The 144,179-nt window shown below is 35.7% G+C and overlaps 2 protein-coding genes across 2 annotated transcripts; both read left to right on the top strand.

The window, feature by feature from the left end:
- Window positions 1-39,426: 39,426 nt before the first annotated feature.
- On the top strand, window positions 39,427-91,047 carry LOC145681355 (glycine receptor subunit beta-type 4-like). Its single transcript, XM_081753009.1, has 8 exons — window positions 39,427-39,457; window positions 42,787-42,927; window positions 45,208-45,421; window positions 48,976-49,198; window positions 51,525-51,661; window positions 75,512-75,600; window positions 89,640-89,707; window positions 90,853-91,047. The coding sequence occupies exons 1-8, from the start codon at window positions 39,427-39,429 to the stop codon at window positions 91,045-91,047; spliced, it is 1,098 nt and encodes a 365-aa protein (XP_081609135.1).
- Window positions 91,048-95,158: 4,111 nt separating this feature from the next.
- LOC145681354 (glycine receptor subunit alpha-2-like) lies at window positions 95,159-123,525 on the top strand. Its single transcript, XM_081753008.1, has 7 exons — window positions 95,159-95,299; window positions 97,488-97,726; window positions 100,505-100,587; window positions 103,288-103,410; window positions 108,345-108,549; window positions 119,520-119,754; window positions 123,295-123,525. Exons 1-7 carry the CDS (start codon window positions 95,159-95,161, stop codon window positions 123,523-123,525), a joined length of 1,257 nt encoding a protein of 418 aa, XP_081609134.1.
- The last annotated feature ends 20,654 nt before the right edge of the window (window positions 123,526-144,179 follow it).

Raw genomic sequence — 144,179 nt, 5'->3', positions numbered from 1 at the left:
TAAGTTACATTGTCAAAACGAAATGATAGAAACCATTCCAGGCTCGAACCTCAGACATGTGGCAAATTTGATTGAGATTGGTTGGGTGGTATGAAGTCACAAACATAATGACTTTCATTTTTACATAGATAGAAGGATATAGATAGATAGATAGATAGATAGATAGATAGATAGATAGATAGATAGATAGATAGATAGATAGATAGATAGATAGATAGATAAGCTTTCGAACAATTCCAATCCCTAATACAAAAATTTCTTCATAACTACATTCCAGAAAGATTATTTTTCACTATTTCTTACTTTATAGTCTCTTTTTAGCCTATAGAGTGATCAAGTCTGAAGTACTCCCGGTATACTAAATTTTGGACATGTTTCCACGTTATTTTTTTTTTCTAGTTGTGAACCACGTAATTTGATCTATTCTTCTCCATACTCGGATTCCAAACGCTTTCTTACATTCTCAATACTCTTTCGTAATATACAAATTTCTGCTCCGAGTTCAATTATTTATAATATAACAGACTAATAGCAATTATTATTATAATAAATACCTTCAATTATTATTGTTCGGGGTCGTTTTGTTACAACATTAGTGTTGTGATGCAACTTAGTAACTACACTTACCTCTAAGTGGAGATCTTAAATGAAACTAACAGATACATCCATCGCATTGAAGGCACAAAATAGTCTAGGAGAAAACAGATGTTTGTAACTACTACGTTTCGACATTATTACTTTCAGGTGCTTACAAAAGAAACTAATAATTAATATTTTATTCATTACTTGCGAGTGTCAAGGTAATACACTAATGTCAGTAATACTTTACACATGTAGTTAGTGAACACGTGACAGGAAAATTACCAAAGTAGCCATTCATTCGCTTGAGGAAATGAAGTCATAAAATTATGGTAAACATAACATTCTATTTAATGTTTAAAATATCAATAAGTGTCTCTTCTGAACTGTTTATTTTTCTCTTGTCTCTTTCTATTTTTCATCTAATTTTGGGTTTAATTGGTAAGAAGTCTTTTATAGAAAAATTGCAGTTAAACAAATTTTCTTTCATATTTTGCTAAGTATGTTTCATAACTAGTGTGGTAATTGGGTTATTGTACTCACACGTGTGTATTGATCCTCAATGCTACCAGTTACATTATTACGTGGAACTTATGGCTCAGTGCAGCCACATCAGACTATCATCAATTAGTCTAATGGCCCGAGATCTATGGATTCGACAGTCATTTTTTCGTCATTTTGCGAGGTGTGATCAAAAAATAAATAAATAATTTTATAAGAAAAAACAAAATAATAAGCTTACATACAATTTAATTTAATCTCCTTCAAAGTACTAGCAATACACTTATCCCAACGTTCAATCCATGACTGGAAGCATTTCTGGAAGGGTGTTCAGCTGCTCGGTCTTGGCTCTCTCGATGTCAGGAATGGTGCTAAAACGTTTTCCTTTTGACACAGTTTTAATTTTTGGGAAGAGTCAGAAGTCGCATGATGCTACATTTGGAGAATACTTTTTCGACCAGAAACTCATGGATCAAAAGCAAAGTATGGCACAGTGCGTTTTCGTGGAGAAGAAGGAAGCCATTTGTTCATTTAATCGGCGGTTAAAATTCTTTTCCTGTACCCATACTAGATGTTTAGTTCTCCGGAAAGTTCTCGAATAGTCATTCGCATATTTGAATAAAACATTTGTGTCACTTTTTGCACGTTTTCATCTGCTTTTGACGTTGAAGGACATCTCGATCGTTGCTCTTTTTCAACCGACTTCTTATCACTTTTGAATCGCTCATACCACTTGTAGACAGTCTTCAATGCCACCGCTTCACCGCCATACACTGATTTCGACATTTATTGAACTTCTTAGGTACGTCTTTGCAGCTTAGAACAAAACTTAATGTTAGAGCGTGACAGACATTCTTAACATATCCTCACACTTCTGCCTCTTGGAAGCCAACTAACACGATAGAACTAGTTCAAACTCGACACTGACTGTACTAAAAGTTTAAGCTATTAGTTGAAATTTATACAACATCGATAAATGTCACTGTGCGACTACATTCACAGTACATTTTGATTACACCTTGTATTAATTTTTTTCACCCCTTCTCGCCCACATGCCAATATTACTAAACTTCCACTTAAACTACACCTGAAGTGTCACCGTTCAACACATCAAACCTAAAAATAATATATTTGACACAAAATGAATTATTTTAAATTCTTTTACATATCACCTCTTTCCATTTCGATTTCTAAAGTTCATTCAATGAACCTTCTGATCCTGACGTAAACATTACAGAATGGTATTACTCCGCCAGTCATCGGATGATTGGCTATCGGTCACCGCTTCTTTCGAGAAGCACGTGCTTGTACCCTGTCGGCGTTTTACATAGTCCTCGCACGCAGCCATAGTGTAAACCGTGATTCGCGCGTAAGGTGGGTCAAAGCCACTTTCTGCGCATGCGCGTTCTCTTTTATTGCATTAATTCAATTTAGTTCTCAGACACCGTGTTGTTTCTGTTATATAAGTGTAAGGAAATTGCATTTCTGGTAATGAGCCTTACAAGCAACAAAAACATTGAAAAACAGCTTATTTGACAATGGACTATTTTCTTCTGCCGCATGGATGTTCCAAGGCTCTTGAACCAATAAAATGAAGCAATTACCACGTGTATCTGTTTACATGAGGTACTGAACGTTCCTTGAATAAACTTCCACTTTATTGGTAGTACGAGAATCTTACACCAAAGTATTTTTGTCACACTGTGCGTTATATATACAAGGAATATTTCAATACAACACCGACAACGTTTGTGTGGTGATTCCTAGCACCAAGATAAGACAAAAAGTAAAGACCAAGCTGGGTGCACAAATGTTTCCTTTCCGAGTTCTAGGCTGCCGAAAACATGAAATATGAAGTTTGAAGGGCCATAGCTCGTAAACTATGGAACCTACAGTAGGCGAGTCAAGACCTCACTTAGAAAATAGTATGTATGCTATCCAATAATACATATTTTAAAATCATAAGGTACTCATGCAACAATTTTTATACAGGTAGTTTGGCCACGTGATTATAATCTGAAGTACTCACCAACTACGTCTATAAAAACTGTTCTGGAAGGATTCTGGAACTTAAATATTTGGATAGGGCACATACTAGTTCCTTAGTGAAGTCTCAACACGACTACTGTAGTTCTCCTAGTTTTGGAGCTGCGGATCTTTCAAGTTCATTTTTTTTCATGCTTTTGGCAGCCTATAATTCCGAAAGAAAGTATTTGTGCACCCAGGTTGGTCTATACTGTTTTGTCTTTCCTTGGTGACAGAATCATCTCCGAAACGTTGACGGTGTGTTTTGAAACACCCTGTATATATATAAAGGCAATCAAGAAAGTTCAGTCGCTTTTTGTGGAGGGATATGTTCAATTGGCTCTCACACTGTGAGTTGAATGCGAATGGAAATAAGGCGAAGGTCAGTTGTTCGTGTGGGTATATCCAATATGTACTACCTAGTTGTGGACGTTCAGGCAGCTACAACGTGACCTTGCGTAAGGACAGAGTGAATATGGAACTTCCACAGAGCGTCAGAAGTACGTGTATACTGTACTAGTTCAAACTGGGGTCAAACGCCACTGCAGCGGGGCAGAAGATATGTCAGACCTTTGGCGAGAGTGTTGTGACTATGCGGACAGTGCAGCGGTGGTTTAACAAGTTTAGGAACGATGATGAAACACTCCGAAACACCCAAACCAGCACTGCGCCAGAAGAAGGTCCTACTGTGTGTTTAGTGAACTGCTCACGGCTTCGTGCATCAGGAACTGCTGCCATCTGGTCTGAGCATCAATGCAACTGTGTACTGTCAGCAGTTGAGGAGTGTTCAAGAAAAACTCAAAACTCTGGCGACAGCACTTCTGAATTGCAAAGGGGTCTTCCTGTTACAGGAAACCTTTAACCCCCACGTGGCTAGGATGAACAGGGACACCATTCTACGCCTTGGATGGGAAACACTATTACATGCGCCATATTCTCCGAACATTGCACCCTCCGATTATCACCTTGTCCATTCCTTGGACAATCAGTTTAGATGACACCAGTTCAAATCCCTAGTAGAGGTGCAAAATGCACTTGATACTTGGTTCGCTTCACGGACCACCAAGTTCTACCGCGATGCAATCCATGGCCTTCCAAAACGTTTGCATATGGTCGTCGATGCTGATGGAAACTATTTTTGATCTTCCAAGTATGTCTTTGGTGACATATTGATGTTCGAAGGTGATGGGTGAAAAAGCGACAGAACGTTCTTGTTTACCTTATCTGTATCAAGTTTGATTGAAATTATTCAATGCATTTGAAAAAATAGGCTGAAACGTTCATACATACATTTGTATAAAAGAATGGGTAGATAAACAAAATCGTTACATCTGATTGAGAGAAAGTCGCACTTTCTTTTAATTTTCATCCTCCAGTAAACTTCGATCCCCGACCAAGTAAATTTGTGCTGAACAACATCGGTTCTGTGGGTTTTCCCGGGGTACTCCTTTTTCTACCACATTTTCATTCCACCAATTCTTCCGTCGTCATTCACTTGTCTTAATTATCTGTCTACCTTAGCCTTAAGGACATAAGTGTGGGGCTTTAAACTAAAAGACATCTTTTCATTTAAGCTATATTTGAAAATGAAATCTTTGAGTTTTGCGTCTGACGATTATGCCGAATAGGCTAAAGGAGACAGTGATGATGAGTAATGAATGAAATGGTGGAATAAAGAAAGTGGAAGGAAACGGGAGAACGCCGATGAAACGGGAGAACGCCGAGGAAACTCGCGCACACGGTGTTTGTCCGTCTAAAGTTCATTTGGCGGAGGCTGGGATCGAACTCGAGACCCCAAGTACCAGAGATGAACGCTCTACCACTGAGCCACCGTGCCTCCCTCCCAAGCTATATTTGAGTAGCTCGGACGAATATAATAGATATGTCACATTTTCTAAGTTTCGAGTAAACTCCAAAAGAAGATTGGTCATTTCCAAGCTATTTAGTGCAATGACACATACCAAACAAGCCTCCTTCATCTTCTAGAGGTACATTTTCTAACTTAAACTACCTACATACTCTTCTGCTGCTTGACCACCACCCGTTTCAGATACCAACCCAATTTCACCAGAAGTGGCACTATGTATTATTATGTTCGCCGGAGCCACTCATTTTTCTTGTTTGTAGGAGGCAATGCGAAATTCGGTTGAAGTCAGACGAAATGTTAAAAAACTGAAAGAAACCGAAATTAAGTTTTCGGACAATAAAGGTCGAGAAATTGGAGACACGAAAGCTCAGTGGTAGAGCACTTAACTGTAGTGCGTGAGGGTTCCTGGTTCGATCGCCGACCAAGTAAGTTTTTGCTGGACAACATCGTGTCGTGCATTTTCGAGGGATCCTTTCGTTTTCGCCCACATTTTGTCATTTCATCAATTCTTCCGTTTCCTTTCACTTGCCTTAATCATCGTCTCTCAGCCTGACGGGCATAAGCATGGGACGTTCTACTGAAAACTTTCATTTCGAAATTGGTCTTTATGAACAGCGACTACAAGTCAGAACTATTAAGAAAATACTGTGCAATCTTTCCAGTTCCTGGCCCTTGTTGGCAGTGTAAATGTAGTGTCGTTAACGTGAACTTCTTAGGCTTCCAAACTATGCTATGCAGAAGCATGAGAAGTATTGGTTAGGTGACTTGTCGGTTCATCTGGACTTTAGAGTCCCTTTGATATCGAAGCTATATGAGACATGAACCTACAAATTAATGTGGGATCCGCACCACGTGACCTCCCATCTGAAAAATGTGGAAGTTCTTATAGAACGTCTTTGTTCGCCCGTCAGTCGATTCATTGTCCCATGAATATGTTACATCTTTACCCTTAATTCTCTACTATAACCGAAATTGGTAAGAATCTACCATCACTTCCAATTTTAATGTTGATCTTCATAGGGAAAACGTAACAGATAGCGAGAAATAACTTCAGATGTGAAATGAGCGTCCCAACCCCATCAGGAAGTCGCGGTCGGAAAGAGGAATTGCCGCCCTTGACGGTAGGCGGCTCGGTGCCCGTCCGCGGTGGCACGACGATCTACTTGTTCAAAGGTGCCGACCTTTTGCCGAGGCGGCAAGCGGTCGAAAATCGTAAAATAAAATGTCCTTTGCCGACTGTTACCGACCATCAGAGTCGCCAAACCAGTCGGAAAGGCCTCTTTCCTACCCTCTGCCGACTCCTTATGCCGGTCTCTTTTCAACGGCGGGGACGGTGCATTTACTGCGCCTTTACGACTCTTTGCCGACTCCTCGGCAAGGCAACTTTCCGACGGCGGCGCCGGCGAATTTAATGCTAATTTCCAGCTGTTTTCCGACTGCTCGGCAAGGCAACTATTCGTCCCCGTCGAAAATCGCGCGGAAAGACATCGGTGTCCGGCGCCGGCGATCAGACCGCGGCATCAGATCGGCATGGACAAATTGTCCGACTGTAGACGGCAAGATCCTGATGGGGAAGAGTATGTTACATCTCGACTTCTATCTCTTTACCCCAAAAAGAAATTATAAGACTCCATAATTTCCGGTCTCAAAAAGATCAGCAAGTGGAAAAACGATAATATACAGCGAGAAGTATTTTCATATTGATTCAGTACCAAAAAAGCGGAGGCACGGTGACTCACGAGGAGTGTCCATAAACCGTGAGAGTTGAATTTTGATTAAAAGTAGTGACAAGATTCAGTTCAAGTTGCTAAGTAACATAGTAATAGTCACTCGATGCACACATGCTTCGTTGAGCTGCTACACCAACACCATCTTGAAAAATCAGTAGGCAATGTCCAAGAATACCCTTTTGGCACAAAAATGAAAAAGCTTTTGGTAGATCTGACTTCAGTATTGTATGAACGACATCTTCAAAGGCGCCATATTGAATCGTGGTCAAATATGATAAATGGCAAAGGGGTCATGTGGGGTATCAAATAGCACTAGAATTTACTCCTGAATCTATATCCGTAACCAAAGTTCCCATATCTTTTTTCACTTCAGAGTAAGGAGCTCTCTCACCCACGGGAACATGTAAAAACTGTACGAGTTAGATTTGTGTTATGAAACACGGTCGTGCGAGAACTTGCAGGGTTTTAACTAATGCAGTAGTAGTCACTTGATCTACAATAGCCACTATACCAATCAGATCTTGAGCCTAGTGAGAGAAATCGGTAATTAAATTGAAATGTCTGTAGTGAAAAATAGAAGAGCAGCACTGTAAATAATATACCTACTTCAAAGTGTGCTATATATATGAGTCTTTGCGTGTTGCGATTATGCATAGCACTTAAATGCAGTAATACAAGTTAGATCCAACGGCACATATGGCGTTGCAAGGATATGTCTTGAAGTTATTAGAAAATTAATAGAAAAATAATAGAAAAATTATTAGAAAAACAATATTAACTGGTGCACATAAGCAAATATTAACCTACTAGCCTCTTGCTCTTCAGTTGTGATGATGGAGATCCATAACTAAGTGATTAGCACACAGCATCATGGAGCAGTACAAACACTTAGCAAATGCACTTTCGTCACAATCTTCATGACCGCAGATACTATTTTCTCCTTGCAACATAGTTTCCAGAACATTCGTAAACGAACCAACTATTGCTCTTTTGACATACCCACATTTCTGCCACGCATATGCAAGTATGTCCTTTAGGACTGGCGCACAAAATTGATGATACATAACAAACTGCATTTTCATTATGAACATTCTGTCATATAACTTGTTCGGTGTACCACAAACAATGAATTTATGTCGAAATTAATCCTCAAGTCTCAGAATTACCAGATTATTTTGCCGAAAAAAGTATACTTCAAGAGACTGAATAAATTAGGTGGTGTTTGGGGATATAACTTCAGCACGAATGTTTTTCCCATGTAACAATTCTCGCACGTCTTTACCCGTCTGTCCAATCTACGAGTCAACCAACAGCAGAGAATCCTCTTTCTCATCAGAAATAAACACGTCTTTTATTCACAGTTTGGCGTGTTCGCGAGTGAGTTTACCTGATCTGCTCGCATCAATAACAATGTTGGAAGGTGTCTGTCTAGCTAACTGTTGTTTCACTTTGGGTCCGAAAACGCTTTAGGCTTCTACAAACATATATGTACATATGAGTTTGCCTAGCTATACTTGGGAAATGTGAATTTGGATGGTATATGCGTGGAACACTGAGGCCAAAGACTGAACGACTGTTGTAGTATGTTTCTCACCTATTTTTGACAGTTCTACCAGAGGTCATTTCGTACTCAAACCTAGACTGATCAGTACTAAAGATGCATTCACTGTTGTACGGTTTCTCATGTATTATTTGGTTAATTTTAATCACAAAATTTTGGGCATTACCAAGTAATTCACCTTCGTTTTCAACATCTTTCTTCGTTACAAATTGAGTAATCGTTCATGAGTGAATCCTGTGCTCTTTTTTTTTAAATTTGTTAATGAAACCACGGGAAGCACGGGATGGATAGTTCAATTTCCTCGCTGTCAGTAACATCCATGTTTTTAAATGATAATCATAGACCGTAAGTCCTTTAGTGGGATAAATGTTGAATGTTTTTAGTACTTCGTATTTTAGTAGTTAAATGACATGAGAGTGAGGTGATTTGTTATGGAACTTCAAAGCCTTATACACAACGCCGTATTGCATTTGAATTTCTTCGCTGCAGCTCCAACAGTGTTACGTTTCCCATTTTATTTCAATAATGCAACGTACTCCTGATTTGTTGGTATTTGTTGACGACAGCTTCTGATACATGTACAGATTTTGTCCTGTTTAAAGATGACATCTCATACTCGCTCGTAGAAGGCTCACTGTCACTAACTTTTGGACTAGTTATCTCGTCCAAATCAATTTCGTTTGTCGAATTTTCATGCTCACTCTTTGTGTCAGTGTCTACATCTAATATGTCACTAACAGTTAGAGAAACGTCACCATCATATTTGCTTGCTATCATTGCAAGCAATGTATCTGCAAATGTTTTATCTTCTACCCCAGTCTCACGACACTATATGTATTCACCACTGCTTGATTTAATAAGTTGACTACGTTTATCGGATTAATTCTTCGCATTTTATGCACGGAACGAATGTTCACTAGTCCAACAAATGCGTTCGTACCAAACTTCGGGCTCCTTCCCGCACCAAAATTACTGTATTACTCCCGTTTGCCATTCGAAGACAAACAACATACACATCACTGCACACCCATGTTGCAATTGCCTGTAGGAAAACACACTAAATTCTGCGTGCTATAAGTTAATAAGTTTAAGTTTAAGTTAACTTAAACTAATAAGTTTACTTTGTTAGTTTTTAATAATACGGAGTACAATATTGGGGAAATTCACCACATTTCCATAGAGTATTTCAAACACAAAAATGAGCCATATATATATCATTGTAAGTGATAAAGCACATGAATAAACAAGCCCCAAAGTGAATTTCTTGCGTTGTCATGTACATGATTTAAATAATAGATAATTCCTCGGAACACCTGCTACAAATAGTTATTTATCACAGTTTTGATATGAAAACTTGTCTTGCCCTTATTATAAGCGAGTGTTTTATCGTTAAAGGTGGAAAGATGCACTTATTTAATCATTTAATATTGAAAGAAAAAGCAAGAAATAAGCTTGTTTTTTGGACTGCAACTTCGTATTGAATTTTTTAATAATCTTTGTTGCTATCTATTCTTAGCAGGTGTGTATGCATTATCTTTTCACTAATAATAGAACAGAAACAAGAAAAGTGAATTCTAAGTTTTCAGGTGTATCTTCTTCTAAGAATAGGCTGTGAACTGATAATTTAAATCCCCTTAATTGTTCAATGCGTAAGCAATAAACCGATTGTATTTAGACAAACTGACAATAAATACATTAAGGTATTTTAACTTCGTAATATGAACGGTAAATTATAGGTTGTCAAATATGAGTATTGAAAAAGAACGCAATATTCTGCAACAATGAGGGTCTTTGCGTAAAGTTTCAAGATTGGGGAAGAAAACTTAACACTCTACAATGGACTATGTAAATTTGTCTAAAATAGATTTTTGGTTTGATTTAGTTTAGCGTCACACACTTATGCCTGCTACGCTAAAGGAGACGTGGACCTACTGATTAAAGTGGAATCCAAACCATTTTGGTCGTTCAACTAATACGCACCAGTTTATATCATTTTTCTAACGTATATCCGAACAAACGCTTTGATATTCTCTGATCGTCAGTACTCTTAAACATGTGTTTTATTGACCACCAGTCTATTCCACCGTACTTCGAAATAGCTATAATTTGTAGCATGCTGCTATTCCATTTTTCACTACCGACATTTCAATTTAATTACCGATTCTCTCACTAGGCTCAAGATCTGATTGGTATAGTGGCTATTGTAGATCAAGTGACTACTATTGCATTAATTAAAACCCTGCAAGTTCTCGCACGACCCTGTTTCATAACAGAAATCTAACTCGCACAGTTTTCATATCTTCCTCTGAGTGTGAAAGCTCCTTACTCTGGAGTGAGAAAAGATATGTGAACACTGGTTACGGAAATGGACTCAGGAGTAAATGCCAGTGCTATTTGATACTTCACATGACCCCCTTGCCATTTATCATATTTGACCGCGATTCAATATGGCGCCTTTGAAGATGTCGTTCATGCACTGGAAATACTCCCACATATAGATGTTCTGCTTTGATTTACAATACTGAAGTCAGATCTACCAAAAGCTTTTTTATTTTTGTGCCAAAAGGCTATTCTTGGACATTGCCTACTAGATTGCAAGATGGCGTTGGTGTAGCAGCTCAACGAAGCATGTGTGCATCGAGTGACTATTACTACGTTACTTAGCAACTTGATCTGAATCTTGTCACTAATTTTAATCAAAATTCAACTCTCACGGTTTATGGACCTTCCTCGTCCAGGTGGAATAACTCTGATGTCCCTGGTTCGATCCCCGACTAAGTAAGTTTGTGGTAGACAACATCGTGTCTGTAGGTTTTCTCGCAATATTTCCGTTTCCTCCAATATTATCATTCCACCAATTCTTCCATCAGCATTCACTTGCATTAATCATCATGTCCTTTAGCCTAAAAAACGGGCATAAACGTAAGACGTTAACAGTGGACGCACCTATAAGTAAAAAAGTTTGTAAACAGAACGCTGCAACCTAGCTGTTGCGCCCCTAATCCTACATTTCCCCACTCCCTTCTCCGCGACGATGTTTTGCAGTGTTGCAATCTGGAGGGAGCGGAATAGTTTGAGGATTTTCTATGACATTTGAGTGTAAATGTTGTATATTAACTGCACTAAATTCCTAACGCATTTTAATATTTTCTCTTTGAATATTAAATGAATTAAGTATGATTAGGGGTATTTCTTACCATCGTAATATATAAATTAAAACGGTGGAAAAGCTCGCAATGAATTTTAATGAAAAATAAATGAACAATAGAACAGAACTCACCTTCTAAATGTTTTCCATTTCTCCTTCAGTTTCACTCTCCCACTCATCTGAGTCTGTATCGACCGATGAATCTGAGTCTGAATTGGTTTCACCAAGTCTAATTATCAGTTCATCTACACGCTCATCCATAAGTCCGTTTCTTTCATAACAAAATAATAAAAAAAAAGAGAAATTTTCCCTTCAGAAGGTGTGAAGGGATCGTCCCGTCGGAAACCGTCACTGCTTACAGTGTATCCATGAGGTAGTCTGCACGGACCGAAATTGATAATGTGAGACCCGACCCGAGTTAGAAATATGTTTTAGCATTTAGGTCCGACCCCATGTAATAATCAAATGAGCCCGAAATATAGCCCAAATTACAGAAACTTAATAATTAAGTCAAAATTGTATTTTTTATTTGCAACAATTAGATGTTTAATCCTGCAGTTTAAAAGCTTTCATGATTCAGAGACAACAAGGAAATAAAGGTTAACCTTTACATTTAGTTAACTAGGAGTTCTCTATATAAAAAAGTCATTATATAAATTCTTATATAATATAAACTGACATTGTTTTGAAGAAAAAACCAAGCCAGGTTGTTTCCAATGCTCTTGTTCCTTTCATTCAGTGTAAGAAGCAGTATTTTCACTCACAGACAAGCTAAGCGTATTTATTTCTGTTACTTTTAGTTTTTTTTATTATTATACAGTTAGCTTTTCTCTCAATTGCACAGTGATATTAAGTGTGGGCGCTTCAACTTACAAATTTAGGTGTGCGTTAAAAGTTCTCTAGAAAGAACGGTCCGATAAATATCGTTGTATTACGCCCAAAAAGGCGCGAGAAATATGATCGTTTATTTAAAATAAATTACGGACCGGCCCTAAGGCCCGAGCTCGTGCTGTCCTCTATCATGAGGTTGCTTACCTACTTAAAAAAGTAAGATTCGGACGTTAAATGTTCCCAATTACGACAGAACATACGCGAATATACTACCGTAGAATACGAAGAGCTACCACCGCAGCGCATTTTCAAAAGCGGGATTAAATGAAATGGACCACTGATATGAGAATTACGAGTCGGTACTGTAACGCTACACGGTAATATTTGTCATTTCTTTTAGCAGGTAATATTGTTGTAGCATAAGTTTGCTGAGTTAGTATCACTGGTACTTTCAAAGCCATAGCAATGGATGGAAGAGTAGTGGGGAGAATGGCGGGATACGAAGTGCTCCGCAGCTATCTGCGCATCTTGGTTTGAAACTTGTTTGGTTATACGCTAGTAGTCGCCCGGGCCAAGAATTCGCCTTAACCCCCCTCGACAAACCAAAGAAAACACTCCCCCAAATATTTGACCAATTTTGCGCCCTCCTAATCCGGCGCCCGGGACGTTAGATACGTCGCTGGCCGTTAAACTGAAAGCTTTCAAAGAGTACAACAACTATAGGCCCCAATTTAGATTTTATCGCTCAATTGCAATTGGATGTTAATGTATCTACTATAGTATTTTGGGCTTTAACGTTCAATTTGCATAGTACAGTATGCTATATATAGTTTCATATTGTGAAGTGACATTCAATTGCAATTGATACGAGAATGCACATGCGATTGCGAGTTTTGTTAGATAGCAAATAAGACGGTAAACTGTTATAGGATACTTCATTACACACTTTTTTGTGTGTGTGAGGAAAGAGTTGATATACTTGTATGATAGGAGACAATGATAGGAGACATTTTGTTACATAATATGCTATCTTAAATAAATTGGAAGTAACACTTTGGCCTTTCATACTGTTTCATATTTTTGATGAATACTACAAATCAAAAGAGAATTGCGTGTTCTGGATGTTAGGTAATGAGAAATTGAACGGGGTCGTTAGTATGCACGGCTTTTAATGGATTGCTTGACATTTAACTAACGTCTATATGAAAATGGAAATATGTTATCAGATTGTTTTGTTGAAGATGGCCTCCAATCGATGCCTTGACATTTTCCTACAAAAGAAGGTAGGTTCTAGTTTGATAGAGACAGTATTCTCTATTGGTTTCGAGACTTGGACGCATCAGAAAGAAGTGTGACTGTTCTTTCTTTTCAAATATGCCGAACAATACTTGAAATGTGGTTTTACAACCTGATATCAAAATACAATTTACTAACTCTGCAAATTTTAATCAGGTATTTTTTACTTCAACTTTTTATTCTTTTGTAGTGATCTATTGGTATCTCGACCTGCGTTGATAACATATTTTATTAATAATATATCTAGTATGTGCATACCTATGTATGACACTTTTTCAGTTATACAACCACACTTGAAAGAATTCTGTGTTTCAAGTCATGTGAGAGATGGAACATATTCACAACTCTGTTTTCTTGATTTAACTGTATGAGAAACCTAGTATTTTCACGTGAGTTCTGCCAGCAGACGACTCTTACAAGCAAAACTAGTATTAGCTGAATAGCAGTCTTGTTTCGAATATGAAGTTAGAGCTTTCAGATAGAGAGGAAAACCAGTCCTTGAATTTATTTTAAGCGAAAAGAAGAAAACAAGCAAAAGAATTCATACGCAATAATTTACAACAGTTGTATTACTTGTTGTAATAAATTTACATTAAGTTCTCCCCGATTAAGGAAATTACTTTTGGAAGTAGCTTTAGGTGTATTCTTAAGTTCGCTCTTATTTGTCTTAAAGTTGTGGATAGAGTATCTAATTTCTGTTAAATTTATTAGTTTACATATTAAATTTAGGATCAAGCTAGATGGTTTTAACTACATCCAGGGGGAATCATTAGAAACCTCAATGGAATTTTGTACTATATTACTTCAGTTCGATATATCAGTCCCCATACATATTTCATAAAAACTTTGTGAACATTAAATCAGTTCTTCACTGAATAACTAACAAGCGTGGAAAATGTTAGAACCATGTGTTAAGGAACACAGAATCTTTTAGTTTTAGGTGCGTGTTTGTATTCTGCTGGCTAAGTCTGACGAATTATTAATGAAAGTGAATGATTCTGGAGGTCTTCTAGAATAACAATACGAGAGAAAATGCAAGAACCTCTAGAACCTCCATAGAAACCGATGTTCTTCACCACAAATTTGTCCTGACATAGAACTAAGAACCTGTAGTACCAGATGTAAGCGTTTTTCTTCTGTGCTACCTCGTCCCCAGCTATCTGTTAATTTGATTAAAGTACTGTGAAAAGTAAAAATTCTGGCAATATTTGATTGAAAAAAAAAGACGATTTTGAATTTATTATGCCAAAAGAAATCTTTGTCATCTCTAAATCTTGGTTGAAAGCTTAGAGTTAAATTCATATTCATAAAATATTAATTACGAAAAACCAATTAAACAACTCCACCTAATGAGTGATTGGTTTAAAATCGCGCTGATATCAATTTTCAAACTATTATGTGTTTCTTTAAGTTTTTCAACCAATTGCATTCGTAAAAGAGTATTTACAAATTTCGAAAAGTCTTTTTCTGTACTTACAAATTTTGATGTATATAGTATATTATACATTACTCATTAATTACTCTAATTAATTATCATACATTATGACTACACGCATTTGAAATTAGTCTTAGTGTGACTTAAGTCATTGGATTTAACAGAACTGTTCACCAAGTGGTGACCGCGGTCTTGCTCGATCACTTAGTTTGGTGCTTGTGTATAGAATAGCTAAGGCCGGTGATATATCAGACTTTGATAGAATCCAGAGTGTGATTGCCGGGTGATTGAGAATAAGCATCTAGGACACAGCGTGATTTGGCGAGCGTTCACTAGCTGCCGTCATTACTGTGTTCCAAAGGTGCAAAAACTGCTGTAAAACAAGGACCAAATGGCACGATATAGGGAAGTTGCGCTTCATTAAAGATGTTGGACATTAACTCTCGAGGGTATTATATCTGACACAATAAAAAAAAGCACATTTTTCACATTATAGTATTTCCTGCCTCCTGTGGTAATGGAAGGTAAGAGAAAATCAATTCACTTTATCATTTAATTAACTCACCAAAACTTTTAAAGTTATTAATCTTGGTAAAATGACATGATAAATTACTTTTATAAATGCAATTTACACAACACTTAATTATAAATAGTGCAACAAGCACGGAAACATGAAACACGGATGTTGAGTTCCACACAATTGAAGTATAGAAATCATTTGAATGTTAATCTTATAGCAGGAGTGCGAGACGTGCATATTTGGTGATGTGGTTCTTACATATCAGTCAGTCCGTGTTCTAACCTTCATCAAGTTTTTTTTTATTTTTTATTTTTTTTATTTATCGAAGGAATAGTTATAATATGTAGTATTACAGTTTTACATCTAGTTCCATCCAGTTAGATCTTTTTTGCTTACATTTTGCGCTAAGATAATTATATAATTGCGCTTGTAATAATATTATCTGTCATTCGCAAGTCCAATGCTATGAGTTCAGATTCAGCTCAGGTCATATTTGCATTATTTTCTTAGAAATATTTTATCAAGTATATAGAATGTCAAATTTATACCGAGTTTAAATCATACAAATTATTTTACATACTTGTATATTCCAGTGTATTTATAAACAATATAAAGATAAATATATATAAACAATTAATGTATATTCTAATAGTTTTCAGTTTTGCTTTTGTAAACCAAAGGAATGGTTTCTCTTTGAAGAAGGATACGACATTGAGCATGCACCAGCAATCAAAGGTTGGAGAATAACAAATTTGTATTTTCTTAATTTACTCATGATATTTAATTTAATTATGAGTTTAGCGTCTCTTTAAGCAGGTAGGGTGAACCTACAGCTTCATGTGACATCCGAACCACATGAGTTCCCGTCGGGAATCCAACAAATGTTCCACGCCAAAGGTGCGTATACTAACCACTTAGCCACGAGAAAGCTCTATTCATGTTATTTATCTAACTTCTAAATTTAAAATTATTTTAAATGTATGAAGTTGGGTATTTCCTACTCAATTCGTATTTAAGTGCTTCTTGCATCAGCTAAAATAGTACCAAGTTGATTTAAATAAAACTATAAATTACGATCTGGAATATATAATAGAAAATATCAATAAATTGACTCCGTCTTTCCCATTGGTCAGTGTGTTACAATTTCTAAAACAATTTGAAATTGTGTTAGAAAGTTGATTCTTTCTATGCATTGCTGCTGATTTTTCTTCACTCTTTCTTTATGTCTGGCAACATGCGAATCTTTCAACAGAAAGTATTCAAATGTCTCTGATATTTTGACAATACCAGTACTTGTGTTTCAGTATGTCCTTGAAGGTAAACCTAAGGGTTTAATAATTCTAGGTCTAACTTCAAAGGTTCAACTGCAATAAACAACACTTTGCAATAGGTATGCCACAAATTTGAAATATGCATTACATTGTTCCTATTGAATTTATTTCAAGCTTCTTAGTTCTATCAGATGAATATCATATTCTTTAAGACGCAAGACGAAAAAAAGAGCAAGTTATGCTTTACTATAATTAGTAGTGTTATCCTAATGTTTTAGCAACCTGTTATATATATATATATATTGTATAAAGAGATAGATATAATAGATGGATATAACTAGATAGATATACAGATATAACTCTCTTATGAAACAAACCATACAAGGTAGACAAAATCAAATTTTTTACTGGGTACCACAAGTAACAAGTAGCAACCTACACAGCATCCTAATATTGCAAGATGGTGTGACGAAACTAGGTAGCACTGCGAATATCTTGGAAATAAATTACCCAAGATAGATGGTTGTCAAAAAGAATTGAAAAGACCTTAATCCAGCAATGGATCAACTATTATTGATAATGGTATATACTCGTTTCAAACATAAATTACCCTCACCACTACACTCATGTGATCTCAATTCTCATCTTTGATACCTGAGCATTTGGCATTAAGAAATAAACGTTTATACCGTGTTGTGAGAGATCTGTGTTTAACCTATTGCTGTAAGAATTTCTAAAAAAGACAAAGATAGTTAAAGTAAAATTTACTGTCCCTGGGTATAACTGGGTAAAGTTTTCTCTTATGTCTGGAAATAACAAAGCATTCTGCAAACTGGAAAAATTTTAACAACCGGTTCTATCGAGCCGGCTAAATATTATCACTGGCTATAACAGTTCGTACATCACAACTTAAAAAATGATATACAGACGAGAACAGTTTTATTAACCAATTTCTGAACCCTCGTCTTAATATACCAATAAGTGACTTGGCGATCTCCAGAAAACTATTTACAACTTTTATTCTTGTATTTATTACATAATACATTTTTATTATATACAAAAGTAGCGACTGTAGAGTTGTGCAAGAGGGGAATGCTACCGGCAATTGTGGCGAAATCAGATTTGCACTCCTTTCCCACAAAAACCCTACCCCGCCCGGTTTGTGGCCCTCCTGTGATTTTTCTCAGGTTGATGACATTCTTTAAATTCTGATGTGAGGTACAAGTATTACAGAATAAAATAATAATAAATTTAACATTGCATAATCATAATTTAATATGTGCCCTACATGCAGAATTATTTAAATTAATTTTAAATACTTGATCAACACAAAGAATTCAAACTGTTCAAGAAGTGCAAAGTAATTTACGTTGCTAACACTATTTCTTCAATTTGAATGTTTTTTATCGATTCTGTAAAAATAATTTGTTTGTATAGATATTATATGATTATTAACAGAGTATTTTGAAAGAAATACAAAAAACTAAGTCACGATAAAAAGTCAAGCTGCCTCATTTCTCGCATATTTGCTATATTTATGTATTTATCTATTTATATATTTATCTAGTCATGTATTTAAATTTCTTTATTTATGTATTTATCTATTTATGTATTTGTGACTGTATCACGGGAAAACAGTTGAGTTGATTTGAGTTGGTTTTAAGTTTAACGTCTCTTTCAGCAGGAGGCTATATGTGACGGGACCTCTGATTAACATGGAATCCGAACCATATGAGCCCCGTCGGGAATCGAACCCGAGTCTCCCACACCAGAGGCACGTACGGTAACTGCTTAGCTACGAAGGAACTCCACGAGAAAAGAGGTAAACAGTTTGAAATTAATTTTTAGATGTAATTATAATTATCACGTACCCCGAACTGGACAACAAGTAGAGAGTTCAAAATAAACACCAAACTGAACAAGAGAATTTGTGTTATTATATATTCATTAAAATGCGTATGCTAAGGGGGGAAGTATGTCCCAATACTTTCAAAAACTTAATTTGCTTGAGGGAAGAAAGAGCATTTCAACTTCAAGTATTAAGTAATTCTTGCTATTTCTTGCCATTTATTCTGAGCGAGGTTCCAATAATCTTCTTCTGCTTTATAAATGTATTGGTACATTAAGGCATAGAAAGAATAGAGTTTGTGAATACAATATTTCATGTTGATCTCCTATTGATTTTGTTCTTAGATTTGCTGATAGACAAAAGAACAAGCACATACAGTCAATCTATAAAACTTCCGAGGGCTATGTGTATTATAGTTTCGTTGTCTGAAATTGATTTGATAGTAAGAAACTTCCACAAAGGAACAGAGACCAAACTAAAGTAATTAATGTAAAAATTATTTTTAAAAAAACTTCAAAAATTGACAACAACCACTTTTAATTTAACCTTTATGACGTGAGTTGATCTTCCATTAAAGTGTAAATGTACATGTAATGTATTCCTAATCCATTGCAATCCAGATTGAAATTATCTTTAACTCATAAATGTTTATAATTATATTGTATTAACTTCAATCTATTACTCTTCTAGGATCTCCAGCCGATGTTGAGGTGGACATGTCGTTCCTTCGGAGCCCAGTGATCATGGAGGCTGAAGGGGTAAGACGAGGGATATCATTTCATACATTTTTTTTATTTGAAATTGTAGAGTTGATGCAAAAGTTCTTTCTCCCGTGTAGACTTTGTTCTATTAAATAATTTTGGAATGTTTCAACCAATTTCATTTTGAGTTTCGGTAAGGGCCATCTAATTATATTTCTTTTTCAATGAAAACAATACATTGCTCTGATTGGTCAAATTACTCTAAAATAAATGGTACAAGAAAATCTCGCGTTCGAATATAGGATGATAATCAGACCGAGCGATAAGTAAAACACTGATATTGCCATTTGCGAATCGAAGTTTCCAGTAGCTTAAATTACTAGCCATTTGGACTAAGGTTTTCAGTATTCTCCTTAATCTCAGATGATGAATACCGGGATAGTACCTGCAAACGTGGACGAAAGCTGACTGTCTTCCAAAATAATCTCCTGCTGAGAAGAGGGCCAAATTTTCCTGCAAATAATTAGCATTCCATTGGGTCCGGTAGCACCCGTGCAACCTTTACATGGTTAACATATAAAGGTAGTTTACTGTTTAAGCATATGGAATAACGTGGGAGACGGGGAGGTGTGTTGGCTTTATAATGCTCGGATACCATCACGCAGATGTTAGAGACTCCTGCTGCCCGAGGAGCTAGAAGAGACTAGTACATAAACTGCAGGCTTTTGAGCTTGATGGGCTTAGTCCATTACATTCGGTGAAACCGTAATAATTAGATTTCCTAGATCCGGTAGAGAGCTCAACGTCGGTCGCTTCAACCAGTGTGAACCTAGTAAGTTGGGGAAAGAACCTAATACCTTACCATGCACTCCAGCGCGTCCTCTGAGCGAAATCAAAGTTCACTGTGAAGAAATTCCTGACCAGTCACGCCAAGTGGTCCAGAACCAAAAGCAGAATGTACACAGGCTCCCTGGTAACAGCGAAGGTACGTCTTACTCAAATTGAATCATCCTGGGAAATAGCAAAGACAAAGCACTACCCTAGAGATACACGGAACATATGGGAAAATGTGGTGGAGACCCAACTGTGTACCAGACGCATCCTGATAACCTTTGTCAACTTACTGATTGGCGACGGTGCTCTCTAACGACCTCAGTAAGAAAGGTTGGAAAACCCATGGGAGGGACTATTATTTGTTAACCCCTCACACGGCTTCGGTTGCATCAAAACCTTCTACCACCAGGAGAAGCACGTGAGCGATCAACTTACCGCTAAAGTTATGGTTTCTGATGTACTCTCCACCTTACACCAATCATTGGATTCGGTAACGTCTACCGGTTTGGGTACAAGACCTAGCGGTGACAACCTAGCGGACCAAAACCTCACCACCCTAAACATCGTGGCCCAAAATCTCGCCGCGCCGACTTCGCCTGTCGAAAAAACTCGCGGGCCAAATCTCGCCGGACCTAAACATCGCGTCCCAAAATCTCGCCTGGCCAAAACCTCGCGGTCCTGATCTAGTTACACGGAATCTCGCCTGATCTAAACTACGCGGGACGTAATCTCACCTGGGAAGAAATGTCATCAGTATGAAACATCGTTACGACCAATTCTTTCTAGTAGAATGCTCTATATATTGCTATATGTATATAGTTTGTAATAAAACATAATTGCATCAAAATAATGAATAGAAAAATTATAACGCGTGATTTGATAATCTATCCTATATAAAAATGACAATGACTATGTTTATGACATCATACCTCTTGAGCCACCCGACCAATCTCGATGAAATTTTCAACATAGATGGGGTTCGGACCTGTGGTGTATATTACAATTTCATTTTGACGTCACAACGAAGGGAAGAGGGAGATATTTAAAAATAAATGAAACTTAATAACTCTTGAACCACGAGACCAATCTCGATCTAATTTGCCACACAGATTAGGTTTGAGTTTGCATTGGTTTATATCGTTTCATTTTAACTGGAAGGGTGAGACATATAGAAATACGTAAAAATGAAAGTGTCTGTTTTTGTGACTTAATAACTTTTGAACCACTCGAGTGGTCTCGATCAAATTTTCAGACGGTGACCTTAGGAAATTCTAACAAAATCTAAAAAATAATATTTATGAAAGTATGAAATAATATCTGAATTTTAACGTCCCTCGATTATGTCTTGTAGGTTAAAGGAAATAAAAATGATCAAGATGAAGGAAATGATAGAATGAAGAAAGTGGGAGGAAACGGGAATACCCCGAGAAAACCCCCGCTCACGATATTTTGTATCTTCTTCATCTTCTTTATATTATTGTTATTATTATTATTATTATTATTATTATTATTATTATTATTATTATTATTATTTGTAATATGGAATTGCATAATATGAAACTCATTGGGTAAATTTTAAGGAAAGGTTTCATTCCGCAAGGTTTTGGCCAAATGAGATTTGGGTCCGCGACGTTTCTGGACGGCGAAGTTTTGACCAGGCGAGATTTTGGCCAACGATGTTTTGGGCGGCGCGGTTTTGGCCACGCGAGATCTTAGGCAACGAGATTTTGGCCACGCAAGGTTTTGGGTGGCGAGGTTTTGGCCACGCGGTGTTTTGGCCCAGCGAGATTTTAGCCTCGTAGTTTTGGGCGGCAAAGTTTTGACCAGGTGAGGTTTTGGGCGGCGAGATTGTGGCCACGCAAGATTTTGGGCGGCGAGGTTTCGGTCGCGAGATTTTGTCCGCATCCCACGACTACAACAATTTAGAGGAAGGCTCTCATTAAAATTCTGTCGCCCCTACCAAGGGAGGGTAGTAGTCACGTTTGTTCTCCCAATCTGTGACTTATAAATGCAGTTAGGTCCAGAAAGAGCCCTTAACACCCTATGTGAACGTTGTATCTCAATTAGTAAAAGAGAGCTAATCCCGTATTGCTTGGACCGGAGGGTGAGGCTTTGGTTGATTCATAAATGATATTGATTGTAAAAGTAGTCCTGACACATAAGTCATTAGATCCGGTAATTTATGCTGTACCTGTACCTAACAATGCCCGACAAAGTTCATTTTTCTGTAAACGGATACATCAACAAGCACAACTTCAGATGTTAGCCAGATAACAATGTATGTATATTGCATCAGAATCCACTGCAGAATGAAAAGGTTACAGTGTGGTGTGGTTTTAATGTATAGGAAAAGGTCGGGATCTACTTCCATGAAAATGATAAGGTCGATACGTTACGATCACATCAGATCGATATGTGCTGCGGTTGCGCAAATTTCTCAATGACGAGCTTCTTGAATGATGTGTGGCACATGCATCGTGTGGTTCCATCAGGCTGGTGCTCGCTCACAAGACACGAAATTCCTTGGAATTCACTAAAGCAGATTTTTCTGAATGTTATAGGAGAACTTGATGCAATATAGTAGCAGAATCGTTGTTCTTGAAGAAAGCTTTTACATCTAAAGCATAATCATCTTTAAGTTGAGTTGATTTTGAGTTTAACCTCCCTTTCATCAGCGAGGCTATATGAGACGGAACCTACTGATTAACGTGGAATCCGAACCACATGAGCTACCGTAGGCAATCGAATACGGGCCTCACACGCCAAAAGCGCGTACGATAACCACTTAGCCAGAAGGAGCTCAGCATGATCATCTTCCGACCAACTTTACATGATGACTAGAGGCTACAAATAGCGATGTCTGTCTCACCGCACTACTTACAAAGATGTAGGCGTGGAGCACATTTAAATTTCCAATTGTTTGAGGCTTCATATTGTATTAACAATATCGGAAAAGACACAAATGTTGCCTTTTGCAAAGTCGTAACTTTCGTAACTACATGGCCAGTGATACAACCAACATTTGTTCTCCTTAAAATTCATCACAAACCTTTCGAAACGAAGCGCATTAACCTATTAATGTGGGCTGCTACCTAGTTATGGAATTCGTTATCACAAACTTGAAATGATCTTCTGTATATAATGGTGCAATATCGAAGTCAATATGGTAATGAAGTTTTTTTATGTTACTATTATTAAATTTTAAAATCTTAAACAGCTAGTCAACACTGTACAGACTAAATCTGTCTTTTACACATATTTATTGTAGCTCGTATATCTTGATTTAGGAAATGTCGTTGGATGTCATGATAGGTTTCTACTGGAAGGATCCTCGCATCTTTCCTCTGAAAAACGTCGACGACGTAGAAGACACTGAGTTCTTCAATAACTCTGCTGTTGATATGATTTGGATTCCACGCGTCCACTTTGAGCCAATGAAAACTATGAAAATGATGGTGGGAATGGCAAAGATCCATTCTCTGAAAATGTACAGGAAGTTGGACAACCTCATTCATTACAGCATAGCGTAAGTGATAAATATCTCTTTCGTTCTGTAGTAATTTGGTGACTAGACAACATCTGAGATTTTAAGTATAAGATTTTCTTTCTTACTTTACGTAAATTATAAAATTCAGTTTCCGAAATGAAATATAATCTTTACTTTCACTTCTCGCAATTATGTTCTGAAGGCTAAAGAAAAAGGGATAGATAGGAAAATAAATGATAAGTTATAAGAATTAGTGAAAGAAAAATGTAGTAAGAAACGAGAGATTGGAAAATATTCATGAAATCTATTTCCACCGTTCAGAATTCTGAAAAACCTTCTCTTTAATGTCAATACTTTAAGTCAATGCTTATAATACTCATTTTAATACGCCAGTTCAGTTCAGTAAAATACTGAAAAATTGTCCCTTAAACTGATAAAACTTTCAGAAATCCTGACGTGTTTTTACGCAGTATGACATTTTACATTCCAGAAAAGGTATGACCAAAACATAGTTAAATTGATGTACCGCAACTTTGTTGAAGACAGTTGTAAATCCACTACGAAGATCAGAATAAATAAATATTATTGTTTAGAAAACTTTTTGGATATAATTGTACAATATACTTTAATAAAGAACCCTAGGTCAACTGGGGAATTAACAGTGGGTCATAGTACCATTAACAACAGCCTTATGAAGTAGATACTTAAGGATTAATGTGTACTATATGCAACTGTACTTTATGTTTTTAAAGGGCTGCGATGGCTCAGTGGTAGTCCTTGGATCGATCCCAGCTCGCGACAAATGAGCTTTGTGGTGGACAAATCCGTGTGCGTGGGTTTTCTTGAGGTTCTTCCTTTTATTCCCACTTTCTTCATTCCACCATCTCATTAATTTCTCATTATCACCGTCTTGTCTAGCCTAGCTGGCATAAACGTGAGACGTAAAACTTAAAAAAATTCATTTCATTTTATGCTTTTAGTAAAACCGAGTAAAGAAGATCAGACGGCAATTCAGGAAACCAAAGACTTATGGGAAAGTATTGTAACAAACTGGCTTAAAATATAATACTTCTAAAATAAATAATGTGGCTCCCACTTACTTTTCACTAGAACTGGTTTACCAAGTTTTATGTTGTCAATTGCTGAAGATAGTCTTCCTTCATTGATCTTTATTAAGAGTCTTCATCCCGGCGAAATTAAAATACCGCTAATTTTACAGTAAGTATGTGATATCTTCAAATAGATAAAAGATAATTAATATATGAAACAAGAGCGCCCTAGACAATATTATTTTGTGTGAGGTACCGTTATCACAAGTCACCTAGTGGCTTTCCGTTTTCAGCTGTTTAGAAACGCGAAAATAAATGCCGATTTTCAAAATGGCTCGAAATCGAAAGCAGATAAGTGAGTCGTAATAACGGTTTCTCATGTAAAATAATATTGTCTAGGGCGCTCTTGTTCCACATTTCGATTATCTTTTATCTAGTTGAAGATATCACATAATTACTGTAAAATTAGCGGTATTTTAATTTTGCCGGGATGAAGACTCTTAAGCAAATCATCCTCAAAAATTGAGTTTCAAAACTTTCAGTAAGCCTATATCTGATGCCCATAATTCGGGAACCAACAGCTTGCACTTTACAATACTTTACATGTACATACAGCAAGTAAAGATCTACCTTATTCTAAACGCGATTCAAATTGGACAAGTTCCGTTAATGTTTTTCTTTCTTTCAAACTGAGATGTCAAATTTTATGGTTTACAACTCTGAAAGCAACAAGCTTTACACCATAATATTTCAAAATCTTCTATAACCGGTCAAGTTCTACCACCTTGCCAAGATTGTTCCAGATTCGATAAATTTGGTTGAACTCAAAGTGTGCTTTATTTTTCAGGAAAAATCAATAAATGATGAAAATAATTATGTATAATTTTCCGTCGTTTCGTTTTCAACACTTTGATTCAACTTCAGAGAGAGAAGAAATAAACAGTTGCTAACAGTTGAAAATGATTACAAAGTTTCCTTGTTGATGCTTTCTATCTCTCCGTAATTCGTCAATATTTTCACGAACTGGCAAATATCGTAACGGTCATTCATTACGAACCGACGAATGTGCAAAATTTGACAAGAAAGAGTTCACTGAATGTTGTAACCGTTCACAATTTAGTTGCTGAAGTTATAAGAATAAATGTGGCTCCGCGTCGTGTAGTCGCTCCGGTCGAAAAGATGTAAAAAGCTTTTTCAGACCAGCCACCCTGAATGAGGTTTTCCTGTGTTTTCCTCATTCACGCCAAGCAAATGTCGGGATGGTACATAACTTATAGGTCCCAGGCCGCTTCCTTTCCTTTCCCCGGATAGTGTGGTTGCCGAGGGATGTTATCGCTCATACGTGACGCTCTAAATGGCTATAGATACCGAAAGCTCAGAAATCTAAATCATAAATTCTATAAGAATAAATGTGAATACAAGATTTTGTTACTCTTTTACTGGTTAAAGTAAAGAATGATCCTACCAATACATGTCTTGTAAGAAAATTTGTTGAGTTGATTTTGAGTTTAACGTGACTATCAGCAGCGAAGCTATATGAAACGGGACCTATTGATTAACGTGAAATCCGAACCACATGAACCTGGAATCGAACCCGGGTCTCCCACGCCAAAGGCGTGTAGACTAACCTCTTAGCCATGAAGGAGCAGGAGATAATTTGTTAACTGTGCATGGACATCACCCTGCAATTTCATATTATTGTATTATACTACTGGCTGAAACCTATTAGGAATGCCAAGAACAAGCTCTGTTTACTGTACTTCATTTCCATGATTACTGTGAATTGTAATGACTAATGTTTTAATCAATATGTTGTCAATCACAGATAAAAAATGTTACACTTATAGTAAATGTACGAATCAATGCACAAATTTGTTACAGAGAAGAACAAATTATTTTTATTCCGAGTATGTATTATGATTTTGAAATACTCTTAATACATTTTGAAATTTTCGTTTATATAGCACACTTTCTGTCTGTTTTCGATAATTTGTAAATGCTTCTCATTTCAGTTCTTCTTTAATACTGTCCTGTTCCATGAAGTTTGATGAATTTCCAATGGACATACAGGAATGTTCATGGGACATTTACTCAAGTAAGATAAATGATGATAAATGATAAAATAAATTAACTCAAGTAAGATAAATGATGATAAATGATAAGATAAATTAACTCGAGTGAGATAAATTATGATAAATGATAATATAAATTTACTCAAGTAGGATAAATGATAATAAATGATAAGATAAATTTACTCAAGTAAGATAAATGATAATAAATGATAAGATAAATTTACTCAAGTAAGATAAGTGATAATAAATGATAAGATAAATTTACTCAAGTTATGATAAATGATAATAAATGAGAACATAAATTTACTCAAGTAAGATAAAGATGATAAATTTACGCAAATAAGGTAAGTTATATTCATATTATAATTACTATTAATACTGTTGCACTTCATTACGGTCGGCATTGCAGTTTGTATACAAAGGTTAGACACTGTTATAAAACTAGTAAAAACCTACTTGAATATAGAAGTATTGACGAATTACCTCATGGTTATATGACTAGAATATTCGTCTTGTGCGCGAATGACCCACGATCGATCCCAGGTGGGAACTCATGTAGCTCGGATCTCCCATTAAACTGTAAGTCCATGTTTCATACAGACTCTGTATTGAAAACATATGCCTAACGGAAAACAAAGCAAACCAAAGAAGTATTAACCATATCATATCACTTTATATTTTAAACAGTGTCTTAAGAATAAATGAGTGTTAAGTTGATATGAGCGCAAGATTCGAAAGCATTTAGAGACGTTAGAATTACTAAAGATTTAGTACTTCCTGTTGTTACATGTTGGTTGGAAATCTCATACGAGGGGAGTGAAAAAGTTCTCGGAATTTTGAAGTTGTTCTTTAATACCACAATATAAGTACATATTTACTTAATTGCCTTCAAAGGAGGAGGTACCTTCAGAACAGACACACTTGTTTCAGCGATCATTCGATTGCTGGAAACACCGGCGAAAATCTTCTTTTGGTATCTTCCGAAGTTCGCCCGTCACGTTCGTTTTCATCTCTTCTTTGACGGGTATACTTAAAGACCATTTTTAACTCTGGAAAGAGCCGAACATCCCTTGGTGCTGAACTATTTTAAAGGCTATCAGAGACTCTGAAACCAATTTTCCAACATTTGTACTTGCACATGATTGTTGACCGTTGCTTGCTTGATCTCTGAAATTACACCAACTGATCACTACATCCTCCACCATTCAGCTACACTATTCGTACACTACCTGTTACGAGTGACACTTGTTAGATTCATAATTAGACAAATTCTGGACAGTGCTGTGCAAGATTCATTGTAATTAGATCACAAATTCCAAAATTACAACAACATTCCGAGAAGTTTTTGACTGTTTCTCGTATATCTGAATCTTTATAAACATAATATAAATAAATAAAAGAAATTCATCTTTAATAACACAATTTTGGGCATTAGACCTTGCACCAGATAGTTGGAATGAAATCTCTCTGACATTTTCATATTATTTACGTAATCCACTAACTCAGTAGAGATACTTTAACACTAGAACGGCGGTGTTTTTGATACTCCCTAGAACGGCGGGAGTGGGTCAAAATGACCCATTCCATTTTTATTAAATATTTGCATTCTAAACCACTAACATATATTGCATAATAAAACGTGACTTTCATTCAATAAAACAAAAAACTTCTTTGAACTCGAGCTTAATATTTATTGATCAATGTGTTTTTTGCCAATAATACAAATTTATGAAACATGCTATTTTCTATGAATATAATATTATTAGAATGATATTATTAAATGTATTATATACAATGTCAGTTTATTTTATAGTAATGTTATATATCATTCTAATTCCTACATAGTTATTATTCTTAGATAGTTTGTTCAAGCGCATGACCTAACTGAACTAAACTAACATAATCTACACACATCTAAACTTGCAGTCTTACACAGAATAAAGTTCAGTCACTCCTCTACAAAGAGAAGGGTCATACAAAAACATTTTTCACAAATAAAAACGTGACGTATTACACAAAAGATATTTACTAATATGGTTGTAATACGCACCTATGCATTTCTATAACTTTCCTCTCCCTATTTAGCATTTGTGGAAACACATAACCTAAAATAGCATACACAGTCCTAAACTTGCAGTAGTTCAAACCAGAAAAAGTCAGTATAGAGTGATTGTTTTATAAATAAGATATGCTAAGTTCTAATCATGAAAGCTCTGACATGAAAAGAATGGTAAACTACCTTTTCTTTCGAACAACTCTGTTAGAGATTCTACTTCTTTGGTAGAAATATAATTTATCGAAACATACGAGAAAGTAAGTTGTCTCCCATTTAGACCTCTAACTTTTTGGTTTCGGTAGCTTCGAAATTTCTGGTTACGCCACAGGCTAGTAGTCTAAGAATTCTTTGCAGCGCCGGAAATTGAACTCGGGATCCCTCAATCCGTGCTCAGCCACGTTCACCACTAGACCAGCGGGGCGGTCATATAGTGGCGATCACAGTGAGAACTTCGGCTTTCCTTTCCCAACCCGTCTGGTATATAGGAACCTTGTCCCAACCCGTCTGGTCAGCGTGGGAGCAGTAGACCAAGTCCTCCCTCCGAGGAGAGGCCTCATCCAATAGTGGATCGAATATGCCTGTGGTTTATTTATTATTATTTATTTGTGCTATAAACGTCTTTTCATGAAACATTTCAACATAGTGATACCAAAGAAAAAAAACAGCTATATATTTTCACAATAACATGCAAATTGTTTGTATTTTTTTTTGTTAAAATGATTGAAATTATTATGAATATTTTGTTACGATGTAATACATATAATTTGTATTTAATAATAATAATAATAATAATAATAATAATAATAATAATAATAATAATAATAATAATAATAATAATAATAACAATAACAATAATAATAATAATAATAATAATAATAATAATAATAATAATAATAATAATAATAATAATAATAATATAATAGTCTTACCTATTTTACGACGCTTATTTACAGAAGTATGGTTTTCTGTGCTTATCTCTTCCTCTTTCAATATTTCATCCGAATCATCATATTCGTTGTTATTCGGCAGGTACTCTTCATATGAAGAAATATCAAAGCATTCAGCGTCAGACTCGGCCTCACTTATATCATTGAAATTTGCAAGTATTTCATCCAGTGTCATCAGTTTCTTGCTCATAATGAGTGTTTGAAATAGCACATCAGTCCGAAAATAATGAGATTCTCCTAATCAACAGACTTTCTAAAATATTACTAACTCCAACTAAACTGACAAAATTGCTGAGAACCTGGTCTTGAACACGAGGTGGAATGGGAGAGTATTATGAGAAAGAACGGTCGCAAGATAAAGACGCTAGCCAGCATGTTGCTACAATGCAACAAAAGAGTTGGGTCAAAATTGACCCACGCCGCCGTTCTAGTATAATTGTTTGTTATTTCGAAAGGCAAAGTGTGGATAAGAGTGATACTTAGTACAAATATTTCTTCAAGAGAAGGAGTAAAAGTCACAAAATTCGATCCGATTCGTAAGATAATAGAAAAGATGTTAAAACGTAAAGTTCAAAATGGGTCAAAAATGACCCAGCCGCCGTTCTAGTATTAAACAAATAAGTAAAATTTCTAGATTTATGTTTCGCGATTATGCGCTTTAGGCTAAAAGAGATGCATGATTACTGGTAATCAGTTATTATCTAAGTATTAGAGGATTGATAATCTGGTAGGAAACGAGAGAACTCCCAGAAAACTCACGGACACGATCTTGTCCACAATGAACTCACACGACCTGCTCTCGACCAGGGATCGTGCACTCCAGATTTGAACCCTTTTCCATTGAACCAGAGACTCCCCAGTGGAGATATTACTTAACTAGGTTTTTCAATGGTCAGTTATTAAAAGCATATAATTCCTTAAGTCGAGATACCATATAGTGTAAGAGTACGAAAACTCTATTTCTAGAAGTTAAAAGAGTTTCCAACAATTTAATTGGAAATTCAGGTAACTTTAAATAGTGTTAACTATAATTTGATACAATAAACATGGAGTGGCAAATGCTTATGAGTTCTTGTTTATTTATTTAATATTTATAAATTCCTTAGAATATCTGTAATAATCATTATGCTAACATTTCAATACAGTGTTAACCAGGCCCATATCCAGGGTGGTCTAAGGGGAACGAGCCCCTCTATGTTCTTACTGCCCCCCTAAATTTTGCACGGTAGGCTTGCAAATGAACTATAATATGGTGATGAACTATAATATGGTTGAATCGGCCCCCACTAACTTCTACCGCCCCCCCCCCCCACTATATTTTTAGGCTGGGTACCGGTCTGATGATAACACCTTGTACGATGAAGCAGAGACATATATAGTCAGTGTGAGTGCTGAAAAAAATACGTTCAAATTTTACGTATTACGTTCAAATTTTATAGTGTCAAATCAATCAGCTGTGAGTACAAAATTCTACCGAAGTGCTTACTGAAGTGTTAGAGTAATCAGAAAAGTATTTTTCCTTTTTCATTACATTTCCCTATTTACAATACTCTGGATAAGTTTCTAGTGTTTAGAAGGCTCCACTTTCAAAACACTCGACGCGAAAACACCCATTGAAACAGACCAGCAAAGGTGGATCAAACTAAAACGACAGAAACACGTAACCATTTGTTTCAATAATGCAGTACTTTACCTCTTTTAAGCCACTTTATTTAAAATTATACTATTATATCTATACAAGTATTGCAAAATATGATACGTGGATTTGTACAGTTAAACAAAAATGTCAACCTTATACATAAAGTCAATATAAGGATGGCGAAACATCATATGAGTATGTCACTTTCTTGTCTCATTCTGCTTTTCGCCCCGGTACTTGGTCAGATTGAGATGTATATGCTGGAAAAAGTTGATAATGGTTTAATTATGAATCCCTTAATTACTAATATATGTTTTGTTTTCATTTGTGAACTGAAAGTATATCAGATTTATTTCACAATGTTGAAATTTGCATCCATCTTCAAGTCTACGTCATGTTTTCCCATCCTCATATAAACACAAAATAATAGAAATGAGTTACTCATCACTACCCAGACTATACTATATAGGAACGTTCGTGAAGTTTAGACAAAAAATAGTTTTATAATGGAAGCAAGGAACACTGATTACTTTTGGAAATATTTGTTCTAAAGAGTATAAAGGTAGCTCAAAAGTTTCGCAAAAATAGTATCCCAAGAAACCCTGAAGTTACAAAGATAAAACTCAACATACAAACTCTTCATTAAAAACAAGAGAATAACCTGTTTCAACGTTTTCGAAATCTCCGCTCGTAAGGGAGGAAGAAGACACATTTCTAAAATACCCAAAATTGACTTTCATTATTATCATAACATGCTGCACTTTCATTATTCAGAAAGTGCGACATGTTATGATTCGCGAATGTTAGAGATCCAAACTTCAATATGCAAACTCTTACTTAAAAATAAGGTTATATGTGTTTCAGCATTTTTAAAACTTCCGGTAAGAAAGGAGCCTTTATATCGCACAGCGGTGAAAGACTGTTACGAGTCAATATTACACCTTTGTGGAAACATGACATTTAAAGTTTGTTATTTTCTTCAAATCGCTCCCTGCAATATTGGTATTTCTGTCATCTAGAGACCAATTTCTTTAGTTATGTGAAAATACCTGCTGGTTGGGCTCGTTTCTCTCTTTCTCCAAAATTTCCATTTTCTGAGTTGTAAGACCCTTCCACCAGGTGTGCGATATATATCACACTGAGCACTGAGCAAGGCTATGTGATATCTAAAAAAAACACTATCACGTAACAGTTTCAACACAATAACTGTGTCTTCCTCAGACTTCCACTCCTGGCTGCTTGGGAGTTGGTCATCTCTTATATAGTCACTGAAGATCAACTTTTCATTAAATGTTACATTTGTGTGTTTTTCACTTTCACTTTTTACCTGCACACATGTACAATTAAAAGTTTTAGTATTTTTCGCTGTATACATTCTGTCCTCTAATTATCCTCACTTTTCTAATTAGTTTGTTCACTTTCTTTCTTCTTCCATTTCATTTCTTCTTCTTTAAGGAGAATCTTCCACTCTTTATTTATCGAGAATCCTGCATTCCAATTCATCACCTTGTCTCCTACCTTCATAATCTCATTGGCTTCATGCATTTTCTCACCAAAGTTCTCTTCTCTACTTCTATGACCTCTGCTCCTTCCCATCCTATTCTGTGTTTTGTCTTTCTAATGCTTATATATCGCATTGTTATCCCTTTTCAATCTTACATCATCCTTGTGTTGTCTAATTTTTTCTTCCATCTTCTTTTTTCTTGTCATAATTAAAAGTTGATCTCCGGAGACTGTATATGAGATGACCAACTCCCAAGCAGTCAGGAGTGGAAGTCTGATGAAGACACAGTTATTGTGTTGAAACTGTTACGTGATTGTTTTTATATATATATATCACATAGACTTCCTCGGTGTGTTATTGTGTTTTAGTACAATATGGAAACAAGCCCTGGCAGGATAGTTATATATATAGGCGAATTTGTTTTTATATTTCTTACACGATATTGCTCTCTTGCTCATACACGAAAACCGACTATTTCTGTTACTTCTATGAGGCGTGATCAAAAACTACTATGGTGAATAATTTTATTAAAAACAAAGCAATATGATGGAATTTAATTTAATCTATTCAAATATTGTCCTTGGCTAACAATGCACTTATTCCAACGCTGCGTCCATGAATGGCAGCATTTCTCAAAGCCTTCTTTTGTAAGGACTTTAAGCTGCTCTGTTGTTGCCCTCTCAATGTCAGAAATTGTGTAAGCATGTTTCTCTTTAAGCATTGTTTTAACTTTTGGGAAGAACCAGAAGTCACATGTTGCTACCACAAGTCAGCAAAAGTCTGGAGAGCACAGCGAATGTGGACAGTTTGCTGAAACTTCGCGGATCGAAAGCAAGATATGGGACAGCGCCTTTTCGTGGTAAAAATAAACCAATTTGCTAATTTCATCGGTGGTTAAAATGCTTTTCGCGGATCCATACGAAATGTTTAGTTCTTCGAAAAGATCTCGAATAGTCATTCGCCTGTTTGAACAAATCAGTTGTGTCACTTTTTGCAAGTTTTCATTTATTTCTGGCGTTGAAGGACGTCTCGATCGTTGCTCGTTTTCAATCGACTCCTTGCCACTTTTCAATCCCTCGTAAACAGTCTTTAATGCCACCGTTTCATCCTCATACACCGATTTTGACATTTTATGAGCTTCTTTGGCACATTTTGCAGCTGAAAATAAAACTTAATATTGTCGCGTGACTGACATCCTTAAGGCGTCGTCACTCTTCTGCCTCTGGAAGCTACCAACTTGTCATAACTCGTTCAAATGCGACACTGACTGTGCCAAAGGTTTAAGCTACCGGGCTTATTAGTTGTAATGTATAAAACATCGATAGATTACGCTATGCAACTACATTCACCGTACTTTTGGATCACACCTTATATACAGGGTGTTTCAAAACAACACCGATAGGGTTTGGGAGATGATTCCTAACATCAAGATAAGACGAAAAGTATAGACCAACCTAGGTGCACAAATGCTTCTTTTCGGAGTTATAGGGTGTCGAAAACATTAAAGAATGAACTTTAAAGGTCCATAGCTCCACTACTATTGGACCTATCGTAGTCGGATCAAGACATTATTTAGGACTAGTATGTACCCTATTCAAATGTCTATGTTTCAAAATACTGCCGTACTCCCGCGACAATTTTTATAGAGATAGTTGGTGAGTACTTCAAATTATATGCCAGTAGCCAAACTGCCTTTCCAAAAATGGTTGCGTGAGAATCTTATGATTCTGAAACATGTATTTTTGGCTAGAGCACATATTAGTTCCTAAGTGAAGCCTTGTCCCCTACTACGGTAAGCCCAATAGTTTCGGAGCTATGTACCTTTAAATTTCATTTTTTCACTTTTTCGGCAGCCTATAACTCCAAAAGGAAACATTTGTGCATCAAGGTTGGTCTATACTTTTCGTCTTTTTTGATGTCAGGAATCACCTTCCAAACGTTGTCGGTGTTGTTTTTAAACACCCTGTATAAGGAGACTTATTAGAAAGCGGTCATGTCATTCTACACAAAGTTCACCGAAAAGATTTCTAGGTTGACATGATATATAGTAACACTTCCGTATTGATTTATTCATATACAAATTCTTTCAGCTGTTTGTGACGTACGTGCGTGTTTCATATAAACAAAAACACATGTAGAAACGTAAAAGAATCGATTAGTAATCTGAAAGAGGGATAGTTTCCGTTGATTTCCTGTAGAATAAAGAAGACTTTCTAACTATATTGAATTTTTTTTGAATCAACAAATGAAGATACATATCAGATTGAAAAATGTGTGGAAAGTAATATGCGTCCAACTAAAATATACAGTGTATTTTTAAAGGAAAATATACACTTATAAATATAGTCAACATAAAAACGTATTGATTACAATCCACCTCACGTAAATGTCTTATGTATAAGGCAAGCGTTTGAAGGTCAGACTCTCCCTGTGTTCATATTCTTCCCAAACGACTCAGAAGTCAATACTTTCACACTATTTACACTCGCATTTTAGTCCCTCTAAAGGACATGCTTTCTTTCAAAATACAGGGTATTTCAAAATTATCCTTCCAACTTTGATCGCGTATAAGTCAGACATGAAGGTAGATAGAAAGATACGGTTTGCGGCATAATGTTCATACACATCTAAAAGTTTGTTCTGCAACAATACTTAGAAAAAATCTCTCTTCGCTAATTTCTTTTGTTTTTGCCTTTGCAGGTGAGGCGTTGATGAAAATAATTACTCTACAGGAAGGTACAATGTGCGGAGGTGTATGATAGGGATCAACTCAAGTACCCAAATCCATCGTAACTTCCACACACGTTATATACCCACACCTTATCACTTTCTACCATTTGGCAATAATACACGAGGTTCAGAAAAACCTAAAATGTCATGAAAAGATGACTTCTGGATATCTGCGCACGATTGAAGCAGATCGAAACGGTTGCAACAGGTTTTTCTGCAAAGCCTAACCAAATCAGTCCGCCACTGATAGTTGTAGTTACCACCAACCACGGTATACAGGGTGCTACACAATTGACTGAAGCTGCATACCTACAAATTGTAGCTGCTATACGTTCTTCAACCTGACGACAGATCAAAGAGCAAAGCATTTACAGTTGAGACTTTGAATCACATCGAAACCATCTGACGAAGACACAGGCTTTCTGACAAAGGTGATATTCTCGAACGAAGTGTACTTTCATGTGTCTGGTACGATAAACCGACACAATATGTGGATATGACATCGGAAAATCCCCCAACAAGCAGGTTAATTGAGCACGATAGCCCAAAGGTGAACGTGTGGTGTGGTCTGCTTCATGACCGCGTAGTTGGACCGGTTTTATTTGCAGCGGCGTAAATCCTGTAACTGATTATCTGGACATATTGGAACAGTTTGCATTTCCACAGGTTGAACATCTGCAACCTGACGTCCTGCTACAACAGGACGGTGCCTCTCCTCAATGGGCCGTCATCGTTAAGAAGGCTTTGAACGACACATTTCCGGGTTGCTGGATAAGTCAAGCAGGACCCATTGTCTGGCCTCCAAGGGCTCCGAACATTACTCACTAGATTTTTTCTTTGGAGTTTTGTGAAGTATGTGGTGTACAAAACCCCAGTGTAGATCCTGCAACGATGTAGATCCTGCAGGAACTGCGAGCTCGCATCCGCGCAGCATTTAAATATGTTGGGAGTACTTGCTAGACCAGACGTGGGCGGAACTAGAATATCGCTTAGATATCCTGCGTGCGACAGACAGCGTACGCATTGAACTCTGTTAAACATTTAGTAAAACTTTAGATATGTAAACCTTATGCCGCAAACCGCACTTTTCTATCTATCCTCATTTCGAACTTATACGCTATCATTTTGGAACAGCATGTACTATCTTCTTGAAACACTCACGATACTTAATGAGGGATATTTTTGATCGAATATTCTACAAACAGAATATTCAAATGGTGGAGACAAATTCTGTGTATGACGTCACAAACTCCACACATATTCAGAAAACAGTATGGGCGTCTCATTAGTGAGCAATAGCCTATTGTTTAAGAAAATCGTGGGAACATTCACCATTAAAAACATACCATTGCGATGATTTTCCTTTAGATCAGTTTGTGATATTCTGCACAATTAGTCATGAAAACACAAGGAGTGCGTTTGTGCAAGAGTGGTGAATGAACGTACTGTATGATTTGGTTTGTCAAATTTCGACCAGCATTCAAAATAAGCCCGCGTCACCTAGCAACACGTTTTGATGAGCTATACAGAAACATTTTGGAAACAGCACCCTCGAAAAGTGTTCACCAATCGCAGACTAGTTACCACTCTATTTTAGCATATCCTTCTAATCCAGAAAGAGAGATGTTAACTTTCATCAGTGTCACACAAGTTTATACAGGCCAACTTCGCCGTCTTTAGGTGTGCAGTTCTGAAATTGTACGAAATAATGGGGGAGGTTTCTTGTATCGGATTGCCACTTCTGATGAAAAATTGTTGTGCTACGATAATTGTAAACGGTAAGACAGTTCTAGAATCTTTTTCAACATCCAGAACGATTTCCAAACCACTCATCCATCCGCGGAAGGTGTTGTTGCAGGTATGATGGTGGGATTGATCAGTCATATCTTTCTACTTCGAGGCGATTATCACTGGGGACAATTACAGTACTGAACTACGTTGAACTCACCACAAACTTGTCTGCAAGCATCCACCAATAGTAAAGAGATATGATATCTACATATAGGACAATAATACACACTGATTTGTCCTCAGGAAACGGTGCCGTTTCTTCATTAGTTTAAATTCTTTCTCAACATTGTATTCTTCTCATGTCTCCCTCATCTTTTATAACCCATTCTTACATCTTTATCATTTCTGTGCTATAAAGAACCGGCCTGCTAACCAGGTTGTGCAACATCAGGTTGTATGCATCTTCGTATCGCCTACTCTGTATATTATCGTCCAGGAATCCAATAATTAGTTGAGCGCGGAAAAGGTGCTGCGGCAAGTGGAAACTGTTTTGACTAACCAGGTATTGCAATTTTCATTTTCTTGGCCTTTGGATGTGATTCATATATCAGGTGAAGATTTCAATGCACCTACTAAACAATTATGGTAGATGGCAATAGAGTTGAAACAAACGAGGTATTAACATTTAGTTTAATCTGTCTTTCCTGGAGGTCAATGTTCTCTAACCAGGGCACTTCTTACGAGGGGAAGTGGAAAGTTCATGAAATCACCAAGAAGAAATTTACCTGGAAGAACCATTTTGATACACTATTCAATGTATCCCCCCGAAGCTCAATACACTTTTCACAACGATGTTGCAACATTCCTAACCCTTACAAATAGAAGGTCTTGTTCTGCTGTGCAAACCAGCCCTCCACCTCCGCACAATGAGTGCCTCATCGGATTGAAAATGTTAGCATTTGAGATGTTTTTTGAGATGTGGGAAGAGGTGATAGTCGTAGGAGGCCAAATCAGGTGAGTAGGGTGGGTGAGGTACACAGGTGAGGCCAGATTCACCAGCAATTGCATGGTTTGATGAGCCTTGTGGGAGGGTGCATTGTGGGGGTGAAAGGGAGAAACTGAACACCACTGCTCACGATTTTTCTTCAGAGCCTCCTTCAGCTCAATCAAATAGTTGGAATAAACCTCAGCATTGATGGTTTCACCCTTTTTAAGATATTTGATAAGGATGGGACCGTCCTTATCCCAAAACACAGATGCAAGCGCCTTCCTAGCTGATTTTCGGCTTTGGAACTTCTTCAGTCGATGAGATCTACTGTGGCGCCATTCCATGGATTGCTGTTTACTCTCTGGATCATAGTAATGCAACCACGTTTTATCTTCTGTCATCAGACTGCGCGAGAACTCACCAGGGTTTTGAAACTTTTGCAAAGTTTCCTGTGAGATCTGCACCCGTGTTCTCTTCTGGTCAGCAATCAAACATTTTCGGATCCATTTTTCACTGACCTTCCGCATGTCCAAATATTCTGCTATTATGATACCCACACGCTCACGCGATATCCCTACACACGCAGCAATGTTTTTGATCGATATGCACCTATCGTCCCTGATCATGTCATGCATTTTGTCTGTGTTTTTCGTGGTCACTGCACTTGAAGACCTGCCTGAACGATGTTCATCTTCAGTCTCACGATGACCAGTCTTAAAACGCCTCACCCACTTCGCTACTGTTGTATATCCAGGAGCGTTTTCCCCCAAAGTATCCTGCAAAGTTTTATGAATTTCCATATATGATTTGTCTTGCAGCACAAAAAACTTGACACTGCGAAGCTCATTCTTCTCGAATTTACTTAGATCCTCCGCCATATCTTCTTACAGAACCTGAAACAAAGGAAATAACAATGCTAAAATGGCCATATACGGGATGAGATGTTCACAATATATGACATTTCTAATGACTACAATGATATGTTTCAAGTTTTATTTCTTCTTGATGATTTTATGAATTTCCCCGGTATAGTACCTAGGTGGTAAGACAAAATATATTTAGGTAACAATCAGTAATGACACTTATTGGTTTGCAGAGACTAAGTAGTGAGACTCCAAAATTATGTGATGTTCTTGCTATCAACTTACTCTTCCATTCTTTATTGAATAAAACTTCAAGGCAAAAAATGATCCAAGTATGTTGAGCAACGAAACAGTACAGTAATGATCTAGTCAGATGATGTTGAAGTGGTCTACTGATGGGCAAACGCGGCTTCTGAAATTGCTATCCTCCCATGACATGGTTCCTAATTTGGTGAGTGAATGTATTAAATGCTGTAGTTGCTTCTAATAAATTATATTGGTCCTTCTTAGGTATTCTCTGTCTGCCTTGGCTTTCTCCTAAAAACTTTCCCCAATCGCTTGTTTATGCTATGCATTTCCAATCTGTTAATATCTGTTACATATTTTGAAAGCCCTGGAAAGTTCTAGATTATTCTTCCTTCCTTTAGTCAAGTATATACCTGTATTAGTGCTGGTATCCTTAACTAACTGAATTCCGCTTCGATTACAGATAATACGTTAAATAAATTATTACCCCTCATCTCTTTGTAATGTATATGGTACAATTCTTTACGATACTCGCCTTCTATGCTGGTTTCCCACATCCACGAAAGAGTCAAAAGGGCCTTATTTTTGTGGATAACTTAAACTTTAGATTTTTGTTGTTGTGGAGTATGAATTGCTAAAATATGGGAAGTAGATCAGTTTTTGGGTAGTATAACAACATCAATCCTCAAATGTTGAAGCGGAATAAAAATGAAAATGGAATGAGATAAGGATAATGAAGGATATCCATAATTAGTTTCTATTAAGCTAATATATTGCTTATGCATCCTCTCTTTAAATGCAAATTTTATTTTATTTATGCAATAATGGTGTAGTAGATGGCCTAGTAACTGGGCGTCTTCATTTCGTTTCCTGATAGTGGGAATTCCTTTTTGTCGTTTTGTCCTAGTTTAGTTAGTCTCCTGTTCTCACGCAGTGTCTGAAAAGTAGGTACACGTGGTGCAAAGACGGTTGGATTGCGGTGCTGTCTATAGCATGTCCTCCATGAGCGAAAATCTAGTAAGTGTAAAGTCTTGACTCCACGTATCTTTTGCAACTCTTATGCCCTTCCTAAATTTGGTCTGTCTTAATCCCTTTAAGGATTTGTCGCAACTTTTGATATCATAACGTAGTGTTGTTTTGACCGCTTATTTAGGTTCTATAACAGGCACGTGAGTGAAGCATGGAGACCAAAGAACACCCCAGATGCATTTGGAACCGGATGGTGAAGTTTTCGGCACCAAGTGGGAGCAGAGGGGCGTGATATATTTTTCTTAAGGCAAATTCCACAAATTTTTCACGCCCTTAGTTTTCAAGATAAAAGATTGAAATTTTGCATTGTGTGCACCTTCGAGTATTTCTCAATTTTTTGACATTCCTACGTGAACTCGGTCCGAGGGGCGCAAATATTCCGAGGAGGTAACTTTTCAGAAAAATTTTCAGGTTTCTCCCAAATTTCCCGCTTCAGGTGTACGATGCGGACATGTGAGTAGTACCAAGGGCAGGTTATACTGACGAAAATGACGTTTGAACTAAGACCCTAGGACGAACAGTAACGATGCAGTAATTTTTAATTTTTTAGAATACATGTGCGTATGTATGTATATATTCTAAAAATTTACTGAATCATTACTATTTGCACTGGCGAATCATGGTTCAAACGCCATTTTCTTCCCTTTGTTTTCAAAATATCTGATTGAAATTTTGTACACGCATTGTGTATATTATGTATTTTTCAAGAGATTTTCAGGTCCCTGCGTGAACCCAGGGCCAAAGGGCCACAAAAAGTGTGATTTTTTTCGAAAAACTTTCCGGTTTTTCCGATTCCCCATTCCTGGCGTATAATGCGGATAAGCAAGTGCTCCCGTTGGAAAGGATGCTCTATTCTGAAGACAACAAGACATGAACCATGATCCTACAATAAACGTAAGGAAGCAGTAGCTGTTTGACTGAAAGTCTAGCATTTATCTCAAGAAGCGGAAAGTCTAAAACTGTTAATGTGATGTATGTAATGATGAATAATGAGTTTTATTCCTAGAGTACATCTTAAAATTAATAAATTATGCAAACGTCAGTAACCAAAATCAGTCGAACTTTCTATTTTGTCCGATAGATATCAACCGCTGCGAGATGTTTGTCGCCATCTATGGCAAGATGTGTAACTTTCATCATTCTATAATTATCCAGGTTTTAATAGTAGAAAGTGGTATATGCAGGGCTACCTTTAAAGTTACCATTACTCGTGAAGATGGTACCACAGGGGTTTTCAAACTGAGCGGCGCGCTTCCCTAGGAAGGCACCGATGTTGTCAGGGGAGGCACGAGGACTTTGAAAAAAAGATCCTACAAATGCAACATGTATATTTAAGTCTTCAGCCTTCTTCTTAGTAATGCATAGTGCACTAAGCCTTTATAACACCTCTGTTCCACATACGAGCAGGATGATCCTTTCACCATTGGTTTAATCATGTATAATATTTCTCAGATGGCCAATACATAATCTTCTACTTTATCTCTGTAGAATAGCGTGTCTTCTTAAATGCCTTTGGTACCTTCTCGCGATGCCATGTTAGCTTAATATTTCCGCTCTTAATTTTCTGTTATTAGTTTTGGAACGATTCTAGAGCGTTAATATTTTCTGAAGTACTACCGCCATTCACGAATTTTCTTATTTGTTTTATTTTCATTGGTCACAGCCGTCTTGTGTCTTGCCATTTCAGAATATGTGCCGAGATTTGATAAATAGTGTGACCCAACAAAGTCATACATCCCATTGACTTTGCAACATTCAACATTTAAGTATGCCGGTTATTATTATTTAAACTCCCTCTCTGCTCGTATTTTTCAATTTTAACATAAATATCTATCTTACCACAATGTATAATTATTAACACCGGTCAATAACATTAAAAGGTGTAGTCAGTGTGTACAATGTAGATCATCTGTGTTAATGAGATATTTCCATTAATGAGTAATAAATGAAACGTAGATTATCATAGTGATAGTCTTTCTTTTACGGATGCCGTATTTATGTCGTTGACACATTTCATTTTTGACAAGGAAGGCCCGTTCAGATTTTAGTGCAAAAGCCTCAAGTGCAGAAAGTTTCAGAACCCCTGTGGTAGCGGATTGATTCTATTAACAAACTTGGCCGAGATATAATCTCTAGTTATCCATTGCAGGAAATGAATTCAAAAATATTCTTTCGTTTAAGAGTTACCATGTGGAATAGCGGACGTATTAATATTACAATCCTAGAAATCTTACTTGTATAATCGTCATAACCTGCTTCTTCAGAAAGAATCATATTTCCTATTTCTTTTGTTTCAGTTGAACACACTGAAGCATTTTTAACGCTACACTGGGCAGAGAAACCTCTTGGTGAAAATAATAACTGGAATGTATGCAATAAGGAGTTACCCAACTTCAGAATCGTATTTAGGACAGGCAGTAAGAAATGTATGAAGTATGGTAAGATTCAAGAGTTCATAAAATTTATAGTTTTTTGATTAACGATATGCATAGTTAATAATGTTGTAGCTAATAGCATAGATATTTTATCAGGTTAACACATTAAATAATTTTTAAAACTCTATGACGAATACTATGTTAAATTACCTATACCCAGTAAAATTCGAAAAACTGTCTAGATTCCATACTTTTCAACTGTTAAATCCATTTCAATTTAAAATAGGATTATTCTATTTATTTTACTATTTAATAGTTTATTATATGATCAATATTGGGGAACATGTTCTCACACTTTTGGATACTTGTAATGAGGAACTGTTCAGCTTTCAGAATAAAATTATAAATAAAAAATAGCTAAAGGACGTCATCGGTTTCAAGTTTTGTCATATCAATTTCAAAACTCACTTTTCTCATGTAAAATCGAATAAAATTTTTCTGAAATGTAATAACAACTCTTACATAACATTCACTAAATTGTACAGTAGTAGCGGGTGGATGTTTGGGAAATCTGGATTGTTCTTCTATTATTATTTCATTCATTGATATTAATTCCATAATGCACTGGAAAAAATATTTTAAACTAATCATTACTTATACAAGTTCCACTTTTAATAATTACACGAATTACACTAAGTTATCTTGCTAGGAGAATTGTTAGAAATATTTAGATGTAATTATATTAGTAATTACGTCTTACTGATTTAATTTTACAGTGTATCTAATTAATGAAGTGTATTTAATTAATGAAGTGTATTTAATTAATGAAGTGTATCTGTATTGTTACACCTCTAATAATACAGAGCTGTTTGATAGAATGCTGAAAGGGTACCTTGTGGCCACTATTCAGCTTACGAGCGTTGTATGTAATTATGTTACCCTTTGTAAACAGATTAGACAAATTACTATGTCGACAGTGTTGAATAAAATTATATGTAGACAAGTGTTATAAAGTCATAATGCTGTTAAATAATACTACTTCATATAATATACTATTAATTTACTACATATATTTCCCCTCAGCTTATATTCTCATCATACATTTCACTTGAACCGTATACCAATATTTAAGGATCTAGCAAATCTCATGGATTCATGTTTGTGTCTTCTTAATCATTAATTATATATGATTGGGAGTTCTGTACGAGGTGTTGTGTATTAACAATCTTAAACAATTGTTTTCCAATGTATACTTCACCTAATTTAACTTTTTTCTCTATTCCTATTCCTAACAATGCCCTCATCAGTATTGTAAGGATCCTCACATCACGACAAGAGCACATGTCAACACAACTCGTGCTATTGATTGTAAACAGCACAGCAGACGAGAAGCCGACACGAAAGACGCCGAGGAACGCCGAAAGAGGACGGACCTGACGGAAGAACCCGAAGAGGACGAATAAAAGCCGGAACACCGAGGGACCCACCATCAGTCGACCAACTGATCGTAACCTATCCTAAACCCTGGAGGCTGCTATGAAGCTAAGGGGATCACGTTGAATACCATACCTCGTGAGGGCTGCTATGAGCGGAGGTTCCTGAAACCAAATCCTTGAGACTCCCAGAGGCTGCTCTGAAGCTAAGGAGTTATCCGTACAGAACACTATAACCTATAACCTTGGTCATTGAAGAGATATTTTATTGTCAGAACTTTTGTATTATAGATACAACAGATTTAATTTTATATTAAAATTTATGAAGGGATAAATCTCGGTCCATTATTGACTCTACCAAAGTCATTACAATATTTTAACATCTTTAAGATACATGTGACAAAACTTACTTCTCTTAATGATCACCTTGTAATTTATATTCAATGGCACTGAATACCATCTGATAACACAGTAAATGCAAGTAATACGTAAATGCAGAGTAGTGACATAACATCCATTTTTGATATATCTGAAGTCGCTTACGACAAATTTCCTCATTTCGCAAGTTGTGTTTCAGCGTTCATTGACCATTTGCTCCATTCTCAATTACGGAACGAAATATCATAAGTGTACAGTCACCTACAAAATTTCTTTCTGTTTGGTAACATTTATTTTGGAACAAATGGTGGTATGGTTGGAACATACAGGAAATACATCCTTTTTAATTTACTGTAAACTGTGCGCAAATTGCTCTTCCAGTTTGAAGTTATTTACGAAACTAATTTCATCAAACGGAAAGAACTTTTGTTGCTGACTGTACATTTTACGTTTAATTTGCAAATAGTTCTTTGCTATGACAGCTATAGCTATCACAAATTGATCGTTTTTGTTCTGATACTTGTATTTCCAGGTAAGAACTCAAAGCTGTACCATCGGTGTCTCACTTTCGGCATGGTCCTGCATCGCAACCTGAAAAACCATGTGATGGTCACGTACATCCCAAGCGGTTTGTTTGTTATCATCTCGTGGGGGAGCTTCCTTATTTCCCCTGACATGGTTCCCGGTAGAATGGTTCTTTTAGTTACTACACTGTTGACACTAATCACAATGTTCAATGATTTAAGGTAAGAATATCATCAGGTATAACTTCTTATCATCATCATCATCATCATCAAAGGTATTCTGCCTGTATTGACAGGCCACTTGTCGCAGCTGAGAAGCTTCCATGCTCCACCGTCCTCCGCTAACTTCTTCGTCTTCGCGTATGATCTTTCTGTTTTTATATCATCCATTAATTGTAGTCTCCTTCGCCCCTCCCTCTCTTTCCCGCCACCATACCCTCTAGGACGTCCCTCATGATACAATCTCTTCTTAGGCAATGTCCCAACCAGTTTCTCTTCCTCTTCCTAATAATATCTAAAAGTGCTCTTTTCTCACCCACCATTTCTAACACTCTCTCATTCGTTTTGCGCTCGACCCAACTAATTCTTTCCATTCTTCTCCACACCCACATTTCGAAAGCTTCCAGTCGATTTTCATCACCTTTACGTAATGTAGACGTTTCCGACCCATACAGTACAACACTTCACAGGAAGCATTTTATGAGTCTTTTTCTCAACTCTTTCTTCAAGTTCCCACAAAACAGATTTTTCTTCCTTCTAAAGGCTTCTTTCGCCATTCCTATCCTTGCTTTTATTTCACGTTCGCACTTCATGTCATTACTAAGAATACTACCCAGATATCGAAAACTATTAACTTGTTCTATTTTCTCTCCTCCTACTTTTATATTTGACACATACCCTTGTTATAGTACTATAACTGCTTATAGTACTGCATATATAAAAATAAAGTTTCGTAATGAAATATAATAACAAACTGGTGTAGTTAGAAAACGGAATGGTATTAAGAATACTGAAAATAATGTTGAATGTGAAATTGACGTTTGTTAATCTCATTAAGGACATAATCTTGTTTGGCACAGAGCTTTAAATCACGAAACTCGAAAAAAATGTTTAAAAACTATGTTTGAAAATATTGTGTGATTCTTTCGCTGAACGTATATTCTAATATTCGTATATTGTATGGGTTTGTTGGTTTGAAGATAGAATAAAAAGTGTTGAACGCTTTACATATACGTACTTACGTTATGCACACGGTAACAAACATAACAAATCGTTGTACTTTCGCAAAACCTCACAAATCGTGTAATATCTTTGAGGGCAATCCTTTTAACAAAACAGTACATAAAGTGTAATGCCTACTATTGCCTATTAAATATTTTTAAATTTTCACATTAACAATAAGAATGCATATTATTCTTGAAAAGTCATGAACAAAGTGGACAAAAACACCTTACTAGTTCATGTGTTAGTTACTTTGGAACTGATTTAAGTTAGTTCTCTTTGATTCCTAGGTAATTGAACTCTTTCTGCAGTATTGGTATTGTATTCCAACCCACCAGTTTACTTCCAAAAGAATATAGAGAGTGTAGGTACCTCTGTGTACTGCAATGTGTACAAATTAAAGGCAAGGATTCTGCATCAATGGTAAATAACTCCCTCTGTTGTGAATGGTGCATGTTTGACAGTATGTAAGATGCACAATCTATTACATTAAGAATGTAATCACATTGACTTGTCAGCTTCGTTTCAAAGGTGTATAAGCAGAATATTCTTCGTTAGGTACTTGAACAATAGGTAACAACGATATTGAAATTGTAATACAATATATTTGAAACCCAGACTAATTATAATATACAAATTATAATATGCTAATTATATACAAAAAAATATACGTGTATGTGTTTAAAATTTATTATGTGTCACCATAATTTCCGTAGATTTCACGGTGTAGTTTCCGTATATTTTTCTGCTTTTCTAAAATTTGTTTTTGAACCACAACAGAAAATTACTCCGTTGTCTTGTAATTCAAATAGCAGCTCAGTCAGAAGTTAAAATAAATGTTTAATATTGCTAAAGTTTAAACAAGTGTCAGTTTTAATAAAAGGCAAAGGTTGCTGTAACATATGAGGTTTGATTAAAAAAGGATCAGGTTGTAATTAGAAAAATGTATGTCACAGACATAACTTATTCAAAGCTCGAATAAGCATCGACGGATGAGTACCACATTCTGGTGCTGCAAGAACTTAATCTGGCTCGACCACACATGGGTAGAAGTCTGCACGGGTCGGAATTTTTCGCCCGGGCCAGGCCCGGCCCGTGAATTTATAATATGATGACCGACCCGAGTCTGAAATATGTTTTAACATTTAGGCCCGAGCTCTTGCGATAATCAAATTAGCCCAAATTACAGAAATTTAATAATTAAAGCAAAATTGTATTTTTAATTAACAGCAACTAGAAGTTTGATTTTGTATTTGTGTTTAAAAGTTCTCCAGAAAGAACGGTTCAATAAATATAGTTGTACAGTATGTTTACAAAGTTATTCCCTAAAAGGCCCGAGAAATATTGTTGTATATTTAAAAGTTTATTGCTCGTGTCCGTCCCGGTAAATACTTTGTAGGCCCGAGTTCGGGCAGCGGGCTCAGCCTCAGCCCCATGTGGCACCTTCCTGCACATAGATTCCTTCCCGGATTTATTATTTTACCGCGTGGTCATGCCTTGGCATTCAAAGAAAATCATCAATACCAGTTTCAAATTTGATCCACTCATCCGAGATTTCTTTCGCTTAGCTGCAGCTTTTCCATCCCATGTAATAACTAATTCTTGGTTTCAACGTTGTATCCGTAAGCCCAGGTCTTGTATGTAATCACAATATTCAAAAATAAACCTTCATAATTGACATTCTAAGGCAGTTCCTCATTGCATGTCACTCTGTTCTCTTTTTGCTTATCGATTAACACACGTGACATGAACTTTACTTCTATACATGTTCAGCTTTTCGATCAAAATTGTCTGACACGATCCAAATCTTCCGCAATCTCTCTTATGTTATAACACCAATTTAGGTGAACTAAATCATGAAGACCATAATTCGATGTGTGTCTGAGATTTTCATCGAGTGATGTTCTTCTAACTTGAATTGACTGTAACACTGGAAATATTGATGCGAACTCACGCACTATTCGCTGAAACTTCATTGTCATGTTTACCACGTTTCAGTCGTAGTTTTTCCAAGTCTATTTCAAAATTCCATACACGCGCCTTAATCACCCAATTCCTTCACTGCAGTCAGAAATCGCCAAACAGCTAATGCGCATGTTCACTTAGATAGCTGTCGCTCCACTGCCAGGAGAAGCACGGCGTCGTGTGATAAGGACGTTGTGACTGTAAAGGTTGCGTTAGTAGATTCTCTGGATCACATTCACTGACTTCCACTCTGGACGCTTTGTGTGGTCTCTTATTGATCAAATAACGTATCATACTCTTATTCTCTGATATTCTACTCCTCTACACAATTTTAAATTTCAGATCGAAGTGACGGAGTTACATTCTCTTAAAATCACACTCAAGACTTTTCATATTAAGTTGTCTTATGAAGTTAAAGATATTTTACTTACTTCTATCATGCACTATTTTGTATCATTTTCAATCATCATTTAACAAATGTTCTGTGTTTGTATCTTTATATGGTATCATTTAAATATTAGTTGCATAATTTGAAAGTACATTCTTGTTATGCCTCATATTAATTTGAACTAACTAAAATTTCTTTTCAGACAAAAGATACCTCGTTCGAACAACGTGAAGCCAATCGAGGAATGGCTGATCGTGTGCATAGCCTTTGTGTTCTTCAGCTTCCTTGAATATGCTGTTGTTCTGTTTAGTATGAGAAATACTCCAAAATCAGAAAATATTGCAGAAATTAATCTGGTGGAACCATTGCCAGGAAGAGTCTTCACTATTCGGCAACACATTCGCTCATCTTCAAACAGGAAACAGGTAAGAGTTTATTATTAACTTTAATCAAATGGATTACACTGTTAAGAAGCTGGCTTCTTGAATACTAAATGTTTCAAAATTGCCATACATGTGCCCGTAAATACGTGTGTGTCTCATATTACCAGGCTCTTTTAAACAGGCATTCTGCATTCCTAGGTTAGTGTTCTACTGGTCACGCTTCCGTTTCCCATACAACGATTTATAGTAGAGGAAACTGAAATGAAATCGAAGTTTTACGTCCCACGTTTTTGCCGGTTAGGCCAAAGGAGACGGTGATGATGAGAAATGAATGAAATTTAATTTTAGAATTTGGAATTTCCACCTTTGATTTTGGAATATATGTGAACTTTAATCAGTATCATAATAATATACTAATAAAATACATGAAACTCTATTTATGTTCAGGGAGTACGTTGGATGAGTGATAGATCGCTTACCTCTGGTGTGCGGGGTCTCTGGTTCGATTTCTGTTCAAGAAGGTATGTGGTAGACAACTTCATGCTCGTGGATTTTCTCGGGGTATTCCCGTTTCCTCCCACTTTTTCATTCCACCTGTTCTTTCATAATCATTCACTTCCTTTAATCATCGTCTCCTTCAATCAAAAGGGCATAGTGGTTGGACGTTAAACTAAAAAATTTCTATCTATTTATGTCGAATAACCTCGCCCCCTGTCCCCCCAAGCAAAATCGTAAGTGTCGTTATTACGTTCGAGTCCGGCAATTTTTTCCAAAGTTTCCGTGTTCATTTTCTGGACAAATTTGGTCAAAGTAAAAGTATAGAATAAGAATAGAAAATCAGGAAAAATTAAGGAGAAAGATAAAAATAATTCACTGAAAATAATCTTTCCATGATTGTTAAATTCATGATTACAAAACCTGTCCGTAGCAGTCAAACCTCACTAAGGTCTTGGGTGTTATATCTTGTCTCATAACGTCTCATCCTCTCCTATAACCTAAAGCGTATGAAGATAGGACATAAGACTAAACATTACAATACAGTATTTGAGAGACAAAAATGTCCTTTTATTTTAGATGCCTACATAGAATCTGCTAAGTTATTGGATCTATTTTTAAAAGTCGTATATCTGTTTTTAACAGTTTGGCTGCGTAAGACGTCAACCTATAACTTAAGGTAGAATTTAAACCATATAAGCTTCCACTTGAAGTAGAATCCGTGTCTTTTTCAGCGTACGTAAATTAACCATATAACCTTCATTGAAACTCAAACCTGTTACAATCATGCAGCAGACTACGTTGTTAGGATCAACATTTTAACATTTTTGTAGAAGCTTTACTTCAATTATATGATCCTGTTTGTGAAACTTGCCATACCAAGAACATAATGTGTGATTGAAATGAAATTTAATACTCTTTAACCAAAATTTTATTATGTGACTATAAGGACCAACTAACAGCCCAGTTTCAGAACTATTCAAGGGTGTCCGCGAAGCGTAGTAGCTAATGCTCTCACCTTCGATGTGAACGGGTCCAGGTTCGATTCTCGGTGGGTACACACAGTCGGAAAAATGTAAAAGCCTTTCTAGGCAAGCCATCCCGAGCGAGTTTTTCGTGGATTTTCCTGATTTACAACAATCAAACATGGATATGGTAACTAACATAAAAGACTTAGGTCGCATCCTTCCATCCTCTTTATTCCTTGCACACATCTCCTGATAGTGTGATCGCCAAGGCAGATCATCCCTCATACGTGATGGGTTAAAATGGCTCTAGATGCTGAAAGCTCAGAAATATAATTCCTAAATCATAATTAAGAATTATTGAACACAACAAACCTTTGTACATCACTTTACTCTGACGCCTTGACGTACTGAAATCAGGGTCTTTGTATGTCACGGAATCGGATCAACAGAGATTGGAGATTTTCTCTATGAATTGCATGACACCTTCGTTTATGTGAGTCCAAACACACCATTACTATCAAGTAGAGAACCAAAGTCAACAAGATAACGATCAGCAATATCCCATACATGTTAAATGAAATACATGTCACATGATCTTGCAACCAGGAAAGCAGTAACATCCATCGTTTCTCGAAAAAAGCTTGTACTTCCGTACATGGATATACGCCTAGAGTGGTTTCAGGTATGGATATAACCTCGGCGTCTTAAACTTCTCTCATGTAGTAGTTACTAATGAGGTTATGATCAATGACTAGTAGTCAGTATTGCGTATATTATCTTATATTGCGTATATTATCTTATAGTGTCTCACAATAACATCTACCGCAGGTAGCTATGACATTCGATGATAAACACTGTCAAATTGCACTCACTACTACATTGTTCAATGCGTATGTTTTTAATAGTGTAAGATATTTAGAAAAATGAGACTTCCGGACACTCAGCATGTCAGCGACAGTGTTCACGGTCTCGCAAGCCCACACAAAGGTGAATCTGGCATCAGTCCAGCGTGCAAGCAAACATCATTGAGCCGTGAACGCAGGTTAGCCAGCACCTATAGTGTGTGTGTTACTATGCTCTATTGTTGAGTTAACGCTATGGAAAATTCTGCAAGGTTCATTACTGTCTCGTGGAAAAAATGTTAGTCATTCGATTGTGTGGTCACATTGAACGTCCGCTGTCCGATTATACAATTCTTTTCTCTCCTTTAGTTCAGCAAAGTGTCTCGATAATGAAGACATTCTCACTATGGAAACAAATTTCCCCACAGAAAATTCCCCTTCTTGTACACAGACAAATCCAGTCACCTTTTTATATTGCATCGTTTGAGGTTGACTAGGCATAGCGATAAATGCTCTTTTGTTTCCTGTTTGCTAGTCTACGTCTCACTACCTGAATGTGCTGTATAAACTATCTTTCCCAGAACTGTTTCCCACGGACTAAAGAAAGGGTACTGTTAGGCCTATCCTTGCGCCATCACACTGAAATTATAATCATTCGTACGTCATTTGTATAGGAAGTTAGAATGCATTCTTGTTATTACGGTCAGTCAAGTGGAACTTATAGCATTGCAATTTAGCGCATGCATAAGTCCGTTACTCCACACGTTAAATCTTGAACGGAAACGAATTTTTGAATTCTGTTTTTGCAATAGATAGATAAATTGATTATCTCGGGAGATTTCTCACGCTGACATTAACAGTGACTATTTATATCATTTACTTCTATTGAAACAGAGGTGTATAATTACACAATGATAAGTTACACAGCGCGCCGTTAGATAGTACCAATTATCCTCCAGCGGCAGATATTAACGAGATAAAAGTCAAACTTTTAGCTGTGATCCTTTTTTACTGTCTAGCAAACCTCATTGGTTCTTGATGTGAAAATTTTCAGAAACAACAATTTACATGGAGAATTCTAAATGTTCCCTGGCAAAGTAGCCATTTCCTTTTGGCTATGGTTCGAAAGAGTGCAATCTGTGCAGTAGACGGACATATAAAACAGAAGCAATGGGATTTGTTATGAATAGAATTATACGTGTAAGAAAACTAAGAAAATATGGCTTGAATTGAGATATTTATTCAACATATTTAAGCCATCTAAGTTTTATAGTCTCAAGAAGTTAGATGATGACAACGGTATGAACATTGTTATTTTCTTTCTTTTATTTTGGTGTGGACCATCCGTGTTCTAGTATAGAGTTTCCTTCAAAAGTAATAATAATTTTGTATTCAATTACTCGCATAAAACAAGACCAAAAGGTTGAGCTGAATTGATTTTGAGTTTAACGTCCCTTTTAGCAGTAAGGCTATATGAGACCTACTGATTAACGTGGAATCCGAAGCACATGAGCTCCCGCCGGGAATGGAACCCGGGTTCCCCTCGCCAAACATGCGTACGCTAACCGCTTAGCCATGGAGGAGATCACAAGACCAAAAGGGTACTTATTGTTTGAGTATATGGAAAAGTACAAAAATACCACAGAAAAGTGAAAATCTAGTTTGGTAGCACAGTGAATTTGAGCTCACTTCAGACCAAATGTACTATTTCAATCACAAAGAATGTAAGGGGAATATTTTGTTTGATCCCCTTTTGTCGACAAATAGCTGACACTTATAATAGGTTAATATAAGGAATTGGAAGTTTAAAAATATCAGTTTCACCTACAACGTAGGCTAAAAGAGACGGAGATAATGAGAAATAAATGAAGTGATAGAATGAAGAAAGTGAGAAGAAATTAAAGAACTCCGTGAAAGCCCATGCCCACGGCGTTTATCCACCACAAAGTTCACTTGGTGCGAACTGAGATCGAACCAGGAGCCTACAGACCAAAAGTATACGCTTCACCACAGAGCCACCGCGGCCCCTATGTGAAAGTAAAAGAATAGAAAGCATTTTATCTATTACTAGAAGAATTATTTTCAAGCGGATTAATTTATATTGACTCTTAAGGAAAACTTCATTGAAAATGACTGTAAAGTGACAGAAATTATACTATTACAACTAACATTTTTATGATTGCTTACCAAAAGAGTATGGACTTTTATTAAGTCGTATTCCCGTGCAAATAAATAGAATCGTTTACCTTTAGTACGCATGCCGGAACAGTGACTCAGTAGTACATTATTAACCTCTGCTACAAATTCCAGACCATGTGAGATGTTTGCAAATATCGTGTCCTTGACTTACTTGAATCTTCTCTTTGTCTCTTCATACCCACATTTTCCCACTTAAATCACTTTAAGTAATCATCTGACACCATTATACTAAAGGGCATAAATGTGAAACGTGAAATTCAAAATTTAATTTGATTTTTTTAATACGCGCTCCCTGATACGATTCCAATTTGATACGAAATGTTCAGTTGATATAATTGGTGAAGAAAATGAATTAATATGTTTCGAACCCTGTGTATAAAATCAGAGATAATTGTAGTCAAAGCCGGTGTGCTAACCACACAGACTCAATTAGAAAAGTTATCTTGTTTTCCTTAATTCTCTGTGAGCCGAAAACCAGAAAATTATAGATTTGAATGAAATATATTTTTATTCCTCTGATTTTCCATTTTAACTAGAACATTGAATATTAATATAACGTGAAAACCGACAAAATTCAAAATATTGTATAAAAAGAAATTTTGTGGATAAGCAGAATCTTTTTATTATATCTGAAACATTATTGACCAGTCTAAATAACAATATTGTAAAATTTTCTTGTCTACAGGGTAGAGCAAAAGATTGTGAACGGGAGTTTGGACTTTCTCATCACCTTTTATTATAAGAGTTATCCTCTAGAATAGTAAATTTCTGCTAATCTTTGAATATTTGTTGGTGAAGTTTAGAGGAGCTCAATGCACATGCGCCTTAGAGCGTATTGGATAGGTGCTTCTGGATGACCGGGCGACTAAGAGAGGTAGAAAAGATCTCAATGACTAAGCGTCCTAAAGCGTATAGAAAGAGTAGCTCTCAATCACCGGGCGTCTTAGAGAGGTAGAAAGGATCTCAATGACCAGGCCTACTAGAGCTTATAGGAACTGTAGCTCACAATCACTGGGCGTCTTAGAGCTTATAGGAAGGGTAGTTCTCAATGACCGGGCGTCTTAGAGAGCTAGTGGTTTGATTAACCGAGCGAGATTGATGTCTGCTACGGTGTGTTCTCTTCTTTTATCCTAAAATCTCGGCTACCTTCGTCGATCTCCATCATTTGCCGATCGTTGGCGGTGATGGACGACATTCCTCTTCGTAGATGTAGTCTGATTAGTGTTTAGTTCAATCACATGTATTAAAAGCGCATGCTTACATCGACCATGGTGTGAAAACACGTGGAACTTTACCATATTATTTAAGAACCTTATACTTGCTAGAAAAGATAGCTAACCGCGTAAGGAATTACTTTTTCTGAACAGCTTCGAAACTGCAACTTCTATTAAACACGTATTTTTGTAGGTTAAAGAAGGCATGCTTTTTAGGCTCATTCCCTCGAACACATTTACTTATTTTAAGAAAGATCCAGAAGACAATGCATATAGGATCCGAGCTCGATAAACAAATATATCTCTTCATGTCAAAGTTTATTAGCACAAATATCCGAGTAGTTACTACACATAAACTTATGAGAACACATACACTTATTTAACATCACATTTATTTAATAATCCTTATATCTGTCTTCCTTAAGCTCATCATAATAATATACAGGAAAGCAGGATGGCTCAGTGGTAGAGCGCTTACCTCTAGTGTGTGGGATTCCTGATTCGATCCCCGTCCAAGTAAGTATGCGATAGACCACACGATTCTACAACTAGAGAATATATCTCATAAAATTCCTAGCTATGAAATGAATAGAAGAATTTTATATCTACGCTCTACCCTTCCAGTTTGTTTAGGGGCTAGCCCGCGCGTCTTTTATGCACGGAATCGTTTGATTCCTGGTTTTAGATCCTTGAAATTTGAACACTTATTGTGGTTTGGATTCCACATTAAACTGTAGATGCACGCCTCATATAGCCTCAATGCTCAAAAGAAACACTGAACTCACAATCAAGCGACCAGCTACCTACGCTCTATTTCACCGATAACCTGCACAGTGCTATTCTCAACTTGTTATGTATGCTTTCTTGTTATTGAGCGTGTAATTCATTGAAGTCTTTTTGTAAAACTCGGAGGCAAAACCTGTGACATTAAAATTCATAGAAGTAGTGTTATTTAATTCTGGCTGTCAAAGATAAAGTTGATAAACGAATAAACCTAGCAGGGTGTTTAAACCAAAAAAACAAAGTTTTGTTTACTCTAAAACTCAAACCATTAAACTTACTATAAAACTTTTGGAAAAAGTAAGGTATGCGTAAAGTTGGAAAATTGTTGGAAGAGTGTAAATATATATACTTCATAAGTTTTCTTTTTCATTTACTTACAGAAAATCAAAAGAAAAATCTCGACAACTTTCAAACTGAAGAGGAAAATTAATTCGATGGTTCAGCCATGGAAGAACTATCCAAACGCTTCATTGGATTTAATTTCACTGATATTGTTTCCTGGGATATTTCTTTTCTACGTCATTGGCTATTGGGCAAAATACTTGGTAGATAGAAATTATATTCTACAACAAAAATTAGCCAATTTCTAAGCTAATAATCTTGTTTGATATGGGTAAAGCAGAAACTTCCCTCCGATGTGTTAGCATTGATCATACGTCAATATATTTGTTCATCAGCAGTTTAGTGTAATCAGCAGCAAAGAAGTGTACTCTATATGTTCCCTTGGTCGGGAATATATAAGAATTATTTGTGATAACTTACACAGAATTGCATTGCCTCCAGTTCTGTGAAATAATGTTAATAATGGTTAATTATTTGTTATTTAATAATAAGACAAGATGAAATTTAATGTCTCGTATGAATACTCCGTTAATCTTTGGTTGAATTAGTGTTTGGTCAAGCTGCTTCGATGGGAAGTACGAGGCGAACCTTAAAGTAAAAGGTTGTAACCCTAGCACAGTTTTCCTTACGTATCAGGCAGCAGCACTGTTGTCGATTTGTCTTGAGATTTCGCCATCCTCCGTGTTAAAATGTAAGAGTTGATTGTTCTGAAAATGAGATGTGTATGAATTATCAGTGTCCATTCAATATTCCGTCAAAGACGACACGAGAAAATCCGTTCATGTCAAGACAAAACAACTGTATCCAGTCAGGGGCGGATCCATGGGGGCGATCGTCGCGATCACCTCCCCAGAAGAGGAACCTTACTTATTTTATACATAAATAAAACCCGTCCCAGAGTTTGAAGCTCTTAAAATAGCTCTAAGTAGCAGTATTACAATCAAACGTCCCTCCAGAAATCCGTCCCTAATCTCAGTCTGCCCTAGATGTCTGGGCAATATCATGTCACACTGTACTATGTTGTAACACAACGCTTAGGGTGTATTAAAGAGAAATAGGTACCCAACAAAATAACCGAAATACACATTAGAAATGAACTAGAGATATGACCAAGTTTCTTTCACCCTATGAAAGATATTGATATACTTTCCTACACCACATTGTGAGGGATGCTGAAATGTAGGTTTATCATGGCACACCAGAAATGGAACAGTGATTACTCTGAATTTAGATAAATGCATTTACTCTAGGCAGAAAATTTACAAGGATAGAACAGACTTCTATAACATACAAGTCGTACTGCTGATAGTACAATTGAAAGAATGTATTGTAAAGTTCTCTTTATGTAGTAGATAGAGCAAATTACCGTCCGGAATCATTTCCCACTACCAGCTTTTATTATAAAATCCTCTATAAGCAATATTTTATCTAAATACTACAATAATGTAACTTCTCTAATACAAGATGGAGAAAGGTGACTCAAGGCCCGAGCAACCTATAGCAAGATGTCCATAGATCTCCGAAACAAGCTAGCTAGAGTGGATTAGGAATCTCCAACGCTCCGAACCAAGCTAACAGGAGGTTAAGAGTAACAGAGCTCCGTAACAAGTTAAGCGGGATAAAGGAAGGCCTAGAGTTCCGAAACACACCAGAGGCTTTGGGTTCGGTATGTTTTAGAGCTCCAGAGCAAGCTAGAGGAAGGGTCGACCAGTCTAAGCTGATAGCTGTCATTGAAATTATCTCGGTTATATAGGCGCCCTAGATGAGGTGGTGGTACAGATGTGTCCCTCGTCGGCATATGATTCGTGGTGTCGTTGTAGTCTCCGTCGACTGCAACTGTTGTACTCCATAGTAAGGTGCACCTGGTTGTTGTTTGTAAATAGGAACACATGTTGTGTAAATAGGAACACAAGCACGTTGGACATTACAATATAGATAGAGTGGTGTCAATGTGGAAAATTATTAAATCAAAAATTCTTATGTATAATATTATAAGATTAACAGCTAGGATATGTATATATTTGTGTAAACCTACCTTTTAAACACACCTCATAGAATTTTCGCTCGTAGTCAGCCGCTAACAACCCTATATGGTACGGGTTTTTTTTTTTTTTTTTTTGGGAAAACGAGTTTTGTTGACTCAAAATTGTTTTCAACGAAAAATATATGTTTTCTAACACCGAAACAAATGTCTGTGAGTGTGACTATCACCAGATAGAGTATGTTTCTTACCATATAATACGTAAAAGTATATGGAAATTTCACTGATTAATTATGTGCTTGACTTCTCCATATCAAAGCATGTACGTGCAAGAATTAAATATATTTATAATACTTGAAGTTATTACATATAGAGTACCTTAAAAATCATTAATTTTCCTTATGTTCTTCTCCAATTGAATTTATTTAGAAAGAAAAAAATACTTAAATTGCAGTTGGAAAGGAATCCTCAATAATTGTAATTATATTTATTCTCACGGCTTGGTGTGTTACTAACTAGTATTAAAAATATAACTACAATGCAGTTTTAACTATATTGTGACTGTTTATCTTTAGATTTACAGGAAATTGAGAGTAAAGTAGACGTATTTTATATTTTACATTGTTGTTTCTGTATATTATCTTACAAAAGACATATTCAAGGAATGTTTTCATATAGTTGATAGAAATGTTTTACTGTAAAGGATGACTTGTAATCTATAGTTAAGCTTACGTTAATTAAACAACATTATTCTCACGAATTCCGTTTATTTACTTTTACTTTTAACAATAATTATTTAGCATTTCAAATATATAAACTTTATGCCTTTCTTTATGCTAGGTCAGTGTTCGAAGTGGAAACAAAGCAGACGCGTCCATCAAATTGTCTCTGTTTGAGATCTCGACATGGTTACAACTAATTATGGTTACCAGGTGGGATTCCTACCCATTTACGCCTATTATGACGTATCTTTACCTGACAGTTTCTCCGGGACAACCTACGCTCCTTTGGGGAATCCCTTGTGTACTGATTTCACGATTGCGACATACCCATCTTTGAATAGAGGGGGTTTTGTTCCTTTGAGGTGACCATGCCGCCTTGCCTCTATCATTCGAAATAGAAAAGATATAGCGCTCTAAAATGTATTTTGCCACGTTTTCGGCACCATGTAGCTCCGAAACTGTGTCCTAGAGAAAAGTGCAAACGGACTTTTTCTTGTTTCGGTGTTGGGAATCACCTCCCGAATTTTGTCTGTGGAGTTTCCTACCACCTTGTATATATATGTAATACCGTGTATATATATAATATGCATGCGTGTGTGTGTGTGTGTGTGTGTGATATACAGGGTGGTACAAAAGTAAGTAAACACCCAAATAAGAGGCAGAATTTTAAGAGAATTGAAAAAGTAACACAGTAAGTTAGTAGTACAGGTGGAGGGAAAATTTTTATGATATGTGATATATGTAATGTTGATGGTTGTTATCTTGAAATCTCATATTTTTAATTTATTTTCATTTTCTTGAATAGAAATCATATGTTATGGTATCATGTTCTTATCTAAAATTTTCTCAGGAATTCAATGCTGCGTTTGCTTTCGATTTACCACTTATCTTAACGAAGTTATAGCTGTTTTTTTCTTGGTATCATTTCAAGAGACTAAGATAACATGACTGTGACGCAGGCACAAAGCATTGGCATTCTTTTGATGACAGAAGAGCTAAGCATGAGGATAGTTACCGATAATTTTAACAACAATCACCCAGATAGAGCACCCGTTAGCCAAACAACAGTAAGCTAGTCAATCAAGAAATTCAGAGAAATGCGGTTCGTGGCCAACAAACCAAAATGAGACAGGTCATGCACGACACTGACGAAACAACGTCAATATCAGTGTTGGCAACATTTAGCAAGAGTCCGAATCGAAGCACTCACCGTTTGTACCAGGAAAGTGGTGTCAGTCGAACATCCATCATTGTGTTTTATCCCTGCATAAGTGGACAAGTACAAACTACAAATACATCAGCATTTATTAGAGGATGATTCCAATCGGCGTTCGAATTTCGCGAAGTGGACAACAGAGAAAATACGCCAAAATCACTGTTTCGCCTACGACGTCTTATTCACTGATCAGGCCAACTTTTAACCTTCAGATCAGGTCTTAAAACAAAATGTTCGCTACTGGCCTGATAACAATCCCCGTTGGTGTGAAGCAACTGTTGGTATTCCTGGAAAAGCGATGGTGAAGAGTGATGTGTGAGGAATCCGTGTTGTCGATCCTTTGTTCATCAATGGTATTTTAACAGCAATCTTCTATCGTTGAATGTTGGGAAAAGATGCCGTGCCATATCTCTTATCTGAAGATGGGACATTTCTTTTCTTCTAACATCATAGTGGTGTCCCTTCGCCTTATGAAAATTGTGTTCAGTAATATTTGGATGTCCAGTTTCGCTACTCGTGAATCAGTAGAAGTAATGTGGAGCGACCACCACTTTCCTCTGACTTCACTCCCCTTGATTTTTGTCTTTGGGGACACCTCAAGTCCATTGGGTATTCAGTGAAAACTCTAGAAATATTGAGCACCTGAAAGAATGCATAACAAACGCTTGAGCAAGCATGCCTAGAAGCACTTTGAGTACGTTTTTTGAATGAATGGGAAAAAAGAAAGACTCAAATAATAGAACGGAATGAACAACATATCGAATACGTCCTTTAATCGGAAGTAATGTGTAATATGTGACTGACGTTTCGAGAACCAATAAACTGTCATAACTTCGTTATGATAAGTGATGAAGCAAAACCAAACACAGCATTACATTCCTAAGGAAGTTTTCGATAAGTGCAAGATATCATAACATATAGTTTCAATTTAAGAAAATGAAAGTGAATTTAAAATGGCGGATTTCAAGATGGCGACCATTGACTAACTAACCTACGGAGTTACTTTGCAATTCTTTTAAAATACAGCCATTTATTTGGGTGCTTCTATCATTTTGGACCACCCTATAGGTAAGAAGACTAGAATGACTGTTGAGATAGATAACAAAATCACGTTGTTATCTAGTTCATTTATCCATTCGTCCATTTCAAATATATATATATATATATATATATATATATATATATATATATATATATATATATATATATATATATATATATATACTGTAAATGCGTTATTACTAAATTCTGCAGTACTACATTAGTACCTGTTCTTATGGAGGACAGACTCACATCTCGAAACCATTGATATGATAATACAAAAAATAACATTTTGCCTATTCTAGTTACTGAAACTAAATGTTTGTAAATTTAAACGACATTTTCTAGACACATTGCTACGTCAAAGGCATATTTTGTAAATATAGGAAAGAAAAACATTCTTCTCTTTGATCATTGCTAGAGCAAGTTGATCGATATTCAACTGCAACGAAACTCTTGAGAAGTACAGTATTTCCTTGAATATTGTGTTATAACAAAAGTATTGGGAGCGGACATTGGAACACAAGTGTCCCATTAGTTCCAGCTTAGACTCAATTTCTCGATAATGCATCGCATATGAGTCTAAACAAAAAAAGTTGACTGATGCTTAAAAGTTAGCTAATTAACAATAAAAAATGTTCCGCTAAAGAAACTGCCGTACCGTACCGTGTTTGACTGATACAATGTGCAAAAGTAAATGTCCTGAAACTTTCTTTTCTTCTCGTAGCAATTTGCGAAGCAACTTTAAATTTGCATCTCAATTCATAATTTAAAAAATATCTTAGAATTTTCTTAAGTATGAATAAGATTTCGCTTCGTTAATTCGCTTGGTGACCAAAACAGGAGGACATTAATTAATGTATTGGCTCAGTCTTGAAGCAAAGCTCATTTACTTAAAAGCACTAAATAAAATTAATATTACAACAATCATTGTGTTCTTATACGTGTAGATAACATTAAAGCTTTTAAAAGAACCATAAAAAGTGGGTGAATTTGTATGTTCATAATCACTGATTGTATTGTTTGAAAGGAAAGTAATACTAGTTACATACAGGGTGCAGCAGCTATTTGAGAACAAAATAACTTCCGCGGAAAAAAGGAGCAGATACGGAGGTGGAGCTTTCAATTACCATTGAATGCTAGTACACTTGAAGACAGACATAATGCAGGAAATCATTTAATTAAGCCATTATCTGCCACAATAACACACCCTAAACGGCGTCGAAACCGTCAGCAGGCATGAATGAGGTCCTGGAAATCGTTCTCATGGCATCCACAATGACTGCCCTGAAAGCAGCAACGGTGTTGTGTAGATGCTTATTGGAGGCCCTCTCAACGATGCCCCAGACGTAAAAGTCCAAAGGGTTGACATCAAGGGAGCTGGGGCGCAGGTGTTTGGGGTGACGTTGTAGTGAAAATTCGTGGCCTACATGGCATACAAGATACTGTGTCACTTAACTATGTGTTCTCAAATAGCTGCCGCACCCTGTATTTAAGTGGTTAATCAAGTTCAATTCATTCACTTTATTACTAAGTAATATTTCATCGAGGGAGAGTCGGCTAATAGCGCAGCCGTTATGAAGCGTGGTATTGGAATCTAACATGTTTTAACATCTAGAACCCAGTGCTAAGAGACACTAAAAAAGTAAGGTATATGTGGAGTTGACGTATGTGAAGCACATGAGAAAAATGAATTCTGGATTATTTGTTATAAAATAATTTATTTGAGAATAAATTCTGGATTATTTGACAATACAAAAAGTTCAAGAAAAGTGTGTTCAATTTTTAAGATATACTATTGCCATTTTTACACACAGACACACACACACACACATATATATATATATATATATATATATATATATATATATATATATATATATATGTGTGTGTGTGTGTGTGTGTGTGTGTGTGTGTGTGTGCGTGCGTGCGTGCGTGCGTGCGGGTGTGAATGACATACTGAATAATGGATGAATAGGTGGATCATGATGGAACTTGCGGATGACATAATGTATTCCTTCTCGAGAAACTAACGTCCGGCATAACATTTTTGGCGCATGCACAGCGGTTGAAGCGAACATGGCGGTAAGCACTGTGTCTGTGGATGTGAAGCAGCGGTGTGTAAAAAAATTTCTTCTGAAGGAGAAAGTTAAACCAGCTGAGATTTTCAGAAGATTGCAAGCACAAGTATGGTGAAGAAACGATGTCATGGACAAGAGTGTACGAATAGCGTGAACAGTTTCGCGAAGGACGGGAGGTGGTGACAAATGAAGCGCATGGACATATTCACTCGACTGTAGTCACACCAGTGAACATTGCACGTGTTTAGCAAGTGATTTTTGAGAAAGGGCGAGTAACAGCAAGCTGCCGAGGTGAATATCAGTGTCGGGAGTGTTGAGGCAATCATTCACGAAAACTTCTCTTCCGGAAAATCTGTGCAAGGTGGTTTCCTCACCATCTAAAATTTGATCAGAAGTGGACACGCATGACGGTCTGTGAACAGCCGAAATGCTCTGGGAAGTTTTGCCCCATCCAGAGTTAGACTCCAGTGATTATTATTTGTTTGCACTATTTAAAGACCATCTGGGAGGATGAAACACTGTGGAACGATGTCCTCCAGTGGCTACGACAACATTCAAGTTCTTTCTACGCCAAAAGAGTCAGGGAGGTGCTACAACGATGGCAACAGTGCCTAGACGCACATGGAGAATACTTTGAAAAGCTTTGGCGCTTCTTGTGCTATCTGTTTCCTCAGAAGGAATAAAAGTCCCGGTCAACCTTGAATGACCCTTGTGTATTTCTTCATAATTATGAGCCAAACATTTGACCTTCTTCATGAGGCAAAATACAAATAATATAATGTGGCGCCTACGGGATAATGACACTCAGGTTGAGCGGTATTTCCCTACTGTGGGTGCAATTTCCCAGTTAATTATTATAACATATATTTTAAATTTAAATATCTTTCGTTCTGTGAGCTATTACATTATAATTAATCGCACAGAAGGTTTACGAGTTATAGCATAAATCACGTAAAATATATGAAGACGAAGTTGGGCAACTAGGACAATGGATGAGTTTCACAAAAGAAATGACACCCAAATTACAGGCTAAGAGGAAAGGAAACAGTCATCACGAAAGCAAAGAAAGCATAAAAAGAGGATAAGAAACCAGAAAGATATTTAATTAACAGAAAAGAAGGGAATTCTATTGAAGAGGAACAAATGTCTTCAGTTCGAAAGTTCGTAACCTATGAACACTCATGTCCAAAATTATTGTTGCATGTCTATAAACATGTTGTTGTAGGAATATAATTTGATAACATATTCGCCCGGTATTTCTTATAATGTTAGTATGTGTATAAGCGGCAAAGACACGTATGTGGCTAATTTCATGTCAAAAGAGCAGTAAATAAGAACAATAAAACGAAAATAAAACTTTCTTGTCCATTTGGCAACATTTTGGTTTACTCATTCTAATTTTCGTATTTACAATTCTTTTCCTATGAATTTTACCAGAAATATACATTTCCCGATTATACACGTAGTATCAGTATTAAAAGTACCATGCAAAATTATTATCAAATTATATTCTTACAAGAAGACAGTTATAGATATGCGACAATCATTTTGGACATGAGTTATTGTTTCGCTGGTAACCTCGAGAAGGCTTCATTTCTATTATGTGTTACTATATGGACCATATTTATCGTTGGGCTTGACTTTAGTATCTCTTTCAGAAGCGAGATGATATGAGACGTGAGCTTAAAGTTTAACGTGTGATCCGAACCACAAGAGTTCTCATCTGTAATTCAACCTGGATTTCCCATACCAGGGAGGAACATGAAATAAAATATTTCATCTTTATGTCCCATGCTTATGCCGGCTAGGCTAAAGGAGACGATGATGATAAGAAATGAACGAAATAATGAAATGAAGAAAGTGGGAAGAAACAGGAGAATTGAAAACCTACACTCACGGTGCTTGTCCATCATAAAGCTCACTTGGCGCGAGTTGGGATCGAATCAAGGACCCCGTGCACCAGAGGGGAACGCTTTTCGTAATATAGAATAAAATATGAAGAACAAGAAAACAAGAGAGAAACAAGATCCATTGACACATACATTATTTTTTTCTAATGCCATACAAAAACAAACAATAACTAATGATATTAAGAAACATACACATGTTATTAATGATTCCCTTATCTTTGTGTCAAGTTATGTTTGTGTTGTATATCTAGAATTGACATTTTTGTAATTTTTCACTGCACTATACGCGATGATAAGGCATATTAATAAATAACACATATCCACTTGAAATATAGCATGACAATTGTGTGAATCAGTTTGATATATATTATAGTATAGCTACAAAAACAGGTATGATTGTGTATACCATCTATTTCCGTATAAACAGGTACAGATGCTGACTTCCTGATGCATAAGTAACAATCACAAAATCTCTAGAGCCGTTCTCTAAACATATTTATTTCCGTTTGTTATTATTGTTGTACTCAAGTAATTAGCTTGTAAGAAGAAAGAAGAGAAAAAATCAAACATAGGTACTGACAGATAATTATTCAATGTTACATGGAGCTGAGAAGTTTCCTCATATATGTTACGAACAGTTGTAAGGACGTACTAGACCTATGAACATCATATGTTAAGTATTCTACTAAACATAGTAAAAACTACATAAATTAGAGGTTATTTTCAAATCTTCGCACAGTTGTAAATGTGCTTGCATTTATATTTGTATATTTTTAACTCAGTAAGTACAAAACCATTTGTCAACAAAACTTTCACAAGTCTCTTGACTGGAATCTCAGTGTTTCCAGACTATCATATCAGAGACTCAATTCCCCAACAGCGAAGAAGGGTCAGTAAAGTATTTGTGTCTTTCAATACGTTTTTCCTTGTTTCAATTTTTTTTTTAATTTGAGTGAAATCGTTCCTTTCCGCATTCTAGGGATCGACTTAGCTACGGTTATGCTAAGGAGAACTCGTTTAACAACGATTGTGTAAAACTAATGTTCCAAGACCTAATGATTTTACTAAAAGTTTATCACAAAATGGAGTTGCCTTAGTTAAGAATCTCGAAATACAGAAAATTGTTCAGTTTCTATTCAAATGGCAATGGTAGGTCTCTTGTCACTTGTGTAGTTGTATCGGAAATATAAAACCGACGAAGTGTGCTGTCTCAGCTGCAAGTGACGTGAAGTCGTGTTGAGGGTAGCAAAATGTCATCTTAAATCTGAATCTTTATTTGGAAGCCACATTATAGCTCTTTACCAATCACATTTGTTTGTTTTGCCGACTAGTGAAGCAATGTTTAGAAAATATTGAACCGTAGGCGTCATCTTCGCCAAAGCTATCTTCAACAAGCAGACACAAGTTTGTTCCTGGCATGGGAAATCCTGGTTCAATTACAGGTGAGAGCTGGTGTCGCTCGGATCCCACGTTAAACTGGTTTCACGTCTTAATGCTCTAGCTTCTAAAAAATATAATAGAAATGAAATGAAATCTTTGAGTTTTACGTCCCACGGTTATGCCGGTTAGGCTAAAGGAGACGGTGATGATGAGTGATGAATGAAATGGTGGAATAAAGAAAGTGGGAGGAAACGGGAGAACCCCGAGAAAACCCACGCACACGGTGTTTGTCCACCACAAAGTTCACTTGGCGGGGGCTGGGATCGAACCCGGGACCCCAAGCACCAGAGGAAAAATATAATAGAATCAAACCCAACAACAAATCGTGTCCATATAGAAACACTAGATACAAATGGAGCTCATGCGAGGTTACCAGTGAATCCATTTTCAGAATATTGTAAAAATAAAAAATTGTAACATCCTGTATATGAAATTGATGATGCGTGAAAACCTTCCTCAACTGCCCCATCACCGCCAGCCGTTAAAACTTTTAATAGAAACATATATTCTGTAACAGCTCAAATTAAAGAAAATTTAAAAAAAAAGAAACATTTTGGTTGAGAAAACATTTAATTCGGATACCTGGTTCTCTAGTAATGACACAAATGTAATTACGTTACACATCTTGTTTTCTAAGTAGCGAGTTCGTTTAATGATAAATCACATTAATATTCTGATTGCAGGAAACATAACAAGTATACAGCGAAATATTTATGTGCTATGGTGACGCGTAGAAACTTCCTATGTTCTGAATCCTTAAAATTTTAAACAGGAGCATTCAACTCGGAGCACCTGAAATTAAAGTGCATAAGAAAGGAAACATTTTGGTAAAGGCAACATTTAATTCGGATGGTTGGTTCTCTAGTAATGACAAAATACGAATGTTGTGGGTAAAATCCTTTCCTCGTACTTAATTCACCGATTAACGTTACTAATCATTTGGAATAATTAATGATACTCTCATACGTGTATTATGGAACTACTTCAATTGTTTGTTTAATCCATTGATTTCCAGTGCAACATAACAACTAAGCCTATCAATACTAACTAATTATGATGGGATACGTCGGTTTCAACGTTTTGTATGGTAAGCTATATACAGGTACGAATAAGTGAAACTAATTCTTTAGTCAAGCATTTCAAGTAAGTGTCAATTTGTTGATTTACGAATGGTTTACTAAACAAAATGCAGTTCATGAAATCTGGAAGCAATGAAAGTTTTTTTAAAAAAATGTAATCTTCTAGTAAAATGGTACCATTAAAATTAAGATTGTTAGACACAACCACAAATTAGAAAGAATCAAGTTAAGATTTAAGTAAAATGAAATCTCTCAGTTTAACGTCTTACGATTATGCACTATAGGATAAGGAAAACGATAATTTAGGCAAGTCAAGGCTCATGGAAAAATTGGTGGAATGAGGAAGTAGGAGGAAACAAAGAGTAACCCGAGAAAACCCACGGACACGATGTTGTCCATCACAAGCTTGCTTGATCCGAGATCGAACTAGGGACCGCGTGTGCAAGATTTAATCTCTCTACCACTGAGCCAACCTGTTGTCCAATAGAGTTATAACAATTATTTCTGTCAAATGGAAAAAACAAACTTTGTGTTGAACGAACTGAATCTATATTTGAAGGAACGGTTAGGTATATGAGACAAAAGTTCGTACCACGTAAATTTCCAATAGTTTCAGATCTAGGATTCATCTCCCTCCGATTCGTCTCTATATTATAATTCCATTTTATTCTCGATGTACCCAAAGGCCTTTTCTTCAATATTTTAAACAACAATTCTAGAAGCAGTTTATTCTACTTCCCTTCCCGACCTCAAGTTACTTTTTTTAAAAAAGAATATATACCTCTTTTACCCGATAGGATATGGTTGGTCATTTAAAAAATTATCCTCATGCTCAGTGTAATTTGGGTCTAATATACGTACTTCATCAATTTGTGTAGTTATGACAAGGTCTTACAAACGGATATTATATTTTATGTAAAGGTTCATTAAAAAGTGAAAGTTTGTAAGCAAAAATACGAGTAGGTGTTCTATTTTTACCTTATGTAGTTGGTTTCGAATAATGGTTTAACAGTTTAGTGTATTCGAGTAATCATTAGACGATTGTGCTTTAATAAACGGATTTCCTGACTCTAAATTGAATTGTGTACAGTTATAAGTTTTACATTTAAGTCAGCCTCATGAATTAAGTAAGCTTGTGATGGGAATATTTGTTAATTCGATATATAAACTCTCAAATTAATATAAGTGAGTACCTGTTTTGTCGTTTTTCAATAATCTACTCCTTCGGGGGGGGGAGAGGGGGAATTACTTTAATATCCAAATTTCTCTCTCATAACTGCCCAATGTGATTATTCATTTAAGATTGTGAAATATGAACTAGAAACTCTTAATTAAACAAAAGAAAACGTGTGTCTCAGTGTTTCCAAAAATTGCACTCTTAGGCCTGCCATACACTATAGAATAGGTCCTAGGAAATCAGTTACGATTTTCCCTAGAGTCAAAATCTCAACGTGTATGGCATCTGTTTACATGTCATTTCCTGTGTTCTGAACGATCCTATGAGATTTCTCTTGTTTAGAGCACGCTCTAGAGGAAAGAAAATTAGTACGATTTCGATTTAAGCGGATTTAAGCGACATCAGATGAGAGAAAGTGAAAACAAATTATGTGGGTGAAAGAGGAAAAATACTCGACAACATGAAGAATGGTGAAGGGACTGATGAGATATGTTTTGCTAATTTATCTTATGTCATTTTTTTACCGCAATGCACTAAGCATCAACATCTCGTCGTCACTCGGTCAGACAGGAAAAATCTTCACATATGCCGCAAAAGGGTATGTTTTCCTACGAGATATGTCGTAACATTTTCTCAAAGATAAATCCTAAGATATTTCCTAGGATTTATCTCATAGTGTGTAACAAGATGGGACAGCACCGCATTATGGTCGTAATGTAATCGATGGCTCAATGAACACTTTTCCGGTTGCTGGATAGGTCGGCATGGACAAGTTCAGTGGACCGAACTCCATTGGATTTCTATCTGTGGGGGAACCTTAAAGGTGTTGGCTACCAATGTAAAATTTTTGACATTAGCTATTTGGAAAGGAGAATCATTACGGTCAGTGAACAAATATCACCAACTATGCTTCGCAGAGTGGACAAACACTGGGTCGCACGGTTAACGATGTACATACAACACAACGGTGGCATTTTGAACATGTCATATATTGTAATTGTCTCATGTGTGTTAGCTCTGTTTTTCCGTGGTTATTAAAGAATACGTAAGCTTATATTTTACTTTATCCTTCAATTCGAAACTTTGCACAGCACATTTCACAGCATTTCACACGTAACATCCTAAATCTATTCAAAACTTCAAACCTGTTGCAGGGTTAGGAAAAATTACCTTACCGTTGGGTTTCTCTTCAAACGAGGATGTTGACCATGTTACATTTAAAATAAACAAGTTGATTCCAAGATGGAGGTCATCAAGATGGCGGACGACAACCATAAACACGTCGTAATGTTTTCCCCCTCGCACCAGCATTGATCTCAATTGACTCCGAATCGACTGCATTTACAGTTTCTCAAATATTTAACCCGGTATATTGTATTTCACTTAACAAAATATATTTCAATTACTTCCGACATTTGGCATTTTCCAATATGGCGAACGAAGAAATTGTGAGATTTTAGTACGTCGTTTAAATAATCTTTACCAACATCCATGTCAAATTTTAACTTGTTAATAATTACTTCTTAAGTTGAATAAAATTTTAAATCAGTTTGAAGGTAGTTTTCGTAATTTTAGAATTTAGAGCTAAATATTTCTAAAAGTATGCTTTTATGAAAAAATGTTTCTGTATAAAAATATTGTGTTACCTATGTTCTTTGAAATTACACTAACTTCATTTCTTTATGTTCTACCATAGCGAAGATATTGCTATTTCTAACTTGATTTGTTCATTTGACACTTCTAGTGGCCATTTTCCAATATGGGGGGAGGTCATGTGGGATTTCAGGGGACTTTTAGCATGTTGTTTAAACATCATTTCCAACATCTGTACCAAGTTTTAGCTTGTTACTAATTTGTTCCTTTTTTCATTAAAATTTGAGCTTCATTTACTGCACTATTAGACTCTTGTAAAATAAACATTTGGTACCTTAATTACTCTCTTTTATACACATTTTATCTTTTAATATTACTTAAATCTAATCCTGAGAACTAGAGATATTTTACGCTTTTTATTTTTTTTCTATACGTTTATTTTTGCACTGTTATACAAGGTGAACATGAAACATGTGCACAAACTCTGGGAGGTGATTTGTGACATTAAAGGAAGACAAAAAGTCTTGTTGCATGTTCTCGAATTCCGCTTCGTTTACGAATCACAGGGGTACCAACTTGGAATCAAAGCTCGAATCCTAACAATTGAAATAGAAAGATGTGAACAACATACATGACGCGAAATTCGACAACACGCAAGACGAGTTTTTCTCTTCTTTTGATGTCACGAATCACTTCCCGAACTATGTGCACATCTTTCTGTTCCGTTGCAATTGTCACGATTCGATTTTCGGTTCCAAGTTGGCATCCCTGTCACTCTTACACGACGCGTAATTCGATAATATGTAAGAAGGCTTTTTGTTTTCTTGTCTTCTTTTGATGTCAGAAATCACCTCCCGGAGTTTCTGCACATCTTTCAGGTTCACCCTGTATATTTACTACCGCGCTTATGTTTTGTACTTAACACAATAGCTTATACTTTATACTTCTTTACATAACTAACGCTCTTCTTCGGCCTTTAATATTAAATTAAATTATTATTATTATTCTGATGATTATTTTTATAGATTTCCCTCTCCAGTGATTACTACAGTTCTTTAATGTTGGTAAACCTGAGGAACTTATGTATCTTCAAAAAGGTTGCGTGTCATTAATTTTCCTCCTTGCGTAAGTATAACTATTTATATTATAATGTTTAACTGTAATAATTATGCATATGTCTGTGGTTTTGGGAAGAAGAGAAGTAAGTTCAAAACTTCCATTTTCAGATAAAAAAAAACTTTTAATTTTTTTTTTTTAAATTGTGCTGAGAATAGAAAGCTGCTCCTTAATATTTGATATGGAAATATTCAAGAACAGTGTTCTATTATTAGGACATGCTAGCTGCAAAATGGGCAAAAATGTTCAAACTTGTGAATCTAAAAATGTAGGTATTGGACTTGATACCCTTTTCCTGAACACTATAGATACAATATATTTTCGTAAATAATTATATTAGTTAAAATAATTTATGGTAATTCATTTTTAAATATTTATCTTGTTATTAATGAGTACACTACAGTCTATTTGATACAACTTGTCCCTTCTGACAGTTGCTTTCCTCTCTTTTTTCCTTCTTGCACTTGATCATAACAATCAGGCAAGAAGAACTGTTTCTATGGCAACAACACGTTCAGCCAATTATAATGGCTCATTTCTCTCGCTCTGCAATGGTAAACATTCCACCCTTTTCGCACGTTGCCAATTTGAATATAATCAAGTGCACATTGTTTTAGCCGAATGTCAACTAGAGTAGTGAAACTGCTCTTTATTGAAAGCATTCTTTTCAGTTCTCTTTTGTGTCATTTAATTTAATAAAACTGAGATTTGCTTTTGCAGTAAATAATTTCGTTTTACAACACCTGATGCAAAAACTGGCAACACAGCACTGAACGCCACGTGCGCCAAGTGAGCTATCAGAAAAGACAAGCAGTATCAATTATGGTATAGCTATCATATAGTGAGTCCATTCCTTCTACTCCATAATCTAATATGTAGCACTCTGGAAGGTGTTAACTTTGATGTTTTTTTTAGTTTTACTGTCATTTTTGAGCACTAAGCTTATATTGACCCCTTAAAATGACCCCTTGCCTTTTTTGCAACACAGCATGATGAGTTGAGTCCATTGGACTCAACTTTTTCCTGTACTATTTTGAATTTTAAACCTATTATTATGTAATAAACTTTCCACATGCATCAAGGACCGCGTGTTTATTACCTTGAGTTCTTCGATTATAGTAAACAAAAATGTACACGAGACACAAAATGTGTTCATCTATATGAGTCCGAGTTGGACTCATCATATTTTCTGAGATGTGTCCAATGGACTCACCTTATCATTTTAAGGGTTTTTTAAATCCGGGTCTACAGTTTCAGATAGATTCTAAACGAGCGTAATGTGTTCAATGTTCTTCCACAATAGGTGTGTTTCATTTTATTTGAGTAACTGGAGTTCAAGTGACGGCTGGACATATGACATGTTATTTCATTGAAAATGAAATGAAATTTTTGAGTTTTACGTCCCACGTTTATGCCGGTTAGGCTAAAAAAAGACGGTGATGATGAGAGATGAATGAAATGGTGGAATGAAGAAAGTGGGAGGAAACGGGAGAACACCGAGAAAACCCACGCACACGGTGTTTGTCCATCACAAAGTTCACTTGGCGGGAGCAGGGTTTGAACCCGGGACCCTAAACACCAGAGCTGAACGCTCTACCACTGAACCACCGCGGTCCCCTTATATTATTTCATTGAATTTGCATTTCACAGTAAGTAATGTTTTTCCTTTGGGGTGGAGGCTAGCCAGGGCTGAACAGATTGTTCCACAAAGTACATTGTGTTTAAATGAGTTATACTGTTAAAGTAGTTTTGTATTTCATTTCTAATTTGTTTCATCATGAGCACATTATGAACGCTGGTTTAACATAATTTCAAACGAATTGAAGTCAATGTTGAGTCATGTCTTTATGAGAGCAAACGAATCATAATTAATATGTTTTCTTAATTCTGTCTTTTAAAACAAATATTCAAAGATGCTGATTGCTAATGAACTTTATCAACACAACTCAAATATCTCGCCAAAAGGAAAGATAATACCAATGAGCTGACAAAAATTCCCTTAGGCACTTATGTATACGAAATAACATCCGGAAACCTTATAGAATTATCTTGTCTGACGTGTTAACATAAAATTCAGAGATCATGAACACCATATCACTTCAAACAACCATGAGGTGCTGTTACATTTCATGTTTCACTAGAAACAGGACACAAAATGGATTTCGGTTACGTTCAAATCTTGCATAAATGTAAGTTAGCAATTATATAGTACTTGCAATAAATAAGATCGTAAGAACTCAGGTACAAAGAGCTTAGAAAAACACGCATACAAGACTAGTACTATAGGATACCTATCCTTCTCTGAGTATACGACCTCACAATCATGAATGTAATTTGCTCATTCCTCCTTTTAAACCAAGTAAACAACATGCTATTTGGAAAAATGGAATGAAATATTCCAGTTTAACGTGCCATGGTTATGATGCTCTTTAGGCTAAGGAAGACGATGATTAAGGCAAGTGAATGATGATGATGATGATGATGTAATAATTCGTGGAATGAGAATGTGGGAGGAAACGGGAGTACCTCCAGGAAACCCACGGACACGACTTTTCCATCATAAACTTACTTGAATCGAACCAAGGACCCCACACATCAGAAGTAAGCGCTCTATCACTGAGCTACGGTGCCCCCCGACATGCTATATGAAAATAATTATTAATAAAGCTAACAAAATTTCAATAACAACTAATCTTCTAACACGGTTGAATTTTCACAAAGCTACCAAAGTTTCGAAACCTTGGTTGAGTAAAAGAAAAAAAAACAAAATGAAATTTTATACAACTTCCTTTGTCATGTTTACCTCCTTGGATATAATTTACTATGTACTACTTCAGTACCATTAAGCTCTAAACTTGATTTAGTAGAACATCATTCTTAATCTTGAAGACTTTATATCAGGGATGCAAATAACTACTCACCCACTCGCCCGGGGCGAGTGGTTCATCGGTGCGGGCGAGTATTTAATATTATACCGATGGTAAGTAAATGATTTCTATTGTGGGATGTAGGCTAGTAGCTTTATTCTTGGGCGAGTAAAATTTTGTTGCTTATTTGCATCGTTGCTTTATATTATAACTTGTACACACTCTATTTATTTAGATATCCATTTACCTGAAAGCTCCCAACTAACTTTTACCACACCTTTATCTATGGTTTTACTTACCTGTTCACCTCTCACGGCGAATCCAGCCAGACCCTTGTCCAGTCTTAAATCTCCAGCCCTTGGTCGCTTAAAAATCTTACACTCCAGTTCTTTATCAAATCGATGACTAAATTCTAAATCCTTGAAAAAACTATATACTTTGTCATGATCACGACAAGTTTTGTCTGAGCTTTCAATATTTGCTTCTTGCGCTGAACGTTCATTACACTGTGTGGTAGGATCACAAAGTCTGTAGCCAAACATATGTAGCGAAAATTTTACATTGTTTAAAATATCATTAGTCAAGCCACCACCTTATATTTTGTCAGAACGTCAGTAGAGAAGTAGACCTAAATTATTTTGTTAGTTGTTTTGTGTTTGGTTTATGCGTTGCTGGTTGTTTTCATTTTCCTTCAATACATAATAATGTTTCTGTAATTATTTAATTGCGAACCTCTTTCTATATAATTGAGTTCTTGTTATAAAAGTTTTTTTACCGGATACAGAAATGCTCTATACTTTAATTCTGAAAGAACTAAGATCGTATCTGGTGGGTATTGGTAGAAACAGCACCTAAATTCCGATCGATGTGGCGGAGACAAATATATAAAATTTAAATAATTTGTTAGCTTTTTCTGCTCCAGTATGTCCAAGAAGGATAGTCTGCCATTATTCTTCCATGGAGCTCCCAGCTGGTTAAGTGGTTAGCGTGCGCTCCTTTGGTGTGGGGATCCGGTTCGATTCCCGGCGGGAGCTCTTGTGGTTCGGATTCCACGTTAATCATTAGGTCCCATCTCATATATCCGCGCTGCTGAAAGGGACGTTAAACTCAAACTCAACTCTACTATTTTTCCATGATACACTATATTTTTGGTGCAAACTGTTTAAATGTCATCACAAGCTATTGGATTTCTGGACAAGAAAATAAAATATTTAAGGAACTTACTCCTATTTGTTGAGTGAGAATTTTATTCTAAAAATATGTTTCCCTTTTATAACTTTTGATTTCAGGTTGTTCGGAGAATCGTACGAAGCTACCTCCGTTGGCTGGGCTACGCTTTCTGAAGACTACAACAAAGAAATACCTCCTGTTCAAAATGGTAGGTACTTATACTTGGGTCATCACCTCTCTATTGAAATCAAGAACTTTTGAAAACAAAATATTTAGGCAAAAGTAATGATAGCAAGTATTAGAAAAACATCAGTAATGATAGTACAAGAGCAGTAGATGCACTCCACTAGTGTTAACAGTGTGTTTCGGTGCATATTGTAAAATTATTCAGTTGGGTAGAGCAACTTATACACAGGAATTGATCGTTTACAACTTTTTATTATAGAAGTTTCTGTTATAAAACATTATAACGCACATTTATTAAGATAAATATAAAATTTACTAAGTAATTAGGGTAAAAAGGTGTTTTACCTCCCAGATAGCCTAGGGAAGAACTTTTATAAAGCTCCACGTATACTGAGTGGAAGCGGGATAGAACTTTTCAGTGCTTTACGCAAGTAAAAGAATTTTAGAATTTTGCATGGGTCTAGGCAAGTTGAGCGGAGAGAAAAAGTATGAATTTCCAACCAAGCTGGGTGATAGCGGTTAGGAAACTTTCAAAGACCTACGCAAGTTAGGAGAGCAGTTAAGTTCTCATAATGCTCTAGGAAAGCAGAGCAGTTACGGAGGCCTCATAGCTTCAGGCAAACTAGGAGGCTTGGCTTAGGTTAGGTATTTCTTATAGCTCCAGGCAAGCTAGGGGGTTCGGGTTAGGTTAGGTATTTCTAATAGCTCCAGGCAAGCTAGGGGTTTGGGTTAAGTTAGGTATTTCTCATAGCTCCAGGCAAGCTAGAAGGTTTGGGTTAGGTTAGGTATTTCTCATAGCTTCTGGAAAGCTAAGAATGGGGAGTTGACTAGACTAGGCGAAACTAATGTTGCTTTTGGTGATGTTTGAAGTTCAATACTTTTCTGAACAGTGATGGCACTGGTGGTTTTTATTACTTGAGTAAGTGATGACCATTATTCTTGTTGTTCGCTTTGTGTGGTAACGTTTAGTGAAAGAGCACGTCGTTTTCTTTATCAATAAAAAAAAGCACACCTTCATCTTTATAAATATAACCACGTACAGAGTATTACAATACGATTAGTGTTTGAGACGAACAACACACTTTTTAGCTGATTTAATATTCGTTTTCTCGGTTTTCTCGAAAAATTATGCATGCAAATTTATCAGGAAGTATAATATTTTCTACAATTTCAATTCATCTATCAAGTGATATACTTAGGTATGTCTTAGTTCTAAACGTATTTTAGCCACACAGAAATTAAAATCTAAGAACTAACCTAAATTTTAGACAATATCCCAATTACCATATTATATATTGTAGTCTTGCTAATATTGTAATGAAGGACATAATTATTATACAGTAAATTTCAGTATCGGTTTGATCTCAATATATATATATCATGATTCTCGTACAACAATAATTGTTAGATTTACAAATACAACCGATTTTTTTATTTCCTCACAAACTACGCATGCGATTTGACATTCATATATGTCAGTTTGTTATACTGGTTGGATCTCTGGCTGCATTGTAAACCTCAATAAGATATATATTGGTTGTTATATATGTTCTATCTTTGAACACATTTCTCCGTTAAAAGTTAATATAATATTGTAGAATTTCGAAGAAAAGGTAAAGTAGTAATTGCAGCACCCTATCGAACTCTCGATTATCCAAATCGGGTCCCCATGGACCATAGTGAATGAACCAGGGATGCTTTGGCCCGGCATTGCGTCACCTATTGAAATTTTGCTTATGCTTATTCAGGGGCCGCACGTTGGTGTAAATGAATCAGAGGTACCTTGGTCCTGCTATGACGTCATTGAATTGGGAGTATTGGATCAGAGGTCATGATGATTCTTTAAAATTGCTAAAAATATGGTCTTGATGATTCATTACATTATGAAATAGTGCAGGTTTACGAATGCTTTCGTTCCCTTTTATGGCATAAAATTTGGAGATTGTTATATCTTTGATGAGATGGACTAACACGGATGCAAATGAAATCTTTAGTTTTACGTCACACGTTTATGCCGGTTAGGCTAAAGGAGACGGCGACGATGAGAAAGGAATGAAAGTGTGGGAAAATGTAGCATAATGTTGCCCACCACAAAACTATTTCGCGGGGTTTGAACCAGGGACCCCATACAGCAGAGGTGAACGCTCTACCACTGAGTCACCGCACCTCTACTGGTATGAATGAATTAGAGGTAGTTGGTTCGAGCTAATATGTTCGTTTGACGTCACTGAACTGGGATTTTTAGCTTGGAGCTTATGATGGCTTGTTTCGTTCCCTTTTATGGGTATAAAATTACCAAAACAAGGTTTGATTTCTTTCTTGTTGACCTATTACATTATGAATTAGTAGACCCCAGTAATAATATAAATTCGTATTAGTATTAATATGAAACTCGAAAACTTCGGAGTTCCTCCGTGGCTAACCGGTTAGCGTATGCGCCTTTAACGTGGGAGACCAGAGTTCGATTCCCGACAGGAGCTCATGCGGTTCGGATTGTTATCCCTTTGATGAGATGAACTAACACTGGTGCAAATGAAATCTTTAGTTTTACGTCCCACGATTAGGCTAAAGGAGACGGTGACGATGAAAAATGAATGAAAGTATGGGAGAAAATTGGAGCATAATGTTGCCCACCACAAAATTACTTTGAACCAGGGACCCCATACAGCAGAGGTGAACGCTCTACCACTGAGCCACCACGTCCCTTATTGGTGCGAATGAAGTAGAGGTAATTGGTTTGAGCTAATGTGTTTGTTTGAGGTCGGGCTGACCCTATTTCACTTTTGGGACCCCCCACACATGGATCATAGCGAATGAGTTAGAGATGCTTTGGTTTGGGATTGCATTACCTATTGTAATTTTGCTTATGTTTACTCAGGGGCAGGGATCACTCAGGACACATAAGATCACCTTAATTTACATCAGGAGTTGGGGGGGAGGGAGTATCGGACCTCGTTCCCTTTGATGATTATCGATTTTGGAGCCTTATTACGTTATATGGAGGCGTATTTAAAATTATTTCCTTAAATTTGATAAGTACTTTGTGATCCACTTTGTTCCGTTTCAGGGGTGAACGTGGATACCTTGCAATCGTACCGAGTTCGATTCTTGGTGCTAGTTTAGGAAATGTTGAATTTAACGTCCCCAGCGAAAACGATGGTGATGAGAAATGATAGGACGAAACAGGAGAAAACATGTTCCCTTTTAGAGGTACAAAATTGCCAAAATATAAACGTAAGCAATACGTTGTACCACGTGTTTGGTCTTTTGGCCCAATTTATCCTCTTGGATGAGGCCCTATTACCTTATATAGTTATATGGACGTATACAGGGGTTCATTACCTTTCATAAGATATGGGTATATTTGTGCACCCCTTTAACATTTGGGTGGAGTAATTTGGCCCACCCCCTTCAATTTTGGAAATTGCCCAATTTAAACATTTGGTATAATAGTATAGGGCTTTAATATATATTATTATAAATTTGGGTGGTCCACCTCGTTCCTTTTAGGGGCACAAAATTACCAAATTTTACTGCAACCACGTGTTTGGTATTTTGGCTCATTTTATTACCTTGGATGAGGTCCTATTACCTTATATAGTTATATGGACGTATACAGATGTACATTTCCTATTATAAGACATAGGTACATTTGTGCACCCCTTTAAAATTTGGGAGGAGTACCATAGCCCACCCCTTAAATTTTGGAAATTTTCCAGTTTAAGCATTCGGTATTATACTACTGGACTCTAATATGTATCATGATAAATTATATGGTCATGTATAGGGGTCTATTCCCTATCATAAGACATAGGTACATTTGTGCATCCCTTGAAATTTTTGGGAATGGTACCATGGCCCACCCCTTAAATTTTAGAAATTGCCCAACCACGTGTTTGGTCTTTTGGCCTAATTTATTCTCTTGGATGATGTCCTATTACATTATATGGTTATATGGTTATATATAGGGATCTATGCCCTATCATAAGACATAGGTACATTTGTGCACCCCTTTAAAAAAATTGGGAGGGGCACCCTGGCCCACCCCTTAAATTTTGGAAATCGCCCAATTTAAACATTTGGTATAATAGTATAGAACCCTAATATAGATCACTATAATACCCCTATGCACTCCTCTTAAGCTTTTTGATAAGAGAGAACCACGATACTTTAAGGTTACCTTCTTGGTCTTGGTGTTAGTTCGTGTAATTTATATATTAAATAACATTGACGGTTTAGTTAAAATCATCTCAAAATATTTTAGCCAAAATTTTTCAGTGAGTGCAAAGAGGGAATTGTTTCACGGTTAACCGACAAACGTTATCCGCTTTTTAACTATTCGATTAAAAAATATCGGTTTTTAACTATTCGATTAACAAATAAATGGTTTTTAACTATTCGATTAAATTTTGAGTCCACTAATTTCCAGTTATTACAAAAGTTCAAGTGAAAATTTGAAACTAAATTTTGTCGAACTCAAATTTTTCAAATCAAAAATATTCAAACTGAAATTTTCGAATTAAAAACATCAAACTAAAGTTTTCGAACAAAAAAGTTGAAATCAATATTTTCGAATTCAAATTTTCAAACAAAAGAAATCAAACTGAAATTTTCGAATTATAAACATCGAACCAAAATTTGAAATAAAACTTTTCGAATTCAACTTTTTAAACCAAACAATTTTACACTGAAATATTTTAAACTAGAAATTCTAAACTAAAATTTTCGAATCAAAACATTTCAAACCAGTTTTAGAACTAGAAAGTTGAAACTAAAATTTTCGAACAAAAAAAATTGAAATAAAACTTTTCGATTTCAAATTTTTTCAAACCACACAATTTCACACTGAAATTTTTGAACTAGAAATTTTAAATTAAAATTTCGAAAAATGAAATCAAAATTTTCGAACCAAAACATTTCAGTCCAAATTTTTGAACTAGAAAGTGGAAACTAAAATTTTCGAATTAAAAGTTTCAACCTGTTTTCGAACTAAAAAATTTTTATAACGAAATTTTCAAATCAAATTATTGGACCTAAAATTTTCAAACCAAAATTGTCGAACTGAAAGTTAAAGTTTCGAAGAAAAGAAATAATTCGAAATTTTCAAACAAACTTCTTGAAAATATTTAACCATAGCCGTTTACTGAATTTAAAATTTTAATTGTCTTGAAGAAATATTTGGGACTAAGTTTTGAGAGATGAACCGTTTGGTAAGCCATAGCCAAACCGAGACATTGATATTGCTTGAAATGAAGTTTAATCAAGCTTTATTTTATCAGACAGTACTAACTCACGATCCGTTTTAGTGCATTTTTGTTTCAGATCAACGGCCAGCCATAATCGGACTTTTTTTTTCCGTAACATCATGAAAGCACGCAAAGCTTCTTCTGGTCATAGCCGCTACGCTACGTAAAAACCCGAATCTCTACCACAGAAAAACCATAAACGCATATTTTTCAAGACCTTGAATCGAACCTGGGACCATTTTAAGAGAAGATTACTTACCACAGCGATTCTCCTCTGATGAGATCAATCGACCCAGCCAATCTCTGGAAACAATATTATACTGTAAACTAATCAACTTTCAATTTAAAGAAATCTTGATTTTGCATTTGAAATCACTCAGTTTTATCACCGGTAAAGAATGCAGCATTTGCAGATTTGTTTTGCGACATCATTCAAAGTTCAGTTTGTTTCGTGTTCTGCAATAGGATTTCTTGAAAACGTGTTTTCAATAGCTAGTGATGAAGCATGTAGATATTCTCAGTTTGATTTCTTCCCTGACATACGGTACCAGTGTTGTGCCGTTCTATTATTAAGGATCGCTGTTTTACAACAGTGCGTAAACTTCATTCGTCAGTCTTTCCATGAAACGTTATCGTACAGCTGATGCTGACACTTGCAGAAATCATCTTAACCGACCTTGCCACAGGAAGTCGCATTTGTTTTCATTACGAAATCCAACCATTCAACCTATCTTGAGTTGTACTTTGTTATTACAGGAGAGGGAGAGAGGGAGAGGGAGAGAGAGAGCGGTAGATGTTTAATGTCAACCTGTTGAACATCTTAGCATTTTGTTTTGTTTTGTTCTAAGGAGTACCAAGCATGATTGATTTTAAGGTTTCTTGATCTCATCAGAGGAGAATCGCTGTGGTAAGTAATCTTCTCTTAAAATGGTCCCAGGTTCGATTCAAGGTCTTGAAAAATATGCGTTTATGGTTTTTCTGTGGTAGAGATTCGGGTTTTTACGTAGCGTAGCGGCTATGACCAGAAGAAGCTTTGCGTGCTTTCATGATGTTACGGAAAAAAAGTCCGATTATGGCTGGCCGTTGATCTGAAACAAAAATGCACTAAAACGGATCGTAAGTTAGTACTGTCTGATAAAATAAAGCTTGATTAAACTTCATTTCAAGCAATATCAATGTCTCGGTTTGGCTATGGCTTACCAAACGGTTCATCTCTCAAAACTTAGTCCCAAATATTTCTTCAAGGCAATTAAAATTTTAAATTCAGTAAACGGCTATGGTTAAATATTTTCAAGAAGTTTGTTTGAAAATTTCGAATTATTTCTTTTCTTCGAAACTTTAACTTTCAGTTCGACAATTTTGGTTTGAAAATTTTAGGTCCAAAAATTTGATTTGAAAATTTCGTTATAAAAATTTTTTAGTTCGAAAACAGGTTGAAACTTTTAATTCGAAAATTTTAGTTTCCACTTTCTAGTTCTAACATTTGGACTGAAATGTTTTGGTTCGAAAATTTTGATTCCATTTTTCGAAAAATTTTAGCTTAAATTTCTAGTTCAAAATTTCAGTGTGAAACTGATTGGTTTCAAAAAATTTGAATTCGAAAATTTTAGTTTCAACTTTCTAGTTCAAAAATTTGGACAAATGTTTTGGTTCGAAAATTTTGATTTCATTTTTCGAAAATTTTAATTTAAAATTTCTAGTTCCAAAATTTCAGTGTGAAATTGTGTGGTTTGAAAAAATTTGAATTCGAAAAGTTTTATTTCAATTTTTTTTGTTCGAAAATTTTAGTTTCAACTTTCTAGTTCTAAAACTGGTTTGAAATGTTTTGATTCGAAAATTTTAGTTTAGAATTTCTAGTTTAAGATATTTCAGTGTAAAATTGTTTGGTTTGAAAAGTTGAATTCGAAAAGTTTTATTTCAAATTTTGGTTCGATGTTTATAATTCGAAAATTTCAGTTTGATTTCTTTTGTTTGAAAATTTGAATTCGAAAATATTGATTTCAACTTTTTTGTTCGAAAATTTTAGTTTGATGTTTTTAATTCGAAAATTTCAGTTTGAATATTTTTGATTTGAAAAATTTGAGTTCGACAAAATTTAGTTTCAAATTTTCACTTGAACTTTTGTAATAACTGGAAATTAGTGGACTCAAAATTTAATCGAATAGTTAAAAACCATTTATTTGTTAATCGAATAGTTAAAAACCGATATTTTTTAAACGAATAGTTAAAAAGCGGATAACGTTTGTCGGTTAACCGTGAAACAATTCCCTCTTTGCACTCACTGAAAAATTTTGGCTAAAATATTTTGAGATGATTTTAACTAAACCGTCAACGTTATTTAATATATAAATTACACGAACTAACACCAAGACCAAGAAGGTAACCTTAAAGTATCGTGGTTCTCTCTTATCAAAAAGCTTAAGAGGAGTGCATAGGGGTATTATAGTGATCTATATTAGGGTTCTATACTATTATACCAAATGTTTAAATTGGGCGATTTCCAAAATTTAAGGGGTGGGCCAGGGTGCCCCGCCCAAATTTTTAAGGGGTGCACAAATGTACCTATGTCTTATGATAGGGCATAGACCCCTATATATAACCATATAACCATATAATGTAATAGGACATCATCCAAGAGAATAAATTAGGCCAAAAGACCAAACACGTGGTTGGGCAATTTCTAAAATTTAAGGGGTGGGCCAAGGTACCATTCCCAAAAATTTCAAGGGATGCACAAATGTACCTATGTCTTATGATAGGGAATAGACCCCTATACATGACCATATAACCATATAAGGTAATAGGTCCTCATCCAAGAGGATAAATTGGATCAAAAACCAAACACGTGGTACATCATATTGCTTATGTTTATATTTTGGCAATTTTTTTTTACCCATAAAAGGGAACGATGTGGACCACACAAATTTATCATGATACATATTAGAGTCCAGTAGTATAATACCGAATGCTTAAACTGGAAAATTTCCAAAATTTAAGGGGTGGGCTATGGTACTCCTCCCAAATTTTAAAGGGGTACACAAATGTACCTATGTCTTATAATAGGAAATGTACATCTGTATACGTCCATATAACTATATAAGGTAATAGGACCTCATCCAAGGTAATAAAATGAGCCAAAATACCAAACACGTGGTTGCAGTAAAATTTGGTAATTTTGTGCCCCTAAAAGGAACGAGGTAGACCACCCAAATTTATAATAATATATATTAAAGCCCTATACTATTATACCAAATGTTTAAATTGGGCAATTTCCAAAATTGAAGGGGGTGGGCCAAATTACTCCACCCAAATGTTAAAGGGGTGCACAAATATACCCATATCTTATGAAAGGTAATGAACCCCTGTATACGTCCATATAACTATATAAGGTAATAGGGCCTCATCCAAGAGGATAAATTGGGCCAAAAGACCAAACACGTGGTACAACGTATTGCTTACGTTTATATTTTGGCAATTTTGTACCTCTAAAAGGGAACATGTTTTCTCCTGTTTCGTCCTATCATTTCTCATCACCATCGTTTTCGCTGGGGACGTTAAATTCAACATTTCCTAAACTAGCACCAAGAATCGAACTCGGTACGATTGCAAGGTATCCACGTTCACCCCTGAAACGGAACAAAGTGGATCACAAAGTACTTATCAAATTTAAGGAAATAATTTTAAATACGCCTCCATATAACGTAATAAGGCTCCAAAATCGATAATCATCAAAGGGAACGAGGTCCGATACTCCCTCCCCCCCAACTCCTGATGTAAATTAAGGTGATCTTATGTGTCCTGAGTGATCCCTGCCCCTGAGTAAACATAAGCAAAATTACAATAGGTAATGCAATCCCAAACCAAAGCATCTCTAACTCATTCGCTATGATCCATGTGTGGGGGGTCCCAAAAGTGAAATAGGGTCAGCCCGACCTCAAACAAACACATTAGCTCAAACCAATTACCTCTACTTCATTCGCACCAATAAGGGACGTGGTGGCTCAGTGGTAGAGCGTTCACCTCTGCTGTATGGGGTCCCTGGTTCAAAGTAATTTTGTGGTGGGCAACATTATGCTCCAATTTTCTCCCATACTTTCATTCATTTTTCATCGTCACCGTCTCCTTTAGCCTAATCGTGGGACGTAAAACTAAAGATTTCATTTGCACCAGTGTTAGTTCATCTCATCAAAGGGATAACAATCCGAACCGCATGAGCTCCTGTCGGGAATCGAACTCTGGTCTCCCACGTTAAAGGCGCATACGCTAACCGGTTAGCCACGGAGGAACTCCGAAGTTTTCGAGTTTCATATTAATACTAATACGAATTTATATTATTACTGGGGTCTACTAATTCATAATGTAATAGGTCAACAAGAAAGAAATCAAACCTTGTTTTGGTAATTTTATACCCATAAAAGGGAACGAAACAAGCCATCATAAGCTCCAAGCTAAAAATCCCAGTTCAGTGACGTCAAACGAACATATTAGCTCGAACCAACTACCTCTAATTCATTCATACCAGTAGAGGTGCGGTGACTCAGTGGTAGAGCGTTCACCTCTGCTGTATGGGGTCCCTGGTTCAAACCCCGCGAAATAGTTTTGTGGTGGGCAACATTATGCTACATTTTCCCACACTTTCATTCCTTTCTCATCGTCGCCGTCTCCTTTAGCCTAACCGGCATAAACGTGTGACGTAAAACTAAAGATTTCATTTGCATCCGTGTTAGTCCATCTCATCAAAGATATAACAATCTCCAAATTTTATGCCATAAAAGGGAACGAAAGCATTCGTAAACCTGCACTATTTCATAATGTAATGAATCATCAAGACCATATTTTTAGCAATTTTAAAGAATCATCATGACCTCTGATCCAATACTCCCAATTCAATGACGTCATAGCAGGACCAAGGTACCTCTGATTCATTTACACCAACGTGCGGCCCCTGAATAAGCATAAGCAAAATTTCAATAGGTGACGCAATGCCGGGCCAAAGCATCCCTGGTTCATTCACTATGGTCCATGGGGACCCGATTTGGATAATCGAGAGTTCGATAGGGTGCTGCAATTACTACTGGTAAAGTACGAACCGATTAATTGATTGATTGATTTTTGAGTTTTACGTCCCGTTGAGCAGCGTGGCTATATGAGACGTGGACCTACTGATTAACGTGGAATCCGAACCACATGAGCTCTCGCCGGGAATGGAACCCGGGTCTCCCTCGCCAGAGGCGCGCGTGCTAACCGCTTAGCCATGAAGGAGCTCAAAATACGAACCGAAGTATACTATATTACACAGATGGATCTTCTACGCAGTTCTACACACTCTCATGGTAAATTAATTTACTCGTTTCGCCCTTGTTTTTAAAATATATTACAAATTGTCTGTCCATGTAATATAATGAAAGAGAAGCAAAAAGTTGCATTTTCCGCGATACTGATATGGTTGAAATTTCAATATGGAAACAAAATATAACTGTTGGACATTATGTACTCGTGTTATAAATAAAGAAGACCTTGACAAGGGAAAGACAGGAAGAAGTGGGGGATCACAAAGTGTTCCAATTCAGGGAGATTACAAAGTGTTCCGAAATATTTATTCTTTCAACCAACTACAATATGCCAGCGAAATCAAGAAACCTGAGATCATCGAAGAAACCGAAAGACGCCTGTGCCTATACCAACATCAAATACCTATGCGGTTCTTTCAAAATCCACTGATGACACAGAAAAAGCTTTCACTTCAAACACTGAACTCGAGAAGGATGAAAAATAGATTATATGAAGACTACCTAAGACTACCTGATTATTAATTATATTGAATATACATATATAATTACCCTCCTACCCAGTCCTATAAACAACAACAATTAATAACTAAAGATTGCAGCTAAGAAGTTACTTTTGTATTCATGGAAGGATACACAAAAATTAAGTGTGAGCTTCAGGAAGATTACAAAGTCGTGCATAACTTTTGCTCCTACAACAAACTACAGTATGACACTGAAATCAAGAAGAAAACTGAAACCATCGAATCAGTTATTCGCCACCTTCCAATTGATATCAGCATTGAAAACATTACAACAGTACTGAAGGAGAAGGATTAACTAATATGGGTTTTACAAATATGAAACCAGAATCGTGAAGGAGGGAAAGGGAAGGTCCCAATATTCTTGATACATACCAACAGAATCTTCAAAGAAGACTTATTGCTACACATGAAAGTTCACGTAGAACCACTACAAAAAGGAACATTACTTGCAATGCTTCAAATGCCAAAGATTTAAGTACTCGCAAGCAACTTGCCAAGCTCTGCCTCGGTGCGTTAAGTGCACCGTCCCTCATTGAACATACCGATGCGAAATCAAGACCAGAGACAGACCAGCGAAATGTGTCAACTATAAAGGCGCTCCTCCTGCTAATTATTTCAGATGTTCGCGAATATAACAAATCCTACAAGCAGAAAAGAAAATACCAGCAAGCCCAATCTCACGTTCAGCACCTCTTCAAGACATCATCGCTGCCACATCCTCTTCAAGACCTGAGCCTACAATATTGCGTACTATCGCAGCCTCAAGACCGAAGATGTCTCCTAATGATAACTTATCCTCTGAAGACATCATTCTAAACTATTAAAGAACTTTTTCAACTTCTGAAGGATTTAAACCTGACCAACATAGTGCACGCTACGCACCTACATGCCAAAGCTGAAAGCCGCCCCAAATCCGCTCAGCAAATTCACCATCCTGAAGAGTTTCTTTGTTGAACTATTAGCATAGGATCAAGGATCCTTTTCAGCACTCCAGCACTTCAGAGCTTTATTGCTTCTTGCAGAAAGCATTTTCTTGTTTTATTCGTGTTCTGTATTTTTGTATTTTGTAATTTTGTGTTGTAAACAGTCAAAATCGAGCAATGAATGTATCTTGTTACCTATCTGCCAGTGCAAATAAATAAATAAATACTCATGGTCCAAGAGAAGGCGTTACCTTCTGTGGCTCGCTCATCTGCAGACGAGAATGAAATTGCATTTTACAAAATTAAGAAAATATTTTTTCAGCTCTACTTTATTTCTAACTCTTAATCAATTTATTAAGATTTTGTTTCAACTGGAGGTATTGCATATGATGTTAGGACCCTGTGAACTGTAACTTCACATTTTATACAGCAGCAGTGCTGTAAAGGATCATCAAATGAAATAACCATGAATATCTCATGTAATGTTTGATTTATGCTCATTTCATTCCTAACAGGTAACAGCGTCTTATTTCTTGTTTCTTCAATAATTAAGTGAAATCTTCATTGTGTAGAAGGCAATTAAGAGAAGCGTATGAGGGAACAATATCAAGTGAAGTGATACGTTTTAAAAATGTAAGAAGTTAAACCAAGTGACATTTATCTTACACTGTATATACAATGTGCTTCAGGTACGAAACTATTCAACGAAGCAACTTAAGGAAGGAAATTGTCTCATGGCTTTGGATAAAATTTGAACTATATTTCTTCTTCTTAGTCCAGTTAACATGTACTAAACAGTATCATTTTAAGTGTTATACAGACGATTAAAAAATGTGCTACATAGTTTGGTATTATTCTAAGAAAACTTATTGAATAATAGAATAAATGTGGAGAAAACAAACTTCAGGGTTACGATAAATGATTCATTCGTTTTGAAAAGGCTATATTTTCAAAAGTATTACATGTATCTAGATACACACATGAAAGGTTTATTATAAGAACCACAAACCCACCGAATCTTTACCGCTTGGCAGCACGAGTCCATTATCTTTCCGATCGGGTGTAGCAGTGTGCAGTGTGGCAGTAAGAGGTTAGTACCTCTCGAGAAGGGAGGGAAAGCAAGAAAAAAATTTTTGTGCTTGAATATGCCAGCTGTTCGTCTGTTGTAGCTTTGCAAAGCGCTTTCACAAGAGAGTATGGAAAAGAACAGTAATGTAAATAAAGTATTTTCAGGTGTTATCGTCAATTCTACGACATTGGTTGCTTCTGTAAAGGAAAGAGCACCTGCTCCGAGATCTACTGATTTTACGTTCTGTGGTTTCTTCCTGTGGGAGTACGTTAAGGACCTTGTTTACGTACTCCTACTACTGCAATCCTTAGTCGAGCTCAAAGAACGCATCAGTGCTGTAATTCAGATAATTGACAAGACTATGCTAGAAAATGTATGAAATGAGCTCGAGTATCGTCTGAACGTGTGTCGTGTCACCAAAGGGGTACATATTAAACAATTGTAGAGGGTGTATAAACTTGGTGAGTTTGTGGTTCTTTTCATATATCTTTCATGTGTGCACGTGTGATACTTTCTTGTAAAAGCGCGTTCAAAGCTACAACAGACGAACACCTGGCGTATCTAAGCACACAATTTTTTTGTTGCTTTCCCTCCCTTCTCGACAGGTACTAGCCTCTCACTGCCACACTGCACACTGCTACACCCGATCGGAAAGATAATGGACTCGTGCTGCCACACGGTAAAACTTTCAGTGGGTTTGTGGTTCTTATAATAAACCTTTCATGTGTGTACATGTAATACTTTTGAAAATATAGCCTTTTCAAAATGAGTGAATTATTTGCGCTAGAAATGTATTTGTCTTCAAAAGCAGTAAAAATTGACTTTTCTCGTATATGTGTATTGTGTATTGTTTATAGCTTATGCATTTAACACCATTTATGAAGTTTCCTTCACACTAATCATAGATGTATTGCTAATTATTCAGATGAAAACGTAATAGAAAACTTTAATCCTGCTTTCTTATAGTGTTTGAAGCCATTAATTGATAGTTTTATATGTGTTGTTTCACAGGTAGTGTTCTGGAAGTAAGCATAGCGATCCAGCCGGATAGTAAGCCTGATCTAATCCAGGCAAACAACGTGAGTTATTGTACTAATATTTACTTCTGTATGTAATGTCCAATCAATACTGTATGTCCAATAAGGAGAATCATTGTTTAGGATACTATATGAATAAAAAAACATTATTTTCCCTAGAATTATCATTAGAACTATATCAGTTATTTTGAAGAAATAATTATAATAGTAATCAAATGTTAAACATTGATTAACCTTAAATCTTTGCGTTCGTAATTAAGTTTTTAAAAATAATCCTATGAAAGTAGCAGTTCGAGATTAATACTTAAAGTTACCTCTCTCCTAGTATGCGACATCTCAATTGTGTCCGATCGATTATGTATTTGTATTTCATATTATAAAGCTTCCTTTAATTGATTATTTAAGTTTAAGTAATAAAGTTTTAATTTGTCATTATTATATTATCTCCAATATATTTTCGAACAAAATATGTTATATTTGTCAGGCATCTCCGAAAAAACGTCAAAGCTAAGAAGATAGGTTACGAGTGTGTTTCTTGTGCAAATTGTGCTTACAAGGGAATGAAGGGTGAATTGATATCGAGTTGGAACGTCCTGCATACATCAATCGAAAGCACTAATGATGCTGATTAAGAATCTGTCATAAAAAGTTTCCACATAAATGTATTGAAGGAGTTATGTCGATTTGTCACTTTTCACATTTTGCAAGATTTTGTTGTTTTGAAATTAGTAAAGTAGGTGAAAACAAAACGATGAACTCAACTCACAGAGTTTGCTACCTTCTAAAGCTATGTGAAATGCATAGTGAGAAAGCATCATAAGCCATATTGCACGCATAGTAAAGTCAATGTGTGGTACTGCCATCTATGCGGTAAAGTGCACAACTTCGATTCTCCCATGCCTAGCTTAGGACTGTAAACACACGCGAACAGTTGTCAGTGTGCTCTCGCCGAGGTAACAAGATGCTTGTTTTGATGTGAACTCAAATGTTGTTTATTTGTACGTCAAGGTGCAAAATGCCGCAAATGAATATTGCCAACATCTTGCCAATTGTAACTGAACAAGTCAGCGACTATATCCAGTGGAATCGAATCAAATCTGCTGAACAAACGTCAAGTGAAATTGACTTTGCATCCGCCATTAGTGACATGATTATTGAAGGCTGTGAAAAAGACGATGTCATTTCAGAAACTGGTTATGACAAACTTTCGCGTGATTGACGGTGATACACCAGTGGCACATTTACATATATCACGAAGAAGCTGTTCTATTTTGGATGAAGAACCTGATAATGAACCATTGACATCAGGAGGTCGTCCGAAAAATTCAGACACTCGAAAATACACAGACGACGAGATGAGGATGATTCTTGATTGTGCATGAACACCGCGAGGCAAATGCAGAAAAATCACTGCCATCCGTAAGAAACACTCTTGGGCACCAGACTGGCCTGCCATTCGTGCTTGGAAAAGGCAATTCGCATCTGATGACAATGGAGAATTGAATAAGCGACGACACGTTTGCCGATTTCAACGCAACTGCTCCGGCTGGGCATCCAATTCATGACGACGACATACGAATCTGGGCGATGAATAATGCAGCCAAACTTGATTTCGCTCATTCGTTCAAGGCTTCGTCTTGGTGGGTACAGCAGTTTTAAAAAGCCCGTGGAATTACCAGCCGCCGAATCACGAGTTGCGTGACGAAGCCGTAGTTCAAAGATCAGGAGATTTTGAAAACGGAAGCAGACAAATTTGCGACCCGCATCACCAACACAATGAATGAAAAACGCATCGCTGCCGAAAATGTTTTGAACGCCGATCAGAGTGGTGTTCATAATGAAACGCACTCTGGCGTTCAAAGGACAAGATAGAGTTGAAAAAGTTGTGCAGTCAACAAATGCTACAACCCACTCTTTTACTATCTTGCCAATAGTTGCGATGAGCGGAGTTGTTCATGACAAAATGATGGTAACACTCCAAGAGTCTAGCGGAAAATTTGGGCCAAGGATGTGGGAAACAATGATCAAACCCGAAAATCTAGTGCTTGATGCATCGAAAAGTGGCATCATGACAAGTGACGACCGTGACAAGTTTGTTAAAGACTTGCTGTCTGCAGCGATTTCACCAAACGAAGAAAATGTCGTTCTACTTGACCATTGGGGTCCGTTTACAGACCACACGCGAATTGCCGGGTGTTTGCCAAATGGCGCAATAGTGAAGGTTGTGAATATCCCGAAAAACTGCACGCGATTCTGTCAGCCGATAGACGTTTATGGGTTTGGTGTTTGGAAACATTATTTGAAGAAACTTGAACACTATGTGAAACTCGAACTTGACGGGTATAAAATATTTCAACCAGACCAGCGCATTATATTTGCTTCGATTGTACACAATCAGATGAGTTCGCCAAGATACATTGGGTTGTATCAATATGCATTTATTAAAGCTGGTTATAAGACTGGTGAATATCCTGCTTTTGATTCGCCAAGCAAATTTGGTTTTAGGTTTGGTGTCGTCAACTGTAAGCATTGTGAGAAACTTGCGAGAATCCGTTGCTCTTGGTGCAAAGACATTTTTTGCTTGAACCATTTTCTTGTTGATTCACCTGCGTATGTGCTGAAGTATCATTACTGCACATCTTATGTCAACTAATACATTTGATTCTGTTATGCTCCAAGCGTTATGTTTCCTCAAATATGAGTAACGAAAACAAATATGAGTAACAGGATTTCTAGTGCGTGAATTAGTCGTTTGTATGAGTTTGGTAGCGATTGGAATTGAAATAACGTGAAGAAGTGCAAAAACTGTGAAAAGTGACAAATCGGCATCACTCCTTTAACACATGCATGTGGAAACTTTTTATTACAGATTCTTAATCAGCATCATTAGTGCTTTCGATTGATGTATGCACAGCGTTCCAACTCGATATCAATCCTCCCTTCGTTCCCTTGTTAGTTCCGTCATAGGACTTGGACGTTTTTTTTTCTAACTACCTGCAAACGCTAATAAAGTGTTTTACTCTTCGAGACATTCAACTATAACGTCAGCATTGACAAAAAATTTTTGTTCTACCATTTGGTTATGGCATAACTTAAGATCATTTATTTGTTTCTTACCCCTAACTAGAATGATAAGGTAATTTTGATGTCCACTTTTAAGAAACTAGCATCGAGAACATTGAAAAAGCAAATAGTCTGCCATTTCCAACCTAGTCGTAATAAAGATTCTTAATGTACTAAACATCCGTACGTTAGAATACAGAAACTATTAAAGTAAGACATTCTTTGTTAACATTTTTCCTGTTTTATTTCTGAATTCTTAGTAAACACTGAAATAACACTTGAGCTAGTAACAGTTTAAACTTTTGAACTGACATAAGGCAAGCTACACCGAATAAGGCTACGATAAATATGAGACAGACTAAAAGCTAGTGACCCTTCTGCGCACGAAATCACATTAGGCTCAAATCGTGTTGTACATAAGTCGTAACTGGTCACCTAACGTCGAAGCATAGGTCATTGAATTCTTCGTACATTGAATTGACGGCAGGCTGATGAAAACATGGTCGTGTAGATCGATGTCATGAAAGGTAATCTTAGGAATTTGGATTGAAGGAATCAATCTGTAAGTTTATTCATTAAGAAATATGAGAAAAAGGAAAAGTTAACATAACAAAGAAATTATTTTCAGTCTGAGAATGTGCATAAACTGTGTGTCGTATTGAATAAATGAAAGCTTAAAATAAAAATTAATATTGACCAGATTTTTAAAATCCAATGTCTATCACACCAAACTGATAATGTTCGTTCTTTGGAATAAATTCAGTGAATATGTCGCACATTCAAAACTTACTATTATTATTATTTCAAAAATCACTTGATTTATCCTGTCCAACATGTCATCTTTAAAATTTGGCATTTCACAGTTAAACCTCTTGAATGCCAAGTGATGTAACTCCCAAATCAGAATTTTCCAAATGAGAATTTTTTAGCTCCATAAATTTCGCATAAATCAAATCAAGATAATGTGATTTATTATCAGCATTAGAAAAGAAAATTCATAATAATATTTATGGTTATAACCATAATATAAATATGAATTTTTCATGATATATTGAACTTCAAAGTTCTCTCGTGAAAAAGAAATATCATTTTCGTCTTATATACCTTGGTATTCAAGTGGTCTAGTTAAAGCTAGTAGCTCTGCAAAAAGTGTTAGAATTGTCATAATCAGACGCAAGGCATTAAGTCGTGAATATAAGTGAACTCTCCGCAAAACTGCGCTACATTTTACAACTTTATTTTGATGAAGATCAAAATGTTCATCACACACATATACCGGTATCTAAAGAAACATGTGCCTTTTACTGACAAGATATGTTATCAAAACACAACAGCCAAAAGATGGTTCAGGTGCTTTTGTTCTGGAGATTTAAATATCCTAGATTATGTCCACTGGTAGTGAGTGATCAATCACTCGTAGTGGCACACCATAACATCGCCAGTGCCAAACAGTGCTGAAATCATTTTGAAGAAAACTGGTAAGAAACAGAAGCTCGATGTTCGTGTACCATATGAACTGGCTCAAAAATATTTACTCGACCGAACTTCTATCTGTGAATCTCTACCGAAACGTAACAATCTCGAGCCATTTCTGAAGCGGTCAATCACGAGTGAGAAAAGTGAATAATTTACAACATCAGTGTGAAAAAAAAGATGGAGGTCGAAGTTAGGAGAATCTCCAAAGTCTATCGCAAAGCCCACACTAATACACAAGGATGTTATGTTTAGTGTAGATTATATTAAAGGCATCGTGCATTACAAGCTACTACCATCGGGCAGAACGATAAACTTGGGCTTGTACTGTTTACAGTTAGCAATTGTAAAGAATCGTCTGAAACTGTTCAGCGGAAAGAGCGTCGCATACCACGCTGACAACGCGAGACCGCATACATACGATAGTAAGTTCATAAAATAAGTTTTGTTTCGATTTTTCTCCGCGGCAGCGATACGATCGCAGTTCAGCCCATGCGCACTAAAGCCTGTGACAAACATCTTGGCATTTCAGTTAAACGAATAAAACGCAAGCTCTGACGCGATATTGCCGAGTGCTAAGGGGTGTGGCTATGACTAAGCAGACGAACTACAGTGCGATCAGGTGGCAGAGGATAGGCGTGGATGTGTACAAAATATACGTGGCAATATCGCTGGACTCTCATTTGCTAGCAGCATTTAAAGGGAACTTGGAGCGCCGCCTTTAAATGCCAAGATGTTTGTCACGCCGTTTAGTTATTCTGATCCAAGCAGAAGGAAATGATGCTATCTTGAGATCGCTTTGTGTTGTGTGTCATTCGTAGTGACTGTTTATGGTGGCAGCGTTGATCAAAATCTTGTCAAATTACATCTGTGATTCATTTATTATTACATCTGTAGAAGAATGTAAAATCAAGTGACATTCACCGACAAATTTTCGAGGTTTACGGAGAATATGCAATGAATGTTTCAATGGTGAGGAGATGGGTCCGACAATTTAAGGAAGGACGTAATCAAGTGCATGACGAAGAACGATGTGAGCGACCATCTGTGGTTTCTAATGAATTGGGAGTGCAGTCAAACAAAGGATTAAGAACAACCGTAGGTTCACGATTAATGCTCTTAGTCTTGAATTTCCACAAATTTCACGAAGAGTACTTTACGAGACTGTTACTGAAAAACTGGGTTCTCGTAAACTTTGTGCATATTGGGTGCCTAAACTTCGTACTGAAGAACACAAAGGACTTGAGCTTCTGCTTGTAGGACTTGAGCTTTTGACACGCTATCATGATGAAAACTTTTTATCGGAGATAACCACGAGGGATGCAACTTGCGTTGCTTATGACACCCCTGAAATGAAATGACAATCTAAAGAATGGAAGCACACTTCGTCCCCAAAAAAGGTTAAACAAAAGCAATTCTTGACACCCCGAAAAGTCATGAGTATAGTGTTTTGGGACAGAGAAGGCATTTTGCTGATTGAATTTTTACCACGAGCTGCAACAATCAATAAAGATGTTTATTGGGAGACGCTTAAGAAACTGCGTCGTGCAATACAAAATAAACGCAGAGGAATAACCGCAAAAGATGTGGTTTTTATTCACGGCAATGCCTGACCACACACTATTAATGTGAGTAAACAATTTCTTGAAAGCTTCGGCTGGGACGATTTGGTGCCATCCTCCGTTCAGTGCCGACCTTGCTCCTAGTGACTTCCATCTCTTTCTGTATCTGACGTCTTACTTTAGTGTTAAGCTCTTCAGCAACGATGGTTGACAACACATGGTTACCACATGGTTGACAACTCAGAAGGCAAAATTCTATGACGTAGGAATAAATAAACATATACCACGCTATGACAGGAGCTATGGGGAAAAGTAGCGTAAAAAGTTTTATTGTTTGTGCAATACATTGCTTTCTTACTCTGTACTCGATTTCTTTTTTATTGCCAAACAGAACTTACTTTCCCAACGAACTTCGTATTACGGAAGCTATGGGGAAAAGTAATGTAAAAAGTGTTATTGTTTGTGCAATACATTGCTTTCTTTATCTGTACTCGATTTCTTTTTTATTGCCAAACGGAACTTACTTTCCCAACGAACTTCGTATTTAACTACCCATCAGTAATTCGCTGAGAGGTTTTAATGCTTTCCCCCCCCCCTATAACCCAAATTTGGCATCGTAAGACTATCAGTTGGTTTGATCTCTACAAGATTCCCTGAATTTCGTCTAGTAAAGTCCAAAAGAGGCATGTGAACACCACGTCTTACAATTATTTCACCAAAAATAACAGAAATTGTGTAGCAACTGGAAAATAGCAGAAGGTTATCAAACAAAGTGGTACATACATACTGTCACAATGTAATTTGCAAATTACAATTCTCAATTTTGTCCTCCAAGTACTCAATAATTCTTAGATAACCTTCTTTGTTATTATCCATTATTTTTTTCTTTTCGAATACTGAAGATTGACATGACAGATTGACATGACATCGTCTCAATGAATAGAAAGTTGACATTCTGTAGAGTTAAAGTCTATTCCCTAGATGAATGTAAAAGTTAGAGAATTGTTAGATATCCAGAAATATTGAAGAACGGTAAAGTACAAAGTAATACGTATTGCATGGAATTTCTGGAAAAGTAGAAAAAAATATATACAAATCCGTGCCCGCTTTAACGGTTTTCATTTGTTGCCCTTTTCAAAGTGTTAATGGATGAAAGTATAGTGAAAGACATTTACAGATTAGAAAACGAGTTATTTTAGCAATAAATAGCAGTTTTGTTCATATATATATATATATATTCTGAAAAAAGTATAGAAGTGGTTATCATTAAACTAGTAACTGTAGTTGTTTTAACAAATACTGATTCAGTTGTAAAATAGAAGAATGGATTGTAAAGTTAATAATACGGCTCTCACATGATGGGTTACGCAAAAAATTGCAGAACAATATTTGAAATAGTGTCTGTGCAAAAAGTAGCGTAAAATGTAAATAATGTATAAATATATTTTCGGAATGCAATAACAGAAGATGGTACAAATATATTTTAAAAGGCCAATAAATTTTATAGAAAATTGATGAGTTGATGTAGTGCAGGAGTAAACGCGAAACAAAGAAGGGATCAGCTAATAAACATGAAAGGTATTCAGAATACATAGTAATTAATCTCCAAAGAATATTTCAATTATTACATATACTGTATTAAACTTGCCAAAAGTATACAAAAATTAACAATCTGTTGTTTCATAGTTTTTAATATAACTTTCTTTTTTTTTCAATTGCTAAAGATCATCGTGTTGGATGCGACTATACGATTTCAATGGCTCGACTACAGAGTACAGGGAACCAGCACCAAGGCACAGCAACAATTCCTGACAAAGCAATCCATTGAGAAGCTATGGTTGCCGTTCGTAGACATTAAACCAGTGAAAGAAGTGAGGGTAAGAAATGCTATCCAGGGACAACAGGTGGCGCAGTTGATCTGTGTTCCTCAGCTGCCAGGTTGTATCATCATTCAACAAATAAGGTACGTTGGAGCTTTTAATAAAAAAATGAAATGAAATATTTAAGTTTTACGTCCCACGTTTATGCCAGCTAGGCTAAAGGAGAAGGGGATGATGAGAAATGAATCAAATGGTGAAGTGAATAAAGTGGGAGGAAAGCGAAGAACCCAGAGAAAACCCACAAACACGGTTTTTGTTACCACAAAGCTCACTTGGTGCGAGCTGGGATCAAACCAGAGACCCTACGCACAACAGATGAATGTTCTTCCACTGAGATGCAGTACCCCCCTCTTTTAATAAATAGTATAGCTGTCCAGTAGAATTCTAATACCATGTGGGAGGTAAAATTGAATAGGGTCTACTGTAAAATGCTTTAAAATGAATAATAACACAGAAAATAAACCAACATGTTATATTGAGAGGTTGTAAAGTTTGCGTACAAAACAAAGAACCTCCAATGAACTTATTTGGAAAAAGTTCTCCTAAAACTGTTTTAAATTATTACTACACATTATTTTCTACCTTATCCTCTTTCATTCATTTTACAAAAGTAACAATCTTATGTGTATCATCTTTCATTTTAATTTAAGTTAATATAACTTTATACCATCTTAATATAGTCATTACTATCCTATTATAACAATATCCAAAGAAAAAGACATAATTTACGTCAGAATTGTACAGATATTCTATGTAATTATGAATATTACTTAAACAACATACCTTTAAATCCTGAATAATATAAAGTTGAAAAGTTATTTAAATAAAATAAATTGTTGAAGATATAAAATGTAATTTAAGAAGATATTATTGCTCACATATCCAGAGATAAAGACTAAATCAAAAACGCAAAATGCTACTTAATGAACCTACACAATGGCCAAGTTTATCGTGTCTTCAGCAACAACTTTGTCAAAAACTGACACCACAAAAAAGATTATACTCCTACTTGCAACAAGATGGAATGTCATGACATATTTGGAACAAATGTTTGGTATAGAAAGAGTGCACAATAAGCAGAAGGTTGTGGCCTCCTTGTTCCCCGGATTTATACCCCTTTGAGTTTCATCTCTGGAGATGCTTAAAGCAGGAAATCTGAGGAAGAAAATCTGTCATATCTGGCTGAACTGCAAGAAAACATTACCCAGTACTTTCATGAGCATGACCCGTCAAGAGCTACAGGCGTGTTAGTTAATATTTTGTATCGTGTGCAGAAGTGTCTCGATATTAGGAAGGGCCATTTTCATCGTTTCATGTAGGCCAGTGTTTACACTTTCCTACTCTTTCGACCGAAGAGTGCTACTTTAGCCAAGTATGAATCAAACTCAAGCGATAGACGAAATTGCCGGTAGGTATGATATTACTACGTCGGGCTACTTTTATGTGGCCCACGTAGAGAAATGCCCAGAATTTTACTAATGTAATAAACATACCGTCATTTCGATAACACGGCATAAGATCACTTCCGTCTAAATGAGAAATGAACACACAATGTATGATTCACTTATTTATTATTGTTACTATATATTTTTGTTATATTTGTTTGTTATTATATCTCATGCTTTGCAGTAGCAGGAATACGCCAAGATAAACATTATTTTCATAGCGTTTGACCAGATATTGACATTTTGTAGGAATCCTCATATTTATTCACGCTTTTTAAAGATATTGCATAACTTTGCACTGTGCTTTCATTCCTTTAAGATGCAAAAGTGAGAAAAGCTTGTTTAAATTCCCACTTAACTGTATTTGTAAACTTTTCAAAAACTGAAACATGTCGACATAATCTATTGAAATACGAAAGAAAAGGTACATTAAGTTGAGAAGTGTTATTTAGGTTCCATGTCAGTGGATTTGAATGTAATTTCTGGCAACCAGATAGAAGATAAAACTTAAGTGGCAAATTAGGTCCCACGTAACAATTTATTTACCGTGCTAACTTTGGGAGTGAGAGACCCGGCATCAGTTCTCGCTGGGAGATCATGTCGAACCACGGCAACCTGTTGGTTTATGTCTCACATAGCCTCATGCTGAAAGAGATTCTAAGCTCGAAAATAAAAAATCAATTTATCTTTCAAATTTGATATATTTCTACAGTATAGAAAAGACTCGAAAGGTAAGTAGGACCTTCTATTAATAGATAAGACTGAGACATGTCACGAGGTATTTAATCAATGCAGACACAAATCATCTCCATCACTAATTTCCGTTATTACAAAATAACGCACACATATTGACTTTATCCCAAGCTACGTAAGTGACTGGTTACGAAGTAAGAGGGAAGAATGATCGTTATATTACTGTCAACATATGCATTAATAAAACTGTCTATTTGTGAGGTAAAATAGGCACCTTTCAAGGTATTCTCTGTGACCTTTGAGGCATTTTCCTGTTTTTTACCTACTCACTAGAATCTATTCTACCAAGAGTAAATCAAATATTTATATCACTTTCTTATGTTTGTATTACCATGTTTAGTGATAATAAGCTACAACAGAAATATTAAAGAATATATATTTTTAGTAACTAATGATAGGAGTTCTTTATTCAATCAATAATACGAAAAATACACGAGAGATCTCTCGAGATATGTGGGTCGATTCCAAGCGGTTGTAACGCGACAAGCTAAAGTAAATAAGCACATGATGTATTGCTTATGTTTTCAACAGTAACAATAACCACCGAAGAAATAAATCATATAGTAGAAACTATGATCCTAAGTTTAAATCCTTGCTATTGTACTAATTTGATAACATAATGAAAGCTTATATTCATTCAAAAAAATAATTATTATTTTGCAGAGTAACTCTGATCTTGAGATGTGAGATGGACTTTGGTTTCTACCCTGTAGACATTCAAAAATGTAGTTGGCAAATATTCAATGGTAAAATATTTTCTATTGTTAAATATTTCAATTTCGATTAGCAGACGTAAATTGTAATATATATGTACTTTATGATTCAGATTTTTGTTAATATTTCATACACTAAAAAAACCTCATAGTTAAGTTCATTTCCTTTTTTATTGTCGATTGATTGTAATAAAACATTCAACTGTATTTTAGTATCAAAATAATGTGCCAAAGGGCCACTATTAAAGTTTTATCCCAAACACAACCCAAGTTTCTTTATTCCATTCAAGCACTTCCAACGGGTGCGACCTAATCACTTGGCCAGAAGAAGCACGTTCCTATATTTTGAGTTAGTTAATTGAAGTGTGCTTTCGAATAACATTGTATGGAACACCAAACAAACAGCATTTATCCCAATTAAAAAGTGCAAAGTAAATATATTGCATATCCTCCCACACAAAATTCATTTGGAATAATACATCCATGAGTAGATTTAAACTTCAAAATAAAATTCAATCACTTTTAACTGTCGTGTAATACTCCAGCTCTTCCTTCCAATAATTTCAATCACGATGTATAGATTCAAGCTCTCATATCAATCAATTTCAACCATTGTACATGTACAACAGAAGTTGTATCAATTAATTTCAGCCCACGTTAAAAACTTGTACTTTATTACCATATTTGAAAATGCCGCCGTGTTACTGTGGACAATATTTTAAGTTCCTTGGTCTACAAAGATCATGTAGAATTTGTCTGAAATTCAAAACTATAAAACAAAGTCGAACGTCTCGTATCTTAGAGGCATCTTAGTGAGACAGCCTCACTCCTTTATTTTCTATTCTAGGTCAAGCGTCTAGAAATACTGAAACTTCTGTTCAATTGTTTCACATGAAACGTCCAAACAGCAAAATTTGTCTCTAACCTTAAGGAATTCCGAGACGTGGACATCTTATAATAATAGTAACCTCCGTCGATTTTCTAAGTTAAATATGAAAAAGATGAAGCACAAATCTAATTGCTTTAAAGGAGAAGTCCATATACTAAACTTCATGCCTCTTACCCTCAAAGATTCCGGGATGTGGAATATTTACTATAATAAATGCCACCTCTATTTCCTCCTCCCCTTCGTTGAATTTCCAAAAATCTTTTACAGTGGTACTTTACGTCATAAATCCTATGTACTATCCAAATCCATAGTTTCTAGTTTAAGTGAATTGGCCTGTGTGTTGATCAGCCAATTACTCACTCATTCAGAACTACTTGTTTTGTAGTAGGGATTTCTGCAAATTTCATGTACAGTTTATTTTTTGTCAAGTTCTTTTAACAAACAAATTATAAATGTAGAATGTCTGAAAATATGTAGAAATATGCCAAACACTCTTATGTCAACGTAATGTTTGAAATAGACGGATAAGAGAGCTTACAAATTATAAGGAATTTAATTAAATTATTTGAAAGTTCGTACGCCTGGAGTTAAGAAATCAGGACTAAATCAAAAAGGAATAAAACGTGGTTTAAAAGAGAGAAATGCATGTTTCAAGTTCGAACAAAATCTTTTGTCGTCTAGAGCAATATCGAATAAGTTAAAAATAATATTTTAAATACATATTTCTGTTAGGTATAGCAAACATTTTTGTTGAGGATATTTAATGAGAAAAGAAATAAATAAGAAAGTAAATGGAGGAATATAATCTTTGATGAATTTTAAAGTTACTACAGGTCACCGTCTATAGTATAAATAGAAAGACCAAGAAGCCTAAACCTAGCACTCAACTTCTAGAAGAACTTTACGCAGAATGTAGTATATTCAATAGTTCTTTGCTTTGACCATTATTGAGGTGAACAATAATGTAAGGCAGAATCTTTAGTGATCTTCGGCAACGAACTGTTATGTTTCTTAACTTAGAGAGTGCCATGTATATTGATTTAACATATAAAATTTCAAATATACTGAGTTATTATTACTGGTAGTAACAGTGGCAGTAGATTAATACTTTATTAATCAACCGAAAGATTTCTTTAATGACGTTTACGTAATTATATAATGTTCTGCTACATTAAAACAAATATGCGCTTGAGACCTTATAACGCCAGACGCAATATAATATAAGAAAATAGAATATTATAGAAAATATTAGGGGTTGATTTAAAGCGAGAGAGATTGTTTACAATCCTTGTTCAATTAAAAACAATTTTTGTGAATTTGCCTATTTTCTTAACATTTAAAAGGAATAGAAACACTTCAGTAAACAAATAAATACATATTTTGAGTTAGTATAGCATTCTACTTGTTAGAAAATCTTGTAAAATATAGTGATTGTTGTGTTCTACCTAATAGTTGTTACTGTATAATGTAATCTCTCAGATACCTAACATCTTAAAAGAAGCTCATTTTCAGGAGGCGACAAGTTGTTGAGTCCCACAATTTAAAATTATGACCTAAATATATTTTAAAATGTAATAAAAACATGCATCTAGCGCTACAACTTTTTTGAGAATAAGATTAAAATGTAAAATAGATTTCTAATCTTTGATTGTGGTTAAATCAGTCACAAATTAATACAAATTTCATACATACAAATTTCAAGTCCTATTCTGGGTTTTGGTTCTGAGTTGCGTAATCAAAAACGCTTTCAAAAAGTTAGACTCTTATAAGTTCAAATGTTAAGATTAAAAGCTTTGTGAAAAGAGCTACAACTCAAAACATATAATAAATTATTGTTTAAACAGGCATGCAGTCTCCTCAGTATAAAGTGGAGTTGAAATGGATAGAATCAGGAATACAACAGAAGGAAACAGAAGTTACGCTGTCAGATTTCACTCTTAGGTACAACAGAAGCACTGTTTATAACGGTAAGTTCTACACCTTTAAGCCTTTAACTTAAAAGAGAGCAATTGAAAATGTTGCTTTATATAATTTGTTTATACTGTTTGCATGGTACGTTGTTATACTGGACAACCTCACTGTGTCCAGAGACTTCTTCCTCGTTAGTGTCGGTGATCTCTCAATGTATGGTGTGGCATACTAACGGACATGTTATGCTTCATTTTATCATTCATATGTTACTAGAGTTATTAGAAGACTTCATTTCGACAAATGTATTCGTATCTAAAGTCCAGAAGATATAACATCGTTGACTTTCCGCGCTTGGACCTGCTCGTCACTGGGGGTGTGGTAAGAAGATAACCAATCACCACCCGCCAATCACCATGCTCTTCGAGCCACTAGTAACCAAGCTGGCAACTCCCCATAAACGTCACTACAACTTTTGGCGGGAAGGCAATGACGTTATACCTTTCGTACTATAGTATCAACATGACGGTGCTCTCTCATGGACCGACGTATGCCTGATACATGGAAAGGTTGTAGATATCCTAGTTACTGACCTCCACAACCTCCTCCCCTAAGCTTGCTTGATTTTTTTTGTCTGGAATTTTGTTAAAGATCGTGTAATGTTCACAGTACAGATAACCATTGATGACATGAAGGCAGAATTCGACATGCGCCTGCACCTATCACCACAGAGATTCTAAGTGGTGAAAACATCCCTCGACCACCATATTAGTGTGTGTGAAACATAATAGAAACGTATGAGGCGTCATTTGTCATGAAGTAATTGATGTACTTACTTTGTTCTACACATCCCAGCGTTTCATTTTTCGTCATCAATACAAGTATGCTATGTCTCTACCCAAATTTATTTCCCATCGTATTCCTACTACGGATCATGGATCAGAAACATGGTGTGAAACAGAACCCATCTTCTGCGACCACTATGGAAATGGTTCCCTATATCGACATGTGCTTTCTTTCAAGTTGTTTCGATTTCCAAAATGTATCGAACGAGATATCACTTGATCCATATTGCCATTTGAAATTTTGAAGATTATCCTAGGGCATGACACTTGCTTTTTACAGATTTTTATCGCACACTTTACTCTCTTTATTTTTGAATACTTGTGCACTTATCACTTTGTTCCTGCGATGTATACATTAAGAGAAATTGACCTGAACACTCAACTTGACACACCCTGTATGCACTTCAGTGAATTAGTCCTCAATTACTTATAATTGGCCCAGGGTGGTTCAGTGGATAGTGTTATTGGCTACTGTTTACTAGTTAAAAAAATAAAACTGGTAGAATACTCACCTTTGTTATGATGTGTCCTTAGTTCGTTCCCAGGTTTAAGAGTTTATAGGGGCCATTGTGTCTGTAGGTCTTCTTGAGTTCTCCCTTTCTTACTCCACCAATCATATCATAATTATTCAATTTCAGCATTCGTCCATCTAGTTTAGCCTAAATGACAAACACGGCGACGTTAACTTGATTTCTTCTTCACCTAATTTTAACGCAATTAATGTTCGTAGAACTTGTTAGTATTGATTAAGTATTGCTTAATAGGATATTTAAAAGTTATAGAAAGTCGTTATTTTTAATTTTAGTTTAATATCTCACGCTGGTTAATTGTAGACTATTGAAAGTGGGAGAACACAAGAAATTCGAGAAAACTTTCTTACACGATGTGTGTTTACCACAATGTCCACTTGGTGCTATTTCACGATTTGTTCGTGTTCTTGTTCGGGAAGGCCATTCTTCTAACATGGTGGGGTTCGATTCCCGCTTGTCCCCTTTCGGGAAGACATTCTTGTGACCTTCTGAGTTCGAATCTTGTTCGGTACGCCTTACTAATGGTGGTTTTAGTGGTTGGAATTCGTATGAGGAACTGCACCAGATTGCAACTTGAGATGAATCCGAACCAAACTTGCATACGCGCGTACCCACCTTCAGTGACACGTCTACTTCGCATACACTCAAGTGCTATGATATTAAGTACTGAAATCTTACCGTTCTGGTAGTGATCTATGCAAGAAACATGAATTACAACTGAAAACAAGAAATATACACGAAAATGGTTTTACTCAAGCACAAAATATTACACATTTCATATACATACTTACTTCTGTATTTTGTTAATATGATTATTATTGACACCTTTTGAAGTTTTGTATTTTAGATTTTTGTTTTTATCATTTTAACATAATAAATTTAAGCCCATGTATTTGCTAATAAAAGAATAAAAAAAATAAAAAAAGGAATTTTAAAAGATCAACTCAAAAATATATGATATGACGACGAAGCCGGCTTATTGCGTGATTAGAGAAATGATTATTTTTCACACGTTACTCACTGCGCACTAATTCACACAACATTTTGGTTTTCGAAATTTCACAAGAAAAAGGGGGGTTTAGTGGACTCTTTTGGAGGGCAATCCCTTTTTAGATTCTTCTTCCCATTTTTGAATAATTTTCCGACTTCCTTGAATAACTCCAATTTCCATTGTCCGGCTGGGTAGTCGACCGTAAAGTTACTTGTGGTGCCACTGATTAACAATTAAAGAAGTAAATTTATCCCTTGTCTTACTTACGTTACTTTATCGCTAATATAAGTAAAATTCAATAATTGATTTGGTATTTGTTCTAAACCAGCAACATTTGTAAGGAACTGAAACAACGTGGCATTTCAAATCTTAGACAAATTAAGTTGTTTCAAAGTATTTTCGTTGAAATTTACTTTAACATACGTAGGTGACGAAATGACATAAGTTCCACACTTCACTCATACATATTTTAACACCATAACATAAATGATGATTAGATTATTGATCGATTTCATTGCTGAGTCGTTCACATCTTTTCTTTCTCATGGCGTCCCTTCGCACAATAGTTCTCGCGGCTTCTCTATCTAGCGTCGGTATACTTGCGCTTACGATGACAGAGAGAAATTTTAATAATATTTACACGAAATGTTCTTTATAAAGAATATGTATATCAAAAGGTGCTATAAGGATTTGTCATTAGGGCAATATATTCAAAGTATTGAAAATAGTAAAAATGTTCTTCGATTACATCAGATTTTAAGGGACTATTTTGTTATAAAGTCATGACCACATAACATTCCTTTGTGCGATGCACAAGAAGTTCAAGTCACCATTCACAGTACTGCTAACTCCTTGAAATGGATAAAACTAACAAAGTTTGCGTCGACGTATAATCCATGGAGCCTTATTCCACTTCAGCCAAGAGAAACTGAGAATATTAAAATGGAATGGGAGTGGGGGAGGACGCACGCTCACAGTGCGAGCTAAAATCAATGTAATTGGTGCGAGCTGCAATCATATAGATTTAATAAGGGTCTGATTAGAGTCTGGAGCTGGACGTATGATTACGTACGGCTCACGTATGATTCCGTACCAAGTAGTCCAATTTTAGGAAATGCATATATTTGTTCATGCATATTTCTTAGGCCGACATATTTAATGGTATGTCAGTGCCCTCCTTTAGTTTAGGCATTTAACTAAACTACTGTGGTAAACAAAGAGTAGAAAAATTAAACAAACTTAAAAGAAAAATATCAGATTTCAAAAACGCATTAAAAAGCAGAAAATGAACACGTCTTTTAGAGAAACAATATTAACTGATTTTAATAAAAGAAATAAACAGAAAAAAAGCATAAAAGCGCTAAAGCCCAGAACAAACACACTACTGCTGGCTACAAAAGAATTTTGAAGCCTGTGCCAAGCCAAATAAATTAATGGAATTTATTTATTTATTCACAGTTAAACATTACATTGCGAAGTTAACGGTGGCCATGCCTTGTCTCCCACTTGACCGTGTAATGATATAGATTAATATTCCAGTAAGAAGTATTCATAAAATAATGATTCAAACGACACATAGCTACAGATACACATACAAAAGTTCTTGTACGTAGTGTCAAATATATCATAAATATACATTTTTATGCACTGAAGTAAATATTATAACAAACAAAAAATTAAATTTACAATCTCAAACACACATTCGTTACTACAAATAAACATATAATAAACGCAGGTACACGCATGTCCAAAATGATTGTCGCCTGTCTATAAATATGTAATAGTAGAAATATAATTTGATAACGAATTCGCCCGGTATTTCTTATAATGTTAGTATGTGTATAATCGGCAAAGACATGTATGTGGTAAAATTCATGTCAAAAGAGCAGTAAATAACAACAATAAAACGAAAATTAAACTTTCTTGTCCATTTAGCAACATTTTGTTTTATTCATTCTAATTTTCGTATTTATAATTCTTTTCCTATGATATTTACCACAAATATACATTTCCCGATTACACGCATAGTATCAGTATTTAAAGTATCCTGCAAAATCATTTTCAAATTATATTCTTACAAGAAGATAGTTATAGATATGCGACAATCATTTTGGACATGATTTAGAAGTAGATTAGTACATTTAGAAGTTAGAATTAGAATTAGGAATTAGATTTCTAAGCTTTCGGCTTCTATGGTCATTTTAGCACGTCACGTATGAGGGATGACGATCCTCGGTGATCACACTATCCGAGGATAGAAGTTAATGTACAGCTGATGTTTTATCGTGTATAATGAGCATTTAATGGTTGCAATCGTTGAAAGAAGTAGGAAAGTAGTTGAAAGCGCAAAACCTTAAAGAGAAATGTGAGTCGATGCAGATTGGTGACTTCCTTTTTTTTAGATAATCGTTATGGATTATTTTCTTCTTTCAAGCGCTTTTAATGTAGTCAATTAATATTGTTTTTCTAATTAAGTTTTCATGTTGTTATCTGTATCATATAATTTGTCCTTGACTTGCAGCATATTCTACACCTCTCTGACGTAACTCATTTTATTTGCATGCCATTGTTATTAATACTTGATTAGCTACAGTAATTCTAATGTTTCCTTTGGTTTGTTTCTGTAGCTAATGTGAAGATGAATGATCTGAAGTTTGAGATGTTCTTGCAACGGAAGCTATCCAGCATTATCCTCATGATCTACTTCCCAAGTGGACTAATGGTCGTGCTGTCGTTTGGGAACTTCTTGATAAAGCCTGAAATGGTACCAGGGAGAATGGTGCTTATGACCACAACACTTCTCACATTAGTCACAATGTTCAACTCTCTCCGGTAAGAGACAGACATTACGAGCTAAAATACTATATTTAAAATAGATTTTGGGAAAGGCGTCGTTCGGAAAAACAATGGTATTCCCTAGAATGTGTTTATAATCACAACGCTTCTCACTCTGGAACTCGTTCGTGGCTAAGCGGTTAGCGTACGCACCTTTGGTATGGAAGATCCGAGTTCGATTCCCGGCGGGAGCTCATGTAGTTCCGGATTCCACATTAATCAGTTGGTCCATATGGCCTCGCTTCTGAAAGTGACGTTAAACTCAAATTCAACAGCTTCTCACGCTGATAAATATGTTTAACAGTTCCGAAAAAGACGGTAAGAAGTACAAAACTCTTGAAATGATTGAGGATTCAATGGTCAAGAGCTACAACCTTCCAAATTTAAGAGTTGAAAAAATCACAAATGATAAATAAATATATCTTTCATTTGTCAAGGATATTCACAAAAGCAGAAAATTATAGAATTTTTCATCATCTGTTAGGAAATTGCATTGATGAAATCTAAACTTTACCTTACCATTATTTCCGATAATCATACCTTCGATTTTCTAACTTAAAAGCTTGAAATCATCTTAAAAACAGATGCTTCGAATCAATAAATCGTCATCCAATGATGTCAGTAACATTATTCTTGTTTTAAATATCATGGTCACCAAAGTAAGACGCCAAATAAAAACCACTCTTCGAAATCTCGCAACTTTGAATACCGGTAAATATGCGTGAGGACTAATTGTTGTTCAACTCACTATGATCATCAGCGGGGGAGGAAACGATCCTAAAGACAACAGAGAGTAAAAGATTGTGTAGGGTGAAAAGGACGAACAATTAAAAAACTTCCTGGGGCTTAGAGTCAGATTTGTCAACCAGAACATAGTAGTGGTATCCAATGGAAAAGGGTTTGATCTAAAGCCTAGTGTAAGGAGATACCTCAAGAATAAAAAACACTCACAACCACCTACTAGAACATGTCACATATCAGATAATCCTTGTCAAATCCAAAAATCTGAAATGTGTCCCTCGTTTAAGTTTTATGTCCCATGGTTATGCCGGCTAGGCTAAAGGAAACGGTGATAACGAGAAACGAATGAAATTGAGGAATGAAGAAAGTGGGAGAAAACGGGAGAACCCGAGAAATCCTGTTTGTCCACCACAAAGCTAACTTGGCGCGAGCTAGGATCGAACTAAGAACCACGTGCACCAGAGGTAACTGCTCTACCACTGAGCCATTGCGGCCCCACCGTAAAGCAAGTTTTTATCTTAATTCTTATGGTCTCTATAGAAGAGACCGTTTGTTTTATTTATCACGTATTTCCAGATCCAGATCCCTGTGATTATCAAATTGCGTAGTGGGACTTCACTCTCAATTTGTGTTTCTCTTGTTATTCCCCACATCTCATAAGTTTTTAGTTCTATCTGTGGAAGAGAAACCTTCCACAATATGAAAAGCTCATTAAAATGAACTTCAGGAAAATTTTCTTGATAAGCGTAGGGGTCTGGCAGAATTGACTGCTAACCACAACTCTTCTCATATTGTGCATTATCTGCAAATCTCTTAGGTAATAGGAAGACTATGAATGGGAAAACCTTTAAATAGATTTCAGGAAAAATGTTCTTTGATGAAACCTAAAATTGTATCCGGAAGATTTGTTCTAATGAGAACAATGCTTCTCCCCATGTCATCATGTTCAATTCATTCGGGTAAAAACATTATGGAGGACAATATACTTAAAACAACAAAAGGAGAATATAACACATTTTATTTCTCTTCAAAAATATTCACAAAAACAGAAAATTGTATTACTTTTTATTACGTTTAAAAAATCCTTTGGTACTACCATGAGCAAAATAAATGACGCGTCTCTTTATTTTGAAGTTTTTTGAAAATATCTCCGTTTTCTTTATATGTTCGAAATTTCGGAAGGTTTCCCCAGCAGGACAGGTTAATAACAAACCCGTTTTTAATATTTGTGTTAGATATTAGCTTAAAATAAAGAAATTAGAAGCAAAAAACATTAAATCGACAGAAATCTCGAGAATTACCAACTCTGCTAAAGTGGGAAATTTTCAAGAACGCGAGGGAATTCTGCAGTTCAACACGAAGCAGCGACATCTATGTCATTGAGAGAAGCGTGGATTAGATCTACAAACGAAAATTTTAACGAAATATTTCTAGTATGTCTTATTATATGCATTATCAGCGAACTCCAAATATATGAATCTATGCTAAGTATTAACGTATAGATAGTGCAAATAGTGGAAATTACCTATGGAAAAGGACGAATTGTTAGCCCAATCGTAATGAAAACTCGTCTTTACTGTAGAACAGGTTCAGCTTACGTAAGAGAGCAAATAGCTCAGTTAGGTAAAGCAACGAGTTTGTATACCGAAGATAGACGATTCGAATCCCGTGGAAGGACTGTTGTCATTTTTATCACTAAGGTTATTTTATTTATTTTTTATTTGGGAAAGAATCAAATTGTAACATATGTGTAAAACTCATGACGATACCAAAAAAAAAAAAAAAAAAAAAAAAAAGAGAGAGAGAAAATATCGTCGCATTTGCATTAGTGTCTCTAATTTTTGTTTGCAAACAGATTCGTAATTATTTTCCCTGTGCTCACTGATGCATAACGAATGTTTTCCAGTAAATGTTAATTCTAATTTGGAGAATTTTATAGTTTCACAATGTTTCTCACTACATAGTCTTCTATCTACGTGTTTGGATATTTTGATAACAGATTTCCCTATTAAATGTTTAATTTTCTCTATAAATATTTGTCTTAAATTGAAATTGTTTTGAATTTACTACATAAGCAAAGTTGCCCGAAGGAGGGGAGCTCAAGTAATAGATATTCTACGTAAAAGCAACCTATTGTAGAATGATGATGCTTCTTACCTTCAGCACATAATCTTAACGTTAGAGAGTCAGAGAGAGAAAAATCCTGGTTTTTCCTCCTCTATGACCACCCATCTTAAACCTCTACATATCATTGTTCGTCTCACATAATTTCGGCTCTCCAAAGACATTCATATTTATTATTATTATTATTATTATTATTATTATTATTATTATTATTATTATTATTATTATTATTATTATTATTATTATTATTATTTAACACTCTTTATTCTACATGCCATCTCTCAATTTTTCGATACAGCCCCCTTAGTACTATGAAACTCTCTTCTTCCATAGTGAAATGGAAAAATATCATATAATTGCCACTACTTTACAAGAATATAAACCAAAAACGTCAGTAGAAAGCACATTATAAAATTTACTTTTTGAGGCTCGTTTTGGTGCCCCTCTTTCTCTGGCGCCCCGGGCAGTCACCCGGCCCTTAGTCCGCCCTTGAAAGTACGGACGCATAACTAATGACTGCGGAGGAGAGGTTAACCTTCATGTTATGCCACTGGTTTGACGTGTATGAAATGTTCAGTAAGTGATCAGTTGGTGAAATAATTTCGACGGTTACTGATGTTTAAAGTTTAGCTAAGACAAAGCTACCTAATCAAATACATTTGATATCGCGATGTCACAATTTGATTTTTCCTCACATAAAAAGATAAAAACAATAGTAATAAAAACCCTTACTCGTACTGGGCTCCTAACTAACTAACAACCTAATTCTTACAGACTAGTTGCTCTGACCAACTGAGTTTCGATTCCTTACGAGAAAGAAGTCTGTTATATTAAGAGGCATGCTTTTCATTATCAAAACTGTTCGAAGTAATACGAACATGGCTTAAGAACAGAGACGGAACTGAATTACCACTCGATTGACCTTGAGGGCAAATCACCAAAGCGTAGAGTTCAGCATGCATTTCTCTGGAGTTGTGTTCAGTACTCCTATCTGCCAGTCATGCTTGTTCGTAGGAGTAATATGTTACAAACCTAACCTTTCGATAGAGCACAATGACAGAGAATCAAAATTAATGAATTCTTGCCCTTGTGAACTTGGGATACCACCATGTGGAATAAAACTGTCGCGTCTTCTGAAGTGATATTTTATCGAAAATAACTCGTTTTCCTTTATATATCCGAAGTTTTTGAGGGTTTCAAAATGAGGAAACGTTACTGACAAACAAGGACGCATTTAGGGGTGGGTCCAGGTGGTCCGGACTCCCCTCTGAAATCCCAACTTCTCTGTAAATTTAGCCTAAATTTAAGGATTATCTTTTAAATTTTATTATAATTTATCCTAATATTGAAGTCGGACTTCTCCCGAAATAAATTACTGCATACGTGCCTGCTGACAATTTTCAATATATTCCTTAAGTAAGTAAAATAACTAAATTAGGAGCAAAAAGCTTCAACACGGGCTAACTTTTGTCCACTGCCAATATTGTTAGAAAGGATATTAATAGCAAAAACTGCTAGGCAATGCTGAACCTTGGAACTTCACTCCGAACAGCAAGCTTATTATTGAGAACTACATATGAAACATTTTATCGAAACTTATCTAGCTTTTACCTGGCATGAAATTATTATATACACCAACATTCACTCTCCTAAAATGTGTATCTAAACATTGCTCTACGTATCTCCGAAGCAATGAAAATTATTTATCGAAATATGTGAGCAGGGAATTCTAACAGCCAGCCATTTTATTTAAATCGTAGTAAACCCTGTAACCGGGCGTTAACGTGAAGACAAAGCTTGGTCCATTGGTAAAGTGTTGGAAGAATATAAACTCAATGTTCGTAGGTTCGAATCTATCCACTCACCATAACATTTTGTTCTTATGTGTAACGATGAAATAAGAAAGAAAAAATGTATAACCGTTAAGACAAAACTTCGACCAAGTCTGAAGAGAACAATACTAAAATAGTAATACATTGACGTCAACCAAAAATTATTTCATGTAGCGTTTGGACGAAATTACAGCTGTTAACAATTGCAGAAATAAAAACAGGCTGTAATGCAGTCTAGACTTCTGAATGCATTTACTTCCTGAAAACTTCCGTCTCGTCATTGGTATGCCGTTAATCATTGTAAAACCTTTCAATTGGAAGTGAAATGACACAAATTAAAACAGTTTTAAATCAATAAATGTCTATGTGTAAAAGTAGGTGTCTTTTATCTGTAGTTCTGAGTTCCTTTTACTTTGAAGTGACAAATGAGAGAAGAAAGTATGGTGTTCGAAAAAAAATCAAATTTGACATTTCAACGAATTTACACGTATTATAGCCCCTAACACCGAAAAAAGTTATTTTTCGATACATGTCCATCAGTTCGTCCGTCCGTTCGCTACACTTTTCTATGCACTTGCCTAGAAGCCATACCGTTCAACTTATCTGCACCAAATTTTAGTTTAAGATTTGTATAGTATTTCCTATAGTTTTTTTTTATTTCTCCTACTCCCAAAACAAGGGTAGTTTCCTGTACGATGAAAATAAAAAAAAGATATTTTCTCATAACTGGCTCTAACTTTCTTGTTTTCTTTCTTTTTTTATAAATCAATATTTAATTAGCAACCCTATTTTGTGGTATAAGGCATTTATCTGAGAAAAATCTACAAGGGGTAGTTTATACTAAGGGGGTGAGTTTTTTCTCAGTGATTTTCTCAAAATGGACTCAAATGTTTTCGTTCATATTTCATAAATAAAGATTTCATTAATAACTTATCAATATGGCATAACTCGTTTGTCCTAAAAAAAATGCGAGGGGTAGTTTATTCTTGGTGGAGTGTTGTCTGGGCGATTTTCTCAAAAACGACTCAAAAGAGTTTATTCATATTTCAAAAATAAATATTTCGTTAATAACCGAACAATATGGCAAAACTCGTTTGTCCTGAAAAAATATGCGAGGGGTAGTTTACTCTTGTGGGTGTTTTTCCTCCACCGTTTTCTCAAAAATGAGTCAAGCAATTTTGTTCGTACTCAGAAATAAATATTTCATTAAAAACCTAGTAATATGGAATAACTCGCTTACCCTGAAAGAATCCTCAAGAGATAGTTTATTCGGGGAGTTATTTTTCCCTCACGATTTTCTCAAAAATTACTCGGACAATTTTATTGATAATTCATAAATAAGTATTTCATTAATAACCCTATATTTTAGTATAAGTCATTTCTATGAAAAACAATTACAACGGATAGTTTATTTTTGGGGTCAAAGTTTTTTCCCCGACAATTTTCTCGAACGACAGGCGATTTTGTTCAAATTTCGCAAATAAATATTTCATTAATAACCAAAAGTATATCTTAACTCATTGTTCGAAACAATTCACAAGAGGTAGGTTACTCCTGACGTGTTCTTTTTGAATGACTTTCCCAAAGTGACTCATTTGATTTTTTTCATAGTTCATAAACAATGATTGCATTAATTGGTCTATTATATGTCTAATGAAAATGTGCTCAAAGTGTGAGTTCGTTTTGTAGTATGGATTTTCTTCAATCGAAGATTTTTATTCGATAATCTGACATTCGATGTATTTGAATAATACGATAATTTTATTCGTATTATCCAAATACACACTTCAGTAACAACTGCGGCCTAACACAGTTAAGAAATTGAATTGAAAAAGTTTAGTGCGGTGGCCCTGTAATTGAATATTTTTTGAGAAACTCCCTAGCTTTTTGTGGTAAACTCAGGCTTTTCTTTTTCGAGCGACAAAAGAGAGAAGAAAATATAGTGATTGTGAAAATAATATCAAATTCAGATTTCAACGGATTTACGTGTTTCATGGCGTCTACTTATCGAAAATGTGACTTTTCGACACCCGTCCTTCCGGTCCGTCCGTTCGGCACACTTTTATATGCACTCGCCTAGAGGCCATACCGTTCAACTTATCTACACCAAATTTTAAACTTAGGGTTTACTTAGTATTCTTACAGGAGCTTTTCCATTTTTCCTACCACCTAAAATAAATGTGGTTTACAAACAGCCGAAAATCGAAAAACGCTATTTTCTCAAAAATGGTTTTAACAATTTTGTTTATTTTTCATTAATCAATATTTAATTAACAACCCTATATTGCAGTATCAGATATTTCTCTTAGAAAAATTTACGAGGGGTAGTTTATTCTTGGAGGTGACTTTTTCTCGACGATTTTCTCACAAAAGACCCTGGCGAATTTTGTACACACTTCATAAATAAATATTTGACCTTACAACATGGTATAAGTCAATTGACCTGAAAAATATATGAGTAGTAGTTTATTCTTGGACTTGAATTTATTCCCAGTGAGTTTCTCAAACACGACCAGTTGGCAACCCTGTATCTCGACAACGAAGCTGAATTCGAAAACTGCAAGAGGACCATTTGTCTCCTTTTGATGTCACGAATCACCTCCCGAAGTTTGTGGACATCTTTCAGGTTCACCCTTAATGAAGCTTCTTTTCGAAAAGTTAACTACTAACTTTAGGCATTGTTTATCTTTTTTTAAATCACAAATGTCGTTATTAATTTTAAGGCAGAGAACTACTTCTGAGAGAATAGATCTTGAAAAATAATTTTAAAACTTAGAATTTTGTTTTCGAGACATTCCAGACAAGACGAGACATTTTACAAGCTATCTCGTGTCCAAAACATTTGCCTCGTATTATCTTGGATGTCACAAAGCGCGTCTTGTCTCTTTCTCGAGACATGTCGTATCTCGTGCGCATTCGTTAACACTTGGGAAGGATTATCTTTCAACTCAAAGCATTGTTTTTATAATGGTTGCATATTTATGATAATTGCTGTCCACATAAATTACAGTCCTTTCAGTTGAATTAATTATTATTATTATTATTATTGAAATTGCAATATCTAGTTTAACGTTGGACGATTATGCACTTACGCTAAGGGAGAATGATGATGAATGAAATGGTGAAATGAAGAAAGTGGGAGGAAAATGGAAAATCTCAAGAAAACAAATACCCATGCACACGGTATTTGTCCACCTCAAATTTCACTTGGCACGAAGTGGAATCGAGCCACGAACCCCCTGCACCAAAGGTCCCTGTAATGCTTTATTATTATTATTATTATTATTATTATTATTATTATTATTATTATTATTATTATTATTATTATTATTAATATTAATATTATTATTATTATTATTATTATTAATAATAATAATAATAATAATAATAATAATAATAATAATTGAAGCGAGCTAAACGAGTTTCAACCGTACGACTCAACCAACGTTTGGGTGCCTGTTCGTTCGTCTGCTCCTCTCATAAAAGACATTTCATTTTAATGAAACTAGTAAGTGCCTTCTTTTAGCTCTGCGAAGTAACTATTGCTTGGAATATGAATCTGCAAAACATAAGAGGTAAAATTAACGAAATGGTGCAAGTTTCCACTTATATATACAAAACAATTTTGCAATATCAACTACGTGAATCTTGTCCCATAAAGAAGCCGAAACCCCTACACCGAAGAGCCCTCCGAGATTTGATCATTGTCCACACGGACTGAAATTGTAATTTGAAGCCAAGACTTTAATATGAAGCCAATAATTTCTTTAAAATAGACGGAAAATTCGGAAGTTATAAGCATTTTCATATTTTTGCCTTTTCCCATAAGCGAGCCGTAGCCCCCTATACTGAAGACCCCCCCGGAGATTTGATCATTGTCCACTCGGACTGAATTTGTCATTTGGAACCAACACTTTAATACGAAGCAAAATATTTCTTTAAAATAGACGAAAAATTCGAAAGTTATAAACATGTTAATAATTTTGCCTTTTCTCATAAGGGGGCCGTATTAGCCTACACTGAAGAGCCCCACGAGATTTGATCATTGACCACTTGGACTGAAATTCTCATTTGAAACCAAAACTTTAATATGAAGCCAAAAATTAAACTTTTACATCAATTTAAATTGACTGGGTTCCGGTTCCCCCCACTATTGTTTAGTTTAGTTAAGTGGTAATTTGTGACAGCTTCACATCATCAAAAGAATGTTTCACTTCCCCTCCCCTCCCCCAGGAGTTCGTGTTGGATCCACCACTGGAATCAATAGACACTCTTCCTATTCTTTTTGTCACCCTTGATTGTGTAGGGGCTCCCTCGTACAAATAAAGAAGCGGTAATATTACAATCAAGGGGCGCTATATATTAGGTATTTTTTTAGTTACCTACCCCTAACCGCACAGGGCCATCTTTCGTAGAATAAAGAATATTACGTGATATTCCAATCATGAAAGGGGAGAGGATGCTGTAAATATATTTCTTATTCATTTTGTCTGTCCTGCTTATCAAAAATTACTTTCTGTTGGAAGGCTACTGAAATGAGAGGGGCAAAATAAAAAGTCGTACCCCCTCCTACATGGTTGCTCAAATAAGTACTAAAGAAAGCATTTTAAACTAAGATATTTAAGATTTAAACTAGGAAACTAAGATATCCTACATTATGTAAGGATGGCATATTCAGGATTATTATTATTATTATTATTATTATTATTATTATTATTATTATTATTATTATTATTATTATTTGAATGTTTTTGGAGCGCCGAAATTTTGTGAGACGAACAATGATATGTAGAGGTTTAAGATGGGTGGTCATAGAGGAGGAAAAACCAGGATTTTTCTCTGTCTGACTCTCTAACGTAAAGATTATGTGCTGAAGGTAAGAAGCATCATCATTCTACAATAGGTTGCTTTTACGTAGAATATCAATTACTTGAGTTCTCCTCCTTCGGTCTACTTACCTTATGTAGTAAATTCAAAACAATTTCAATTCAATACAAATACATTGTAAAACTTTTCCGTAATTAAACATCTAGGGAAAATTAAACATTTAATAGGGAAATCTGTTATCAAAATATCCAAACACGTAGATAGAAGACTATCTAGTGAGAAATATTGTGAAACTTTATAAAATTCTCCAAATTAGAATTAACATTTACTGGGAAACATTCGTTATGCGCCAGCGAGCATATGGTGAGCAGTGAGCACAGGGGAAATAATTACGAAACTTTGCAAACAAAATTAAGGACGCTACTGCAAGTGCGACAACAGCATTTTTTCTTTTTTTGGTATCGTCATGAGTTTTACACATACGTTACAATTTGATTCTTTCCCAAATAAAAAAATTAAAAAAATAACCGTAGTGTAGTGATAAAAATGATAACGGTACTTCCAGGGGATCGAACCCGCTACCTTCAGCATACAGACTCGTTGCTTTAACTAACTGAGCTATTTGTTTTTTTACGTGAACTGAGCCTGTTCCGGTAAAGACGATATTTCATTACGATCGTCCTACCAATTCGTCCTTTTCCATAGATAATTTCCACTATTTGCTCTATCTTTATGTTAATACTTAGCATATATTCATATATTTGGAGTTTGCAGATAATGCATATAATAAGACATACTAGAAATATTCGTTAAAAGTTTAGTTTGTAGATTTAATCCACATTTCTCTCAATGTCATAGATGTCGCTGCTTCGTGTTGAACTGCAGAATTCCCTCGTGTTCTTGAAAATTTCCCACTTTAGCAGAGTTGGTAATTCTCGAGATTTCTGTCGATTTAATGTTTTTTGCTTCTAATTTCTTTATTTTAAGCTAATATCTAACACAAATATTAAAAACGGGTTTGTTATTAACCTGTCCTGCTGGGGAAACCTTCCGAAATTTCGAACATATAAAGAAAACGGAGATATTTTCAAAAAACTTCAAAATAAAGAGACGCGTCATTTATTTTGCTCATGGTAGTACAGCAAATATCCAAGAAATGCCCTCTTTCCTATACCACAGCAATTCACTTAACAAAACCTTTCCTTATAGGTTTTCGGAGAAACTTTCATGATATAGCTGTGACCGAAATTGTGTCCGAATAATGCTTGTAACCAGCTGAGAGAACTTAGTCCAAATGCAATTTCACATATTTGAATCATGGTATTTTCATTTCCATATCCTAATGACTACTTTGATTCTTTAATTGCACTTTACACCACGACTGTTTGTAGTATCAGTTTTTAGACATTTTTTGTACACACATCATTTTCATTGTCTTTTCAGACAAACTCTGCCAAAATCTCTGGACGTAAAACCGATCGAGATCTGGGTGATATGCTGCATGGGGTTTATCGTTGCTGCAATGATGGAATACGCTATCGTTCTCTACAGCATGCGTTTCAAACGAAAATCTAAACAAAACGAGGGAGTTAAAGAAATGGAAGAAAACAAGAGTCTGAAAAAGTCGCAGAAGAATAAGGTGTTCGTGATGACTCATAATGGAATCCCACAAGAAAGGGTAAGCATTGTTGATTAGTTATCACACAAAAACTCAAATGATTTTCTTTAATTATAATTTTCAAGTACAACAATTATTTGTACCATAGACTAATTTTGTTGATAAATCTAAGTTTTCTCAACATATGTTAAATTTAACATAGGATATTCTCTAATATAGGGTATATTGGAGGCCTTTTGCTCTCAAAATTGTAAGGAATGGTGTGTTCCTATAGGGAAAATACATACAGAGTGACCCAAGAAAATCTCACACAGGAAGGTTCCACAAATTGTCACTAAAATATGATTGCCACATAGCACATTTGATAGAGCATCATGAGAAATGAACATTAGCAAAATTTAAGGTGCTTTGGACCAGAAAAATAGGAGCTAAAGGGCTTCAAAATTTGAATATCCAAAAGAAATATATCATGGAATTATGTATATTTAAAGTAAATATCTTGATAACCGTTAAAGCAATCAAAACAAAAGTTGCACAATATAATGAGAACAAAACGCCCTATCAAAAACCATAAACAATGTTGTCATAAGTGAAGCAGTGTTAGAACTCAGAATAAAAATAGTTTGCACCATATACAAATGTCCGTAGTGTCTCAAAATATTGATGCATTTGAAATATGAAATTGTGTTATGCCCTTTTTACGTCCTGTGTCAGCTTTGAATGTATATCTAGGTATACGAGTGTAAAGTGGGATCCGAATCCCTATGAAAGAGAAAGATTACAATGCAATGTAAGGTAAAAAGTGCAACAATAATATGTCCGAGGCGGGATTTGGAACCCACGATGCCTAATATGTCGGTTGTCTAGCCTCCTAGACCACACAACTATACTGGATGACTAAAAACGAAATGAGGTAGTAATAAAATAATTATATTTCCAATGTGAATATGACAATATTACAGTGTACAGTAACATAATCATATGGTATGTAGGAAAGGAAGTAAAAGAATATGTCACTTAACACGAAATACAGAAACCAAGAAACTATTCTTCCAAATACTGATAAGATAATCGAGAACCAGTTTACAGAAATAGAAAACACGTGTATCAATTTCGCGTGTATCATTTTGTTCCTCGCGTGTATCATTTTCCTCGCGTGCATCATTTTGTTATTGCGAGTTGTCTGTTTATTCATCGGAGCTAGAGAAGTATAATGCAAAATCCTCACTTGTTTCTAGTGCATTCCTTTATTTCCCGTTGTTGGCACATATCAGACTTCTCCATTGTACATTTTCAGCACATGTAGCTCCGACAGCGTGCAACACTGTACCACTACACTTCACTGTTATGTTTAGTGATACAGTGCACATTTGTATATGTTGCTATTTCAAACAAAATATTTTATGCTGAATTTGCAACACTACTTCACCTATGGCAAAATTGTTTATGGTTTTCGATAGGGCATTTTGTTCTCATAATATTAGTGCAACTTTTGTTTTGATTGCTTTAACGGTTTTCAAGATATTTACTTTAAACGTACATAATTCCATGATATAATTTTTTGGATACTCAAATTTTGAAGCCCTTTAGCTCCTATCCTTCTGGTCCATAGCACCTTCAATTTTGGTATTGTTCATTTCTCATGATGCACTACCAGATGTGCTATGTGGCAATCAGATTTTAGCGACAACTTGTGAGACCGTCCCGTGTCAGCAATCTCTAATTAGAGTTGTCAATAGACAACAATGCCATATTAATCCATGCCTTTCTCAAAACACAGCATTTCTCTTCCTAAGTAGCGAAGAAAAATCAACAGAACAATTGGTACTTGTCAGACAAAACCCACACTGTAGTGATGCATGCCAGTATGTGAGTAGACATTAAACATGCTGCGGTGTGGAGAATAAGCCATACGCTTTACATGTCTGTTAATCATTGATGGTACATCGAATGATGACCGATATGCGCAACTGTTATAAGAGGTGAGTTGTCCATCATCTTTGCATTTCGCGTGTTCTCAACAGACTTGCAGCATTATTCTGACCCTTTGTGCTATGAGGTTCAAGTCCGAAAATGACTGGATCAGCAATTTTCTAGTAACTCGCTCTGGCCAGTGAAGTGGCCATCACAATCTCCAAACCTCACGTTCCACATTTGTTTAGCTGCGGAGCACGAAAAGATGGTTTCGTCTATGTGATAACCAACAGCGTCCGTAAACTGCAGCTGCTCATAATGTACTCGGGTAACAGTATAATCCTGAAGGACTTAAAAGAATCCAAGTCTGGAGGGAAAAAAAAACTTTATAGTGTACGTTGAACGATTTGATCATCACAATGTATGTAGTGTAACTGGTCATCTCACACATTGACATACGAAACTGTCTTACAGGAATAAAATTAAGTAAAAACCGATAATGGATCAGTTCTTTCGGTCACTTTCTAACAGCAAATGATATATCACAGAACTATTTGCCAATTTGAAAAGTTTCAGTTGGATGCAAGATTGCAGGTTTTGTGGTTATATAGCCACCTCAATAGCCATAATGTAGATTCCAATTCCATTTCCGCAGTGTTTTCCAATACATAAGTATGCATCCAGATTTTTGAATATGCTTTCGAGTTCCATTAACATTCTAGTTCTAAGCATTAACCAAACTTTCATCAGCAACGGTTGTCATTCACTGCTACAAAGTGGAAAAAACAGATGGAATATGCTATAGAAAGGTCCCGCCCAAAATCTCCCGCGCCAAAACCTCACTTGGTCAGAACCTCCCCACCCAAAACCTAGGGTGGACAAACCCTCGCCGCCCAAAAGCTCGCGTGGTCAAAACGTCGCCACCCAAAACTTCGTGGGCCAAAACCTCACTTGGTCAAAACTTCGCCGACCAAACTCTCGCTTGGTCAAAGCCTGTGATAAAACCTCTCCTTAAAATTTATCCAATGAGTTTCTTAATATGCAATTTCATATTACAAATAATAATAATAATAATAATAATAATAATAAGAAGAAGAAGAAGAAGAAGAAGAAGAAGAAGAATAAGAAGAAGAAGAAGAAGAAGAACATCGTGTACTTTGATTTTCTTGGAGTTATTACCGTTTCCTCCCTCTATCTTCATTTCACCATTTCCTTCATCCTGGCCGGAACCTCATATATGTGGAAAATTTGATCGAGATCGGTTGGATGGCTCAAGAGATATGATGTCACATAGTAATTTTCATGTTTATTTGAGAGAGAGACTTCCAAAGCACGCAATACTATTTATTTCTTGTTATTATTTTAATGCAATTATGTTATATATAGAAGAAATCGTCGTGACGACGTTTTATACTGACGACATTTCTTCCCAGGCGAGATTACGTTCCACGTAGTTTAGGCCAGGCGAGATTCTGTGTCGCGAGATCAGGACCGCAAGGTTTCGACCAGGCGAGATTTTGGAACGCAAGGTTTTGGGTTGCGAGGTTTTGGCCGGACGATATTTTGGTCAGGCGAGGTTCTGGCTGCGAAATTCTGTACCCAAACCGCACATTTAACCGTTTACTTTCACCATTCTCAACCGCTCCTATCCTACATATTTCTAAAAGATATTCGTTCCTTTTGCAGACGATGGAAGAGGCTTTGAATCTGGAAATAGAGACTCTTCAGGATGAGGAGATGAAGAACAAGAAGAAGGAGAGAGGATGCATCAACAAGTTTACTTCTGAGAAGGGGAACATTGATCTCGCCTCGTTGTTTGTGTTTCCTCTTTGTTTCCTCGTCTTTACTATTGTCTACTGGGTGGAAGCCATGCAACTGCAGCAAAAGGAGCTGGCAACGAAGATGGGGAATGTTTAATTGCAATCAGCATAGCAATTAAGCCCGTCATAAGTCACAGAAATATCAACAGAGTGTAATGATTTCTGAAACGAGATCTTATGTAAATCCATTTAATTTTGTAAAGCTCTGTATCTCTTTTCCAGTTCTATATTACTTTACTTTAGATAATAATGGTATTTATGAAAACATTACCAAAAAATATGATTTGTTACATCAACACGGCTAAATCTAAAAGCAATAGCACATTCGAGTAAGTGCAACAGAATTGATAATAAATAGAAAGTCGGGAATCGTATCAAAAATAGTAAGCATAACCCGTACTTCCTGATCGTTTTAAACTTCCCCAAGTATTTTCCTCGCCAGTTAAATTTATTAGTAATATTTCTTTTTTACCAAAAATTGGTTTCGTAAACTACGAACATTCAGAAAAACTATGTTCTATTTTTACCTCATATTTATATACTGTGTTACTCTTTAAAATAAATTTAATATTTAGAAGAACCGGAGTACGAGTTTGTGGATTTACAAAAGGTCCATATGTATGTTTATGTTTAAAAAAGGCAAAATACTGTTAATATTTGACCATCAGTACGTTTCTTTATCAAGATATTTGAAACCAATTCGTAGTACTTTATGGTTGACCAGGTTCCATCAAGTGTGCTCCCACCTGACTACATGATAGTCATACATACCTTTGGCGCGAAGACCCGAGTTCGATAGCCGTTACGAATTCATGTGCTTCGGATTCCACGTCAAGTTGTATGTCCATAGAAAGACTTAATTTTTTCCTGGCGACGTGATTTTATGAAGTTTTCTCGGGCTATCAGCCTGGTGAAGATATTGGCATCCGAAGTTTCGAATGCAGACATCACATTCATCTTCAGGGCTTGTAGTGAAGAGACCGGAGACGTGAGCATCTACACCAGTGCTGTCCAAATGGCGGCCCGCCAAACCATTTTCTGCGGCCCACAAAGCTTTCACGATTCACAACTTTTATTACTGATAGTATTTTCATTTATATTTATTCATTCGTTTAACGTTTCCACTCTTCTTTCGAAATAACGCATCCAGTTAGCGCTTCTGTACAACAAAGGGCGCGGATATCCACGACAGCACCTTTCCCTAAAAACTGTGAGTTTGGTCGGAAAAGAGTGTCAATGTTTGATAGTACTTATTTTGTGTGAAAGTGCATTTACCACCATGAAAATTGTGAAGAGTCGCTTCAGAAACTGCCTTGGAAATTCTTTTCTTTTACATCTCCTGTGGCTCACAACAACAGGAATTTATGTAGATATCTCAGCCCTTGTAAACGCTGCTAGTCACCCTCATTTGTCACAGATTGAATAGGTAATATTTCAAATAACTTTTTTTATATTTTTCTTTTGTAGCGTAATAATAATAATAATAATAATAATAATAATAATAATAATAATAATAATAATTATTATTATTATTATTATTATTATTATTATTATTATTATTATTATTATTATTATTATTATTATTATTATTATTATTATTATTATTATTATTCCACTTTACTAGTAAAGACGGTTATGGCCCTCAGGCTCATTATAATTGGATATCACTGATCAAAACTATATATACATCTAAATAATCATACATGCTCACGTCTTCGGCCTCTTCATTACAATCTCTAAAGATGAATGCGATGTCTGAATTCGAAACGTCAGAATGTCAATATCTTCACCTGGTTGATAGCTCGAAAAGAGTTTTTGTATGTTCATTGCTCATACAGCTTAACGGCTGAGATAGTCGCTGTACTCTAATTAAGCAGGCCATTAAACGAGAAGAAACATCCAATTGGTAGTTATATTATATTAAAACCATCAGAATGATTAGGTTTAATCATTAATGAATAATTGAGTTGAGTTGATTTTGAGTTTAACGTCCCGTTCAGCAGCAAGGCTATATGAGACGTGGACCTACTGATTAACGTGGAATCCGAACCACATGAGCTCCCGCCGGGAATCAAAGCCGGGGTCTCCCACACGCAAAAGGCGCGTACGCTAACCGCTTAGCCACGGAGGAACCCATTAATGAATAATTAAAACACACTTATATTTATATTGTTTTATTTAAGAAAGAAATGTTTCATGCGTGACGGAAAGGTAACACTTTCTGCCCACTAATGTCACGATTTAAGGTGAGCTTTGGTAATTACCTTAGAGCAAAAGAAAATTAATAGTGCTATGTTGCACAAATGCTGATCAATCTTCAATTTCACCTTCAACATACTGCGAAATATAAACATACATATTGTTAATTGTAACAATGTATTTGTTTTATCAAAAGTAAATTTAAATTTGCTAACGATAACTCAGTTTTTTATGTTGAAGCAGTGGAAACTATACATACCTTTAATTCTAATCATGATTTGCCATATTTCAAAAATTTAACGCATAAGACGTAATTACTACAATTGATATACATACAAATCAAAACTGTAGTCAAAAATTCAGAGAGACTTACTGTCTTTAAAAAGAGTAATGACCATCATTAAAGAAACCAAAATATAAAATAAATTTGAAGTGTGGTTCATGATTTGGATAAGAGCGTATAACGAGAGTATCAACTTTCTAGAAACGTTATAATAGATGTGTTCTAATATTTATTGTACACGTGGTTTCACTGTATAAACATTTTACTTCTTAATTCTTGTGTTTAGATTTTGTCCTGAATAATATGATATTCAATAGTAAGGATAAGTACCTGAAATGTTTTGAAAGCATAGAACAATTTTGTACGTGTATCTGCACAGTTTACATTGACTTGTTTTGATATTGTACTACTCGACCTCAATTGGAGACTACACTGTTTTCACTAACAAAGAATATACTTGGAGTTCTTACCAGAATTACGATGAAACCAATATAACACAAAGATATAAATAAGGTTAAGATGTGCGCGAAATAAGTTTTGTCCATGTAAGCAAGTCCCAAAATTTGATCATGGATTCCTATATGATAGACCACTACTCTGTTTATCTGATGTCGGAACAGGCTTGCTTCGGGAAAAATATAAGCACTACTCATAAGTAACAAAAGTAAAACTGCGAGAGTTATTCAAAACAAAAATTACTGTTTTCGTGTGAAACCCAGTCCACAAATGATGTGTAAGAGATGTGTTAGGGGCATGTAATTTGGTAAGAGATTATTTTCTTCATCTTCCTGTCATAAATAGTAAAGTAACTACAATTAATACCGACTTCTCTAACATCTTCATGCATGATGGCATCAAATTGTGCTATTTAATTGACTGGAATTGTTACGTATCCCTAGACGGGAAAAGGTTCCGTTTTAGAATGAAAACAGCATTAAGTGCCAATAGTAATTTTTAATACTCTTGGAAAGTTATTTTTTTGTTAGTTTTTCTACTGACACATCACTATCATTAAAGTTGGATTGTGAACTCCAGTAATAATTCATGAAATAAAAAACTAATAAATTCTATTTTTTTCTGCACACTTCCCTTATTTCTCAGGTGTTCTCTAGGGAAAATAACTGTCATAGTATGTGAAGTTTAATTAGCGGGAAACATTTTAGTTATTAAATACAATCAAAGAATACGTTGGAAAGTTTTTGGAAGAGCTCAGAACGTATGGGTCAAAATTTGTATTTTATATGGCAATTAACTAAACAGATACATTAAAGTACCTACATGTTCGCTGTTTCAGCTTGTAAATGTCCGCTTTCTATCTATATATATTATATAAGTCACTGGTTGTCTAGAAAGAATTTGACATATTCACGAATAGCTGTATTAGACGAAGTATATTACTTTAGAATAAACATTAAATGTTTGTACTTGTAAATGTTCGTCTTTTAATGTTTTTGTATCTTTTATCAAGGCTGTTAATCACCAAAGATGTTTTATTGGTTTCGTCTCTTTCTGCTACTAGATTTGGAAAGAATATCCAAACATCATGTAGTAAGTTTCGTAAAATACACGATCTGAAAATTGTTTAAAGATTGAAAAAACTAGTGAATAATGTACTTGCTTAAAATATGTTGATTAGCAACCTAAAATGTGTAAATTATGTCCTTGAAAGCTACAAAGCTATTCCAATCCTCAAAATATTGTATTAAACACTATCTGTTGAATATGTGCGTGTTTTATAATAATGAATGAAATTACGAAAACTAAAGTTGAATTGTTACGTAAAACTATTTGCCCATGATTACTATCCCTATGAAAACTATTCCCTATGAAATATCGTTGCTTTTTTCTAAGTGGATTCAGTAAGAAGCACATTATTCATGGCTTCATTCCAAATATTGTCTATAGTATCTCATATCAATGTAATTATAGTAGTACGTAATTTTAACACAAAACACGTAATATTTAAGTATTATACTAGTTTATTCTCAGTAAAAATGTAATATTGCTCATGGTACAAATAATAGTGTAAGTTTGCAATAAACTCACGTGTTTGCAATAAACAAGTCAATGTACATTTACAAACTATAATCAGAAGATTTTCCTCTTAGTGAAGATTCTGATTTTATATATAGGGAACGATTGTTTTAAATGTAATAACATGATTAATAAACAATGTTTTCAGCCATTGTCCTTACTTGTTTCATTCATTATGTTTAATATTGAGCTTTTGCATAGAATGTAATTCAATTCCGTGATAGACAGTATGTAACATTCTTCACTGTACAGCACCACACATGAAGAAAATAAATATCAGTCCAGAGTCAGTTAAATACTGGTAATAAGTTTACAAGTATTGCAAAGGGGGCAATAGAAACAATGAAGAAATATATTATTACATTTGATTGGTAGCGTATATTAACCAAGTATAAAGTTTCGGTTAATTAGAGAACAAATTAATATTCATAAGCTAGAATTTTAACATAAAACATTAAAACGGCACATAATTACAATCTATTGCAAACAAACAATACTTTATAATTAATACTAAATAAATCTTGAAGAAGAACATGTTCGTTATTAAATAAAATTTCATGAATAATATTCAAAATGACATACAATTTAAAAATGTTAAGTAACTTTATTTTAACCTATATGCTGGAGAATATCTACACAAACAATATTTAAATTCAATAAATACAATTTTGGCTTCAATTTTAAATTGCAAAAATTGTTTCTAAAAGTTGATCAAAACAGAAAATAACAACGTTGAATGAAATCGTACAATTACATCTAAAATTGACACGTTTGTACTTTGCTCTTACATTTATGTATGTATGTATATATATATATATATATATATATATATATATATATATATATATATATATATATATATATATATATTTATATTTATATTATTTTCAGCAAATGATCACAAAGTGCATCAAACAATGTTTTATACTCTAAGGCCAGTTATACACTACAGAATAATAGATCCTAGGAAATCTCTTACGATTTGTCCAAGAGTTAAACTCTCAACGTGTATGGCATCAGATCGCATGTCATTTCCTGTGTTCTGAACCACCCTATAAGATTTCTCTTGTTTAGAGCACGCTTTATTTCGGAATGAAAATTCGTAAGATTTCGTTTTAGGCGACATCAGGTGAGAGAAAGTGAAACAAAGCAAGTGAAAACAAACAACTGATGAGATAGGTTTTGCTAATTTATCTTCTGATCGTGCAGGTTTACTTTTGGCGCAGCACTCGAAGTAATTGTTGAAAAATTATAATTGGTCACTAATTTCCTTCTTATTGTTTCCTAAATGATTTGCGCTGAGAAACATGAAAATATTTCACATGACACAGATAAAATACAGGGGGGACCATGAAAAGCTACAATTCTTTACGATTTGCATACAAATACGGGTACCGGATGCATAGTGTAAAAACTAAACTGCAAAAACACAAACCAATCTGTGCTAGGTGGCAACTGGAAAGCACGAATGCTATCTAATCGAGTCAGGTCAGGGCGAAGAAGGAGAACGAGTGTTACCGAGGAGGTGCGTCCGAAGGAAGCAGGCACGTCAGCTAACGTAGTGAAGACAATTGGGTGTTAACAATGATACAAGTTTGAATAGCACTTGCCAGGTATCATGGTAGTAGTGCTCCACTTGTAAACATAAATTACAGCTTCTGTAAACTATGCAGAAATACAGCGGTGGTAGGAAATAGTATCACTAGTCAGCTTTCATATGCACTCACTTAGGTAAATGTTTCGCACAAGCGGTCCAGAATTACGCAAAAAGTACAACATTTAAGAAGAAATAGAAGATTCAAGTACTTAGACCTAACACAATCTAATCAAAACTAAGCTAATGAAACTAAACTAACGTAATATTAATAGAAATAAGCGAAATTCTATCACTTTTTGAAAATTATGCTGGACCCCTATACTAATACAATCTAACATAACATAACCTAACATAACTGTAACTAACCCGAACCAACCTAAACTAAACTAGTCTGAACAAAAACTACCGAAATTGTAACATTTCTTAGAAAAAATAGCTGGACCCTTTCTGCTAAACATTGTCCCTCACTTATTTTATCCGTCGTAAAACACTTACAATGATTTTACACTAATGACCTTACACTTGTAAATATAAAATACAGATGTATTACTTTGTATTTAATTATATTGCTTGCAGAAATTTGTTCTTAATAAATATTTATCTTCACGCAAGGTATTGAATTTTACCATTAAATCTTCTAAAATGTATTGCGCCAAAAGTACACCAGCACCCTTCTGACTTTTATGCTTTTTATAGAGATACCCAATTTAATAATATAGCACCTGGTGTTAATAGCAGTAGGATATGCAGTGTAGTTAGCATAAGAATTCATTAATTTTGTACTTTTATTAAATAGAGCTATTATATGATATTGAAAAACGTCATTCGGTCAGACAGAAAAACTCTTCACATGTATGGCATAAAAGGGTAGGATTTCCTACGAGATATCTCATAACATTTTCCCGAAGATAAATCCTCAGAAATTTCCTAGGATTTATCTCGTAGTGTATAGTGATCCTAAATGGTATAACTTGACATGATTGAATGTTGTTCTACCAGCCAATTAGGTAAAAGAGACAGACTACGAAATTCTTTTTTTCAGGAATAATGCATTGACCCGAAGAAAATAAATGCATATTGATAAACATTTTAAGTGATCGTGTTTTAATATAAACGTAGCTATTAAATTACAATACAAATTTATTGAATACATACCAATTAATAGGCCTAGTAATTAGGACAAAAACATGTCAAGCGTTGTAGCGTTCCTTTTTATCTACTGATCCTCTCAACTAGAACAAGCAATAATGAATAATAAATATATATTTATTGTGAATTTCTTTTTTAATAATACACAAGGTTGATCGGTTTATATCCGACTGGTTTAGTAAAGTTGCTATGATCTATGTATTGCAGTTACGCCAAACCATTGTTATTAGTCTGATATCTCAACTTCCATCAGTTTTGACCGTCCACAACATTGCTCTCATTGGTTTATGGAAAACCTGCAGAGAGGAATGGGTTGGATTTTCTATGCCTATGCTCCAAATTAGGTTCTTGCAAGTAAAAATTGCTATGTTGAGCGATATTCCGTAATAGTGGTAGTCCAATAGAATATAACTGGTGGTGATGGCAGATTTTTCTTAAAATAAGTACGACTTGAAAATATACTGGAGGTAATTAGATCATGACTGTTGACTGAATTCTAATGACAACTTCTGACTTCTTATGGCATCACAGTGACATTTTCCCAGAGTTAAAAATTCCTTCAATTTCACGCTGGAGAATACATGAGAGGTAAGTCAAGAGTATTGCTAATGAATTTGCTTAATTCAAACGTCAACAATTTATCAGAAGAGGAAAGGATAAATAAATACATCTTTAATTTAACGTCTCAAGAAGTGAAAACGACATATGTTTCAGAATAGCGCAGACTAAACAAGCATTCAATAGGAAAAGAGGACTGCTAACATCAAGAAATGAGCCGCTGGACGTTCGTAAACGATTTATTAAGACTGGTATGGAGCGTGGCACTATACGGATCAGAGACATGGACATTGAGAAAAGCTGAGATATCCAAGCTGGAATCATTTGAAACGTGGTGTTGGCGAAGAATGCTGCGCATATCATGGACCGAAAGGAAAATGAATGAAGACATACTAAAGGAAGCTATTGAAGGATGGCAGATCATGAAGATAATAGGAAAAAGAAGAAACAACATACTTGGCCATCTTACTCGACACTCCGATTGCATCACTGTGCTGATAGGAAAAGCATAAGGAAAATCAGGAAGAGGAAGACCAAGGATGGAATATCTAGATGCAGTTACAAAGAAGCAGCCTTATAAAAGCATAAAACAGCTCTACCAAGAGACAGAAAAGTTTTAAAATTTCCATGTTGCCCACCAACCTATGGTTGAGGTGAACAAGAAGAATGGCATGGTTATGTCCTGTAGGCTAAGGGGGACCCATGATTAATTGAAGTGAATGATTATAACAGAATTGGCGAAATGAAAATGTAACAGAAAAGCCCGAGAAAATTAACTAACGTGAAGTAATCTGCCATTAAAAAACTGAAGAATCGAATTACACTCTGCTTGCTCTCCTATTGTTATCTGATGTAAAGAAACACATATATTGAAGAGACAGCGATAGCTCAGTAATAAAGGATTCACCTCTGGTGTGGAAAGATCCTGGTTCAATCCTAGCTCGCGCCAAGTGCGCATAGTGGTGATCAAACACTGTGTGGATGGGTTTCCTCAGAGTTTTCTGAATCCATCATGTTACTATTCCTCATCATCACTGTCTCCTATAACCTACACGGCATAATCGTAGGACGTGAACCTAAAATATTTTATGTTTTTATACATTTTGTAGAATTGTCGTACTAAGAATAAACTAAGAAAGAATAATGAATAAACCATGAAGAGAGTTTCAAAATGGAGAGCAAGAAATTAGTCAAGCATGACACTGGTGCCAAGTATTTAAAAGCAAGGTTTAATAACGAAAAGAGCAAGCCGGTACTGGAGCAACAAATCAGAAATTTCAGCTAACAACATTCATGTAAAAATGAATGTATCCATAACTAGTGAAATTAAATTTCCGTGGGGGAGAATAGAAAGGGAGAAGGGGAGGTTCTCTGAAGGGGGAATAGATTTATGAAAAATATTTGAATTCCCTTTAGTTGAGTTGAGTTGGTTTTGAGTTTAACGTCCCCTTCAGCAGCGAGGCTATATGAGACAGGTTCTACTGATTAACGTGGAATCCGAACCACATGAGCTCCCGGCGGGAATCGAACCCAGGTCTCCCACGCCAAAATCCTCATTAGAATACACATTTTAATCGAAGTATGATAATAAAAAAGATACTCTACTACTCGAATGAATTTTTAACCTCTGCCCCTTAGGATACGCTGTTTAAAGTTATGTGATAAAGTGGCAAACTACGTTCCAAGCTTCATTTCAAACAGGTCGAGCGTTTGTCCATGATGCGATCAGAAACAACAGATAATGTTGATTTTAATGTGAAGAAGAAAATATTAGAAAATGCCGTCCTCGAACCCTTAAAATGGCAATTGTTAGAAGCGGTGAGGGATGTGTCTCCTCATTTTAAAGAGAGTTTATATACCGAGTTTCATCTTCCTAAATTGATGGACTCGTGGGATACTGTATTTTTTACATAAATCTCCTCTACCTACCCCTTTAGATTACACTTTTTGATCAATGTAACGTGATAAAAATCCAGTTTAGAGTTGGTGCTTACTATTCATCGTTTTAAATGTTTCAATGTTCCAAATTTCATTTCAAGCCGTACAACCGGTTTCCCGTGATACGATGATACACAACAGGCAAATTCGCTCTCAATGTGAGGAAACATTTATATAAAACGCTCCTTTTACTCTCTTAAAACTGAAATTCTAAAAAAAAAAAACGCTGGGACACGTAAATACTTAGTTTTAAATAGGAGTTTATATACAGTTTCACCTTCGTAACTTGACAGGAGAATGAACACTCAATTTTTTGTGTACATTTTGACACCAACTCTCTCAGGATACACATTTTAATTGTGGTAACATGATATAAAAACAAACAGTTACGTGATAGCTATATCCAAAAAAATAATTTCAATTAGTTCAGTCGTTTTCCCGTGATGCAATAACAAACAAGATTATTTTCATTTTCATATAATAGATAAAAAAAATAATGTGTAAATATCATAAAATTACTGAGCTGGTCTTATTTCTCATCCGGACTCTGAGGGATATCTCAAACAGGTGCTTTAGCCCTTAATTTTACTCATCCTTTGAGATGATAACGTTTAGTGTATCATTTTTTTTATTAACAATATAACTGTAATGTTAGGACACTTTGATTTTTCAATGGCGAAAGTGCAAAACGTAGTATCTCCACTTTTTAGGAAATTTTAGATTTTGGTTGCAGTCAATTCCCCACATCTGAATCTACGTGTGTGCAAAAGCTCGTAAACAAAAACCCAATAAAAAACGTGAAAAACTTTTAAAACCTCTAGTAATAAACTAATTATAGAAATAGTAACCATTGTTGCAATACAAAGCGAGACAAAAATTCATATCAAAATTCCTATAAAAACGCCATGTGTATTAATGAAATAAAATTTTAAAAAATCACCCTCTCTCCTTGACCGTGGTAACCGTCATATACATAAAATGCATACTAGAAGAAATCTGAATCCATAAATACATTGATACCAAAATCCTCTTCCTATCTTAATTAGAGGCTGAGCTATTGAAGTTTAAAGTCCCGTCGCAGCAGTTGCGTCAATGGCTGTTTAAAGGTTAATATGAGATCCGAATACAAGTGCTGAACCTACTACTCATACCTGAACCTATAATACAATTAAGTGCTGAACCTACCACTCATATGGTACAGAAAAAGGAAACATAAAAGCCATTCTGAGGAATTTTAAAGTTAACAGCTCTGTATACGATGTCCATAGATATGTTTACTCCAAAGATGTTATAAAATAGAGGATCTGCCCATACAACAAAATCGTGAAGCCATACATCACAGCTTCGTCACAATTACTCTGCTCACTCCGGGCCACTAAGATCGCAATGTTTCGAGCCAACAATCGTGGCGGAAAGGAGAGTAGCCAATCAGACGTGCCGGCTCAGACGATGCTCGATTGTTTTTCGGCTTCATTGAGTTCATATGATGAAGATACATATGGGCAGATCCTCTATTTTACAACATCCTTGGTTTACCCAAAGTCTACAACAATACATGGAAAAGGAGAGTCATTGTTGGTTAGCGTTTCCTCTGCCTGTAGAAATGGTACTGTTAATAAAAGTTTTTATACTCTAATTAAAGCACAAATCTCAGCCCTTGCAGATGTTACATAAACAGATCTCCGGAGGAAAATTCCAGAAAATTCGTTCTATATTTTCTAAGCATTCCTAGGTAGAATTCACAATGGCTTCTGGTTTATGACGGCATATGATGTCGGACAAGCCGACATTTAAGTTGAAAATACTCAATTCAGCTCCCACTGAAAATTGAACCCCAGTTTCCAGTGCCATATTGTGGCTTCTGTTAGTACAAAACTTCCTAGGTTTAGTTCAGCCAATTCTCTTAGGTTAAGTTCTATTTCCTAAATCTGTTAGGTTAGGTTTTAATCACTTCTAACTTTTTAGGTAATACCAAATTGCAACTCATAACGTGTTAACAACAACCAATCCTCTGTACTTATAAATTTCTTCTACTCTTTATTTGTTTCTACAAATGGTACACTTTAAAATCTCTCATAACATCATACTTCCCAATTATTAACACTTCACAAGTCTATTAAACTTTACGATTCCTTCTTCAAACCAACTAAACTTTTCTACATTTACAAATCAACAACCTAAACTTTACTCTGTTCTTCAAATCAATAACTAAACTGCACTTAGCAACATAAACATATCTTTTCTTCTTTTTTCTTTAGCTGGTGTCTTATTAGTTTCTAAACACTTCTAACCTATTTTTGTTAACTAATTTCCTACTCTTAAGAACGATGTTAGGGGCAGAATCTGTTATGAATTTGTGCACATGCCCTTGTTATAAAAGGAAGTAGAAGAAAGAAGTAGAACGTTGAGACATTCTAGAAGTTTGTGGAATGTAGCTTGTAATAGACGATGTGCTCTTGAAATTAATTTTATACTGATAATGTTTCTTATAATCTTTATTAATAGTTAAATACATAGTTAAAAGTATAACGCTGTGTTTAGTCGATATTATATAATTGAGTTTTAGCATTGCTGTAGTTTAACATTTGGCGCAGTCGCATACAAGAATTTACGTTCCTGACAGACGGTAGGGAAAGGAAATGAAAAGCACATGTGTCTCTTATTTCAATTAGGAAGATGAACACCATGAATAGATCACAATGTTTGTAGCCTAAACGAATCACCATAATAAAGCTCACCTTATTATGGTGGATGATAAAGTGATGCCCTGTAGTGTATAAGGTGTGGTGAATGTTTCTTGTATCGCTTTATGCGAGGTGATTGAATAAAAGTCCTGCATTGCCTGGCGTGGTGGATAGAGTCCTGTACCGCTTGAGTCATGGTGGAGAGTCCTGTATTGCCGGCATGGTGGATAGAGTCCTGTATCGCTTGAGACATGATGGAGAGTCCTGTATTACGCGGCGTGGTGGATAGAGTCCTATATCGCTTGAGGCATGGTGGAAAATTTATGCACCCTTTAGTAGAAACTATCCAGTGTTGCTGGGATGATGTTTCTTGGCATTGTTCAAGAGGATTTATGCGACCTTTTACTGACTTTTGTTAGGTTAGATTAGGCATGATAAATTATTACCGGTTAGGTTAGGTTTCGAACTGAAGATTTGATTTTGAAAATTTATTTGGTAACTTTTTAATTGAAGGGGCGAGCTGCTGATAGAAAATGCTTTTAAAACAGAATCTAGTTTTGAGTATATGATTTATATATTGTGGGCTTGGAATATTTTTTATTAAGATAAACGTGTGTTTTTATGAATATACTTTTGATATGTTTATATACAGAAATCGTTTACTAACAAGTTATTATCTATGCATATAAAATCATATTTGTACTTATTAATTTATTCTATATTAGTATACGTTTTGGAAGAGATCTATTAATACGAAATTACATATTTATTTTGGGGATATGATTAAACATTTCTTAGAGGGGATGAGGATGTTATGGGCAGAATCTGTTATGAATTTGTGCACGTGCGCTTGATATAAAAGGAAGTAGAAGAAAGAAGTAGAACATTGATACATTCTAGAAGTTTGTGGAATGTAGATTTTAATAGACGATGTACTCTTGAAATTAGTTTTATACTAATAGTGTTTCTTGTGACACTGATAAATAGTTAAATACATAGTTAAAAGTATAACGCTGTGTTCAGTCGAGATTATATAATTAATTTTTAGCATTGCTGTAGTTTAACAGCTTCAAGTCACACTAAAGTTCAAGAGTATTTCTAAATGTCCTCAAAGTCTCTAGTTTAATACTGTCGTGTTGGATTAAACAGAAAAGTGAATAAAATTCATTAGAGTGCCCTAAAAACTAGTGGTTTTGGTTGAGACCAATTTTATTTTGTAAAGGGGCTAATACGTGACCTTTTGATGCACGATGTCCCGGGTTTGATTCCCAATGAGAGAGCATTGTACGCATTATGGTGAAAATGAGTGTAGGTTCACATCGAATGCATCGACGCTAAAAACAGACGCTAAACTTCAAAGAGTAAACCGAAAAGGGTAATAGTATACATGAGAACCCCCTTGTCTGCGCGAGGATACTTCTTACTGTTCCATTACGTAGGGAAATGATGTTATTTCATGTGCAAGTGGTAATAGAACACAGAGGAAACCCAGATCATGTTGTATTTACACTCCAATATAAAGTGTGAATACAGCCTGATCTGCGTTTCTCCTGTGTTCTATTATTACTTCTACATGAAACACCATAAATTTTCTACATAGTGCAATAGTAAGAAGTATCCATGTACACAAGACATGCGATATGCGTTAAATTCCCCCCCGCCCCTCACACACATAGGCATAGATAAAGTACAAGGTCACTACACATGCAGATATAAAGTACATGTACGTTCTTTTGTATTTTCGTATCAGTCGATAAGTAAATAAAAGTCGCTTTGTTACCGGTACCCCTTTGTAAGTTTGTACATACTCAATGAATAATCCCTAAAAGTATGAGCGTCCTGCTCCTTCGGGAACTGATGCAGCTTCATGTATACTATATCCCCGAAAAGCACCTATCAATGATAATATGTCAAACATGTGTTCAGTGGTTCAACAAAAAATTTACGTAAGTACATCTTCCCTTTAAGTAGGCCTACACGATTCGACAAAGTATACAGCTTACGTTTAACTTTACTTTCATGTTGCTTTCCAATCTAACCATTAGCAACTGAAATTGACAAAATACTTTTTGATATTGATACAAAGCAAACTAACTGATACCAAACGTTGCCAAGTAATAATTATTACTAAAGTACAGAAATAATAACTTATAATTTGTAATTTCAATAATTGCTGGTTATTTAACACTAGCCTAGCGAAGATACTAGAAATAACGTATCCGACAAACAGGGTCATTTTTAACCCATCAATATTTTATTTGCTTTCTTAAGAACAACATAGTATTATTACTAGATTTACAATTAATTTCAAGCTTGATATTAGTGGTGAGCATATTGGTCTTCAGTGGCGGATCTAGAAGGCAAAAATTGGGGCGAAGGCAGCAAGAACCCAGACTATGATAGCTTCAGCACTTTCTTGTTGCTGTCTAATCAGCTCACGAAATATCTCATCTGAAGTTTTCAAAAACTTTCGCTCGGACATTATTACCGCACAGAGAACAGGCGGACACAGTTTATTTACATTCTTCGTCTGCATGAGTTAAATTGGACCAAAATGTTTGATATTTACTCTGATAGGCAGTGTTACCAGTTTATGGGAGGAAATTTTCCGTTCGTATAGACATGAAATTTTCTAATATGACTCAATGTTTCCCGGAAATATATAACGCACACAAACACCCAGATATGCATATATATATTACCATGCGTTTCCATTGGTACATATTTTGAAGAAAATTGTCTCATTGGAAGAAAATTTGCCACCTGGCAATACTGCTGACATGTTGGAGCATGCTAAGGGAATGAGCAAGTGATTATGAGTAGAAGTGATCATGCAGAGTGAGTAAAATGGCAACAAATCGGACGGTGTGAGGTAGACGAGACAAATAAAATATCCTTCACGTAAACAGCGAAGACCGGGTCATTCAAGACCCAGACAAAGAATTGCTTATTTGCGGTTGACAAATAAAGAATGCTAGGGTAATAGAAGTGTTACTCAATGGAACGTAGGCAGGGGCAGATCCAGGACCGACTTCTGGAGGGGCAGTGGGTTGTCATAATGCTACTTTTAAGGGCTCCAAACTCTGGGATGGATTTTATTTATATATATAAAACAAGGAAGTTTCCTCTTCTGGGGGGGGGGGAGATCGCCCCTGAACGTAGGTTAAAAGAAGCATACCTAGGCAGATGACGGGGAAAATGAAGAGAAAATAGGAAAAAAGTTAAAATAAAACATTTATGGGTCAAAAATTACCCGATGTCCGTTGGGCGAGTGTTAAAGGGAAGTAATGAATGATATATTTTACAGTATATTGAAAAATTGATTTAAAAAACTAGTCCTACCTGAGTGAGTTAAACATCGTGACCAATGTAAGAAGAGTGGTGGTGAGCAATGCAATTCTTCGTGGTACAATTTCTGGGGTAATGAGAAAATTACCCCACGAAAGCACAACCATCAATCCACTGGGGAAGTAGACCATCAAGACATGACTAAACAGCTTGCGTTTCAGATACATTATAAACTCCAGACGATGCATGTTTCCCATCTCTACGAAGGTAGAAAAAATTAATATTGTAAAAACAAAGAAAAAAAACATTTCAGTTTTGAAACTATAAAATCAAAATGAACCAAGCTTTTTCCATGTAGATAAAAATTACATTAATCGAATGCTGTATACTAAAACCATTTATTGCTCATTGCCATGGTAACAAGCTTTTTCCGCTGTGGCCTTAAGGCCTTGTTGCATATACATTATAGAGGAAAGCCTATATGCAAATAATTATATTTTCTTATTATTTTGTTGCCTTTTGTTAACACAAAACTGTGTTAAGACGTTTCTAGACCAGTTAAAAACCTATAGTAGGTACAGCGCCGTAACTTAGATTTTTCCTGGGGAGCAAGCATTATTACGCGTATTTGGGTCCCCTAGATAAAGTTTTTTCTAATTCTTGGGCCCCTCTCTCCATCTTTCTTTTACTCTTTATGGTCTCCCCGGAGCCTGTGGGTCCTCCCGCATGGCAAGGTCTGCGGAGCCGTTAGTTACGCCCCTGGGCCAATTCCATACATGACAAATTAATTAAGAAGACACTATTGACAAATCTCAAAGCCATACGAACAAATATTATTTCTAGGGCCCCTAATAGTAGATATTTTTAATGAAATGTACCCAAGACTCATTTTTGTTTTATTTACCTTTTATGTGCTGCTTTGTTTATGTAATGTAGTGAATCTGTTTGATGCTTCATTTATAATTTCATGTTCGTATCGTATATGGAGTAAGAAAATTGTGTCTTAAAAATGCCCCCCTCGTAAGGCCGGGAGCTTCCGTGGGGCGCAGTTTCTCCCACTGTCCCCCCACAAGTTACGGCCCTGAGTAAGTATGAAAAACGTAACTCCAATTGGAAGCAACCATATGTTTATTGACCACATTAATTTACTAAACACAATGTATTTAATATTGTGTTAAAGTCTGTTCTTCTCAATAAAAATATTATCAACTGTCTTGGACTTCCGGTCGGTGTTTCTTCCACACATGTTTCTGGGGACCACTGCCCCTTTTCCCCCCACGGAAAAGCTCTGAGAGTGCCCCCTGGAGGAGATCAAAATAATACATCTATAATAAAATAATAAATAGAATAGTACCAGCAGTGTCCCCCGGTAGTGGCGGCTAATGATAGTGTTGCAGCGTTGCGCAACGACCAAGGTATTTCAAGAAAAAAATATTATTATCAATAGTAGTAAAGAACAGGAAAAACACTCTTTAATACTTGCATCTATACACTTTAAATAACATATGTTTTTTACTTCTGTAACTGTCCGTTCCGTTAATCCGTTTTAAAAAGCGAAAAATAATCCGTCACAGAGTCTCTAATTTATATTGTGTTGCAGCGAGCATAGTACAACGACCAGATTCCTTCAGCGCGGCAATTGGAGCAAATGTTAAGTCTCCTTTCCCCTATCTCAGAAGTTAAAGGGACAGGGGTCGTTGCAGTGCTTCTGCAACGCAGCACGGTTTGCAGTGAATGAGAAGGTTTTTCGCGCTAAATAAGCTTTCTGAATTTTATTTCACTAGCAATTAACAAATGGAATTTGTTTTTATGCATTCATATTTTTAAATTACGGGACCATACTGAAGCAAATCAATATAATGACAATTTAAAAAAAAGTGATTGCAGAATTACAAAATAAGAAAGGAATTATCTAGTAGAGCAGAAAACAAATGAAAGTAGACCCGCATTTAAAAGTTAATTCTTAGCTTATATTGATAATGGCTTTTTCTACAGTAATTTTTGAATCAAGTATTAATAAGTTAGTATGTAGAATCGCTCCCCCCCCCCTTCTGTGGATAGTATTTTAGTATAAACATATTTCTTTTGTAAAATAAGTATATTTTATATTCTTGATAATTTCCATAAAAAAAACTGTATGATGGGGAACGCCACATTGAATTTGGGACTAGTTAGCAATGCTCAGGGGCGTAGTCACGAGGGGGGTCCACCGAGTCCGGACCTCCCAAAAATTTCGAAACTTTACTAACATTTGTAGACTCTCTTAACAAACTATACTTGTTTAACAGAGAAACGATGGATGTAAGCTAATATTTTCTTTTACACCTCATCATGAACTGTACCTTCTTTCCTTATAAAAATAATCGTTCTATCAATTTTTCTAAAAATATAGGTGACAGTAACTAAGAATTACTTATCGTCTTTACGGGTGCAGTATAAGACAGGTTCCATATTATGTAGACGTATTGGACTTCTCTCAAATACTTTGGACCCCTCCCAGTTAATATTTCTGGGTGCAGAACTGGCAATGCTGTTTATTTTGTCGTTCTTTGATTTTTAGCTTCTGTTACATGCGGATCCTTCATCTGGTGGGTTTCAAGGATTTCTTTCCAGAACATATCACATTGGTAAGCGTTGTTTCGCCTCATGTGGAAATATATTGTGTTCATCGTGCATTGCGTAACAACCAAGACGGATGGTTTGGAATGTTTTTTTTTTCTTTCTTTCTTTCTTTTACGCACATGTGTCTGTGTTGATGTATGAATATGTGACATTCGGAATTCATATACCAGTACCTATTTTGTATCAGCTGTTTTGGTTCTTAATTATTAGGTTTAATTTTATTGTGTGTGCTTTAATTCTGTAAATAACCTACAAATTCTGAATGAATTGCATACCATGACTTCTGTAAATAACTTACAAAAAACATTGACCAGCTTTCAACTGAGGAAAAATTTGCAATTAAGGCTTAGACAAAACAAGCAAAGGGCAATTCACGAGACTGTTCGAAAAAAAAATCCAGTTTAAATTTACAGGATATCTTATGGCAGTAGTGTTGTTTGCACCAGATACATTTCCTCAATTTATTTTAAATTTTCCTGGATAAACTGTGAATAAAGTGTGTTCAATGTACATTTTTTATAACCCTAATCTCTGCTACGAACTTTCTTCAGTCAACGCTGAAGAGGAACTCGGATCACTGTCAGCGACTGAGTTTGCTAGAATGAATCGTTCGCAATAATCTAGAAAAAATATTTAGTGACTCTACAAAGCTTCTGAAATTAATATTAACTGTACTTAAGTCAGTAAAAGAAGAAAAGTTTTTTCCACATCAAAAAGAATTGACACTTTCAAGAAACTGAATGTCCCCGGAAAGGTTATCACCATTGGTTATGCTTTCCATAGAAAAAGACCTGACAATAAGAATACCAGACTTCAACCAGGATGTATTAGACAGATTTGCTCCAATCAAAGAGAGGAGAATGAACTTACTAATTAATTAAGGTAATTAATCAGATAAAATGTTCTGCATTTTTTATTTTTTAAAAACAGAATTTTATTTAATTTAACATGTCACATAGTATTTGCATCTAAAGTTATGCTGATTAGTCAATGAGTCAACTTTATATTTTCTGTCTGTTACCGTTCGTACTGCAACACCCGAAACCACAATCCACCGGCCGCCACTGTCCCCCGGTATACTAAGTGTGTCCCCCCCCCACCGGCACATTTTTTCTGAAAGAACGACTGCTTCCGGCTCGATGTGCTCAACTGTAGGTCAATTCATGATAAACTCATAGAAGTGTTTATGCTCATCGGGAACATAGGGCAGAAGTTTCCTCCCGTCATGGATTTTGACAGTCTTGATCGGAACTTTACCGGCGGCATAAGTTTACAGTTGGTAGCAATGTTTTTTTTTTTTTTTGTTTTTTTTTTTCATCGTTGCACATTTTGAATGCACATACTGTCAATGGACGGAGTTGGAAAGGTTTTACCAAAGTTCTCTTTATAACAAGACAACTACAGTTAATTTTAGGTTGGGTAAGTTAGTTGAGATTATTATAGCCCTATATGTTAGGGCTACCATACGTCCTGGTTTACCTACACACGTCCTCTTTTCAGACTGTGTAATTTGAATCCGGGCGGGATTTCCATGCAGGCCCGTATCCACGGGGGGGCAAGGGGGCGGGGCCCCCCTAAACTTTGGCTGCCCCCCATAAAATTTCACTGTAAACTTGCAAATGAAGTATAATATGGTGATGAAGTATAATATAATTGGGTCGTCCCCCCCTAAATTTTTGGGTTGGCTCCGGGCCTGTTTCCATGTAGATAAAAATTACAATTAATCGAATGTTACTGCCACTAACGTATAAACCAAATATAACTTTCAATGCAGAACGGGCTTCAGGCACTAATTCAAGCCCACTCTGAGGAGAATAACCAAAGCTTACACCTTTTTTATAATACAGTAGAGCGTCGATTATCCGAAGTAATTGGGGTACATGGGTGTTCGGAAAACTGGTTTGTTCGGATAATCGAACTGTACATGTTTATTTGCCATGCGCGGAGCGGCACGCCTCAACTCTAAGCTGGCGCAGCTGTTGCTGTGAACAGCTTTGATACTGCCGCTACTTCTACAGCCAGTGCCAAACCGACAGAAGTGTGCTGATTGTTGAAACACAGCGACTGGCGGCTTGGCCGGTCAGCAGCGCCTTATGAAGGCCCCATTAGAAGCAATGTTCCGCCAGCGGTGGCTCAGTGCGGCGACTACTGTGGGAAACTTGGTTTGGGAGTGAGGGGGATGATGGACGGTAGGGTGGGAGAGTAACAGGTGCGAGCGAGTACACAGTTCGGTTAAGCGGTCGTTCGGTTGACCGACGTTCGGATAATCGACGCTCTACCGTATATTAGACCAATGAAATTGAAACTTTTTATGCATAGAAACATATATGTACCCTATAACAAAAATATGCGTTGTTAACTCAATTTCTCCATTTTGGTGACTGAAGCTCCTTGTAGCA

Source organism: Thermobia domestica, chromosome 3, assembly GCF_964235325.1.
Source record: "Thermobia domestica chromosome 3, izTheDome1.hap1.1, whole genome shotgun sequence".
NCBI classification, from domain to species: Eukaryota; Metazoa; Arthropoda; class Insecta; order Zygentoma; family Lepismatidae; genus Thermobia; species Thermobia domestica.
The sequence above is the reverse complement of the archived record's forward strand: the minus strand, read 5'-3'. Positions and strand labels throughout refer to the sequence as shown.

Coding starts and splice junctions, on each gene's coding strand:
- LOC145681355 (XM_081753009.1), top strand. CDS start 39,427: ATGACACTTATTGGTTTGCAGAGACTAAGTA. Junction 49,199..51,524: donor CATCTTCAAACAGGAAACAG/GTAAGAGTTTAT, acceptor TGTTTTTAATAG/TGTAAGATATTTAGAAAAAT. Junction 51,662..75,511: donor TCATTGAGCCGTGAACGCAG/GTTAGCCAGCAC, acceptor TTTTGATTTCAG/GTTGTTCGGAGAATCGTACG.
- LOC145681354 (XM_081753008.1), top strand. CDS start 95,159: ATGAATGTTTCAATGGTGAGGAGATGGGTCCGACAATTTAAGGAAGGA. Junction 97,727..100,504: donor ATCATCATTCAACAAATAAG/GTACGTTGGAGC, acceptor ATTATTTTGCAG/AGTAACTCTGATCTTGAGAT. Junction 103,411..108,344: donor CAGAAGCACTGTTTATAACG/GTAAGTTCTACA, acceptor TTGTTTCTGTAG/CTAATGTGAAGATGAATGAT.